The sequence below is a fragment of the Schistocerca nitens genome, chromosome 9, assembly GCF_023898315.1.
Source record: "Schistocerca nitens isolate TAMUIC-IGC-003100 chromosome 9, iqSchNite1.1, whole genome shotgun sequence".
In the NCBI taxonomy this organism is placed as follows: domain Eukaryota; kingdom Metazoa; phylum Arthropoda; class Insecta; order Orthoptera; family Acrididae; genus Schistocerca; species Schistocerca nitens.
Window position 1 is genome coordinate 157,750,160 of NC_064622.1, and position 144,179 is coordinate 157,894,338.

The 144,179-nt window shown below is 42.7% G+C and overlaps 1 protein-coding gene across 5 annotated transcripts; it reads right to left on the reverse strand.

Annotated features, from left to right (window-relative positions):
- Nucleotides 1-8,858: 8,858 nt before the first annotated feature.
- Nucleotides 8,859-117,951, reverse strand: LOC126202987 (UDP-glycosyltransferase UGT5-like). 5 transcript variants are annotated; one of them, XM_049937181.1, is made up of 7 exons: nucleotides 117,916-117,951; nucleotides 74,473-74,722; nucleotides 48,727-49,319; nucleotides 33,918-34,140; nucleotides 22,382-22,601; nucleotides 9,540-10,092; nucleotides 8,859-9,446 (listed from the first exon to the last, which is right to left on the reverse strand). In XM_049937181.1, the coding sequence occupies exons 2-6, from the start codon at nucleotides 74,720-74,722 to the stop codon at nucleotides 9,786-9,788; spliced, it is 1,593 nt and encodes a 530-aa protein (XP_049793138.1). In that variant the 5' UTR covers nucleotides 117,916-117,951; the 3' UTR covers nucleotides 8,859-9,446; nucleotides 9,540-9,785. The 5 variants fall into 5 exon arrangements, with proteins under 5 accessions (XP_049793138.1, XP_049793135.1, XP_049793134.1 ...); XM_049937178.1 differs by lacking the exon at nucleotides 117,916-117,951 and adding an exon at nucleotides 114,212-114,260 and having other exon boundaries at nucleotides 8,859-9,345; nucleotides 9,637-10,092; XM_049937177.1 differs by lacking the exon at nucleotides 117,916-117,951 and adding an exon at nucleotides 114,212-114,260 and having other exon boundaries at nucleotides 8,859-9,442; nucleotides 9,637-10,092.
- Nucleotides 117,952-144,179: the final 26,228 nt, after the last annotated feature.

Consider the following 144,179-nt stretch of genomic DNA (forward strand, 5'->3'; position numbering starts at 1 on the left):
TGCATATAAGAAGTCTTAGAGTCCGAGAATCTTATGCTCACTAATCAGTACGGTTTTAGAAACCATCGCTAGTGTGAAACCCAGCTTGCTCTTTTCTCACGTGATATACTACGTACTATGGATGAAGGGCAACAGGCAGACTCCATATTTCTAGATTTGTCGAAACCATTCGGTGCGGTACCCCACTGCAGACTGTTAAGGCAGGTGCATAATGAATAGGCTCGCACGTATCTGACTGGGTCGAAGACTCCTTACGTAATAGAACCCAGTATGTTGTCCTCGGTTTATTGGGAGAATTTCAGTGAAGTGTAGTTCATCTGTAAAGGAGGCCGCATATAGGACGCTAGTGCGACATATTCTTGAATACTACTCTAGTGTTTGGGATCTGGAGTGGGTCCGACTAAAGGCAGGCATCGAAGCAATTCAGAGACGAACTGTAGGATTTGTTGCTGTTAGATTCGAACAATACGCAAGTGTTTCGGAAATGTTTTGGGAACTCAAATGGGAATTCCGGGAGTGGAGGCGGCGTTCTTTTCGAGAAACACTACTGACGAAATTTACAGGACCGGCATTTGAAGCTGACTGCAGAAAGCTACTACCGCGGCTAACATACGTTTCGCTTAATGACCACGAAGATATGATAAAAGAAATTAGAGCTCATACGGAGGCAAACAGATAGTCGTCTATCTCTTGCTCTATTTACGAGTGGAACAGCAAAGGATAGGACTAGTTGTAGTACAGTGTACATTTCGCCACCCACCGTACGGTGGCTTCCGGAGTATGTATGTAGATTTAAATGTAAAAGTAGATGTAGATAACACCTATTGTATTCAGATTAAGCTGTTAAGAAAGCTTTTAAAGAACAATTACTATAAATTTATGGATCAAAATAGATATATTTTATGCAAGTGTGAACTATATATATATTTCTTTTTTTTATTGGTATGGATAGTGCCCCGTCGGGCAGACCGTTCGCCGGGTGCCGGTCTTTCAATCTGACACCAATTCGGCGACCTGCAACCGCTGGGGATGATGATAGCACAACACCCAGTCCCTGAGCGAAGAAAATTCCTCGACACAGCCGGGATTCGAACCCGGGCCCAGAGGTTTGACAATCCGTCACGCTGACCATTCAGCTACCGGGGGCAGACTTAAAGTATAATGAAGTTCCTGGATTACATTCTTACACCTAATGCATCAAATATTATTTTACTGGTAGTAAATGCACCAATTATCTGCAGTTCTTTAATTATTTTGTTTCACTGTAACTGGCTCTGATTGTATTATCTGCAATAAAGGAAAGTAATTAACGGAAACTAGTTCTCCGCGCTGGATCCAAGAAGAAAATGCATCAGCAACCAATACAGTTTACCAAAGTGAAGCTAACAAAAGCCTCATTACAGAGTGCGGAGAGAAGAAACTTCTGTGGTCATGAAACATACAGAAAACGGTAAGTGAAAATAAATAAAGCAGGAAAGAATGAACGCAGAGAAAACATCATAAGTGCAACAACTGCAAAGACGATAAAACATGGGCAACTAATGAAGTAAAAAGGTGTAAAATCAAAGCGAATGAGAAATAACAGTAATATGTCCAAAATAAAAATAAAAAATTACACAGTGCAAACGATGAACTGTAATTTTTGGAGCATTATATGCTACGGGTGACATAGTTCTCAAACATAAACGAATGGGCATGCAAAGTATTCGTCATAATGCTTTCACACAGTATTTGTATGGCACACAAAATAAACATATCTAATCATTCTCATATGTATCTGCATTAACAATAGAAGTTAGAATTGAGGAATAGTACTATAGCGGAGAATAGCACCATAATTATTAATGCTAGGGAACAATCAGAAGAACAGTACTGCTGTGTCTAGGATGCAACATTCAGTAGTAATGAGGAAATCTGGAACAGACCACCACAGGTGAAGAAAGCTTCTTTTTTTTTTTTTTTTCAATAGATCGTGAGCTGTCCCACACCACCACACTGTAAAAATACAAAATTATTTGTTGCGACGGTATCCTCCTAATATTCTCATTGTGTTGTGGTCTTCAGTTCTGAGACTGGTTTGATGCAACTCTCCATGCTACTCTATCCTGTGCAAGCTTCTTCATCTCCCAGTACCTACTGCAGCCTACATCCTTCTGAATCTGCTTAGTGTATTCAGCTCTTGGTCTCCCTCTACGATTTTTACCCTCTACGCTGCCCTCCAATACTAAATTGGTGATCCCTCGATGTCTCAGAACATGTCCTACCAACCGATCCATTCTTCTAGTCAAGCTGTACCACAAGCTCCTCTTCTGCCCAATTCTATTCAATACTTCCTCATTAGTTATGTGATCTACCCATCTAATCTTCAGCATTCTTCTGTAGCACCACATTTGGAAGCTTCTATTCTCTTCTTGTCTAAGCTATTTATTGTCCACGTTTCACTTCCATACATGGCTACACTTCATACAAATACTTTCAGAAATGACTTCCTGACATTTAAATCTATACTCGATGTTAACAAATTTTTCTTCTTCGGAAACGCTTTCCTTGCCATTGCCAGTCTACATTTTATATCCCCTCTACTTCGACCATCATCAGTTATTTTGCTCCCCAAATAGCAAAACTCCTTTACTACTTTAAGTGTCTCATTTCCTAATCTAATTCCCTCAGCATCACCCGACTTAATTAGACTACATTCCATTATCCTCGTTTTGCTTTTGTTGATGTTCATCTTATACCCTACTTTCAAGACACCATCCATTCCGTTCAACTGCTCTTCCAAGTCTTTTGCTGTCTCTGACAGAATTGCAATGTTCATCGGCGAACCTCAAAGTTTTTACTTCTTCTCCATGGATTTTAATACCTACTCCGAACTTTTCTTTTGTTTCCTTTACTGCTTGCTCCATATACAGATTGAATAGCATCAGAGACAGGCTACAACCCTGTCTCACTCCCTTCCCAACCACTGCTTCCCTTTCATGCCCCTCGACTCTTATAACTGCCATCTGCTTTCTGTACAAATTGTAAATAGTCTTTCGCTCTTTGTATTTTACCCCTGCCGCCTTCAGAATTTGAGAGTATTCCAGTTAACGTGGTCAAAAGCTTTCTCTAAGTCTACAAATGCTAGAAACGTAGGTTTGCCTTTCCTTAATCTAAGTTCTAAGATGAGTCGTAGGGTCAGTATTGCCTCACGTGTTCCAACATTTCTACGGAATCCAAACTGATCTTCCCCGAGGTCGGCTTCTACCAGTTTTTCCATTCGTCTGTAAAGAATTCGCGTTTGTATTTTGCAGCTGTGACTTATTAAACTGATAGTTCGGTAATTTTCACATCTGTCAACACCTGCTCTCTTTGGGATTGGGATTACTATATTCTTCTTGAAGTCTGAGGGTATTTCGCTGTCTCATACATCTTGCTCACCAGATGGTAGAGTTTTGTCAGGACTGGCTCTCCCAAGGCCGTCACTAGTTCTAATAGAATGTTGTCTACTCCGGGGGCCTTGTTTCGACTCAGGTCTTTCAATGCTCTGTCAAACTCTTCACGCATTATCATATCTCCCATATCATCTTCATCTACTCCTTTTCCATTTCCATAATATTGTCCTCAAGTACATCGCCCTAGTATAGACCCTCCATATACTCCTTCCACCTTTCTGCTTTCCCTTCTTTGCTTAGAACTGGGTTTCCATCAAAGCTCTTGATATTCATGCAAGTGGTTCTCCTTTCTCCAAAGGACTCTTTAATTTTCCTGTAGGCAATATCTATCTTACCCCTAGTGAGATAAGCCTCTACATCCTTACATTTGTCCTCTAGCCGTCCCTGCTTAGCCATTTTGTACTTACTGTCGATATCATTTTTGAGACGTTTGTACTCCTTTTTACCTGCTTCATTTACTGCATTTTTATATTTTCTCCTTTCATCAATTAAATTCAATATTTCTTCTGTTACCCAAGGGTTTCTACTAACCCTCGTCTTTTTACCTGTTTGATCCTCTGCTGCCTTCACTTTTTCATTCCTGAAAGCTACCCTTTCTTCTTCTACTGTACTTCTTTCCCCCATTCCTGTCAGTTGTTCCCTTATGCTCTCCCTGAAACTCTGTACAACCTCTGGTTCTTTCAGTTTATCCAGGTCCCATCTCCATAAATTCCCACCTTTCTGCAGTTTCTTCAGTTTTAATCTACAGTTCATAACCAATAGATTGTGGTCAGAGTCCACATCTGCCCCTGGAAATGTCTTACAATTTAAAACCTGGTTCCTGAATCTCTGTCTTACCATTATATAATCTACCTGATACCTTTTAGTTTCTCCAGGCTTCTTCCATGTATACAACCTTCTTTCATGATTCTTGAACCAAGTGTTAGCTATGATTAAGTTATGCTCTGCGCAAAATTCTACCAGGCGGCTTCCTCTTTCATTTCTTAGCCCCAATCCATATTCACCTACTATGTTTCCTTCTCTCCCTTTTCCTACCCTTGAATTGCAGTCACCCATTGTACACTGAATTTAATAAAGAATATAATACTCTTGATCATATCGAAGTCCAAAACAACAATCCCTATAGCCTAGGACCAAGCGACTCAACCACTGTAAGATCTCTCGTTTTTCAATTGCTTTATGAGCAATGACTTGGTACTAACGTTAATTACGTCATTTATAAATTTTAGTAGTAACGCTTGCATAATTGCAGTGATTTTTATATACTAATTGTAAAAAAACGGTGTGGATAGTGTTTGTTCAGTGTTGTGCTTGCCTCAAGTAAGGAAGACTGACATAAGAAAAATTTTATAAAGTTGTCAAAGACATAGCATAACTGTATAGTAAAGCAACAAAATATATAAAGTGAAAGAAAAAATGAATATGTCTTACGATATAGAGGTAATAACGGAAGGTATCTTTCAAATGCTGAATAAGGTTCTACTGAGTAAACAATAGAAGTCTGGCAGTTATGAAGACTATGCTATGCCACCTTTGCTTTATGTGGAATATAGCTCACTTAAATGCGACGTATCCAAAAGGAAAGACAAGTATTCAGAAATGTTTAACAATATTAAAGTACAAAAACAAATTAAAAATAAGAGATTATGCGATGTTAATTGTATAACATTGAGAAAGCATATGAAAACACTACAAATGTACGGTACTTACATAGCACGCATAATCTAAAGCTGCCCTTATACGGCCATATTACCATACAAAAGCAGTGTACAATATTACTGAACTTCCCCCTAAACTGCTCAATAAAAACGTACAATAATATGGTGCAGTACTTAGTAAAGTACGAAATGTTGGCTGACCAAAACGTTGCTGCTGTGGTAATAACTCTACTTCGTTGCAGGCAGGAGTAACACAGAAGATAAGTGACATAACGAGCGCCAAATATTCAGTCTCCACAAATATTGCGACTGTTGAAGTTGAATGAGATAAATGATTGCAAGAACTTATTACTCATTGGTTGTGCAACGTGTGAAACATTACTGGAAATGGGATCATAAAGGAAAACCTTACAATGAGAAATGTAATTCTACTATGTCGTCGCTTATCTAGTATGCAAGGTTTGAAATTTGCAGGTTTATTTTCATTTTAAAGTATTGTAACCATACTTATGAAACTTTATCACGCAATAATAGTGCTATAAGCGATTATATTGGGGTAAATAATATGCATATACACGTACGGTATATAAATATTTATTTTAATACAAAAAAATACATTTGAAATTACAAGTTATAAACATAACACTTTTTTAACGAAGTTGAATATTTTTTACAAAAATTTCGCAAACAAATCCACTGCATTCTGAGCATGTGTCCTTATAGAAAAAAGCGAAGTGGATGAAGATGTACCACACATAGGTGTTGTTGAGGCAAACAGATTTGTCTCCATACAATATCTGCGCAAATTTCAGAACTGCCCCTGGTACCGAATGGCATTAATTGTCTTCTTCATGGGTACCTGTTGCTCTACAGACATTTTGTCAAGCTCCAGCGACGAAGCTCTGGTAATTTGCATGGAGTCTCCCAGTTCTGTAGGCGTAAATAAAGAATGTTCTCTTGTGCTGATAGTTCTCTCTGTCTCTTGGCAGGAGTAATTAAATTCCCGCATTCTGAGTTTCGTTGTTTTCACTGACCTAATTAGAGATCCTTTACGTAATAACTTTTAACGAAAAGGATAAAGTATCTTGGCAAGACAAAGATTGTTAATATTGCATGCATAAAGTTTGCTAACCTAGAGTATTTTATAGCTTGACATGTGTGTCATTAACTAATGTGCGTTTTACGTGGCTATGATAAATCCACTGAAAAAATATTTACGCAAGTAAGTGATCTTCGTACTCTTTTAACGAATTCATTGCGCTGACTGAGCTGACCGCATTCTTGCCCAGAAGGAAATTCATCTCCTCGAAACACCACATTATTGGTTCCAATGTTCCTTCAGTGCCTGCACCCACTTTCTGTGAATTCATTGAACTTCCCTCCTGATATTTGTTCTTCAAGAATTAAATTTTTTTGAAAGCTATAGCATATTGTTTCCTACATTTCGTGAGAAACATTCTTAGTTTTCCAGCTTTTGTATTATGATTCTTAACATCTCATAGCGCTGCCAGTGATTCGTGCACTAACTAATATGATCTTTCTTCTCGTTTTGAGCAAATTTTAAACACAACAACGAACAACGTAAACAAAGGAATACAGAGGCTATACTACAACAAAGACTTTGAGAGACTGGTGAGGATATTGTCAATAGTACCCATAGACTGGAAATATATCTCAGGTAGAGCGTAATATATTTCAATAGCTATTGATTTGCTGAATGTTATTGCACAACCTCTCAGCGTTAAACACACACATTCAGTATTGACGAATGTCAGGAAATGTTGAGCCACAGATATCCAGAATGTTGTCCAGTGGTCATCATGATGATGTCAGTCTAAAGTGGCCTAGGCAAGAAATTTTTGCCGTGTTAGCTTTGCTGAGAATGGACGCCATGGTTTCCACGGATATCGATAGCTGTTGTTTGAGTGGCGTGTATAACGTAAACTGAGGCACATATGTATAAAATGTTGTGTTGTGGTTACCACGGCAAAGTAATCAACAGTAGTGTCAGCTAAACATGTTTCCTTTGCTGGTCTTAATAAGAATAAAAGCCAATCTTCAATGTGATGTGCATCGACGATAGCTGACTGAAGATGTCTTGAATGAACAATGTAGTTTCCATGGAGATGACTGTAGCTGTTGCTTATCCTCGATACCCACGAATTAATTTTTCAGCGACCACGCATCTGATACGTATTCATCTGCTCCGCTGATATGCGATCCTCGGATCGCTGGATGCTACAAGCTTCCACCACGACTCTGTGACACAGCTGTTTCGATGTATTATATTAATGTCTTCTATATTCCAATCATCAGGGTGACATGAAGAACCTCATAAAAATGGTAAAAAATGTGTATGTACGACCTACATACAAAACTAAACTCTATGATACTCAAGTAGCTATAGATACGAGGGGAAAGGGGATAACAAGGAGGAAAATAGTAGTTTTGGTATCGGCTCAAAACAGAAAATATTAATTTCAAAGTAGATCAGAAAATAAATCGTAAAAATGTTTTTCTCCTAAGTCTGTTTGTTTGTCATTCTTACGATCAATGCAGATTTCTATGTCTTGTAGTGTATTCAGTAGCACACTTTTTGGAGCTGCATGTAAAGTTTTCTCAACGTCATTCACGAAATGATAGATATTGAGGACGTGTAAACGAAAAGTAGACTTAGCACATGCTGCCCGTGAGACACGTTCTTAGAATATTATGTTAAATTCGTGACTCGTTCGTCCCACACATTGTTTGTTGCAGCCTTAATGAGAGAATGAAGCTGTTAAATGCCCCAGTGGGTGGAAAATGTTCATTGGTTCCCATTTGGTAATAGGCGGCTTTCTTGTGAATGACTAGCAAGTAGAGATATCAGCACTGCAGCTGCAGAATATCGTTCAGAATGTAATGCAACTTGTCGGGTAGGGCAGGACAAAAATCGATGCGATCCGAGGGAGCACTAATTATCCTTTGTAAGGCATTCCGTAGTGAACATGATGCCGTTGCACTGTCAATCAGTTCGGTACAGTTTCGAATCTTTCATAGAAAGCGCAGCTAGCTTCCCATATTCTTCATTCCTTCTTCGTTGCTTTCTTTTTCTCCTGTTCGTGTGACGCAGTTCTTGCTGTGATTAGCCTGTAGAGTGTCCTAGGAGCCACGATATTATAAGCATATAATAAACAATTCCATAGGTGTATTCATCAGGGCCTCTGACAATGAAACTACTGTGCTTCTAAGGATTAAACTTGGCTCGAATTATCAACGCTATTAGTTTTAGCGTAACTTTTAGCTTAGTCGTTTTTCGTTAATTACCCTTATGCGTGCGTTCGAATTAATAGTGTTAACAAAGTAGTCGACTATGCTGGTGGCGTAATAGCTCAATCAATAGAGACCACAAAAGATCGAATATCGTTAACAGTTGGCTTGGGGGTTCGGGGTAGATTTGGGGAGAGGAGACCAAATTGCGAGGTCATCAGTCTCATCGGATTATGGAGGGATGGGGAAGGAAATCGGCCGTGCCCTTTCAAAGGAACCATCCCGGCATTTGCCTCAGGCGATTTAAGGAAATCACGGAAAACCTAAATCAGGATGGGCGGACGCGAGATTGAAACCTCTTCCTGCCGAATGCGAGTCCAGTGTGCTAACCACTGCGGCACTTCGCTCGGTCTCGTGAACCGTTGGTGTAGTCGCAAAATTATATATAGTGGTAAGAGGGAGTGCCACGAATAACACACATTCAGTCTAGGTGATGAGGAATGAGTGTGTTGGGGGGGGGGGGGGGGGAGGTGCGTTAGAAGGTCATTTTTGTACGTTTTCTCGAATAACCATGGTCTCCAGTGAACTTGTATCCCATTCCCATATTTCCAACAAAAAGGTCAATTTTTCTATAGGACTATTAGTTACCGCATAGCGAGCGAGAGAATATGAAAATGTCGTACGTGTTTTTTTAAGGCCATATGTATCATTGTGGGTTGCATAAAAGCGACATTTGTAGGGCAGATAAACCACCCTGTACGTCTCATCCACCGTCTCCATTTCAGATCCTGAAGACAACAGAAGAATAAACAGATTAACTTCAGTACAATACATTTCCATAACATGAAGCTTCCCAACTACTCATCACTTCAGAGCCTATGGAGTATGACCTCTGTCTGTGAATTCCCAGCACATTTCTTATGAACGACTAAAGTACTTTGAAGTTGGCTATCAACAGAACCGATAAATAACGATACACATGAGTTGGGACAGAAGGGATTTACCTAGCTAGCACTCGGAGACTTGATATCACGTTTTGTAACGTGAGTCGCAAATCGTCATGGATACACATACACATGAGTTGGGACAGAAGGGATTTACCTAGCTAGCACTCGGAGACTTGATATTATGTTTTGTAAAGTGAGTCGCAAATCGTCATGGATACACATACACATGAGTTGGGACAGAAGGGATTTACCTAGCTAGCACTCGGAGACTTGATATCACGTTTTGTAACGTGAGTCGCAAATCGTCATGGATACACATACACACGAGTTGGGACAGAAGGGATTTACCTAGCTAGCACTCGGAGACTTGATATCACGTTTTGTAACGTGAGTCGCAAATCGTCATGGACACGTTGTTTGTACTGTCAGTTATTAATCCTGCTACACTGAGTGTAGCGTCTCTTCGGCTGCGGCACCGCTAGGGTAAGACGTCTCCTTCACTCCTTCTTCATTGTTTTCTTTTTCTTCTGTTGGTGTGACGCAGAAGTTCTTGCTGTGATTAGCCTGTAGAGTGTCCTGACTGCCACGACAGCGATTGTAAGAACTAGGAGTGCTCCAGATAGCAGCAGGGCAGCGACGTCCAGCAGGAGGTACTGGTACCAGCTGAGGTGGAGGGCGGCGCTGCGCAGGTGGGGGGCGCCCCGGTGCCTCAGCACGTACTCTGTCCAGTACACGGCCGTCTCCACAGGGCTCTCTGGACGGTCCCAGAACAGGCGGGACCGCAGCTTAGCGTTCTCGCGGTACCTGCAAACAGACATGTTCTGTGCAATAACTACGAAGGTTTACAAAATTTGTTGGGGAGAATCGACATTTACACCGGTTCCACAGATTTTACCAAGTTTTATTAGGTATGAATTTTGCGACTGATTTTAAACTAACTTCCCGATGTGCTGAACACTTGAAATTATAGACACAGTTCGGAACTGAGTGACAATGCAACTTTCTCATTGTTTTGTCGGTGCAGGTGGTAGGGGTGGAGGCTGGGGCGAAAAAAGATTGTAGTGCCTGACAACTCGGCTGTCCTACAGGCCCAGCGTGCTATGCAGGTAGTATCAGAACGCATTCCAGTTGGTATATGAGTGGAGGGTCTTGGATAACTTTACAGAGGGGGAAAGACGAGATGGATATCATTTTATTTCTGCCTGTATTTTCGGTATAAATTTTGCTGTTGATTACAAACTAACTTCCTGGTGAGCTGGAGATTCGAAATTTTAAAGATAGCGCCTAACTGGATGGAAATGCGGTATTAACTAGCTTTCTTGTTAGTGTGTTCGGTTATTAGAGACGGTAGGGGTGAAAAAGTTTTCTTATGCGTGACATTTAGCATGCAGCGCGAACTTGTCTGTTGTGTTTGTAGTACACTACTGGCCATTAAAACTGCTACACAAAGAAGAAATGCAGATGATAAACGGGTATTCACTGGACAAATATATTATACTAGAACTGACATGTGATTACATTTTCACGCAATTTGGGTGCATAGGTCCTGAGAAATCAGTACCCAGAACAACCACCTCTGGCCGTAATAACGGCCTTGATACGCCTGGGCACTGAGTCAAACAGAGCTTGGATGGTGTGTACAGTTACAGCTGCCCATGCAGTTTCAACACGATACCACAGTTCATCAAGAGTAGTGACTGCCGTATTGTGACGAGCCAGTTGCTCGGCCACCATTGACCAGACGTTTTCAATTGGTGAGAGATCTGGAGAATGTACTGGCCAGGACAGCAGTCGAACATTTTCTGTATCCAGAAACGCCCGTACAGGACTTGCAACATGCGGTCGTGCATTATCCTGTTGAAATGTAGGATTTCACAGGGATCGAATGAAGGGTAGAGCCACGGGTCGTAACACATCTGAAATGTAACGTCCACTGTTCAAAGTGCCGTCAATGCGAACAAGAGGTGACCGAGACGTGTAACCAATGGCACCCCATACCATCACGCCGTGTGATACGCCAGCATGGCGATGACGAATGCACGCTTCCAATGTGCGTTCACCGCGATGTCGCCAAACACGGATGCGACCATCATGATGCTGTAAACAGAACCTGGATTAATTAGAAAAAATGGCGTTTTGCCATTCGTGCACCCAGGTTCATCGTTGTGTACACCATCACAGGCGCTCCTGTCTGTGATGAAGCGTCAAGGGTAACCGCAGACATGGTCTCCGAGCTGATAGTCCATGCTGCTGCAAACGTCGTCGAACTGTTCGTGCAGATGGTTGTTGTGCCCATCTGTTGACTCAGGGCTGGAGACGTGGCTGCACGATCCGTTACAGCCATGCAGATAAGATGCCTGTCATCTCGACTGCTAGTGATACGAGGCCGTTGGGATCCAGCATGGCGTTCCGTATTACCCTCCTGAAACCACCGATTCCATGTTCTGCTAACTATCATTGGATCTCGACCAACGCGAGCAGCAATGTCGCGATACGATAAACCGCAATCGCAATAGGCTACAATCCGACCATTATCAAAGTCGGAAACGTGATGGTACGCATTTCTCCTCCTTACACGAGGCATCACAACAACGTTTCACCAGGCAACGCCGGTTAACTGCTGTTTGTATATGAGAAATCGGTTGGAAACTTTTCTCATTGCAGCACGTTGTAGGTGTCGCCACCGGCGTCAACCTTGTGTGAATGCTCTGAAAAGCTAATCACTTGCATATCACAGCATCTTCTTCGTGTTGGTTAAATTTCGCGTCTGTAGCAGGACATATTCGTGGTGTAGCAATTTTAATGGCCAGTATCGTATTAGAATATGGTTTCGGCCATATGACAGCAGGCTGAGCAGAGAAAGAGGGGTAGAAGGGAAGGATATCACCTTCTCATCTGTCTGTCTGTTAGGTTACAATTTTGCAGCTAATTTTAAACTAACTTCGCAATGTGCTACACACCTGAAACTTTCACTATTGCTCAGAACTGGATGATAATGGAATACTGCCTCGCTTTCATGTCTGCTGTATGACGGAGAGTACTGTGTGTACCACTGCCAGTCTCTGTTTCCCTGTTCCAGTCGTTAATGGTTCGCTGGAATAACGATTCCTGGTAAACATCCGTGTCATCCCAAATATTTTTAATATTTACCTTTACGACATTTTCGCGAGATATGCATAAGAGGAAACAAGAAACTTGTAGAGTCAGCTGAAGAGAAACTTAAATAAGCCTGAAATTTACTCCATTTCTCTGTCGCAGTCTCATCAAAATGTCTGAATACAACTGAAAAACTTCATACACACAAGTGTAGGACTCAGAAAATAATAATTTAAATAAAAAGCTTTCAAATCAGACTAAAATGTATAAAATATTTACTCCTTACCCAATATAGATTTCTAACATACAGTATTGAAATTTTCTGATCGTGAATTTTTAATAGCTTTGAAAATACTTGTAAGATTTAGAATGAAAAACATAGGGCGCATGCAATACATAACTGGTACATAAGTAGTTCACCTCATTACTATTGACTAACTATTCCATGAATAGTTCACCTCCTTATTGTTATCTACTGCATGCACCCCATATTTTTCGTTTTAAATCTTCCAAGTGTTTTGATAGCTATTAAAATTTCACACTTACTGTTTTTCAGAAGTGTCTGTAAGGGGTTAGAAATCTGTATGGGGCTAGGAGAAATTATTTTATACTTGTTAGAACGATTTAAATACGTGAACAGATTTCTATTTACACAATTGTTTATGACACAGATTCCCATACAAGCAGTATTCAGAGTTGTCGTTTAGTGAAAAATTGGAAAACAAAATACGAACCATTGTTATCAAAATAAATGTAAATATGTTATATACTAAACATCTGTGATGACGGTCTGTTTGATAAAATTTCACCATCTAATGGACAGCTGTTGGCAGCTACCTACGCACAAGCGTGGTGACTTCCATCCGCTCTGTTTGCTCTGTTGTCTCATCAGTGCATACAGTCTCTCATATCTCCTCGACTTTAACACTCTTGTTTGAGCGATACAGTAGAAACACTCCTTCCAACAGGAGCAAATTCCTTTCTGTCCTAGTCCATCAAGTAGCGCTTAGGTACGTCGTTCCAGTGACTCAGACCCAACTTTGGAACGATCTGTTATGCTAAATCAGAGAAATTCATCAGATATTCAACTTCAAAAGACTTCTAACGACTTATCTACCAAAATATAATCCTACTGGCTTTCAGTAGACAGAAGGTCTTTATATTACCTGAATACAACATTGTGAAGAAACCGCTCAAACAGTCCAGACCATTAAACATATAGATTTTTGAGTGCGGGACGATTTAAGATGGACTGGCTGCGTAATAGTTATTGAAGGAGATGCAAACGTCAGACTGACTTTCACTGTAAGAATAATAGAGATATTCAGTTGTTCGTCCAATAAAATTTTAGCTTCCTGAACTCTCATTCTACCGATGTTTAGTATGTACGTTAAGAGGGAGAAATTTTTGGTCAACCTCCAGATAAATGCAATCAGTAGGATGAAACAGTTAGTATCTTTCTGCCCTTCGACCGGAAAAAACCATTTAATTGTTGTGCAGGAATCGCACATACTCACAATACAATACACTTAAAAACAAAAATAGTCTACGAGCTGTAATGGGCATGTCAACAAAAGGTCACACTATCAATGATAAACTCCGGTTATTATTATTTTAATACACTTACAAAATACAATCTCTATTCTTAATAGGAGGAAATCAACTACGTTCCTTTTGTGATTAAGAAAATTCTATTCAAATCCACGCTGTACACAACATTATACTCCTGTTTCCTAAGAAACGACTGTTCGTATTATTTGCGTAATGATGAACAAAGTTGACTGTTTCCACATATAACCTGTTCAAGTCAGCTCAACATTCTGAAGTTTCTAAGCACCATAAATCGGAAAATTGAATTTGAATTGAATTTTACGAAATCAACAGTATAGTTCTGACGTTGACGGTGTTCAGATGTTCAAATGCGTGTGAATTCTTAAGGGACCAAACTGCTGAGGTCATCGGTCCTTAGACTTACACACTACTTAAACTAACTTATGCTAACAACACACAAACCCATACCCATGGGAGGATTCGAACTTCTGGCGGGAGGGGCTGCGCAGTCCGTGACATGATGCCTCAAACCACGCGGCTGACGGTGTTCTGTGACGTATTTGAGACAGTATGGATGACATCAGAAGAACTGTAATTTTTCCTCGTATGCCGGAGGTCACTTATTGTGCAAGCCATGCAAGAGATTATCAAAAGTATAATAAGGTATTCTGGAGCGCTAACTGAAATATACTGACTGGCAAAAAAAGCGAAGTAGCCAGAAGGTGAAAAGGAAATAAAATTTCACTGGTTAATAGGGTTTATGACGTTATTTTAGTGATTATCTAATTGAAGTAAATTTATGAAGAACTTGGCAACATGAGCCCACTTGACGTTGCACCCCTCTGACCTGGATACACGCAATGATTCAGCTGAGAAGCGTGTTATGAAGCAGCTGTAACCTCCTCTGAGGCAAGTTTGCCCACATGCTGTTGTAACTGGTACTTGATGTCCTGGATACTGGCAGTGGGGCAGAGTTGACGTCCGCTATGATGCCACACATGCTTTGCTGGGCGACGGATCTGGGGGTCTTTCTGGATGAGGGAAAACCTCAACATTATGTAGACACTTTATAGAGACCCGTGCCATGTGTGGGACAGCATTATCCTGTTGAAAAGTGGCACGACAATAATTTCGCATGAGAGGTAAGACTTGAGGACGCACGATATTCGCGACGCACCATTGTGCCGTCAGAGTTCCGTAAGCGACTACCGGCCGTGACCTGAATAACACCGCTCTGCCTCTCCAAAAACTTGGAAGAAAGCGACCTCACCCCAAGTCACCGTCATTATCGCCAACAGTGGTGATCAGGGGTAGTGCAGAACCAGTATTCATCGTTGAACGCAATGCGATGCCATTCATCAGGGGTTCATGCTTGCCGGTCACGGCTCCACGCCACTAGTAGCCGTTTGTGCTGAGGTTTTAACGGTAGCCTACGCATGTGATGGCAATTTCCTAACCCATCTGCTGCTGCTTCTGGCCAAAGGTACGGGATGACAGAGCGGATACTGCACTGCCGGCGGGCAGGGAGGGTGTGAGATTGCACTGCTAGGGCGAAGCGGATGCGCTGAAGGGCATTCGGGATGCGTCTTGTATTGCTGGGTGTTGCTGAGCGCGCTCGCCTCGGATTGCCGCTAGTGAAGGTTCAAATGGTTCAAATGGCTCTGAGCACTATGGGACTCAACTGCTGTGGTTATCAGTCCCCTAGAACTTAGAACTACTTAAACCTAACTAACCTAAGGACATCACACACATCCATGCCCTAGGCAGGATTCGAACCTGCGACCGTAGCAGTCGCACGGTTCCGGACTGCGCGCCTAGAACCGCGAGACCACCGCGGCCGGCGCTAGTGAAGGACTGCGTGTCGAACTAATCTGGTATCCTTCGTTTGTAATGACCATATTTTCACGAGTCCTTCTTTCTATGGATTCTTTTATGATGCCCACCGGTGGGAGAACGAGCAGCTGCCCGCGGCCAGCCGGTTTCTGTCAGGACACCTAAGTGTTTCGGTTTTTGGAAATCTAATCAAATTCTCGGTGACATGAGGTTTCAACAAATAACTTTCTGTATTTCTAGCAAGTATCTATCATTTCAATATCACTTCCCTAACCTAACATACCATGGCACGGTGTATTACGAAATGCGTTCACACTGTCTATTTCATGACGCGTTCAAGCTCGAGATCTTCAGTAATACTTGCGCTGAAGTTGGTATTACTGAGCTGGATTTGCTTTGGGGTAGCCTTAATTATTTTCGGACCGATGACCGTAGCAGTCTGGTCCCTTTAATCCCACAAACCAACCAACCAACCAACCTTAATTATTTTACGTGTATTTCGTTGGCATGAATATTGTCGGACTTTTGATGCACCAGTATTGAAGGTAGAAGAACAGCATGTTACAGTTTGAGAGGTTGGAGAAGCATTTCATGATTTAAGAGTGAATATGACATAAAAACGAAAAACCAGATTCATACCATACTTTATAAGAACTGTTATAAAAAGTGCTTTAAGCAAACTTGAATCTGAGGGTGATATAAATGTTATTAAGTTCAGTGAAACCATGTGTGGATTTCACGTCAGCAGTACACGAGACACAGAACAGTGGGCAGACCATTTAATGCCTTTTAAGACAAATGGTTTTTTTTTCTTACATTACGTACATTCACGTGATAAGGTATAAATATTCTACGAATGTCTTAGAAATACGTTAAACTGCAAAATTAATCATAATGAGTTGTTATTTAATGCATGTCAGTTCTCGTGAACACTGCGGACGTTAATGATAGTTGGTGAATGACGCAACCAACCAAAAATACTCTTTCAGTGTTTTAATTTAGTGCCATAACAGGTTTCGGACTACCATGCCCATCTTCAGATAGATAACATTTTCAGTTACATGTGTGTCAAGCAGATAATCCTACTACTTGATTGGTACGGTCTTTCATAACGCTTTTCTTCGAATGGCATGTCGCAGGGTACGAGGAGTCCTCTGGCGATTACGTTCCTCTGACCACTTCTCGCCCACGTGGCATTTTGGCCATCACACCAACAGAGGGCACTGATTGCTTTCTACAGTCTGTTTTCATTTATTAGGCTTCTTTCCCCATTTGTTTCATCATTTTTATATTATTCTGTCAACTCCGAAAGCTTGGTCTTAAGTATGTCAATTACATTTTTATTCAGAATTCGCCTCAGGAGCGCAACAGAATCGCGTCACTTACCTATTTCCTTTTTAACAATCTAACTTTGGCCGTGTTCTTAATTCATTGCATTTTATTACTGTAGTGAGTTAGACACCTGGTAAGCGCCTCGTGATGACTGGGTGTTGTGTGATGTCCTTAGGTTAGTTAGGTTTAAGTAGTTCTTAGTTCTAGGGGACTGATGACCATAGATGTTAAGTCTCATAGTATTGAGAGCCATTTGAACCATTTTGAACACCTGGTAAGCCCCCTACAGACTTACCAATAGTATTGCTCTTTTTATATGTGAGTTAACGAACATTTAGCTCGCATTTAACTACACTCCTGGAAATGGAAAAAAGAACACATTGACACCGGTGTGTCAGACCCACCATACTTGCTCCGGACACTGCGAGAGGGCTGTACAAGCAATGATCACACGCACGGCACAGCGGACACACCAGGAACCGCGGTGTTGGCCGTTGAATGGCGCTAGCTGCGCAGCATTTGTGCACCGCCGCCGTCAGTGTCAGCCAGTTTGCCGTGGCATACGGAGCTCCATCGCAGTCTTTAACACTGGTAGCATGCCGCGACAGCGTGGACGTGAACCGTATGTGCAGCTGACGGACTTTGAGCGAGGGCGTATAGTGGGCATGCGGGAGGCCGGGTGGACGTACCGCCGAATTGCTCAACACGTGGGGCGTGAGGTCTCCACAGTACATCGATGTTGTCGCCAGTGGTCGGCGGAAGGTGCACGTGCCCGTCGACCTGGGACCGGACCGCAGCGACGCACGGATGCACGCCAAGACCTTAGGATCCTACGCAGTGCCGTAGGGGACCGCACCGCCACTTCCCAGCAAATTAGGGACACTGTTGCTCCTGGGGTATCGGCGAGGACCATTCGCAACCGTCTCCATGAAGCTGGGCTACGGTCCCGCACACCGTTAGGCCGTCTTCCGCTCACGCCCCAACATCGTGCAGCCCGCCTCCAGTGGTGTCGCGACAGGCGTGAATGGAGGGACGAATGGAGACGTGTCGTCTTCAGCGATGAGAGTCGCTTCTGCCTTGGTGCCAATGATGGTCGTATGCGTGTTTGGCGCCGTGCAGGTGAGCGCCACAATCAGGACTGCATACGACCGAGGCACACAGGGCCAACACCCGGCATCATGGTGTGGGGAGCGACCTCAACACTGGCCGTACACCACTGGTGATCGTCGAGGGGACACTGAATAGTGCACGGTACATCCAAACCGTCATCGAACCCAATGTTCTACCATTCCTAGACCGGCAAGGGAACTTGCTGTTCCAACAGGACAATGCACGTCCGCATGTATCCCGTGCCACCCAACGTGCTCTAGAAGGTGTAAGTCAACTACCCTGGCCAGCAAGATCTCCGGATCTGTCCCCCATTGAGCATGTTTGGGACTGGATGAAGCGTCGTCTCACGCGGTCTGCACGTCCAGCACGAACGCTGGTCCAACTGAGGCGCCAGGTGGAAATGGCATGGCAAGCCGTTCCACAGGACTACATCCAGCATCTCTACGATCGTCTCCATGGGAGAATAGCAGCCTGCATTGCTGCGAAAGGTGGATATACACTGTACTAGTGCCGACATTGTGCATGCTCTGTTGCCTGTGTCTATGTGCCTGTGGTTCTGTCAGTGTGATCATGTGATGTATCTGACCCTAGGAATGTGTCAATACAGTTTCCCCTTCCTGGGACAATGAATTCACTGTGTTCTTATTTCAATTTCCAGGAGTGTATATGTCCGAAAGAGTCAGTCTTCAGGAATTGTGAAAAGAACCCGGTCGTCGACGACTGTGTGCCACAAAGAGCGCAGGTTCGCCACGAGATGGGGAAATTCACAGGCTTCTATCGCGCTGTAGTGTGCGAGTGAGACAGACGAGAACCTACGTCATAGGGAAACCCCGTAGAAGCCATTTGTGGCCAGACACGTAGCAGTGTTAAATATGTTGGACCTATGATTGGCTCTAAAGGGAAACATTTATGAAAACTATTTAATTCTCTAGTAATGCAGGGAATGAAACCACCGTTGAAGTGAAATTCAAAATTTTTGTAACAAAGACCTGAAATCTAAAATCTGAACGCTTTAATCGATCTTAATGATCGACATTTCATATAGAAGCGCATCATTGAAATGAGAAATGTTGTAAATATCAACTTTGTAACTTCGTTTGTTTAAAAGATATAGTAAATTTAAATTATCAGTATTTTCAGTTAAGCATCAGATCATTATTTCCTCCACACAAAACACACTGAACGATGACAGCATGACACCTTATTGAATCAGTCGGTAATATAATATTTGTAGTAAAGTTTAGTGCGTAATAGTTACTTTTGTTCTCTCTTTATTTATCAGAAAGCACATTGGTGCAAGGCTACTAGCCATGACATTCTAAGTATTGGTTTTATATAAAAGAATTTAACAATGGATATTATTGTTACTTTATTTAGAACGTGAAAGTGGTCAAGCTTTGATTATTTAAATACGTTAAAATGTAGTATAATGTATAATAAGCTGTAGCCAATCAGATGGACGACTTCAGGAAAGGGAACTGCACTAGTCAGTTGAGCGAGGATATTCGGCGCGCGGGAAACGCGGCCGGAGACGGGCAGAGGGACAGTGCTGGTGCAGATGCGAAAGCGGACAGTTCTGGTCCAGACACCAAAGTTCGGAGTGAGACGCGAAAGCGGACAGTCGTTCTTTAGGCAGCTAGGAAGTGAAACGACTTAAAAAATTTCGCGTTTTGTGGTATCGCGGGACTTAGTCTCAGAGCTGTGAGCAGACGCGCGCTTGGTGTGAACTCTACCTTTTGGTGTAAATGACGAGGTCGGGTATCGGACTTGTGTTTCGCGATGAGATTGTGCATGATCGAACAGTGTCAAATGGATATTCGCTCGAGTTTAACAGTAACTCTAAATATGACCACTTTCGCTATTAGTTTGCTTTCTGAATAAACATTCTTCTAAACAAATCGCAACTATGTGGCCTACATCATTTATGGGTCGTTAATTTAGTTCCCGATATCATTGTTACTGTAATTATATGTTGTATTAACTTTGTGTTTAGCCAACTTGCCATCAGCCAAACAATTTAACCAAAGGGTCACAAGTGTCTAATTTAGGGCGTGTAACGTGGCACGAGTTTGAGCCAAGACATTTCGACGAAGAGGATCCGCATGTGAGCCCCAACATCTATGTTATGTTAGCTCGCATATACCATATCTTGCAATTATATGACTCAAGAATAAGTGTACACCTACAGTAGCGACATCTAATGAGCTTGCGGCACAAACATTTTGTGGCTACTGCACAGCAATTTCTTATGGACAGTAGCGTTCTAACGCCATGATTCTAGTATATACCGTATTTTATTTATGTGCGACGATGCTAAGCTGATTTTTATCTTTTGACGATGCCACTATGGCTCCATTTTATTAGAACATTTTTTTAAAAACAGGCCCCGTCAAATTTAATGCGCATAAATTTCACATGTACGTTAGTATCACTTTTCATTATGGCCCATTTTATTGTTTTAACCTGTGGACAATCCACTAGTTGTATTTGTGTTTTTCCAATGCTTTGTTCCAGACTTGAAGATGGTTAGTGCTGACCAAAATCGGTAGTCTAAGGACCTAACAAGTTTGTGATCACAGACGGAAATAAAGAAGTTTATTCTACACTTTCTGGGTCACTTTTCTGTTCGCGGCCACGTCGCAGCCTGGGATATACGCGCACGGCTCTCATACTTCGCTGCGGGAAGATGTCTGCGTGCACCGAGAATAGAGAATATTTTTGCAATTAGGCGTCTGAAAATACGCTTCGGGGACTCCCAGCCATTCAAGACAAACGATTTTACTTTTTAGAAGTAACAAATAGGAGTATGTATCGTAAATTAATGTTCTGATATTTTCTTCACAAAAACAAGCGATATCGAGCAGAAAAAACCCTTGTTCAAGTTAAATGTTTAAGAAGACTTATGATACCAATGTTTGTACACTATTTCGTTTCAATACATATAGCCCAAAACTTTCTACATTCTGTTTCACAAATTGCCTGCACCTCACACTCTACTTTTCTGGTTCAAGTCACATCCTACTGAACACAGAACTGTATGAACCAATTTAAAGATAGGTGATCGATCAATAGTACTACAAAAATTTTTATTGCATATTCCTTTTGCTGGTGTTCCACGAGTGAAATTCGTTATAACGATACCATGTCGCAATGAAGGATGAATATATAGAAAAGGACAAATTTCTTAGTCGCAGCTTGTATTATCGAGGGGACGATTGAAACTTGATAACTATCCCTCGTATGGAAAAAAATACGTATGTATGAGTTTTTTAGTGCCCCATCACAAGTTTGAAACGCCTCGAGCAATTTTAGCCAAACGCAGTACATGTTTGAGATATGAGCTAAAACAAATACGTGTAAGACAGTGCTTCCACCTCTAGGAGTGGGAGCGGTTAGAAACAATCGACAAAGACTGATACTTCGTATCGTTTCGTGGCCTCTAGTCTGATTGTTGGTAGGGCTGATGAGATATACACCTAAACACTTGGACAGAAGTCTGGGCAGTTGGAGAAACGAGCGTATCTTTCAAGGACCTTCAACAAGTAACTATTTAACCTCAATCCATCAAAATCTTTCCGCAGGTAAAAGTTATGTACTAATATGTTGCTGGAAAATATCATTGAAGAGATAGTTCTAACACGAGAAAGAAATACTCATTATTCCACGCATGCCATTCATTCATACTGATGTTCGTCTTAATTTTAAGAAAGTGAAGTTCACAACGAGATTTGGTGTTCCATAGAGATTAATGAATCACAGTCAGAGTCAACTGAGAACTATTAAGTTGAATCTGAGATTAATGTTCTTCTTTCACCTTTTTTTTCTAGCAACTTTATGCTGTTTAGATTCATCTAGTAATTCATTTTATCTTACTATTGGGAGGGGGAAGGGGGGGGAGGAGGATAGGAACCCAAAAAATGCATTATTTTCATAATTATAGGACATTAGTGGAACACGTAACTTTAAATTTCAACTTCAGATGGATTCGATTCCTTTCAAAGGTAATAGAACATTGAGATACGTAACTAAGCAGGAAACGACAGATAAACTGCAGCTGCAGCCATTAACTTCAAACCTGTCTCCCTGTCATGTTGTAATTAAATCGCAGTCAGAAAATGTTTCCTTACCCCCTACAAGTTTTCAGAACACACAAAGTTACAAAACGACTCACTTTGGGTTACTTAAAACTTCGTAAACAGCCCACTCCACAGACTGGGCAGTTACGTTGGTGAGGTCCAGCCTGATCCCGTAACCGTGCTTGACGACCCTCTGCACATTGTAACGTTGCTCAGCCATCACTGGCATGCCGATCAGCGGAACTCCCCGAGCCGTCGCTTCCAGAGTGCTCTGCAGTCCTCCGTGAGACATGAACAGTCTCATGTTCTTGTGGGCTGAAAAAGTACATCGCTGACATGAGCGTTAAAGTGATATACAATAATTTTTTGAAGTGACTACGCCACTTCCACCATATACGTGCACATAAAGTTTCTTATCGGAACAACACCTTATCTATCTTCAACTATTTACAGCAAATAATAAAGTACATGTCACGGTCTCAAATAGGAGCCCCGTTTCAAGTTTTACGGAATGGAGTTGAAGAGGAACGAAACACTAATTCACGTAGATGTTCACAGAATCGATAAAATAAAATAAACAAAAACGTTAAGCTAATTGTGGTGTTGGGTGTTTTACTATTTAATAACACGCTGCCTGACAAAGTACATCACATTTTAACAGGACTACATATGAGAAGTATACAAACATGATGGCATTAAAGATACTAGTTACTCAAAATTAATTACAATTACAACGAAAAAATATAATGTTGCGTTTGGAGTGAGAGAGTGCTTTCTACGAGGCCTGTTCAGAAAGTAAGCTCCGATTGATTGCCAAATTGAAACCACAGTGAACATCAGAAATGTTTTACTTGTAACAATTAGCTACACCTTTCAGCTACTTCTCTACGTAGTCGCCGTTCTGACTTAGACTTTTGTCATAGCGTTGTACCAACTTTTCAATAGCCTCATCATAGAAGGCAGCCGCCAGTGCTTTCCGCCAATTCTCCACGCTGGCCTACACCTCGTTGTCTGTGTCAAAATGTTGTCTTCAAAGACAGCGGTTCATGTGACCAGAGATGAAACTCAGGGGGAGACAATTGCGGACTGTATTGTGGGTAATCTCACATTTCCATTTGAAAACGATGCAGGAGCATCTTCATTGCCCCTGCAGAATGCGGCTGAGAATTGTCTTGAAGAAGAAACAGCACGACAGTTATGTAATGTTAGCCGCATAGCTTCAGGCGAAATTTCTCACCAGGCCCTCGTACTTGGCGGCAGACACTATTTTCTAGACATCTTTACGCACTCACTGCGAGCTCAGAAATGAGAAGAGCGACGTGATGCTAACTGGGGTTATACTAGAGACACTACCCAACACATCTGTGCAAAGCTTTATCGGATTTTCATAGTCGTTTCCATTTCGCGACCGATCGGAGCTTACTTTCTGAACGCCCCTCGTATAATACAAGAAACAAACTTAAAAACTTTGTGATGGGGATGCGATAAACATAGAGTATCGTCGACATATGAACGTAAGTGGAAACATATCAATGATAAAAACATCGAGTATGACACGTCTCTTAGAAATGTAGTTCAAAAAAGAGTTGTCGCGTGTGACGAGGAAGTAAGTTCAATGCGTGACGAGTGTCGAGTGAATGAAGTGGAGTAACTGAATCGAGGAGAATAAAGTGAACGATGTAGATTGAGTGAAGTATAACGAGGAATGTGGCATGAGAAGTCTGATGTGAGTTAATTTTGTGTGAGTGAAATGGTAAGCGTTAAGATGGTGTACAGTAATACAGAAATGCGCGCGTATGTCTGAGAGTAAGTGTAGTGTATTGTAACAGTATTTGTTACTGGTACATATACTGCTGAAACTCTCTGACAGTTTAAAACTGCGTGCCGGATCGGGACACGAACCAGAAACCTTTGCCATTAGCTGACAAATGCTCTTACCAACTGCCCTCTCCAAGCACGGCTCACGATTGGCCCTCACAGTTTTGCTTCCTCCGGTACATCTCCTACCATGCAAACTTTCACAAAAGTTCTCCTGCATAATTAAGGAGTCTAGCGCTCCTGAAAAATGAAAACGGTATTGTGGGAAACAGCCGCAGCCTAGGGAGTGTTTACAGCACTAATTTTCTATCTAGAACAGAGTGGTGCGCTGATTTGAAAGTTCCTGGCTGAGTAAAACTGCGTGCCGGGCCGGGGTTCGAAACATTTGACTTTCTTGGACAAATTCTCTACCGACTGAGGTACCGTTTCTGAGTTAAGAAAAGAATGAATGGCGACACAAATCAAAATAAGTGCGGCAAGCATCAAGGCTGTGACTAACACCCGTGCACCCGTTGCTTTAGGACAGTTTGATGTCGGACGTGACAAAAAGAAATGCCTTTTACCACTCCGCATTCCAGCAAAGTGTGCTCTTTGCAGTGTAAGATGTTTGTAGTTTCTGGTCAACGAAAGACTATACAGTTGCTTGCGTGCCACCAGTCCAACTGTCAACTTATTGCGTCAAACCATTGTCGCATTAACATTCAGACCGCAGTGTTCCAACATCGAGTCATCGACCTGTGTGGTCCATTATGGCCATACGTAAGAGAAGGCGGCCATCCCATTCTGTGGCCACATAGCGCGGTTCACTTTCCTCCCATTGTTTTATATGACCTTCTTCTCTCCTCTGCTTCGACATGCTCGTCACTATCAAAGCACAAAGCTGTGACATACATACTTCCAGAAGGCCATTCTGCCTAGTTTCTCATATGGTGGTATTGTGTTTTCTGTCGCCAACGAGACACACTATTACCTATTTTCACACAATGACTTCGTTTTACTGTTCCTACTCTGTAGGAATCAGCATGGGTTTCGAAAAAGGCGGTCGTGTGAAACCCAGCTCGCGCTATTCGTCCACGAGACTCAGAAGGCCATAGACACGGGTTCACAGGTAGACGCCGTGTTTCTTCACTTCCGCAAGGCGTTCGATACAGTTCCCCACAGTCGTTTAATGAACAAAGTAAGAGTATTTGGACTATCAGACCAATTGTGTGATTGGATTGAAGAGTTCCTAGATAACAGAACGCAGCATGTCATTCTCAATGGAGAGAAGTCTTCCGAAGTAAGAGTGATTTCAGATGTGCCGCAGGGGAGTGTCATAAGACCGTTGCTATTCACAATATACATAAATGAACTTGTGGATGACATCGGAAGTTCACTGAGGCTTTTTGCAGATGATGCTGTGGTGAATCGAGAGGTTGTAACAATGGAAAATTGCACTGAAATGCAGGAGAATCTGCAGCGAATTCACGCATGGTGCAGGGAATGGCAATTGAATCTCAATATAGACAAGTGTAATGTGCTGCGAATACATAGAAAGATAGTTCCCCTATCATTTAGCTACAAAATAGCAGGTCGGCAACTGGAAGCAGTTAATTCCATAAATTATCTGGGAGTACGCATTAGGAGTGATTTAAAATGGAATGATCATATAAAGTTGATCGTCGGTAAAGCAGATGCCACACTGGAAGAATCCTAAGGAAATTGGAAGAATCCTAAGGAAATGCAATCCGAAAACAAAATAAGTAGGTTACAGTACGCTTGTTCGCCCACTGCTTGAATACTGCTCAGCAGTGTGGAATCCGTACCACATAGGGTTGATAGAAGAGATAGAGAAGATCCAACGGAGAGCAGCGCGCTTCGTTACAGGATCATTTAGTAATCGCGAAAGCGTTACGGAGATGAGAGATAAACTCCAGTGGAAGACTCTGCAGGAGAGACGCTCAGTAGCTCGGTACGGGCTTTTGTTAAAGTTTCGAGAACATACCTTCACCGAAGAGTCAAGCAGTATATTGCTCCCTCCTACGTGTATCTCGCGAAGAGACCATGAGGATAAAATCAGAGAGATTAGAGCGCACACAGAGGCATACCGACAATCCTTCTTTCCACGAACAATACGAGACTGGAATAGAAGGGAGAACCGATAGAGGTACTCAGGGTACCCTCCGCCACACACCGTCGGGTGGCTTGCGGAGTATGGATGTAGATGCCTATGTAGATTAACCTTCGTACAGTACTGATCTTTCCATTTGGGGAACATAAGACATTGTTGGACCAATGTCCATGCCATCTCCTCACAGTCTTAACCGTTTTTGTTCGTACATTACACTGCATGTGCTTGTTCTAATTCATTTTTAGCGCTCTCTCTGGTTGTTGGAAGTTTCACAGTTGTTAGAATAATCCATCGCCAAATAATGATTCATTAGCACTGTAATGCCACCTGTGTTCTGAATAGCACAGGATGGCTGCGCGTTTAGGGGTACAGTATTCTAGGGTCTGGTACGAAAAGTGACACCAAAGGCACAAGAATAAAAACTGATGAATAGTACATGGACGCTGAACACATTAGATATAAGATATATCTACAGTACATGCAGTCGGAAAAAATAATCTTAAGTTGGTTCTTCTAGGGGAAACTATAGCCCCGTTCAGATTTCCGGATGGAAATTCGAAGAGGATGAACTTACCAGAGACTGTAGTGTGACAAGATGTTGGACATTTCCCACTGCTGTACTTTCCGCCTCGGGGATTGCTCGTGAGAAGATTCAAAATAGTTCAAATGGCTCTGAGCTCTATGGGACTTAACTTCTGAGGTCATCAGTCCCCTAGAACTTAGAGCCACTTAAAACTAACTAACCTAAGGACATCACACACATCCATGCCCGAGGCAGGATTCGAACCTGCGACCGTAGTGATCGCGCGGTTCCAGACTGAAGCGCCTAAAACCGCTCGGCCATTCCGGCCGGCTCGTGAGAAGACGTTGTAGTAATATAATACATGTTAAAATGATTTACTATGTAACCAGATGATTTTGTTTGTATATTACAACATTAAGGGAAACATAAATTTCAAAACTATTTATCTACAATACTTGAAAACCTCTCGTGTCTCACGAGCGACGCAACATTCCGACGGCAGAACCGTCGACGCAACTCCACGCGGGGTAGCCGCGCGGTCTTACGCCCCTTGTCACGGTCCGTGCGACTCCCGCGGTCGGAGGTTCGCGTCCTCCATCGCGCGCGGGTGTGTGTGTTGTCCATAGCATAAGTTAGTTTAAGTTAGATTAAGTAGTGTGTAGGCTTAGGGACCGATGACCTAAGTAGTTTGGTCCCGTAAGACCTTACCCCATATTTCCAAATTTTTCGCTGCAGCAATCATAGACGCTCCACAACCAACGCCGCAAATTACGCGACAGCCAGCGGCCACGAAAAGGTCTTACCGTTCAACGTCTATCATGTAATTCAAAATTCCATCGTAAAATTTTTTTACTGAGCTGCCTAGCTAGACATCTGAACATGTACTTAAATCTCAAAAAATTAACAAGTAATACACATCATACGATACGCCTTGTTGAGATGCATTACTTCTAATTTAGTCTTGATCAAGTTCACACACACTGACATTACGTGCTATAATATAAATGTGCATCTGTAACTGTAATGATAAGAAATTGTATATTATACAGAGTTTTTCTAAATGATGGACCCATTTTCAAAAAATCGTGCGTATTAAAGTACAAATCCAAAACGAAGAAGCTTTATACCAATGAAAAGAGGAAGTTTCAAAGCTTTTGGTGGGCGGCGACGGGTGGGCGGTGACGATTTCCGAAGCGGCCGGTAGAGTTCGCGCGGCAATAGGGCCGTCATTCCCTTTCACTGTCAGTTGTGAATGAGATGGCCACTGTGGAGCACAAGGTTTTTTTGCGTTCTTGAGTGCAGTGCAGCGAGCATTTCGTACCAAATTCGGTAAACAATCACCAACTCGCAAAAGCACTAGCCATAAGTTTAAACAATTTAAACAGACTGGAAGTGCGTGCAAAGGAAAAAGGACAGGTCGACAGCGTGTGTCAGAGGATGTTGTCCGACGGATTCAAAAAAGTTCTGTGCTCAGTCCCAGTAAGTCTATCAATAGACCCCGTCGAGAACTTGGAACATCCGAAGCAATTGTATGGAAAGTTCTGAGACGGCGTTTGCTGTACAAGCCCTACCGATTACAACTTGTGCAGACTCTCAATTCCAATGACAAAAAGAAGCGTCTCACATTTTGTGCTACCAAACATGGAGAATGACACATTTCTAGAGTGTGTAGTTTTTAGTGATAAAGCGTCAGTACACATTAGTGGAAAAGTCGACAGACACAATGTTCACATATGGGGTTTGGAAAATCCACATTCACCATTGCAACACGAAAGAGACTCACCGAAGGTCAATGTGTTCTGTGCCGTATCCCGTACAAAGGTTTAGGGATCATTTTTCTTTGCAGAAAGAACTGTAATGGGAATCGCATACCTGGACATGTTGGAAGAATGGCTGTTTCCTCGAGTTATGGAAGATTCCCAGGACTTCATTTTCCAACAGGATGGAGCTCCGCCCCATTGGCACCGTGATGTACAAGGCTTTTTGAATGACTCCCTTCCTCAGTGCTGGATCGGTCGCAGGGGACTCGAGGACCTGCCTCTGCTCTTCTGGCCACCGAGATCTCCTGATCTCACACCCTGCGACTATTTCTGCTGGGGCTATGTGAAGGAAGCTGTTTTCATACCGCCTCTACCAACCACTCTCAACAATCTGCGAAACCGTATCACTGCTGCCGTGCACTCAGTAACGGCAGATACGCTCTCACACATGTGGGTCGAGCTTGGCTACCGCGTCGATGCTAGCCGTGGAGCCAACGGTGGCCACATCGAACATTTATAACATTTCTCATTATTAAATAACTGTTAAAAACTATTGATGACAAATTGTTAAATTGATATCAGATATTATAAAAAGTCTTTGAAACTTCCTCTTTTCATTTGTATAAAGTTTGTTCAGTTTGGGTTTGTACTTGAATAAATACCAAGTTTTGAAGTTTAAATATTTAGAATAACCCCATATTGCATTAAGAATTATTATTCATGCAGCAATGATACTTCCTATGAAAATGAAGGTATTTTATATGTTGAATGATAACATCCCACAGGGCATATTTTTTTAACGAATGTATGAAAGATTAGAGAGAACAAAAAGAATATTCACAAGTCACTCTAGTAGCAAAAATATTATCTCTGAAGAAGTAGTGAACCATATTTCCTAGGAATAAAGATATTCTTCTAGACGAGAATACAGAAAATTAAAAGGAATCGGACTGCTTTTATTCTCCCAAGCTAAACGAACTATTAAAAAGATTTATGTATATACTTATTTATTTCCTATTTAGCCCAAACAGAGTGTCTTAAAACGTCTTCTCACATCTCTCCAGGAAAAATTCACACAAAACGTTACGTAACAGTCACAGCAATAATAATTTGATTATTAATAAAACTAATAATTGGTAATAACAACAACAGTAACACTAATAATGATGATAAAATAACCAAGGCATTAAGAATGCTATTGGTTGGGTATTATAGTCCATAACAAACGCAACAATAATAATTTATGTTGTTAATAAAAGTAAAAATTGTCAATAACATTAAAAATAATAACACTAATAATAATAAAATAATCTAGACATTAAAAATGATACTGATTAGTTTAGAACTTTTGATACCTTGTTCAGTATTAGAAGAAGTGGTAAGAGGAATGAAAGGGAAGAGTATTAAATCGAAAGTGACGATGGGTGTTAGGAAAGGAGATCATTTCAATAGAGCGTAGACAAGAGGAGGGAAGAGAGAGCTGCAGATAAGTATGTGGAAGAGATTGATATTGTGATATAGGGTGGGCCGTTAACTGTCTCTTGAAGTTTGAAGAGTTTTTAATTTCTCCAATATTTTGAGCCAGATTGTTCCAAAGTCCGGTTCCTGATACAGAAAATTATTTAGAGAGCAAGGCAGCGTTCTGCAGTGGTACATAGAGAATTTTACTCTGTTGAGAACGAATGCTTCCTCTGCGTTATTCAGATAGTAGTGCAAAGGTAGAAAATAAATAAGAAGGAGTGCAATGATTGAGATGTCGATAGAGCAAACACAAGCTATGATAATCTCTACACTTATTGGCACGCAGCCACGGATACTGTCGATAATTGTTCATAGGCAAAAGTGATGAGGTCAAAATAGTAAATGTAACGTGCACAAGCTTTCATCGCCACACCCACACAGTGTGAACTCCCGTACAATAGGCAACGGAGAATAGTATCACCACAATCTAGGATGGGGAGTACTCGTGACTCTACGAGTTACTCTTTAAGCTCGAGAGGAAATACTTTATTATATTTCTGTAGTGACTGAAGTGATGCTGACACCTTCTTACAGACTACATTCGTGTGTTTAGTCCAGTCTACACGATGGTGGTCCAGACGTATCTCCATACTCTTTACAGAAGAAAAAGTTTACTTCTGGCCTGTTAGGGATTAAGGTTAGAAGAAAATCTCTAATCGAGGGGTAATAAGTCTTTTTTTTTTTTGAGCGAGTAAGACTGCTTATGTCTTAGGTTCAAACCCGTGTTCTTCAGTCACTATGACGAAGCAGGTAAGACAGCATTTAAGTGCTAGATGACTGTACGAAGGTTTGTCGGGATTAAAATCATGTGTAACTGAAGGTCGTCAGCGTATAAATGATATGTGCAACGGGAGATAATAGTCGACACATCATTAACTTGTAATGAGAAAAGTAATGGACCAAGTACTGTTCCTTGTGGGATCCCTCATGCTACGTTCCTCCACTGTGACCTCTTCGTTCTGATTATTACACGCTGTTGTGCGGCATGTAAGGTGCGAGTGGAACCATTGTACAGTACTCAAAGGAAGGTATCGGCCTTTGAGTTCAGCAAGTAGAATAGCAAAGTCGGCAGTATCGAAAGCTTTGCTGGAATCCCAAAAGCACAAAACAGTTGCCTCTTGTTTTTCCATAGATTGTCAGTCACTTTGATAAGAACAGTCATCGTGCTGTGATTTTTCCAGAAAGCAGATTGGTATTCATCCAGAAGCTTACTTGAGTGAAGTAATTTGTAAACTGATCGAAAAGGATGTATTCTGAAGTGTTAGATAAAGCTGGGGGAATGCAAATGGGCTGTAGTCAGAGGGCTCTTCGACAGATTCCTTTTTGAGTAGTGGTTCTATGGGCCCCTCCTTCCAGGCTATTGAGAAGATGCTGGAAGTCAGAGAATGGTTCAAAGTATCCGTTGTTATGGGCAGAAATGGAACGACCAAGAAATTGATCATTTGCATTGCTGTGTTGTCGATTACTGCAACGGCCGAACGAAATAGCGCAACTCGCTCCCGATTCTGTTAATGCTTGCCGGCTGATGACACTTTTCGTTTGTACTAACAACTGAAAATTCAAGAGAATCGATGGTTTGGATCCTTGCGCATTGGTCAAATAGAGATTCAAACTAAACTCCGTCCGAACAGGCCTTGGAAGGCCCAACGGTACCGACCGGACGCCGTGTCATCCTCAGCCCATAGGCGTCACTGGATGCGAATATGGAGGGCCTTGTGGTCAGCTCTCCCACCCGTGTGTCAGTTTACGAGGAGCCGCTACTTCTCAATCAAGTAGCTCCTCAGTTTGCCTCACAAAGGCTGAGTGCATCCCGCTTGCCAGCAGCGATCGGCAGACCGGATGGTCACCCATCCAAGTGCTAGCTCCCCCCGACAGCGCTTAACAGAGGTGATATGACTGGAACCGGTGTTTTATCACTGCGGCAAGGCCTTTGGCAAACAGAGATGCAGGCGTGGCGAAATACTTATTTAGATGTTCAATAGGAACTAGAGATTCTGCTGCAGTTTTGGGCTGGCTTATGACTAATACTGCAATGATAGCCATAAGGCCCATTGGGCCCTACGCAGTACCGGAAGTTATTGTTTCGAGTACGATCAAGCTAGCAAGCAAAAGCAGCGGATACCCGACGTACCATCGCAAGAGAAAACGAACAGTGTCACTGCTATATGCATCGCAGCATGCAATTTTGCTGATTGAAATGTAGCAGGGGCACTGGGACATTTCAACAGATGAATGAGGGAGTAATCGAAAAGCTTAATAGGCCTGTTCAAGGTGCGGCAAGAAGACAGGAAAGAAAGCATACTGCCAGGCTGTAATGCCCCAGGTGAGCTTCCCCAAGTGCCAATATAAACTAATGCGCAAAACTAAAGTTTCTTGAAAACTAAAGTTTCTTGAAAAATTAATCTGATTCCTGTGTTATATTGTTGATTGCGTTAACATAAACTTATGGCTTGTCTTTTTTGGTTTCATAAGCATTTTATTTTATCTGTTATTACTTTTATGTTGTAATATCATGTTCTGACACACTCCATGTCCTTGGAGATTTGCTCCTGAATTTGTTCCTTCACAACTAAACGTGTAAAATAAATAAAACATACCCTTTCTTGCGACAGTATATGAAAATAAACTATATATTATGACAAAATACCAATAACTGCCGTTCAGAATAAAACTTGCACCTTGAAGAGGGCTACCGAACTTCATCTGGGGCTTGGCCCTCTGCTGTTCTTCTCAGATCTTGGCTGGTTCAAATGGCTCTGAGCACTATGGGACTTAACATCTCAGGTCATCAGTCCCCTAGAACTTATAACTACTTAAACCTAACTAACCTAAGGACATCACACACATCCATGCCCGAGGCAGGATTCGAACTTGCGACCGTAGCGGTCGCGCGGTTCCAGACTGAAGTACCTAGAACCGCTCGGCCACAAGCGGCCGGCCTTCTCGGATCTTCTAGAAGCCTATTAAAAATGGAACATGCAACCATGGTGAGTTGGTCTGTTCTCCTCGCTCGGCCACAAGCGGCCGGCCTTCTCGGATCTTCTAGAAGCCTATTAAAAATGGAACATGCAACCATGGTGAGTTGGTCTGTTCTCCTGTACGGTGCCTAGCGCAAGTAATTTTTACTGTTGTCATTGGTGACGTAAATGCTGAAGATGGAGATGGAAATGAGCGTTTGGCGTCATTGGCCGGGAGGCCCCTTTCGAGGCAGGGCCGGCCGCCTTGGTGCCGGTCTTATTACATTCGACGCCACATTGGACAACTTGCGCGCCGGATGGGGATGAAATGATGATGAAGACAACACAACACCCAGTCCCTGAGCGGATAAAATCCCCGACCTAGCCGGGAATCAAACCCGGGCCCGTAGGACGGCAATCCGTCACGCTGACCACTCAGCTATCGGGGTAGACAATGATGATGTTTTGCCTGAGTTAACTTTTTTAACCCCAAACCCAGCGAGAAAGTGAATGACAGGGGCAGTAGAATTCCGAAATCCTTAAAGAACGGTTACAGCGGTACTTCCTGCGCTAAATTCTTCGTGAATGCACAGAGTAGCCAAAAGCTGATAGAAATACGTTAAAATTTAGCGGGCAGATAGAGTAGAAAATGGTGAGCGGGTAGATAGAACAGACGAGGAAGAAGTGTATAACTGGTTACGAGAGGGAACAAGATATACTCATCGCATACTTATTGTTCCATAGATGGACTATTCATTATTTTGGACATGATAAAATATAAAATACGAGTTACAGAAATGATTTATCTATTTATAATGGGTTATTCTAAATTTAACCCAAGACTCATCAAAAACACAACAGACTTACTTATGACCAGTGACAGCTACATGGAAACATGGACACCAATGAATCTGTTTTAAAGAAAGCTACAGGCACTCTTACCTAACAAATCAGACTGCGGAAACCATTTGCTCAGATGTACATTCGGTGGTTTTCCAGGCATCGTGTCATTCTCCCACTTCCAGAGGACGAGTTGTTTCAGCCTGGAGAACGCGCCTATAAAGGCCTGGAGCTTCTCCTCTGGAAAATCTGAGCTCTTTACAGCAGAACCCATACTGAAAAATATGATGCCGTCCTCTGCGGCGTCCATTAGTTTCTTCAGATCCTTCAAAACACAACGAAGCAGTTAAATCAACACCGTGGTAATTAAAGTGCAGATACTCGCAGAGGTCCAGTTTGGACTGTAATTACCATATGGCAGCGAAACTTCGTATATATGCCAATGCGTTAATAAGAAAGAAACCTAGTTCCAATTTTGGTCACTAGTTGCGATTTGCAACTTGGCGCAGTACAGTACCTCGTCGACGTCTCCGGTGCTCGTTTTGAACAAGCTGTGTAGGTGGTAGCTAATAATAAAACTAACGTTATGCCTTTCTCACTTGGTTGACTTTTCCTGGCCACGTCCCGTTCCTAATCCGTTACAAATTACGGAACAATTTCTATACGTGAATCTTCCTGGCAGATTAAAACTACGTGCTGAACCGAGACTCGAACTCGGTACCTTGGCGTATCATTCTGGATTCTTATACGTCTTTCGTGCATTCACAGCGCCACTTTGCAACTGGGGGCCAAAAGTCGAATTATATTTTTTAACGTAAATCGGTTCCGCGTTAACGCGTTATAATATCTACCAAGTTCCGCTTCCGTACGATAATCACAGTTCATACTGGACTTCTATGAATACTTGCAATTTAATTATAATCAGCAACTATACAGACATGTAAAAACGTAGATTTAAGTTGAAAAGGAAAGATTTCAATTAGATAAAATGGTTTACATAAAACATTCTGGAATCGAAAGGATATGGTCGAATAAGAAAAAAAAAATTCACAATTGTAAGTAAAGAGTCGGGCAATGGTGTCCTCTACGGCGCGGGAATGAATGAATCAGACATATGAAAAGCACTGTTCTGACGTTCCTGTGTCCACATGCGAGGCACATGAGAGTCTATGGTTAGATTAATGTTGTTTAACTCAGCCAGTACGATATGGTTTTTATAACGAACATATAAAACGTATGGAACTTGAAATACCTACTGCAGCTAAGTTCTTTGGTAACCTAGGAGACAGATGCTGGGAACTGTACTCTTGACAGTATATAATTTATTATTATTATTCGTTCTCGCGTGCATGGGGTGAGACAGTAAATTTTTGATTGTTACAGAGTGCCGGTACCTGATACGGAAATCAGTGTGAAATATGAGATTAATGGAAACTGTGAGCACAGGAAGTCAAATGCATTGAAAAAGAGAATATTCATCGGCCCGTGGATGACCGACATTCTACCAGTGGGTTCCAAAAACACCGCGCGCGAAAATGCGATTTTTTAGAGGGTTATATGTCGGATTCTATTCATCGTAGAGATATGAGATCAAGTGTTTTGGATAGCTCTTGGCGTAACGAACATTTGTATACCTATCGGGAAAAAAGGCAAGCTTTATCTATCCTATAGTACTGGGTCAAAATTTAAATATTACACACTTTCTTCAACCCATGCAAGTTCAACAAAACGATTGGTTCTTTAGCATCAGGTGTGGTCCAGGCTGAACCTTAGGTGGCTTATGCAAGCACCGTTTGCTCCTCACAAAACTCCGAAACATCGTGATATCTGGGTGCGCAAGTACCAACCATGGTGATGGTAACTTCTATAATTTCTATTCATGGCAGATTGTGGGAACTTCTACCGTATGTTCTTAACATGATATTCTCGGGAAACTTCGAAAATTTTATAGGTATCATTATTCGTTACCGAAATCCGGAGGTTCGAAGTTACCGTACATGTCCATTTAAAATATGCACTAATTTAAGGATGTCTAAATGTAGTTCCATCTGACGTAGTGAACACATTATAGTGGTTCTAGGGTCATCGCAGGCGATCTGAGGTCAACAAACTGTGTTTTTAGTCAGCATTTTTCCACCAATAAAACTCTACGTGATGTCTCTGTAATAAAAATATGCTCGAAGTGGTACTGCAGTAAGAAATGGACAAAAAAAGGTATTAACATGCCTGAAAGGAACTTAAAATGACTATTACAAATTATTTAAAATTGGAAAGACTGCAAATTCAATAAAGCCGGGAGTTTTGAATGACTTGTGATGTATGAGCATCCAGAAAAAAAGTGTAAAGCAGACGATTTAGCGCTGATCCTCTATTATGCGTGCTTATTTGTTGTTTATATGCGTTAACGTATATAAATGAGTCGAAGTATATAAATGATCTATCTGAAGTCTACTCACCTAAAGTAGAGAAAAGGAGGGAACCAGCGGAAAAATGCTCTTGCTGGAGCAGAAAATGGGCGTTTATGTTCCTCTTTCAAAGACTCTGACAGAAAAGTAGGGAACTAATTGCCTTAGCCCTCATTACGCCTTTCTTAACAAAAATTTTAGCAGGTTAACATATTCCCACTTTTTCGTGTAGTAAGAGCCTAGCAGAGAGACAGTGATGTTGGAAGAGAGAGGAGACAGTACCAGTGGGAGTCATCTAACTCCGCGAATGCGGGCTGGTTCCCCTTATTCCGCCTGTTACACTGTGTGGGCGATTGCGGCGCAAACACCGTTTCCACGTACGCGTACACCATAATTATTCTACAACGCAAACATTTGGAGTTACATTCATCTGGTATGAGACGTTCTTCAGTGTGTGTGTGTGTGGGGGGGGGGGGGGGTTCTACTGGGGGCTGAACCACACAATAACACTGGGTTCGGTGTGGGGCGGCAGTGGGGTGGGTGGACTGCTGTGGCCCGTTGTGGGGTTGTGAATCACTGAGGGCTCTGGCGGGACGAGTGGGAGTGAAAGAGAAAGGAGAAAGTTATGTTGGGAGACAGAAAGTGGCAATGAAAGAGAAAGAGAGATGGATGAAGGCAGTAGTGAGAGAGGAGACAGTGGCAGTGGGATATAACGTAAATCGTTGGGAGAAGAACGAAACTTTGGGAGAGAGACATAGACAGTAACAGTGAACGGATGACACTAAGTATGAAGGCTTAACTACAAAGACAGGCAGGGTAAAGGGATTTAGACTGTTTCATGTTATAAGAATGCGAATATGTTCCCACACCAAATTTTTTGGTGAAGGAATAAGGACTGAGGCAGCTGGATCCCCACTTTTCTGTCAAAGTTTTAAAAGAGGAACATGTTCGTCTTTTTTGTGCTCCAACAGGAACATAAATCTGCTGATCAGTAATGAGACTTACATTTAAGAATCACAGGTGAATAATAATAAAACGTAATTGTCATGCTCGATGTGTCTACTAAATTTCCACTGTTATCAAGATCAATCCAGAATGACATTAACGAGTTATTCAATATAGATAGTTCTCACATTATTGGCTATAATCACCTTCCTATGCTTATTCGCATATAAGTTTTACCCTCCTACCACTATTTACTTATAATGAGATCTTTCTAGCACTGAATCGGCTGAAATCGGTACAGGTCGGACTTTGGAGCACAAGTATTTTGTGTCTGGTCGCTGCCAAAACTGTCGTTTTGTGTGTTTTGTGCGATCTATGTATTATACAGGCATTACGAAGTTATTATAATGCCGTGCTGTGACTAACTAGTAAGCACAAGTGTAGTGTCAGCATTTCGTGAGGAAAGCGCAGCCCCCTCTGCCCCACAATTCCCCCCCCTTCACATCTTCGCCTTTCCCTCGAAACTGTCAGTGTGTAGAGCTTTGGTGGCAGGAGCTTGTTTCCTCCACTCTCCCCCCGTCCCGTAAGAAATCGACCATGACATACTGAACAAACTGTAAATAAAATTCGATTACTCTAATCTTGTGACTGGTATATTGAAATATTCTACAAGAGGTTGGACGAAGTTTACAACATTTTAAATAAAAGGGACATGCCGTTTCTGTTTGAATCAGCGTGAATGATTAATATGGTATAGAACACATGGATAAGTTACCTCTCATTACTTGGTATTTTCATTTGTATCGTTAGGAAACCAAACTGGGTAAATTCAGTACTGACTCAGCATTGGTATTGAAAAATATTGATTTATAGCTTAATTCGTTCCAATTTTCTGGTACTGCTAGAGAATTAAAATTTATCTCAGTCCTGTTACTTGAAATCAACACGTATGGAACCAATTTTGTAGAAAAGTGAGACCTAAAATCGAATGAGCATGACATTTCTAACATTAAAGACGTATTAACTGAAGGAGGAACTAGATATCACAAAGCACTTTGCGTGCTAAGTGCCACCATTTTCCGAATGTTGACTAAAACTGTACGCAGAAAATATTTCAATGTACATTGTTTAGGAATAATAGCAGGACGTTACATTCACATTCGTGAGGTTTGATGAAACTTGGAGTCATCTTCCTGTCCATGAGTTCTAGAAGTAATCATAAGCGTAAACAAAAGCTTGAGAATTTACCAAAGAGACGAAGACAGTTTTGTCGAAAATCTCAGGTCGTAATCCTGTCAGACTACTCGGACGAAGACAGGGTCATAAATGATCCATACACAGTGCAGGGTAAGGCAGCAAAGACACACTACCCAAAATATGCCTAGAATAATTAAATACTCGAACATTGGGGTGCGGGTTTCAGTAAGGTACAGGAAACAATGTTGCGAATTTGTTAACGTACGCTCGTTTCGTTTTAATTTATAGCTCACAAACTATGAAACAGACTGAGTAAAAATCTCTCGGTGTACATGCCGCGTCAATTCTGCATAAAACTCCAAGCTTTCGACCACTACCTCCATGGTCGTCGTCAGGGCTAAAACTGACTGTCGTGAACTAGCGAGGTTCCCACTTTTGTATGCAAAGGACGGCTTCTGATTGGCTGGAATACGTCATAGCAACAGCGATATGGCGCGTAGTGAAGTAGTGCCCTCTACTTCCATAGATGTAGTTACTATCCCGCGTTGCTTGCAGCGCCATCCCTTGAATAAAAGTGGGAACCTCGCTAATTCACGACAGTCAGTTTTAGCCCTGACGACGACCATGGAGGTAGTGGTCGAAAGCTTGGAGTTTTATGCTGAATTGACGCGGCATGTACACCGAGAGATTTTTACTCAAGAAATACGTCGCGAAAGACTTCGTAGCCATATGAAACAGACTATTTTTAAAGAGGAACAATGTACTTTTCCTCGTAGCATTGGAAAGAGCCTACGAAGAAACTATTGCTAGCATATATCTTGAGGAGAACAGATTACACGTCGTGCACCTGTTATCGTGGAAGAGTTTGACTAAGTGTAACATCTGCTATGTATAACCACTGTAAAGTTTCTAAAATGTATTATTAATTTACAACTGTACCACTATGTCATCGAGTGGCAACTTGATTTTTCTAAATGGTGTTTTGAGATAGGTTAGATATAAGCACTAAAGACATAATTTAAATTACAACTATAGGCACATGGTATTTTTTTGGATCACTAATCTTCTGTTCGATGCGGCCCACCACGAATTTCTCGCTGGTGTCAACCTCTTCATCTCAGAGTTGCTAGGTCCCTCAAGTGCTATGTAAGTTATTCCCTGATGTCTTAATAGATGTTCTATCATCTTGCCCCTTCTTCTTGTCAACGTTTTCCATGAGTTCGTCTCCTTACCGATTCTGAGGAAAAATTCTCATCTTTATCATCAGTACATCATTTTTCAACAAGTTTTTTTAGTACTACATTCTCTTCTTTTCCGGTTTTCAGACAGTCCATAATTTGCTTCCACAAATAGAGGCCGATATCTGAGATCAATAGACTTCATTTAGAAAGGAACTGGTTTTAAGTCCTCCTTCCTTCTGTCACGTTTTATTTTGGTTCCATGTTAGCAGAATTCTTTCAGTTCATCCACCTCGTAATCACAAATATTGATGTTGAGTTTTTTACTAATCTCATTTCTACTATTCTTCACTACGTACATCTCTCCTCGGTTAACTCTCAATCTGAAGAACAGATTCTTACTAGACTGTTTATTCTATTCAACAGATTTCGTTAACTTCTTCATGATCACTCAACATAGTAATGTCATCACCTGTTTTTATCATTTATATCATTCCACCCTGAATTCTAATCCCGTTTCCGAAACTTTCTGTTATTTCATGATTGCTTCCTCGTTGCAAGGAACTGAACAATAGTGGCGAAAGACTGCCTTACACTGCCAACCACTTCGTTCTAGGCCTTCCATTCTCACTGTTCCCTCTTGGTTTCCCCATCTGTCCCTATGTCTTACACCTGTTTCCCTAGAATTTTAACCATCTTGGACGATTCTACATTCAACGATTTTTCTAGTTCGGGAAATCCTATATAGTTCTATCAGTTTTCTTAAATCTTTTTTCTTTTATCGAGGAAACCTTAGAACAGCCTCTATGGTGCTTTTACCTTTCCTAAAGCCTAAGTAATCGTATAAGAGGTCCACAATTTTCTTTTTCTTTCTTCTGTGTGTTATTCTTGTAAACAACTTCGACGCAAGTGCTGCTGAGCTGGTTGTATGATTTTTTCCCCACTTATCTGCCCATATTGTCTTCTCGATTATGTGGATGATATTTTTCCAAAAGTCTGATGACATGCTTCATACATACTGCACACCAAAAGTCGTTTGGTTGCCACTTCCACCAACAATTTAAAAAATTCCGAAGGAATGTTATTTATGCCTTTTGCCTTATTTGATATTCCAAAGCTCTGTTAAGTGTTTGTAATAATAGATCGTCCAAGTCCTCCAAACTGATTCCAACTTCTCTTCTACCACGACATCAGATAGGTCCTGTCCCTCATAGAGGCCTTAGTTGTACTGTATCCACCTATTACCTCTATACCCTGCGTTTATAGTGGAAATCCACTAGCGCTCCTAATAATGTGACTTCGCATTTAATTTCATTGAAGGCTGTTCAGATTTTTCTATTTGCTGAACCTGAACTTCCGACTATCATTAATTTTTTTATTTCTATTAATATTTTTGCAGCCATAGCTTCCTATTTATTTCATTCTTAAGTGACAGATTGCTATATTCATGTAACCCGCCAGGTTAGCCGAGAGTGTTGATGCACTGCTTCCTGGACTCTGGTAGGCGCGCCGGCCCCACATCGGATACACCCGACGTATTGACAATGAGTCAGGGTGCTGGCCAGCCTGGATGTGGATTTTGGGCGGCTTTCCACATCCCACTAGGTGAATAATGGGTTGGTCCTCACGCCCCACATCAGTTCCACAACTCGCAGACATCTGAATACGTTTGCACTCTTCCATGGATTACACTACCCGTAGACAGCAAGGGTACACTAATTCCGTCCTGGAGGTTATGGAGTGGCAGCAGGAAGGGCATCTGGCCATCCCTTAGCATTAACCTTGCCAAATTCGTTTGCTAACAATTCTGACCCTGCGCGACCGCGGGATAAAGGCACAAGCGAAAGAAATATTGCTATATTCAATGTCTTTTCATAAGTATTTCTTTTTTATCTCCCTTCATTCGTCGATCAACTCAAGTATTTGTTCTGTCACCCAATGATTCTTCGCAGTTACTTTCTTTGTTCCCATATTTTCGTGTCCTACTTCTGTGAGTACCCTTTTTAGAAATGACCATTTCTTTTCAAATGAACTATCAACTGTGGTATTGGTTATTATAGTTTTTACAGCCGTAGAGGTCTTGAAATACACATCATCGTTCTGCTGTGGTTCAGTTTCCCACATCTTTCTACTGACTGAAACTCTAAAACTGCAGCGCACCTTTCATCATCACTACATTGTGATCTGAATATATATCTGCTTCTTGGTAAGACTTGCAATTCACTATCTTATTTCGGAATCCCTGTTTCATCATGATATGCTCTTTATGAAGTCTTCCCATGTCTCCAATCCGTTTCCAAACATGCATTGTCCTCTTGTGATTTTCAATACTGTGTTCCGTATAATCGCTGAAATTTATTGCAGAACTCAGTCTTTCTCCTCTTTCAACCTTACTATAGAGCCCATGTTTTTCAGGAACTTTGTCTTGTATTGCCTAGTATACTACAGTGTTTTAATTCCCCATGAGATTTTCACTTCTCTTTACATACTGAACTATTAGTTCACCGTCTTCATATTTTTTCTCTACCGCTTTATCATTCCCTTGTGACGCCGGCATGTCTACCTGAACTATTGTTGTAAGGTGGTAGTTTGCTACCGATTCTGGTGAGAGTAATCATATAAGTACACTGCTCATAATAACTCAATCTATGTCCTAGCTTCTTGTTCATGACGAACCTCCCTCATATTACACCGTTTTCTGTCGGTATTGATATTACCTTATATTAGTCTGTCCAGATGTCTTTATCTTCTTTCCATTTCACTTTGCTTAATCCCACTAAATCTAGACTAAGCCTTGCATTTACATTTCATGTTTTCTAGCTCCCCTATTTTCAGACTTATGACATTCTATTTTCGGGCTTGCAGAATGTTACCGTTTTGTTGGTTATTCAATATTTATCTGATGGTCACCCCACACTTTCAAACCCCTCCTGGAAATCCGAATGACGGAGTAATCCCAATTTTTTGCCAATGGACAGGTCATCGTTACACGGTCCCAATTACAGGGCACAAGTCCTGTGAATACACGTTATGTGTCTTTAATGCAGGGCAAGAGGATGCCCTGAACTTCTGTCCACTTCACGTCCTTTCTGAGTAGGTCGACGGTAGAACGTGGGTGTCTTCGTAGACCAGAAATCTTTGGCTGCCATTACTGATGATTTTTATTCAATATTTAAACATTAGCTGCGATCTAACCCAGGGTCCAAAACGTTTTTGCCATTTGCCAAACACGTTGCACTTACAGCAACGCTTCGTCCTTGTGATGTACGCACTTTTAGAATTTTGTTAGACTGCGAGAGGATGACGCTGTCAAAGGTACACAGCCGGGGAAAATGCAACTCCGTCAAGGACTGTGTTTAGTGGCACCAGCATATAATATGTGCATAGAGTTGTAGAGTTAGTTGTTCATTTGTGACGGTTGCCGGTGATCAGATGTCGCTCAGAAGACCTGTCTGTGAGCGTTTTGATTTGAACCTGCAGGCAGCAACTGTGCCGAGTTTAGAGGTGAATATTGTTTGCAACATTCATTCTAGAGTAGAACCGTGCTCCACTGACGAGTACGTACTCCTGTTGAAGAGCTTCAGCCTTCTGAACAGGGTCACACTGTGGGCCTGCAGGAAGCTGGATGAACATGTTGAAGGGTTGATGCACAAGGCGGGCACAATGTAGCAGTGGTGTGTTGATGGTTTCGACTGCTTTGTGTGGAACATTCCCACACCAGCAGAGCAGGTTATGGACGTCCGCGAAGTACAGACACCTTCAAGCATGGCTAAAGAGTTGACTGGAGAGTGGAAATGGTTCAAATGGCTCTAAGCACTATGGGACTTAACATCTGACGTCATCAGTCCCCTAGACTTAGAACTACTTAAACCTAACTAACCTAAGGACATCACACACATCCATGCCCGCGGGAGGATTCGAACCTGCGACCGTAGCAGCAGCGCTGTTCCGATCTGAAGCCCCTAGAACCACACGGCCATAGCGGCCAGCGATAGTGGAACGGGATACTATTGTCTCCAGTGACTCAGAGCAGTTTTTGTATGAATGTTAACGATGGACATACATGTGTGTGGCGTAGGACCTGGTGAGCTGCCTATTTCAGAGTGTGTTCGTCCATGACACGTAGGTCTCATCCCAGGGTTCATAGTGTAGGGGACCATCAGTTACAATTCGCGGTCACATTTGGTGTTTCTGCCGGGTAAAGTAGCAGTGTCCTCTACACTGCCCAGGCTGTTACTCCAGTGCTAGTGCCATTTCTACTGCAGGATGGTGACGTACTTTTTCAGCTGGACGATGCATGCCCACATACAGCTGTTACCAAGCAACCTGCTAGCCCCGGCGTACTAAAACTGTCCTTACGAGGAAGAATAGCAGATCTCTCACCAACTGTACACTCTTGGGGCATGATGAGGCGGGATCTTACTCGTACTCCAAGGCCTGCAAGAACAATGCCGAATTGCAACAAAAGGCGCAAGATACTTGTGACAGTCTACCATAGGATGCCATTCGGGATCTTTATGATAGTTTTCATGCGAGAATACGTGTCAGCGTTGCGCGAGAGGTGGAGGGGTACACTGTGTACTGATGTAAGTGTTTGGACACTCTTTACTGTGGCATGTGTGTTTCATTTGGTCTGAATACACTCCTAAAATGATGAACTACATCTCGCCACTCTTGTCAATAAAGTGATCTTGTCACTGAGGGTGTTGTGTCCTTTGGCAGCGTTGCTGTAGAACCATAACATTTTTGGGTGCTTCTTGGTGGTTCTATGTAAAAGAAAAATACGACTACATGCGCTGCCAGAAAAAAATTAATACTCCTGGGAAGACGACGTCGATTCTGATCCAATGACGACGTATGCCACATGGGGAATAGTAGACGTACTGATAATGTTTTCAAGTCTTGCACCATGAGATAGCGTAGCGAAATAGCTATCAGAACGCCATCCGTGTCTGTCTACTGATAAGGAATGCTCACAGCCAGAAGTGCTGTAACGAAGCTGATATCAGTGGTCATGTGTGAACATTCTCACACCTGTGGACGAAGTTCTGGGCGTCAACACAGCAAAGACGCCCGCAAGGATTGTCGTATTGTAAGAGCATCAGCGGCAGGTCGTAGAGCTACCACAGCGCGGTTAAGAGGGTTTGTGAACCCAGACGAGTCAACATGAACTGTTGCGAGGCGTTATTAGCAGTGGGAGTACGGGCTCGCACACCTGTCGCCCGTCTTCCACTCACGCCACAGCATCGTCGTGAACGAATCGACTGGTGCCGTCAGAGGATCACTTGGAAGATGGAATGCTGAGCTGCAATCTTCAGCGATGAAAGCAGATTCTGCCTGCACGCAAGTAATGGTCGTTTGAGCTCACGACGTAGACCTGGTGAGCGCTGTCTCGTAGAGTTCATTCGTCCAACACACACAGGCCCGACCCCAGGCCATCGCGCCTGCGGTGCAATAAGCCACAAGTCTCGTTCACCTTCGGTGTTTCTGGAGGTGACACTAACAAGGGAACCTCCCCATCGCACCCCCCTCAGATTTAGTCATAAGTTGGCACAGTGGATAGGCCTTGAAAACCTGAACACAGATAAGTCGAGAAAACAAGAAGAAGTTGTGTGGAACTATGAAAAAAATAAGTAAAATATACAAACTGAGTAGTCCATGTGCAAGATAGACAACATCAAGGAGAGCGTAACCTCAAGAGTGCCGTAGTCCCGTGGTTCACGGGAGCACCTGCTGAACGATAGGTCCTTCGCTCAAGTCTTCCCTCGAGTGAAAATTTTACTTTCTTCATTTTCGCAGAGTTATTATCTGTCCGTTCGTTCATTGACGTCTTTATTCACTGAAATTAGTTTAGTGTCTGTGTTTTGCGACGGCACCGAAAAACTGTGCGATTAGTAGACGAAAGGACGTGCCTCTCCAATGGGATTATCACATCCACAGGAAAACCTAAATAGGGCAAGGTAGAAGAATCTTTTTACCCATTCGCCAAGTGTACAAGTTAGGTGGGTTGACAACATATTCCTGTCATGTGACGCACATGCCGTCACCGGTGTCGTATAGAATATATCAGACGTGTTTTCCTGTGGAGGAATCGCTTGACCTATAACCTTGAGATCTAATGTTTTCGGTTCCCATTGGAGAAGCACGTCCTTTCGTGTACTAATCGCACGGTTTTGCGGTGCGGTCGCAAAACACAGACACTAAATTTATTATAGTGATCAGAGATGTCAATGATTTAACGGACGGATCATAACTTTGCGAAAATAAAGTAAGAAAAATTTTCACTCGAGCGAAGACTTGAACCAAGGACCTGTCGTTCCGCAGCTGTTAACGCTAACCACACGACCATGGCGCTCGTGAGCTCATGTGATCCTTGAGTTGCTTATGTTGTACATGGACTATTCAGTTTGTATTATTTTGCTTATTTTTTTCATAGTTCCATACAACTTCTTCCTGTTATCTCGATTGATCTGTGTTCAGGTTTTCAAGGCCTATCCACTGTGCCAACTTATAACTAAATCTGAGGGGGGTGCGATGGGGCGGTTCCCTTGTAAGCAGCGTTCGGCGTGTGCGGAACGTTATTGAGCCATTCTTTTGCCGTTCTTGCAACAGGAAGGTGATGTGTTACTTTAACATGGTACTGCTCGCACAGACACTGCTTGTGCAACTCAACGTGCTCTGCAGCAACTTAACCGGTCAGCACTGACACGTGCGTGGCTCATGTTCCCGCCATCATGTATTTCACACCTTGTTTTTAACGTACTTCCACCTCACTACGTTAATTTAGATTATTGGTGTCATGGTGTCACTGAGTTGCTGCTTTGGCTGACCGTGAGCGGCGCTATTAGCGCGTATCAATATATCCCCTCTCGTAGTATCTTTGCTCGACTGCTATTACTTCCCGGTTGTTGTCTGTCGTAAGCCAGTTTGGGTCGCGAGTTCGGGCTGCCAGTCAGTTGGAACGTGTCTAGAATGCAGTCCGGACTTGCCAGTCGGGGAGTTTCAATGCGGCACTAGTGCAGTCGGGTTGGAGCTGTGAGGTCTGCGTCCACATGTCTCGCCCGACCATTGCCGCCACACATCACTTGAGCTGGGCGACGGTCTTGCTGGATCGTTAGTCGGTCGTCCCACCGGACGACGCGTTTTGGCTAGCCGATCGCTCATGAGTCGGCTGTGTGTGTGTGTGTGTGTGTGTGTGTGTGTGTGTGTGTGTGTGTGTGTGTGTGTCGACTCCTGATTTGTCTTCCTGTATGGTTAGTTACTGTTGGATATCGTTCAGGTCTTCGTACAAGTGTTTATCAGGTTGTGTGTGTAGTTTGCGTTATGTCCACTGACGATTGTTTTAGATGTTGTCGACATTCTGAGGGTACAGAATGAGATTTTCACTCTGCAGCGGAGTGTGCGCTGCCGGCCGCGGTGGCCGTGCGGTTCTAGGCGCTCCAGTCCGGAGCCGCGCTGCTGCTACGGTCGCAGGTTCGAATCCTGCCTCGGGCATGGGTGTGTGTGATGTCCTTAGGTTAGTTAGGTTTAAGTAGTTCTAAGTTCTAGGGGACTAATGACCACAGCATTGAGTCCCATAGTGCTCAGAGCCATTTGAACCATTTTTGGAGTGTGCGCTGATATGAAACTTCCTGGCAGATTAAAACTGTGTGCCCGACCGAGACTCGAACTCGGGACCTTTGCCTTTCGCGGGCAAGTGCTCTACCATCCGAGCTACCGAAGCACGACTCACGCCCGGTACTCACAGCTTTACTTCTGCCAGTATCTCGTCTCCTACCTTCCAAACTTTACAGAAGCTCTTCTGTGTTTTTGATTCTGAATAAGCAGGGTCACTAATAGCGACTGAGAGCGACAGTAAGTTGTCATATCTAAATATAAAAGGCAGTGTCCTGACTGACTGACTCAGTCACAGACTCATCAGCCCCCAGGACAAATCATTAACGACAGAATCTTGACACTTGGATAAGATGTGGCTGTTGTACTGTAAGCAACGTTTGAGAAGGGATTGTTCGAAATTACACTCCTAAGGGGGGTGGAATAGGGGACGAAAGTCTTTTTGAAAATATGTCACTGTTAGGCGATTTTGAAGGTATAACAACGAAATTTTGTTATCTGGTTTCTCGGCCGATGTAAAATTATAAGTGTTCCAGAACTTCTGGAAATTCAACCAAGGTAAAATAGTGGGTGAAATGTTTTTTGAGAATAAATCATTATTACAGAACTACTACAGCATTTTTAAAACTATCTGTCAAACTGTCTAGTAAAATTGGTATTTCACTCCTCGGTTAGAAAAAAAAAAAAAAAAAAAAAAAAAACAGTTTCAGTGTTTTTGGATATTCAACCTCCTAAGGGAGTGAAATGAAAGATTAAAAGCTTCATTAATTTATTTTATTATGAAAGCATTTAAAGGCTACAGGTATGAAAATTTGTATTGGACTTCTCTGCTAGAAATAAAAATGCAGCCCCTATGGGCGTGAAACCGACGACGATAATTTGTAAAAAAATATTTCGTTACATTAAAAAAAGTTAAGGTTAAATCTGTGAAAATTGGTATTTCACTTCTCGCTTAAATATAAAAAATATATGTTAGGGTGTGAAAGTTTCTATGGAAATATACCCAGAGGAACGCAAAGACATGATTCAAAAAAACCTTGGACTCCAGTTATCAGAACAGCTTTTTGGTCACAAGTACATTAGGAAAAGACCATGCTTCTACGACCTTAATTAGCACGAAAAATTTACATGGTGTAGCAATTTGTGAACAACATAAAAATTCGATTAAAGAAAAAGGAAAAATATCTGTGCAAACCACACAGCAAACGCGAGCCAAGCAGCGGGCACTAAGTCAGTCGTAAGTAAACGTCAATAGACGGAATTAACCTCAGGCTACAGTATCAAATGAATACCTGCAATAACCGTTCGTATTTTGTCCATGAGTACTTTCTTAATAGTGAGGATCAAAACGAGGTTTTTCCCTGATACTGGACTTCGTGAGTTTTTGTCATATATTAGTAATTAGTACTGATCGTATGTTCTGAAACAGTACACTGTATGGAAAATCCAGAACAGATTATGACCGTTCTTCAGTTACAAGCAATTACTGTTTATAGTGTATTCTAAAACAATGTAATACAAATTCCGATAACTGTTTAATCCTTCTGATACTTAGGAAAAGCATAAGCTTACCTTTGGTAGCGCCTGTGGTTGTTGGATATGCATTCCTCCAGTCTCAATCACGTTGGGCACATGGGGTCGAGGGTAACTGAAGCTGACGTGACTCTGAAGGATCACCAGAGACGTGTTGGTCAGCAGGGTTGACACACTTGGCATCGTTGGATCATTGAAATACTTGTGAACGATTTTATCAAGTTTCGGATAGTACCAATGACTGTAAATGCATCTTGCGTACATGACTAACAAACCGTTCTTTAATCGTTGCCAGAAAGTCATTTGGTCTGTATACTCGAACATAGTATCAGGAACATATGACGGCAAATATGGGTCCCCAACTACATCGGTTGTCATGGGAAATCCACCAAAAGAAGATAGAGCAACCACAGGAACACTGAATTTGTGAGAGTAGGCTATTAGGCATTCATTCATGAAGAATTCCATGAGAAGGAGGTCGAATTTCCTTTCTGTTGTCTCTATCAGATTTTGGAAGACTTCATGCTGCAAGTATTTCTCACACATCTCTGAACCCATGTAGCTCAAGAAGGTATATATCACCCAACCGTTTACCATGGCACTTTGTGTCTGGAATGCATTTCGATTCCCATCTGAAAAAGAAAAAAAAAATGTATCATGTTAATGGGTACAGGTTTCACAACGCACAAATGCCTTCATGCTATGCTACTGCATTCAGCAACATACTCTCTATCACTGCAGCTCAACGTGTCTAACAAACTTACTGTAGAAGTTGTTGGAATAAATTAAACTCCTTCGAATGTATTGATTTAGAAGAGTTGGGCGAAATTTAAGTTACACTTCATTACCATGTCATAATCACAATGTCAGTTTGCAAGGTGTCTCCTAGTCAATAGCGAAATAAGGAGCACATGAAAATATACGAGAACAGAAGATTCCTGTAAACGTGGATCCGCAGACGGGTTATTTGCCTCATAAGTGGGAACGTGTGGTTTCGAACCGCCCTTGAATTTAGCATGAAACATTTTCATAGTTCGCACAACTGACGTTTGAATATAAACTTTTCCAATAAGACCAATCTAAATGGGGTCAAATTAGATGTAAACCCACACTCTGGTCTAGAGCAACCGGATCAGCTACCCATGTACAGTGTCGAAAAAAAAATCGCAACACCAAAAAATAATTAATTTAGAGTAATGAAATTTCGGGAATACGTTTGTCTAGGTATCATATTTAAGTGAGTAACATTGCAAGATCACAGGTTAACGGAAGCGCAAGATAAGCCACTGCAAATGTGAAATGCTGGTACATTAATAACCGGTGCAATCACCAGAATGTTGAATGCAAACATGCAAACGTGCCGGATGTCAGTTTGTGAGATGGAGCTCCATGCCTGTTGTACTAGGTCGGTCAATGAAGGGACTGTTAATGCTGTTTGTCGACGACGCTGGAGTTGTCGTCCAATCACGTCCAAAATGTGCTCCATTGGAGACAGATATGGTGAGCAAGCAGACCAAGGCAACATGCTGACACTCTGTGCAACATGATGGGTTACAACAGCTGTATATAGGCGAGCGTTATCCTGTTGGAGAACACCCCCTGGAATGCTGCTCAGGTGGGGTCATGGAGTTTCTCTGCCTCGTGATGACTGGGTGTTGTGTGATGTCCTTAGGTTAGTTAGGATTAAGTAGTTCTGAGTTCTAGGGGACTGATGACCATAGCTGTTAAGTCCCATAGTGCTCAGAGCCATTTGAGCCAATGCTGCTCATGAATAGCTGCACAAAAGGTTGAATCACCAAGCAGTCGCACAATTTTGTAGTTAGAGTGCGTGGGACAACCACATGAGCGTTCCTGCTGTCATATGAAATCACACCCTGGACGATAACCCAAGGTATAGGCATGTGTGTATAGCACACAGACAGGTTGGTTGGAGGCCCTCAACTGGCATCTGCTAACCAACACACGACCATCACTGACATCGATGCAGAAAAATCTTTCACCGGAAAACACACCAGACCTCTACCCTACCAGTCAGTGAGCTCTTGTCTGACACCACTGAAATCGTAAATGGCGGATGTTTGGGGTCAGTGGAACACACGCGTCAGGGCGCTTGGTTCGGAGCTGTCCTTGAAGAAACCAATGTGTAACCGCTCGTTGCATAACTGTGATGCCATCTACTGCTCAGACCGATGCTGCACATGCAGTGCGATGCTACAGGGCCACACCTCGAACAGATGGTCTTTCCTGTCGGTGGTGCCATGGGGCGGTTCGGAGCCCGGTTTTGTGACCGCAAATTTTTGTGACCAGCGCTGCCAGCTATCGTGTACAGTGGCTACATTCCTGTCAAGTATTTCTTCAATATCGCAGAAAGAGAACCCAGCTTCTCGTAGCACTATTACACGACGTCACTCAAACACAGTGAGGTGTTGATAATGGCGTCCTTGTCGCCTTAAAGGCATTGTTGACTAGCATCAACTCACCACGGCCAATCTCAAAGGTAACTACCACTCACGACCATTACAGCTTGTATTTCAAACAAACCGGATTTGCATCCCGATAGTGGCACGAAATTGGAATAGACATCATCTTCCAGATACACAAAAACGCCTAACGACGTTCGTTTATGTCGCACAACTCCTGCTTGTCGTTGACATTTTTCCCGTCAGTGTAATTGAATGTGTGTTTGAAGGTACTATGTATTCATTTCATTGGGCCAACACTCATGCAAGAGAACTTGGTGGACGTGGTTACCTTTAGTTACTGCCACAGGACCTATCAGGTTTGCTTGAGAATGTATCCCTTCAGCAACGAATGTTTGCTGCTGACGTATGACGACATGTAATGAGCCAAAACAGACCAACATGGGTAGGTAGGGCAGGCACAGTACTCTGGCCTCCAAGATCACTTGACCTTGATGCCTTGGACAGCACTCGCGTTGGCATGGTAAAAGAACTGGAGAAGTGAATCGTGCAATATTGTCAAGCTCTGCGAAATGTATTCCTAAGTCAGTCCAGAGACGGGCGCAGTACTGCAGCCAACTACGAAGGCAACACGTGGAACACATTCTTAAACAGGTGCCAAATTTAAAAGAATGTAAAATCCCAAAGACTGGCGAAGTTTTACGGAAATTCGAAATTTAGTGCGAACTTCAGGTGGGGACCCTTCTGATAGTTTCCACAACGAAATTCTGTCTCGAAATCTGGCATATAATTCACAGACATTCTGGTCTCATGTAAAGTACACCAGTGGCAAGACGCAATTAATACCTTCACTGCGCGATAACGGTGCTCATGTCACTGATGCCAGTGCCACTAAAGCAGAGTTATTAAACACGGTTTACCGAAATTCCTTCATAAAAGAACACGACGTAAATATTCCATAATTCGAATCAAGAACACCTGCAACTGAGTAACTTAGATGGAGATATCCTCGGTGAAGCGAAGCAGCTTCAGACACTTTCGGTCCAGATTGTAAACCGATCACGTTTCTTTCGGAATATATTGATAAAATAGCGCCATACTTAGCAGTCATATATTGCTGTTCGCTCGTAGAAACATATGTGCCCAAAGACTGGAAAGATGCAAAACTCACGCCGGTACCCAAGCAGAGGAATAGCAGTAACCTACTGAATTATCCATTTCAGCCGGTCGGAGTGGCCGAGCGGTTCTAGGCGCTACAGTCTGGAACCGCGCGACCGCTACGATCGCGGGTTCGAATCCTGCCTCGGGCATGAATGTGTGTGATGTCCTTAGGTTAGTTAGGTTTAAGTAGTTCTAAGTTCTAGGGGACTGATGACCTCAGAAGTTAAGTCCCATAGTGCTTAGAGACATTTGAACTATTTTTTTATCTATTTCATTAAGATCGATCTGCAGTAGGATTTTGGAACAAATAGTGTAATTGAACATTATGAACCAACTCGAAGAAAACTATATATTGAAAAATAGCCAAAACGAATTCAGACAATATTATTCTTGGGAAACTTAACCAGGTCTTTATTCTTACGAAGTAATGAGTGCTACGACACGGGACGTCAAATTGATTCCATATTTTTAGATTTCCAGAAGGGTTTTGATGCAGTTCCAAACAAGTGACATCTAGTTAAATTGCGTGCCTGTGGAGTGTCGTCTCACTTGTGTGACTGGATTCGTTATTTCCTGCCAGAAAGGACACAGCTCGTAACTGTTGACGGTAAGTCATCGAGTAAAACAGAAGTAATATCTGGTGTTCTCCTAGGAAGTGTTATAGGCCATCTGCTGTCCCTGGTCTACATAAACGATGCTGCCATTTACAGTCATGTAAAATCATCAGACCATAAAAACGAATTGCAGAATTATTTAGACCATACCTGTATGGTGCAAAAAGTGGCAATAGACTCTAAATCATGGAAAGTGTTGTAATTCCACATGATTACTGAAAAGAATCCAAAATATTCCAGTTTCACGACAAATCACACAAATCTAAAGGCTGTAAATTCACCTAAATACGTTGGTATAAGAACTACAAATACTTAAATTGGAACAATCACACCGATGTTATAGGCAAAGCAAACCATAGATTGTGTTTTATTGGCAGAACACGTAGAAAATGTAATAGGTCTACTAAAGAGACTGCCTACTCTACGCTTTTCCGCCCTCTTCCGGAGTACTGCTGTGCGGTGTCGGATCCACATCAGAGAGGATTGACGGAGGACATCGAAAAGAGTTCAAAGAAGGCCAGCTCTTTCTTATTATCGCGACGTAAGGAAGGGAGTGCCACGGATATGACGCACGGATTAGAGTGATAGCTCTTAAAGAAATGCGTTTTTCGCAGCGGCAGGACCTTCTCCTGATATTTCAATCATCAACTTTCTCTTCAGAGTGTGAAACTATTTTGTTTGCGCCCACAGACATAAGGAGATACGATTGCCATAATAAAATAAGACAAATCAGCGGTCGCACGGAAATATTTAAGTGTTCGTTTCACCCGCGCTCTGTTCCAGAGAGGAACGCTAGAGAAGTAGACGCTTAAAGGTGGTTCGATGAACCCTCTTCCAGGCAATTAATTGTGAACTTCAGAATAATTATGTAGATGTAGAGTATACTGTGGTGTCACCGCCAGACACCACACTTGCTAGGTGGTAGCCTTTAAATCGGCCGCGGTCCATTAGTATACGTCGGACCCGCGTGTCGCCACTGTCAGTCATCGCAGACCGAGCGCCGCCACACGGCAGGTCTAGAGAGACTTACTAGCACTCGCCCCAGTTGTACAGCCGCCGTTCATAGCAGTGGTTCACTGACAATTACGCTCTCATTTGCCGAGACGATAGTTAGCATAGCCTTCAGCTACGTCATTTGCTACGACCTAGCAAGGCGCCATTACCAGTTATATTGAGCTTATTATAAAACCTGTACCGTCAAGAGCGATGTACACCAATTATGGATTAAAGTTAAGTATTACATCATCTACGTACTTTATTTGCAATTCTGAAGACATTGTCCTGTTCCAGACCTCACGCCAGTCTGCGTGTAATTAAACGCGTTCATTTCGGCCTCCTCTAGCAACACGGTGTTGGCTCTTCTGCCAACACTTCATATACAATAAATTGTATCCTGTAACGTGCTGAAGTAGTACTGTATTTGTACTGAAGGTAGGCCTTGAGTGAAATTTTAAACTAATCAAATGATAGCTTAATCGAAAAGTATATATTTATAACATAACTGCATCACATGATAATATTTAATGAAGTGAGTGGCAACTCGTAAGCACTCAATCGAAATTATCTGAAATTATCTCGCGAACTGCCCTTTGAATACACACGTTTATTGGAACGTTGTTGCTTCCGTTACCGTATAATTTCACCTAACATTCTGCTGCAGAGTGAAAATACATTCTTTAAAAAACCTCTGAACTGTGCGTAAGTCATTTCTCCGCAACATCCTTCCTTCCAGGAATGTTAGTCTCGCAAGGTATGCAGATGTGCGGTGCTACCATACATAGTTTGGTAAGAAACAGTATGAGAAGCTTGTAAGGGTGTTCCAATGTAGGTTGTGCTGAGAAATAACCGCTAAGAAAAAAAAATTGATGCGTTGCGCCGTTTCCGACTTAACTGGCAGAGAAGCTGAACAAACAGGCCGTTGTGCGCCCGCATTCGAGTGGCCCGCCACATATACACACCTAAAAAAAGTTTTCATCATCTCGGTTCACAGAACTCTTGAAGATAGACATTGACCGTGGCTACTTTATCACAGACACAGTCCCTTTGACTGTTCAGAGATGATACTAAACCTGCCCAAAGATGTAAACAACCATGCACGAGCAGCGCCTATTACACTGAAGGGGTCTGACAGCCGCCAGTTCCAGTCATTCCACCAGGAAGGAAGTACAGGGCTCGTGTTGTATGTAGATCAACCATGCCTAGACGGTCAATACCGCGGTTCGATCGCGTCCGCAGTGTTACTTTGTGCCAGAATGGGCTCTCAACAAGGAAAGTGTCCAGGTGTCTCGGAGTGAACCAAAGCGATGTTGTCCGGACATGGAGGTGATACAGAGAGACAGGAACTGTTGATGACATGCCTCGCTCAGGTCGCCCAAGGTCTACTACTGCAGTGGATGACCGCTACCTACGGATTAGGGCTCGGAGGAACCCTGACAGAAACGTTACCATGTTGAATAATGCTCTTCTTGCAGCCACAGGACGTCGTGTTACGACCTAAACCGTACGCATTAGGCTACATGATGCGTAACTTCACCCTGACGTCCACGGCGAGGTCCATCTTTGCAACCACGACACCATGGAGCGCGGTACGATGGGCCCAACAACACGCGGAATGGACCACTCGAAATTAGCATCAAATTCTCTTCACCGATGAGTGCCGCATATGCCTTCAACCAGACAATCGTCGGAGACGTGTTTGGAGGCAACCCGGTCATGCTGAACGCCTTAGACACACTGACCAGCGGGTGCATTAAGGTGGGTTCCCTGCTGTTTTGGGGTGGCATTATGTGGGGCGACCATACGCCGCGGGTGGTCATGGAAGGCGCCATAACGGCTGTACGATATGTGAATACTATCCTCCGGCCGATAATGCAACCACATCGGCAGCATATTGGCGGAGGTATTCGTCTTCATGGATAACAATTCGCGCCTCCATCGCGCACATCTTGTGAATAACTTCCTTCAGGGTAACGACATCGCTCGACAAGAGTGGCCAGCATGTTCTCCAGACATGAACCCTACAAAACATGCCTGAAAAGGGCTCTTTATGTACGACGTACGACGTGACCCACCAACCACTCTGAGAGATCTACGCCAAATCGCCGTTGAGGAGTGGGACAATCTGGACCAACAGTGCCCTGATGAACTTGTGGATAGTACGCCACGATGAATACAGGCATGCATCAACGCGAGAGGACATGCTACTGGGTATTAAAGGTGATGTTTATTTTGATATCTATTCCAATTTTCTATACACGTTGCGGAAGTCTCGGAACAGAGGTGATGCAAAACTTTTTTTGGTGTGTGTAGTTAGCGTCAGTTGTTCTCACAGCGTGCAATCATAGATGATATGACAAGAGGCTGCTCAGGCTTTCATTGCACTACCTCCGCCCCATGTCCTATTTTTGTATCGCTCTCTTGTTTTAGTGCTGGAAACCCAACGAAGGGTAGGTTGGGTGACACCGTCTCTGGCGGGTCTTGTGAGGTTGCGCGTGCTAGATCTACTTGGCGAAGTTCAATGCTAATCAACTCGGAAGCGGTGCAACTTACCAAATTTTTTCTTTAACAATTATCTCTCAGTACAATCAAACCGTGACACCTTTACAAGCTTTTCAAACTGCTACTGACAACCCTGTCTAGGGGCAACCAAATAAGCGAACATGATAAAGAACACTAATATTCAGACAGGTTTCCGGACCGATAATTATTATGGGAAAAATATATAGCACACTACAAATACGTCTAATTTTAACAATTAGCAACACATAAAAATAATTGTGGTATCTGCGATAAATTTTTCACAGAAAAAACTTTACGTAACTTTAAGGTCCGAGAAAGAGAGTGAACACCCAGAATGCGACGTTAGAACAATAGGTCTGTCTTTAACACTCACCTACGCTCTTGTGTTTTACACTCTGGCGTTGCGTATGATGATTGTTTAGTATTTTCGATTTTGTTCATTATGCGTTACGTTACACTGTTAACACGTTTAGAGCTAACAAATTTAACCTCAGAAACGTATATGACTGTTTTGCTACCTTTTGTTTATATGTACGAGGGACACTCCAAAAGAAATGCACACCATTTTTTTAAAATCCATCCTTTATTCTACATATTTGAAAGTTGTACAGTGTATCGATACATCCTTTAGGAACAATATTTTCATTTCTCCACATAATTTCCATCCCTCTCAAGTGGCCGGCCGCGGTGGTCTCGCGGTTAAGGCGCTCAGTCCGGAACCGCGCAACTGCTACGGTCGCAGGTTCGAATCCTGCCTCGGGCATGGATGTGTGTGATGTCCTTAGGTTAGTTAGGTTTAAGTAGTTCTAAGTTCTAGGGGACTGATGACCACAGATGTTAAGTCCCATAGTGCTCAGAGCCATTGAACCTCTCAAGTGCCTTACGCCATCTTGGAACCAGCGCCTGTATACCCGCACGGTAAAATTCTGGACCAACCTGTTGGAGCCACTGTTTGGCAGTGTGCACAAGGGAGTCATCATCTTCAAACCTTGTTCCACGAAGAGAGTCTTTCGGTTTACCAAAGAGATGATAGTCACACGGACAAAGTCAGGACTGTAAGGCGGGTGTTTCAGTGTTGTCCATCCGAGTATTGTGATCGCTTCCATGGGTCTTTGACTAACATGTGGCCGTGCATTGTCGTGCAACAGCAAAACATCATGCTTTTGCCGATGTGGTCGAACACGACTCAGTCGAGCTTGAAGTTTCTTCAGTGTCGTCACATATGCATCAAAATTTATGGAGGTTCCACTTGGCATGATGTCCACAAGGAAGAGTCCTTCAGAGTCGAAAAACACCGTAGCCATAACTTTTCCAGTAGAAGGTGTGGTTTTGAATTTTTTTTCTTGGGTGAATTTGCATGATGGCACTCCATTGGTTGCCTCTTCGTCTCTGGTGAAAAATGGTGGAGCCATGTTTCATCACCTGTCACAATTCTTCAAAGAAATTCATCTCCACCATTCTTGTATTGTTCCAAAAGCTCACTGCATACCGTTTTTCTTGTTTCTTTGTGAGCCACTGTCAACATCCTGGGAACCCACTTGGCGCAAACCTTTTTTAACACCAACACTCTCAGTATTCTGCAAACACTTCCTTCCCTTATCCCAACTTAGCGTGACAATTCGTTCACTGTGATGCGTCTGTCAGAAGTCACCAATTCGTTAACTCTCTGCACATAGTCTGGAGTGTGTGAAGTACGAGGCCTGCCGCTGCGAGGACAATCCTCAATATACCGTGCCCGCTTTCATCACGTAACCTGCTTGCCCACCGACTAACTGTACTGCGATCGACAGCAGCATCTCCATACACGTTTTTCAACCTCTTGTGGATGTTTCCCACTGTCTCTTTTTTACAGCACAGGAATTCTGTGACAGCACATTGCTTCTGACGAACGTCAAGTGTAGCAGCCATCTTGAAGACTTGCTGTGACGGCGCCACTCACGGGAGCACATTGAACTAAGTTTGAAAAAAAGCGGGAAGGATGTATCTACACACTGTAAAACTTTCACACATGCAGAATTAAAACTGTATTTTCACAAAAATAGTGTGCATTTCTTTTGGAGTGACCCTTGTATAACGTGCTGGATAGTCTTCCCTGCTGAGTACTCCAATGTTCGAAGTGTTATTTTATGTTTCGTAGTATTACTCGCCCTATTTTGTTTTATCTTTCACTTTTATACCAGCAATCTACTGCTGTGTTGTACGAATTCATCACCTCACTCGAATTTATTTCACAGTTCGACAATTTCTAATACAATATACACTGAGGTGACAAAGGTCATGGGATACCTCGTAATATCGTGTCGGACCTCCTTTTGGCCGCCATAGTGCTGCAACTCGACATGACGTGGACTCACTGGTTCGAAGTCCCCTCCAGAAATACTGAGCCATGTTACCCCTATAGCCATCCATAGTTGTGAAAATCAATCGATCGAAGTGTCCAGAATGTTCTTCAAACGGACCGCCAACGACTGTAGCCTGGTGACATGGCGCATTTTCATCCATAAAATTTGCAACTTTGTTCGCGAACGTGAAGTCCATAAATGGCTGAAAATGGTGTCCAAGTAGCCGAACATTACTGTTTCCAGTGAATGATCGCTTAGTTGGGCCAGAGGACCCAGTCCACTCCATGTAAACACAGTCCATGCCGTGAAGGAGTCACCACCATCTCGCACAGTGCCTTTTGACAATTTGGGCCCGTGGCTTCGTGGGGTCTGCACCAAATTCGAACCCTACCATCAGCTCTTACAAACTGAAATCAGAACTCGTCTGATGAAGCCACAGTTTTTTTTAATCGTCTAGGGTCCAACCGATATGATCACGAGCCCATGAGGGGCGCTGCAGGCCATGACGTGATGTCAGCAAAAGCACCAGCGTTGGTCGTCTGCTGCCACAGCCGATTAATGCCAAATGTCACCGCACTGTCCTAACGGATACGTTCGTCCTACGTCCCACACTGATTTCTGCTGTTAAGTCACGGAGTGTTGCTGGTCTGTTAGCACTGACAACTTTACGCAACTCCGCTGCTCTCGTTCGTTAAGTGAAGGCCGTCGGCCACTTCGTTGCCCGTGGTGACAGGCAATGCGTGAAATTTCGGCAAACTTTTTACACTGTGAATCTCGGAATATTGAATTCCCTAATGATTTCCGAAATGAATTGTCCTATGTGTCTGACTCAAACTGTAATTCTGCGTTCTAAGTCTATTAATTCCCGACGTGCGGCCGTAATCACATCGGAAACCTTTTCACATCGATCACCAGAGTACCAATGACAGCTCCACCAATGCACTGCCCTTTTATACCTTACGTACGCGATACTACCGCCATCTTTATAAGTGGTTATCACTATCTAATGACTTTGTCATTTCAGTATATAATTTTGTGCTGCTGCGAGAGTTCTCATATAATATTTTTACAGTTTTATAAACTACACTCGAAATGCATAAAACGGTTTTTGATACACTTGTAATGTACACACACACACACACACACACACACACATGTACTGTATTCTCTATTTGCCTGTTATATATTGAAATGCGTACGTTTCATATGTATTCATTACCAGCGATGGCGAGGCATGACAGAATCTCTGACCAGAGAGTTATTTATCGTAGCTAGTCTGCGCTTGACCGCGCGAGAGTTCAGTTGCGAGTTGCACTCTGTCTGTAGTAGAAGTCGGATACAGTTGTGTGTGGCGAGTCGGCATGCGTCCGCGGTGTGCTCTGCCCACGAGTCTGGTCAGGAATGTGGTGGATGATATGTATATTATTGTAGAAGGTAATGAAGCAGCATTGCGCTCAGCTAATAACGTATGTTAATTGTAATTAATTTGTTCAAAAAATGCCCCAATAATATTTTTTTATAAAGTAAATCTTTTAAAGAAAAGTAATCATTTCAATTTAAAGAATTTTTCCACTCTGTTGAAGAAAAAGCATTAATTTCAATTTAAAAAAAATATTTCGTATGCATTTCCTCCAAGAATCAAAATTAAATATACGCCAGCATTGCACGGAGCTGTGCCGAAAAATAAGAGCAGATATAGATGCAGTGTTACTGAGGTAAGAATTTATCAGGTTTAATTATTTCACAGGGCCGAAGGTCAGCGTTGCTGCCCTTATATGATTTATCAGGTTTAATTATTTCTGTTAGGAAGTTACATTTACTACATGGTTCATTAGTTAATTGACATTATTGTGGTTTTTGGTCAATTTTCATTTATCAATTTTGTGGGGAGTTTAAGCTTGGTTCCATTTTGCATTATTATTTAACATAATTTTGTGGGGAGTTAACATTTGGCTCATTATCATTGTTATGCATTTCTGTGGGGAGGTTACACTTCGCGACATCCGGACCAGGATCGTATTTCTTTGTGAATCTTCTGATAAGTAGTCAGATATCTGTTCTTATTTACTTAATATAATTAGCATTTGGCGCAACGCTTTTACTAACTTTGTCACTTTCTTCCACAGATCATCGGCAATTTGTTGCTCTTTGTTGTAATAGTGTTTGTTGGATTTTGTATTGTCTTTGTTTCATTATTGAATACTTTTGATTTGTGTTAAAATGCCGCGAAAAACTGTTAACAGTACATCGCGATGTATAATGGGTGAAATAGCTGAGTCAAATAATATAACCGGTAGTACTTGCGACACGCAATGTAATAATGACAGTTCCCCATTTGCGGACAATCAGTGGGTACCGACCACTAATGATGATTTTGATACTAGTGATGAACAGACGAATTCAATTGTGTCCTCTGTTAATTTGACGACAATTGATGACGAGGGGCGTTCTGTTGCAATGAGCGCTGCCCAGCTTAACACAACCGGTTTGCAAGATTTACGTAATGAACAGACAAATTTCTCTAGTGAAACCGAACAGTGCAATCAGAATGCGTCGGATTTATTTAATTCCGAGATAGTGACTAACAGTGCACATCCGATTAACAAACATTTTCAAGAATCACAGAATGTCAAATGGTTCAAATGGCTCTGAGCACTATGGGACTCAACTGCTGAGGTTATTAGTCCCCTAGAACTTAGAACTAGTTAAACCTAACTAACCTAAGGACATCACAAACATCCATGCCCGAGGCAGGATTCGAACCTGCGACCGTAGCGGTCTTGCGGTTCCAGACTGCAGCGCCTTTAACCGCACGGCCACTTCGGCCGGCCACAGAATGTCCAAATGGATACACAAAACGTGACAATTGCAGGTACGCCATTAAACAGCACAGAGAATAGAGTAGGTAATATTGGCTTGAATCAAATTATGGCACTATTGCTACAACAATTTGATGAAAAATTCAAACAAATTAATGAAAATAGTGAAAATCTCAAACAACAACTTAGTGAAAAAATAGACAACCATTCCAAACAACAGAGTGAAAGACAAGACGACAATCACAAACAACCTAGTGAAAATCTCAAACAACAACTTAATGAAAATAACGAAAATCTCAAACAACAGCTTAATGAAAAACTAGACAACATTTCCAAACAGTTGAATGAAAAATTAGACAACAATTCCAGACAGCTTAGTGAACAGATTACAGCTGTTGCCGCGCAATTTCATGATACTAAAGAACAATTACGCGAGGAAATTGAGGGTTGTGCTAGGAAAAGTAGCGAAGAAATTAGATCTGTTGCGCAAGAATTAAGGGATATGCAAACAGCTACAACAGAAACACTTAGAGACGAAATTAGTGCAGTAGGTAAACAATGCTCTGAAAAAGCAACACAATTACGCGATGAGTTTAAATTGATGACAGCAGAACTTTCGCGCACACTGGATACAAAAATAGACGCGAAGTTCGACCAACAGAACAGCCAAATTGACGAACGCTTTAATCACCACCTACAAAACAGTGAAACGCGTTTCCGTAAAATCATACAGGAACAAAATAAAGTAAAACGACAAGTCATGGAAACAATTACTGCACAGAGACAAGAAGACAAACGTAAATTGTTTGCGAAAGCAAAAACATACGTAGACAACAATATTGCTACAGTAGCAGACAAAATTAATACCATCGAACAGTTGAACACCGAAATACGTGATGAAATTTCCGATCTTAAATCAAAAACAGATACACACACAGTAGATTTTCAAACAGTGACCGACAGACTCGAACAATTAGAGCTAACACAGGATTCTGATGTCATCAAAGCCGACGTTAAAAAATTGAACGAAACCACACGTAAATTACAAAAACAGATTAATGCTTCTGACACTAAAAACGATGATCAGGTAAAAATACTGACTGAAAAATATGATGAATTGGCCAGTCGTATTGACGTTATTGAAAATAATAATGACAGCAAATCAGACGATACTTCACCGGTTTCGTTTAACCAAACACCTGAATTCCAAAATTTACAGCAGACGATCAGTGAGATAGATTCGTCTAATAATACATTACGTAGAAAATTGTCAAGTTTACAGCAAGAGGTAACAGAGATAAAAAATATTGCAATTAAAACACGTCACAGCATACGGCAAATTCCGAACATTTCTCACACTCACACAGCCAGTATAACTTAAGCAATTTACAGAGACTACGCGAGTTAAAATCCGAAAAGCTACGCAACTTGAAATCCGAAAAGATACAGACAAACAGATTCTTATGTAATCGTGAATGTGTTCACACAGTCAGAGACGATAACGTTGATTATGAGCAATTTGTATGTGTAAAAAAATCTAAGGTATTTGAAAATGACAGAGCAAAGGTACACGCATTGAACTGGATACGTCGATTTATTTTTGTACTTTCACCGCCATTACCTGTAATGCAGAAACTACAATTAGCATGGATACAGCAGTTTATTTCTGAATTTTTACCGCCATTGCCTGTAACGCAAAAGCTAAAATTTATTTGTAGCGCTTAATTAACCTCAGGGGATTCATTACGCTTTAATGAATATGTGCCGTAGCGTGCACAGGGCCCCGAGCTGTAGTAGTACTGTTTCATCTTTAGTTTTCTGCACTGCTGCCTTCTCTTCTACTATCCTTTATATCTATCAAAACAGCTCTTTAACTATTGCTCTATCTAGGATTAAGAAATGAGTAAAGAAAACCTGATATGACAAATTTTACCGAAAGTGACAATTTTTTATTAGACTCTCAAGAAATGACAACCACAAGAACTTTAATATCAGAGAAAATTTTAATCATCAGTATGTACAAAATTGTCAGCAACAGCAAACACATTTTGGTAACAATAGAGGTTTTTCTCCGCAATAGCATCAAAGCCAGCCGGTTAGCATACCTAACCAACAATGCAGTCTACAAGGTCAACCAGACTTTAATGTTTCGCCGCGTGCACGTATAGTCTCAGCTCCAACAAATAGTAACGCACGGCAGCAAGGAAATAACTACGTGCAGAAAACATAGTACTTCAATTCCTATCGCAATGCGCCGTATAGCAATGACTATCACGACAGACGTAAAAACAATGAGCACAATTTTCAGCGTACATTTACTAACAGTCGGGTCTTACCAGCAGCAAAATCATCCGCAAGAACATATTCTTATGAATGAACCAGATAGTAGATATCATCCAGAACGTAATACGTCAGGAAGAATTAACAGAACAGTACAAATAGTGGAAATGCCACAGCATCCTCCTGAAAATAATAGCACGTCAGATGGAATTTGATTAAATACAGTACAGGTTGTATATTCCAGTAACGCAAGCAACAATTTTGACACGCAGAATCTTGTTCACGAAAACGTTATCAGAAACATGCTTTGTTGAATGCACTACTTTTATCGCACCCAGATCCTACTAGAAATTTTTCCATTGCCACCGACGGTTCTAACACCGCTTTAGGCGTACATATTTTCCAGGAAATTGAAGAAGATGGTTCTACAGTAATTAAAAACATCGCATTTGCAAGTCGCATTTTGTCACCTGCTGAACGAAATTATTCTGTTACAGAACTGGAACCATTATGTGTTGTTTGGGCTTTTACCAGATTTCGGCATTTTCTTTATGGAAGACCTACGACCGTTTACACAGACCACAGAGCGATACAGTTTTTACTTTCGGCTAAATTTACACACGACAGATTAAGCAGATGGAAACTTTATCTACAGGAATTTAATTTTACAATAGTTCACATTCCCGGCACACAAAATGTTGTAGCAGACGCACTATCTCGTTCTCTTAGCAACAATCAGCAAGACATCGCAATCAACTTCTGCAAAGCAAATTTCAGCGTCATGTACATTCAACAAGTTGCATTTGAAAATTTCATTTCGTCGTCATTACAAGACATAGCACAAGAACAGAGTAAAGACAACGTATGGAAAGAGATTAAACACCTCTGGCAAGATAGGAATAATGTTACGATTAGAAACCATTACACTGTACGCAATAATATCCTGTTTCGCCGCTCTCATCCTAACAGCAACGATTGGTTATTATGCATTCCTGACGAGCTTGTTAACAAATTAATCTGGTATACTCATTTAAGTTACGCACATTACGGAGCTAGAAAATGTTTTCTTATACTGAGACAGAACTGTTATTTTGCCAACATGGAGAAACGTATACGACGAGTTTTAGCGTCATGTAAAATCTGCCAGAAAGCTAAATCAGATATGACTTCACATATTCCTCCATTACATCCCATTGTACCTGTTAAATTGAGACATATGGCCGCTGTAGACATTTTTGGTCCGATTCCCAGAACTAATAGAGGTTTTTGCTACATCTTTGTCGCTGTTGAACTCACTTCAAAATTTGCTACCTTCACTCCGTTACGCAAAGCTACTGCTAAAACTGTTTCGAAAGCATTTGTAAAACATTTTCTATTTCATGTAGGGCATGTGTTGAAAGTAATTTCCGACAATGGATCACAGTTTCGATCTGCTATATGGACACGTATGTTACGAGCTAGAAACATTTCTCCGATCTATGTATATATCCAGGTACCATGCTTCTTCGAACCCTTGTGAACGAATAATGAAAGAAACTGGTAAACTGTGTAGAATATACTGCCATAAAAGACATATTGATTGGGACACACACATACACTCATTCCAGGATGTAATTAATTCCATACCAAATGAATCCACTATGCTATCTCCGTCTGTTATACTGAAAAATGTTGAACCACCTAACAAAATTAAAGAATTAGTAACATTTCCTACATATCGTCGACTACGACACCATGAAATAATTGACATTGCGCTGAACAACATCAAACGTGCCGCAGAGCGCCGGAGAAGACAGCAAAAACAGGTTTGTACACGCCGTGAATTTCACATTGGACAGAAGATATTAATACGTACACACTATTTAACCAATAAAATAAAAGGTAAGTGCAGTAAATTTGAACTTCTATACGCAGGTCCATATCGGATTCGCAGTATTCCTCACCCCAATGTTGTACACGTCGAAACTTTGAGAACCAGAAAATCGAAAGGAAACCACCACGTCTCCAACATCAAACTCTTTATTGAATGAACATACTTTATGATTTATCACACTGTATTGCCATTTCCTAATTTTTTTATGACCGCTTTTGCAGTTATATTCACATGAACACTTACTGACGATTATCGTATTTTTTCTTGGCTAGTGCCCGGCAAGGTAAGGTTAGCAGGTCGCTTTTCTTGTCGTTACACATTAGACCGTGCACATTTTCCAAATAAACTTACACTTTTTATGACCACTTATGCAATTATATTTATGTGACTACTTATTTATGATTGTCGTATTTTTTCTTGGCAAGTGCCCGCAAAGTACTTTCCATTTTTTATGTATGTATGATTGTTTTCCTGTTTGTTTGTATGCACTATGAAATATTTACGATATAACAAACACCAGTTGACTTTGACATTTTTGCCTTATGATATCTCAACATCGTGACTATTTTACACTTTTTTTTTGTTGCTGCATTATGATATTCTGTGTACATTTTTGCAATGAACACTGTCTATATTTTTTGACATAATACGTTTTCTGTCATGCTATGCTGTATGCTTAATTATATCACTATAAACCAGTTTTTATCTAATGGGTATATGAATTAAATGCAAGACATTAATCTTTGTTCATCATTTTCAGAAAGAAATAACGTGTAAAGGAAATAAATTAAACAGAAATGGGAATTTCACCTACGGAATAAACGAAAGAAGATCCAAAAACCTTATGAGGAAGAGTAAATGGATCAGAATTAACAAACATTAACAAGAATATAATATACACATCGTAGAATAGCAGTCTTAACTAATTTTTTTCTTTCAGAATACGAAGCGATTGATGCAACTGTCAGACAGAACTTCACATCTTAGTTTTAGTGAGGAAATATGCTAGAAATAAGGAATAGTTGTGTAATGAATAATGAAGTGATTTTTCTTTTGCAGATGATAATGAATGGTGATGAATAATGATGAAGAATATGCAGCTATGAATAATGAAGTTTTTCTTTACAGGTGATGATAATAATGGAGTTATGATAGTGAAGTGATGGGTAATGAAGTTTTTTTTTTCTTTACAGATGAGGATGATGTTGAAGTTTATGTATTTATGCTCTGTAGTTATTTAAGTATTTGTTGTAGTTCGTTTTGACAGTATGTGTTGTATTGCATAGTATGATGACTGAAGGTTTTGGAAAGGACAGCTAGAGAACACATTTTATACACATTTCACTACCTGTTAATTCAAAGTTCACTACTTTTTAGCATAAAATGCGTTTCTTCTTTCAGTCTAATAATCCATTTTTGTATATTTTGCAGGATAAATTATTCATGAAATTAATGTACTATAAGCAGTTGTTCATTAAACCCAAGTCATTTATGAATGTGATTACATATACTCCACTTGTTTCATAATCTTGATACAGCTGACTCATGACGAATGACGTTACACATCTTCATTTGCAGCAATAACTCAAAAGCAAATATTGTTATTAATTATCGAACCCAACGCAATGCATTACTAGCACAAAAAAATGCTTTGTAACTGACAAATGAATGCCACACATTAATGTAATAAGATGAAGAATGAGGACAATGTTTACTATAATTAGATTAATTATGCCATTTATAACTCATTTTCAATGATGACTTCTGATGGTTTGTAATTAGTCAATGAATGCCAATGTTCTCTGTAAATGAGTTCTGATGGTTTGTAATTAGGCAATGAGTGCCAATGTTCTCTGTAAATGACTTGTGATGGTTTGTAATTTGTCAATGAGTGGCAATGTTCTCTGTAAATGATTTCTCATGGTTTGTACTTAGGTAATGAGTGCCAATGTTCTCTATAAATGATTTCTGGTGGTTTGTAATTAGGCAATGAGTGCCAATGTTCTCTGTAAATGATTTCTGATGGTTTGTAATTAGGCAATGAGTGCCAATGTTCTCTGTAAAGTTACTCATGAACATTATTCTGTAATACTACGTACATGGTACAGAAATGTTCAATGACTGGGCAATGAGTGCCACCCATTACTAGTGTAATTCTCAATGAAGACTAGTATGTGACTTAATGTCCTTTACCTTCTAACCTAATTACCTGGAATTACTGCAATATCCGTTTGTCCTGTATATCCTCATGATCTTGGAGCACTATATTTGGTTTTTGCACTAATTCTACGTTGTTTTAACAGACAAGAACGTGGTGTTGACACGACATTTTGCCCACCACCATGAGCGATGAAGATGCTATTATGGTCCCACTGTTTGGTGTACCTAATGTACTACCAAAAGGATAACATGGAATATTACTACGGCATTTCAGTGTCTTGGCTACGCTGATTAATACTTCTGGGAAAAGAACTTTAGATTGCCTCACTTGGTGTTGTGCTTCTGTAAAAAGATATGGACTTTCAGTGCAGCTGCGTGCAACCTAAAGTGCTACAACCATGACTCAATCCTTCCCTTTCCTATCCTAATTCTTGTGACATAGTAAAAAAAATCATTTTTGTTATCATGATTTGCATTTATGGGCTATACATTTTTTGTGATTTGCAAATATGTTATGAACTACAACGCATGTGCACTTTTGTCATTTTGTTAACATGTTTTCTACTCATTGCATATACATTTTTTGTGATTTGCTGATATGTTCTGTACTACTGTGCGTGTGCACTTTTGCCATTTGTGAATATGTTTTGTACTCATTGTATATATTTTGTCTTTGCCTGATATGTTCTGTACTCAGTGCATGTGCACTATATTTACTTCATGTTCTACACCTATATATCTGTATATTCTGTAATTGTAAAGTTAATTATTTAAGAAAAAATTTGTTGCTCATGGCAAGTCCAAATGACTTACCATCGCTTCCAAATTTTTGCCCCCCCAGTGGAGGGTTATGAAACGCGTACGTTTCATATGTATTCATTACCAGCGATGGCGAGACATGACAGAATCTCTGACCAGAGAGTTATTTATCGTAGCTAGTCTGCGCTTGACCGCACGAGAGTTCAGTTGCAAGTTGCACTCTGTCTGTAGTAGAAGTCGGATACAGTTGTGTGTGGCGAGTCGGCATGCGTCCGCGGTGTGCTCTGCCCACGAGTCTGGTCAGGAATGTGGTGGATAATATGTATATTATTGTAGAAGGTAATGAAGCAGCATTGCGCTCAGCTAATAACGTATGTTAATTGTAATTAATTTGTTCAAAAAATGTCCCAATAATAATTTTTTTATAAAGTAAATCTTTTAAAGAAAAGTAATCATTTCAATTTAAAGAATTTAACCACTCTGTTGAAGAAAAAGCATTAATTTCAATTTAAAGAATATTTCGTATGCATTTCCTCCAAGAATCAAAATTAAATATACGCCAGCATTGCACGGAGCTGTGCCGAAAAATAAGAGCAGATATAGATGCAGTGTTACTGAGGTAAGAATTTATCAGGTTTAATTATTTCACAGGGCCGAAGGTCAGAGTTGCTGCCCTTATAAAATTTATCAGGTTTAATTATTTGTGTTGAGATGTTACATTCAGTTCATTATTTAATTAATATTATTGTGGGTTTAATGAGCAATCATCTTAACGTTAATTTTGTGGGGACTTTACATTTGGGCCATAATTATTCTTTAATTTTGCAAGGAGGTTACGCTTGGCTCATTTTTTATTATTCACTTTTGTGGGAAGACAACATCAGGCAGATTCTTTTATTATCATTGACTTTCTAATTTCTTGTGGGGACTTTCAAATTTCTTGTGGGGAGGTTTCAATATATTGGTGCCATATGATATATGTATATTCTACAATACTGCTTACTGCTTACTTACTAAGTCTCTTAGCATTGTAAGTTTTACCCTCGTTCTACGGCCACAATTTTATGTCAGTTGTATTCTGTACTTGTATGCTATCATTTATGATGTCTACGAAAATATTGTTTTACTCGCACCTAATTACCGATGGTCCTGATCGGCACAACGGTGTACTTTAATGTTGCTTTCAGTTTTCTTTTTATGAATTCACAAACGCTTAGCTTTATACTAAAGACATTGAGATGTGGCACTACGTATGTCACTTATTATTATTGCAACGAATGTGCATTTTAGAAATATTCGTGTTCTGTTTATGTATTATATCCAGAAATTTGAATAAATTGTTTTCCTTGCCGCTGTTTATGTGAGACACCGTATCGAAAATATCAATATGATATGTTCTCCAATTTTCCATGTTACTGTTAGTATACAACGATAGATGTATTTCAACTTGTATAACGAAAGCACTGTAAGATCCTTGTCTGTACACTCTTTGCTGAGACTTGCAAGTTTTGCCGTGTACAACGCACGATTGAGTAGCAAGGAGATCTGCATCTAACCAATCTTCGGACTGAAGACCACCACAACGCCACAACTTGTATACATATGGCAGTACCGTTAACTGCTGTATATGGATGTGATATGTGGCAATGCATGTCGAGGTTAGTCCTCTCGCTGGTACCTAGCAACCACCATCACACCATGCATTTTATATTTTAGATCATGCACCTTTACGACTGTGCTTTGCACTGCAAGATACCTCGTGTGGGAGGGAGAAAGAGGTGTGAATTTTATTTAAATTCTATAAATGAAATGCAAGGAGTGCTGTTCAATATATAAGTGGTCTATTCTGTGAAACTGCATTAAACGGCACATGCGGTAATTATTGAAATTTTATCAAATTCAGCCGGCCGCAGTGACCGAGCGGTTCTAGGATCTTCAGTCCTGAACCGCGCTGCTGCTACGGTCGCAGGTTCGAATCCTGCCTCGGGCATGGGTGTGTGTGATGTCGTTAGTTTAGTTAGGTTTAATTGGTTCGAAGTCTAGGGGACTGATGACCTCAGATGTTAAGTCCCATGGTGGTTAGAGCCATTTGAACCATTTTTTTTATCAAATTAATTTAACAATCACTCACAAATTATTCAAATAATGATAAACAAAAATAAAAACTTTGGGTCGCCAGATACTGCAGAAAGTATCAAATAAAAAAACAACAAATAGAATTGAATTGGCACCATGAGCTCACAACAAGTGAATTATGTAAGATGCCTGCCATGGTATTTGCCCTTTAACATGAGCATTATATGACTTCATTCTAATTTAAAAAATAAATAAATTACGCGAGACGGGTTGACCTGGTGTATTAAATGAGGAAGGAATTAAAAATAAAAAGCTGGGGCTAACGGTGAATACTGTGCCTTGCGTCTTTATGAGCATCTAACACATTGCAAAGAAATTGAAGAAAGCGAAAGAAGAATGCGCAGCTAGGAAAGCGGGCGTTTTCTGTATTACCATGTTCATAGCGTGGTCGGCATGGCGGTGGAGTCGGCTGATTGCGTGCGGCTGCATCGGGACTCTGCCGGCGTCGTAGTTGATACCGTCTAACATGCTCTACGCTGAAAATAGTGACCGAAACCTGCTACTGGAAGTTATCATTACTGGAAGACCGTATGCGTCCATCTGCAAGTGCAAACCTAAGTGAAACTGCATTAAACAAAGCTCAAAACTGTTCCAACAGTACTACCGTCATCGGACATGTAGTAAATCAAAATGATCCAGAGTTAAGCTCTTGATAACGCGCACAGTGAGTGAAGCTCGCCTACATGGATCTAACAAACTTTACTCTCTACGCTGTTTGCAACGAATGCAAAGTGCATTGTCTCATGACAAGCGATAAGAGAATCGGTTACAGTCAAGAGTGAACTCCTGCCTCCTCAGAAGCAATATTCGGAATGCCTCAAATTAGTGCGCTCCTCGCACCTGGGGAGAGTGACCGAGACTTCTCCCTTTGAGTATTGCCGCTACGTTCCCAGATGTTCTGCTCGCGGGAAACGTCCAAAATTCCCCGCGCCACTTGAGATTCTTGGACACCCAAGTCGTGTTGTTGCTATTCAACTCGCCGCTCTGTCCGCGTTACCTAGAATCGTGACAAAACTGTTTTTCGCTCTAAGTTTGTTGTTTCCGCTGCCTCGGGCACACGTGCGAATGTCCACGGCTTCCCTTGTCAGCGTGTTGATGTATGCAGCGTCTTCGTCTGTCGCTAATCCTCTGGGGGCCTGCCCTCTGTGAAGCGTGCCGACATAGGCGCGCGACCGCCGCTCGCCCGTGGGCGCACTCCTGTGTCCACCTGGTCACCGCGCTTCCCAGCTAGGAACGCATCAGAAGAATTCCTTTCGTGCACAAAGTGTACCAAGTTTGCAAAGACAAGAATCATAGCCCTTTACCGATGCTTAACGACAAATAATTCACCTCCATCACACATCAAATATTGCAATAAACTAATGACTGACTTTGCCCGCATCTCGTGGTCGTGCGGTAGCGTTCTCGCTTCCCACACCCGGGTTCCCGGGTTCGATTCCCGGCGGGGTCAGGGATTTTCTCTGCCTCGTGATGGCTGGGTGTTGTGTGCTGTCCTTAGGCTAGTGAGGTTTAAGTAGTTCTAAGTTCTAGGGGACTTATGACCACAGCAGTTGAGTCCCATAGTGCTCAGAGCCATTTGAACCATTTTTGAATGACTGACTTTAAAAGCAATTATCTCCTTTAATTATAAACATGAAAAGCTCTGACGCTTTTCAGCACAATCATTTGCATGGCAAGTGATTTTTACTTCATGAGGATAATGTGTACACATTTGGTATGGTAATCACTGCGGTTGTGGAAACACTACATCCAATGCAGTTTTATAGGATTTATATTGCAAGTTTTATATAATCTGATGCGCAGCTATGAGTTTAGATACACTTGAGAATGAGCAGCGCTTGAAACTAGCAGCGCTTAATAAAATACAGTTTTAAAATACAGTCTCGTCGGACGATGTCTTCCTTCAGACAAGAGAAAGGTGAAGTAAAGCTGTGACGATAGCCTCGATAGCTGCTCAGGGAAGGCGCAAGAAACATCACAGAAAATACCTACCGAACTTTCCATTCCTTACATTTAAGGTTGTCGATTTACATCAATTCAGACTGCAAAATTTAACGATATGCCTCCATCTGATACACACAAAGAAGTTACAAAGACAAATACACTCATGCTTATAAATTAAGGATAATGCTGATACATGGTAAAACAACGCTCTGGTGGGCGGTTTGCGGGTTTATATCACCTTGGGGTCTGACCATGCGGTGCGTTTGACCTGCGGTTATCGCACGGTGGCGCTGGCAGCAGATCACATACGCAGAGGTGTGATGGTGCATGTCAGAGTATGGTGCAGCGAGTCAGTGTGCAGACGTTTTCAGACAGGCTAATGGTGACTGTGTGTTGAAAATGGCTCAACGAACTTATATTGATGACGTTATGAGGGGCAGAATACTAGGGCGACTGGAGACTGGTCAAACACAGCAGGTCGTAGCAAGGGCCCTCCGTGTGCCACGAGGTGTCATCTCAAGATTATGGCAACGATTCCAGCAGACAGGAAACGTGTCCAGGCGCTACAGTACGGCACGTCCACAGTGTACAACACCAGAAGAAGACCGATATCTCACCATCAGTGCCCGCAGACGGCAACGGAGTACTGCAGATAGCCCTGTTCGGGACCTTACCACAGCCCCTGGAACAGTTGTCTCCAGACACACAGTCTACAGACGACTGAACAGACATGGTTTATTCGCCCGGAGACCTGCAAGGTGCCTTCCACTTAACGCTAGTCACAGGAGAGCCCGTAAAGCCTGGTGTCGAGAACACAGTACATGGTCGTTGGAACAGTATGTTTACGGACGAGTCCAGGTATAGTCTGAACCGTGATTCTCTCCGGGTTTTCATCTGGCGTGAACCAGGAACCAGATACCAACCCCTTAATGTCCTTGAAAGGGACCTGTATCGAGGTCGTGGTTTAACGGTTTTGGGTGGGATTATGATTTGTGCACGTGCACACCTGCATGTCTTTGTCACAGGAACTGTAACAGGTCAGGTGTATTGGGACGCCATTTTGCACCAGTATGTCCGCCTTTTCAGGGGTGCAGTGGGTCCCACCATCCTCCTGATGGATAATAACGCACGGCCTCACCGAGCTGCCATCGTGGAGGAGTACCTTGAAACAGAATATATCAGGCGAATGGAGTGGTCTGCCTGTTCTCCATACCTAAACCCCATCGAGCTCGTCTGGGATGCTCTCGGTCGACGTTTCGCTGCACGTCTTCAAACCCCTACGACACTTCAGGAGCTCCGACAGGCACTGGTGCAAAAATGGGAGGCTATACCCCAGCAGCTGCTCGACCACCTGATCCAGAGTATGCCAACCCGTTGTGGGGCCTGTGTACGTGTGCATGGTAATCATATCCCATATTGATGTCGGGGTACATGCGCAGGAAACAGTGGTGTTTTGTGGAACATGTGTTTCGGGATGGTTTTCTCAACTTATCACGCATACCGTGGACTCACAGATCTGTGTCGTGTGTGTTCCCTATGTTCCTATGCTATTAGCGCCAGTTTTGTGTAGTGCCACGTTGTGTGGCACCACATTCTGCAATTATCTTTAATTTATGAGCATGGGTGTAGATATCCTTTTCACTTATTACCTTATGAATTACAGAGAAAAACACCTGATCTGGAACAACTTGTATATAATTTGAAAATTTGCTTCTCATAGTTCGACGTATGACTAGAAATGTTTGTAAGTTTCTTTACCGGTTGGTGGAAGTATCACTGGAACTCTTATGATTTCCCAGTTGTCAGGCAGGTCCTTCTCCACTTCAGATATCACTAATGTGATGTTGTGGCCTCTGTTCGAAAGCTCTGCGATGAGTGGCCTCAGAGCAAACCAGTGACTTCTGGCTGGGAGCGGGAAGAAAACCAACAGGTTGGCTGCGTCAACATGGCTGGCAAGTGAGGCGCACACAGAGACCACCACCAGGATTAGAAGCCAGCGGTTTTTCATCTGCAACAAAACATGTGCATTTTCAGATGTAATTACATTAGTAATATTTCATAAACACAATAATGAGACGAGTAGAAAAAAGTTGTACGATACTGAAAGCACTTAACTTTACCCATACAAAAGTTACGTGACTAATTGGTAAAAATAATCTTTAATTTTTCTGCATATAAGTGATGCTCTGTGGTCCTTGCTTTAGCGTGTTAGGCAATTAGTCACCTGATTCCGAAATCAGGCTCCCATTTAGAATGTAAGTCATGACTATGGTGAACAATGACTCACCTTCATTCAGGCAGTGTTGTTAAACCAGGGTAGAGAATCAGTCGGAAGTTCAAGGCACCACGTCGCCCTACGGATGGGAAAACGGACTGAGCGTATAAAATGCAATGGGAACTGCGGATTCAACGACGCAAAACGAGCATCCTCATGGCATGCGGTATTCTGATATTATTAAGTTGACCTTAGTTCTAACGGATAAACTACTTCACCATTTCTATCTCTGAAAGGTGAGTGCCTAGACAGGTGTCATTAGGATGAGATGTGGTACGGGTGAAAGTTATTTTAATAAATAAAAGAAATTCTGGATTGTCTCTCTCTGAATGTGTAGTCTCTTTATGAATGCAAGCTGTTGCATTTCCAAAAAAAATCCATACACAGAAAAGAAATACGTGCATAAGTTAACCGCACATTTACAGTTAACAACTAAATCGGTCTGCGAGAATAAGAAACATATCCGACTGCGACAATGTAAATGAAGAAAACGTGTGTGAATTCCTAAGGGACCAAACTGCTGCGGTCATCGGTCCCTAGACTTAGACACTACTTTAACTTATGCTAAGAACAACACACACACCCATGCCAGAGGGAGGACTCGAACCTCCGGCGGGAGGGGCCACGCAATACGTGACATGGCGCCTCTAACCGCGCGTCCATTCCGCGCGGCGAATGTAAATGAAATATGCTCTGTCTGATTCAAAATCGAGTGTTAAAAAAAAGACATAAATTTGAACTTAAATGAAAATAGTTAAAAACAAAGCTGTTAATTGACCCTGTGAAACTGAAAATCCGTATTCTCTCCATTTGGCTTGCCTGTGTGGTAATGGAAAAAGCCGTGCAACTGCTCGCGCAGAAAAAGAAGAAAACGTGCGTCTCAGTTTTTGAGCTGCTACTACCTACAGAGAATCGGGGTATTGCAATGCAATATCTCATAAGTACACGCAACGCAAAAGCGGTTTTCAAAAAAATTACCTCTCCTAAAAAAGAAAGTTATTCAGGTAATGGGAGCTACATAATGACATAGGATAACATGAGTCACTCTCTAGACAAAAATTCTTCTCAAGGAACTGTATTTAAAAAATTCAACTCTAAATATTTCTTGACACTATTCCATCTATAAATTTTCAGCGTTGAAGACATAGTAAGCAATAAAAAAAATATTTCATTACAAATTAAATTATGTAAGATCAACACTGGAGAAATACAAAGGGCGTTCAAAAAGTTTTGCACAGTCGTTTCTGATTTGTTTATTTTTTTGCAGGAGGAGAATGAAATTTTTTGTGAGGATACTTGGAACATTTAGCTATAAGTTACTATACAAAAGTACTTTCTTTTATTTACAGGTGAACAACAATGGACCGTGAAATAGATATCAGGTTGCGGCAAAGGTCGGTGATAGAGTTCCTCTTCAAGACCGGTGATTACCACATCGATTCACAGGAAGTTGCTCCCTGTTTATAGGGAGGACACAGTGGATCGCAACAGTATCCAGGGGTGGTTGCAGAGGTTTAAAGAAGGTGATTCATTTCTACTGGACAATCCACCACGCGGTAGACCATCGACGGCACTGAGTGATGTGAATAAGGGGACCATTGATCAAATCATCCAAAATGACAGATGTGTGACGACACGACAACTTGCTGAAATGACTCGTTTGTCATTGGGTAGCGTGGTATCACTAGTACAGTCTTTAGAGTACAGAAATAACTGTGCGCGTTGCATGCCTAGATTATTGACAAGAGAAATGAAAACGACGAGGAAGAATGTGTGCGAGGGTCTAAAAAAATGGCTCTGAGCACTATGGGACTTAACTTCTGAGGTCATCAGTCCCCTAGCACTTAGAACTACTTAAACCTAACTAACCTAAGTACATCACACACATCCATGCCCGAGGCAGGATTCGAACCTGCGACCATAGCCGTCGCGCGGTTCCTGATTGTAGCGCCTAGAACCGCTCGGCCACCCCGGCCGGCTGTGCGAGGATGTCATGAAGACCGTTACTGAAGAGAGGAAACAGTGTTTTGACGGCGTCATTACCCAGGATGAAACATGGTTGTTTTTGTCCGAACCTGAGTTCCACGCGGCTTTTCGCGGATGATGCTGTAGTATACAGAGAAGTTGCAGCATTAAAAAATTGCAGCAAAATGCAGGAAGATCTGCAGGGACTTGGTGGAGGGAGTGGCAACTGACCCTTAACATAGACAAATGTAATGTATTGCGAATACATAGAAAGAAGGATCCTTTATTGTATGATTATATGATAGCGGAACAAACACTGGTAGAAGTTACTTCTGTAAAATACTTGGAAGTATGCGTACGGAACGATTTGAAGTGGAATAATCACATAAAATTAACTGTCGGTAAGGCGGGTGCCAGGTTGAGATTCATTGAGTCCTTAGAAAATGTAGTCCATCATCAAAGGAGGTGGCTTACAAAACACTCGTTCGACCTATACTTAAGTGTTGCTCATCAGTATGGGATTCGTACCAGGGGGAGGTTACCATGAGAAAAAGATTGAATAATCAACGGAAGGATAACGTTCTACGAGTCGGGGCGTGGAATGTCAGAAGCTTGAACGTGGTAGGGAAACTAGAAAATCTGAAAAGGGAAATGCAAAGGCTCAATCTAGATATAGTAGGGGTCAGTGAAGTGAAGGAAGACAAGGATTTCTGGTCAGATGAGTATCGGGTAATATCAACAGCAGCAGAAAATGGTATAACAGGTGTAGGATTCGTTATGAATAGGAAGGTAGGACAGAGGGTGTGTTACTGTGAACAGTTCAGTAACCGGGTTGTTCTAATCAGAATCGACAGCAGACCAACACCGACAACGATAGTTCAGGTATACATGCCGACGTCGCAAGCTGAAGATGAACAGATAGAGAAAGTGTATGAGGATATTGAAAGGGTAATGCAGTACGTAAAGGGGGACGAAAATCTAATAGTCATGGGCGACTGGAATGCAGTTGTAGGGGATGGAGTAGAAGAAAAGGTTACAGGAGAATATGGGCTTGGGACAAGGAATGAAAGAGGAGAAAGACTAATTGAGTTCTGTAACAAGTTTCAGCTAGTAATAGCGAATACCCTGTTCAAGAATCACAAGAGGAGGAGGTATACTTGGAAAAGGCCGGGAGATAGGGGAAGATTTCAATTAGATTACATCATGGTCAGACAGATATTCCGAAATTAGATACTGGATTGTAAGGCGTACCCAGGAGCAGATATAGACTCAGATCCCAATATAGTAGAGATGAAGAGAAGGCTGAAGTTAGTGAGGAAGAATCAATACGCAAAGATGTGGGAGACGGAAGTACTAAGGAATGACGAGATACGTTTGAAGTTCTTTAACGCTATAGATACAGTAATAAGGAATAGCGCAGTAGGCAGCACAGTTGAAGAGGAATGGACATCTCTAAAAAGGGCCATCACAGAAGTTGGGAAGGAAAACATAGGTACAAAGAAGGTAGCTGGGAAGAAACCTTGGGTAACAGAAGAAATACTTCAGTTGATTGATGAAAGGAGGGAGTACAAACATGTTCTGGGAAAATCAGGAATACAGAAATACAAGTCGCTGAGGAATGAAATAAATATGAAGTGCAGGGAAGCTAAGACGAAGTGGCTGCAGGAAAAATGTGAAGACATCGAAAAGGATATGATTGTCGGAAGGACAGACTCAGCGTACAGGAAAGTCAAAACAACCTTTGGTGACATTAAAAGCAACGGTAGTAACATTAAGAGTGCAACGGGAATTCCACTGTTAAATGCAGAGGAGAGAGCAGATAGGTGGAAAGAATACATTGAAAGCCTCTATGAGGGTGAAGATTTGTCTGATGTGATAGAAGAAGAAACAGGAGTCGATTTAGAAGAGATAGGGGATCCAGTATTAGAATCGGAATTTAAAAGAGCTTTGGAGGACTTACGGTCAAATAAGGCAGAAGGGATAGATAACAATCCATCAGAATTTCTAAAATCATTGGGGGAAGTGGCGACAAAACGACTATTCACGTTAGTGTGTAGAATATATGGGTCTGGCGACATACCATCTGACTTTCGGAAAAGCATCATCCTCACAATTCCGAAGACGGCAAGAGCTGACAAGTGGGAGAATTATCGCACAATCAGCTTAACAGCTCATGCATCGAAGCTGCTTACAAGAATAATATACAGAAGAATGGAAAAGAAAATTGAGAATGCGCTAGGTGACGATCAGTTTGGCTTTAGGAAAAGTAAAGGGACGAGAGAGGCAATTCTGACGTTACGGCTAATAATGGAAGCAAGGCTAAAGAAAAATCAAGACACTTTCATAGGATTTGTCGACCTGGAAAAAGCGTTCGACAATATAAAATGGTGCAAGCTGTTCGAGATTCTGAAAAAAGTAGGGGTAAGCTATAGGGAGAGACGGGTCATATACAATATGTACAACAACCAAGAGGGAATAATAAGAGTGGACGATCAAGAACGAAGTGCTCGTATTAAGAAGGGTGTAAGACAAGGCTGTAGCCTTTCGCCCCTACTCTTCAATCTGTACATCGAGGAAGCAATGATGGAAATAAAAGAAAGGTTCAGGAGTGGAATTAAAATACAAGCTGGAAGGATATCAATGATACGATTCGCTGATGACATTGCTATCCTGAGTGAAAGTGAAGAAGAATTAAATGATCTGCTGAACGGAATGAACAGTCTAATGAGTACACAGTATGGTTTGAGAGTAAATCGGAGAAAGACGAAGGTAATGAGAAGTAGTAGAAATGAGAACAGCAAGAAACTTAACATCAGGATTGATGGTCACGAAGTCAATGAAGTTAAGGAATTCTGCTACCTAGGCAGTAAAATAACCAATGACGGACGGAGCAAGGAGGACATCAAAAGCAGACTCGCTATGGCAAAAAAGGCATTTCTGGCCAAGAGAAGTCTACTAATATCAAATACCGGCCTTAATTTGAGGAAGAAATTTCTGAGGATGTACGTCTGAAGTACAGCATTGTATGGTAGTGAAACATGGACTGTGGGAAAAGCGGAACAGAAGAGAATCGAAGCATTTGAGATGTGGTGCTATAGACGAATGTTTGAAAATTAGGTGGACTGATAAGGTAAGGAATGAGGAGGTTCTACGCAGAATCGGAAAGGAATATGTGGAAAACACTGATAAGGGACAGGATGATAGGACATCTGCTAAGACATGAGGGAATGACTTCTATGGTACTAGAGGGAGCTGTAGAGGGCAAAAACTGTAGAGGAAGACAGAGATTGGAATACGTCAAGCAAATAATTGAGGACGTAGGTTGCAAGTGCTACTCTCAGATGGAGAGGTTAGCACAGGAAAGGAACTCGTGGCGGGCCGCATCAAACCAGTCAGTAGACTGATGACAAAAAAAAAAAAAAAAAAAAAAAAAAAAAAAAACAAACAGGTCGGGCTTACGGAGGAGATAGTGAAGATCTAAAGGAGAACGGCGCGTTTCGCCACAGGGTTATTTGGTAAGCGTGATAGCGTTACGGAGATGTTTAGCAAACTCAAGTGGCAGACTTTGCAAGAGAGGCGCTCTACATCGCGGTGTAGCTTGCTGTCCAGGTTTCGAGAGGGTCCGTTTCTAGATGAGGTATCGAATATATTGCTTCCCCCTACTTATACCTCCAGAGGAGATCACGAATGTAAAATTAGAGAGATTCGAGCGCGCACGGAGGCTTTCCGGCAGTCGTTCTTCCCGCGAACCATACGCTACTGGAACAGGAAAGGGAGGTAATGACAGTGGCATGTAAAGTGCCCTCCGCCACACACCGTTAGGTGGTTTGCGGAGTATAAATGTAGATGTAGATGTAGAAAACCCAATCCATGGAATGGCGTCATCCTGGTTCCACTCGGAAGAAGAACCCAAGGCTTTCACGAACAGCAGGCCGAAAGGTCATGGCCTCCTCCTTTTGCGATGTCTGGTGTGATTTTCATTGACTTTTTGAAACCTGGCTCCACAATTAACCGGGGCCGTTACTGTTTGTCATTGGACAAGCTGCGACGTGCCATCAAGACCCACAGACCACAGCTTCAGGGTCAGCTCATCAGACTACACCATGACAATGCCAAACCCCATACAGCCCTTATGACGCTGGAGAAAATCAGGAAAATGTGTTGGAAAATTGTTCCTCATATTCCATAAAGTCCGGACTTGGTTGCGTCTGATTTTTACCTCTTTACCTGCGCGGTAAAGCATTTGTTATTGAGAAAGACCTTATTTCCTGTGTCAAGCGATAGTGTAAAAGTCAATCCCCAGAATTTTACAAAAGTGCATTTACATCAAGAACGTTGGGCCAGATGAGTCACAGCTGATGGACGCTACACTGAGTAGGCTCAATGTATAGCTAAATGTTCCAAGCATGTTCACAAAAAATTTCGTTCTCCTCCTGCAAAAAATAAAAAAATTAGAGACGACTGTGCAAAACTTATTGAACGCCCTTTGTACAAAAATGTAACTCAACATGGAAATTTGTTCTGGCACAAAAGTCCTCTCACTAATGATTAAATTCTTTCGCCTTTTCGCTTTTTCATTAACACTGTGACCGACCCTCATAAACTCTTGGTTTGGTTGTGTGTTTTGAACCAAGAATGCCTAACTAGATGCTGCGTCAATAACGTGGACAATGTTCATTCTTTACCTTAAATCCCAACTTCTCAAAATCGTATCTATCTTAGTATATCCATCTCATTCAGTGCAAAATGATAATATTCGTTTTGAAATAATAAAATCTTCCTTTAGGTCAATAAAATAAATCTCCAAGAGCACCATGTTCTGTGTCCTCTCTGCACAAGCTCACTGAACTGACATCCCGCTGTAAATTCGCGATCAACATCTGAACTCCCGCAGACATTCGCAGAGCAAAGATCACCTAGCTAATCTCCGGGCAGTGCAGCGTCTCTAATGAGGGTGCACGATCGTAACTAAACAATACAAATATCACATGTGCGTCCGAAGGCATCCAGAAACAATAAAATTACCTGTAAAATTACATGCAACACCTTCCAAGGGTAACGTTCTTAGAATCAGAACACAGAGAGAAGTAGGAATACAGCTGGCAAATCGGTGAATATGGGAAGACAGGTGAATAGTGAAAAGTTGACTTCGTAGTTATTGTTGAACTGAAATCGGAAGAAATAGAATTATTCTCATCAGATGCTTGGTGGTGAATAACAACATCGGTGAGAAATGAAGAAGTTGTTAGTATAGGCAATGAATAGTATTGGGTTACATGAATTTCTGTGGATGGTCGTGTATTGTCTTTTACATTACCAGCACCTTTCTTAGGTTAGTACATCAATTTTTTCTCTACAATATGCCACAGCCTGTTATCTTACGGGATCAGGTCCTATTGCAACTCATCTGGTAACTGTCTGGTATAACATTAACAAATTAAGTAGTGCATAAGATTTACATCCTAGAAAAGGAAAATAAATACTTGCTACTGCTCTTTACGGCAGACTAGCGAATCCATCTTCCTACTAGCCTATTACTAGGCATGGTGGTTATCGCTGTGGGATCTTCCTACCTCATTCTGTGGCATCTCGTAGTCAGGCCTACTAGATGAATGGCCTGCCAAGCGAGTGCAACTATTATTCGTACATCAGAAATATTTTCATGATTTATGGTACCCACTGCAACTATGCTTGAAATACGAGCCCTAGTGCCTATCAGTTAAGCTATAATTTATTCTCGTCCTTACTTCTTAACGCAACGGAATGGATAATGCATCTTACTAATAGCTTGTGCACATTTCTGATGGACTTACTCCACCCTGGCAAGACCACATTTCCTTTCTGTTGTATATATTTTAATCGAAGCTTGGACATCCCAGAAAGAAAATGGAGGTTATGGTGAAAGACCTCAACAAAATGGCTACCACAACTCAATAATTAAGACCACTATTTGTTTCATATATCTTCTCTTTTATTACAATGAATTCTTTCACACTCATGCACAATTTCTTAAATTACACTGAAACAAAGTAGTTAAACAAAGGATTTCCACCCAATGGGCATGAAATGACATAAGCATTTTACTATTCTGTGGTCTCGTAATGTGTCTGTTTATTGTTACTGTGCACTTTCTGGATTTTTTACTCTCTTTACCTCATTCATTAGCAACATAACGAATTTACTGACGTTCGTGCTGTACTAGAAAAAATCATACTTGATCCACCGTATTTGAAACTAATCCGCTACTGTCTCATGCAAAACGCACAGATTAAATACACAAAATAAATCACACTGCCCGTATAGAACACATCTCAAAAACAAAATGTTTGGTTATCTACTTGTTATGCTTTCCCCCTTCAAACATCAGTCATCACAGATTCACACGTCACTGACCCACGTAACAATTTTCTACCACCAACTCTGGAGGATTTGTGCACATCTCCCTGTGCAACGCAACCCACATGGTGTTGCTGGGTAGATGGCTGCACACCTTAATTAACTGTCAGAGTATCTGAATATCAAACTGGCGTCACACGAATGTACCTGTATCTCATAATGGAAGTTTTGGTATCTTACTTATCTCGCACACGGATCCTCAACTGAATGCTAGGACAAGCACTTCTAATTTTTTTTTATTGTCTCATAGTCACGTTGAGAGTCGCACTGTACTCACCATGTGGAAGTGCTTAATTCAAGTACTGCACACGGAAATGTTAAGTATTTTCAACTTAGATTTACACACACAAGTATTTCAACTTAATACTACCACACGCTACCATTCGTCTCATAATTACAACACGTGGTTTCTTTGTCACTTCCAAAGAATCCTATGTTCCCCATGAATTTTTTTAGCTGCCTATCTTTTTCCAAACAATTTACATGAGCTTCCCACCAAAAGTTTCTGAAAAGAGAAATCATTATTTTTATCTTTCCTCAAATATTCGACATGCACACCATTTTCATTTAAATTTGTTTTTATGGAGCACACATAGAGCACATCTTCACACCTTAGGAACCAGCGCCAGAGTGCTGGAACATGGCCGTTCATCCGGTCATCCCGCGCTTCCGAAGAAGTGGGGGAGGACCTTGCCACTGTATTGGTAAGCCACATTCCAGGCCCTCTGGTGCTCCGGTATACTTCCTCTCTTGGGTTTGGCCATAGGCGACCAGAAAATCATTTCAAAGATGGTTATAGAATCTACCTTCACTATCAGTGGTCAGCAGACGACCAGCCATTCATTCAATTCACAAACATTACCAAACTGGATTTAGGAATCTATTTTAAGGAAGTGCACATCTGAATAATGAAACATACAAATTGTCCTTTTTCCTACATTGGTATCCGGCTTCGGTGTATTAAATAAAATGGTATTATTACACAAAAAACGCTGTTCTGAAAAGAACAACGAAGTCTGTTGGACATCTTTTCTATGTCGGGCAGTTACCCTTTCAGCTGAAGCAACCGGTTTTCTCTTATATCGGTTTTATTTCTACACGAGTTTAACTTGACTGTTAAAACCATTCAAAATAACCGATCTTGGGTTTTTTATTCCTATTATTTCCTGTAACAAATATAGAATTCTAACAAAGATCGAAAAATGTTTACCCTGTCCGTTTAAATATACATAGAATCAAAATATTAAATTAAATAGGTAAATAAAAGGAAACAGCCCGTACACCGTTCGCTGCTTTTCTCGAAAAGTGATAAGTTGTTCAATATTACAAAAAATCACCATTACTCTCCTATTGATTCTTATTTTTTTAAACTCAGCTCAAAAATAAGGTTGTATTCATTATGGTATCATGAATAGTCAGTGTTAAGGGTGCAAACTGAAGCTGAAGAAATATGTTTTTCGTGTTCACTTATCCGTTTTCAAGGGCTACGAGAAGATAAAGGCATATTATGTAGACACAGGCAGCATATAATCTACTTTATAGTTTTGTGAACGAATTGTTGTTATGTTTTAATTTACTACAGTATCATAATTTCCTTCCTCTTTTATCATTTCATAGAAATGGCAGACAAATCTTTAATCTTTGACGGCTACACCACTTCGTAAGAATATTTTCAGACTATAGTTGCTGGCATTCCGCAATACAAAGTATGTCTGGCAACCACAGCGAAAAACTGCTGTGTAGACCATGTGCACTACACCTGAAGCTACGGCAACAGAGACATTAATGTCTCGGCAATACTGTACCAATTCTTATGCCATGTGTTTGGTGCTCGTTTCGGTCGGCATTGTTATTAAAGCAACACTGATCAATTTTTCCATTTTCGATAATAATGCAATACTTTAAACCAATACAAATTGTACGAACAAAAAATTGCTCTTTTTTTAAAGAGGTTTATTTAAAAAATGAAAATTTTTATCGTTGCTGCTATGGCTAATAGGTATTTCGGTTTTTTACTAGGTTATTAGTAAAAAATTAAAAAGCATCTGTTATAGACCGGACCAAACAAATACCATCTACTCAGAACTAAAATACCGGTACAGTTTGAAACGGCCGGTTTTTTCCATCCTTAGCATATAGACTGACTGTACAAAAAGTTCCGAGACTGATTTTATTCCTGGTGTACAACCGACGTCAGCGCAGTAACCACGGTGAGAGCTTGAACTAACAACCGTAAACGACAGACGTGCATTCGACCATTCGGTTGTGAGTAGCCGTTATTAAGCAGTGTACCCACCTCAGAGTAACGGACACTCTTTCACTGTTGTATGCTTGCTCATGTTGGTATCCACAAAGCGAAAGAATGGTTTCAGAACTGCACACACTTCGTCGAATAAAGTTAATGACATAATAAATATCTCAGAACCTGCTCGCTGTGTCCTACGAAGGCAATGGAAAGCTCCGAAACGTAATCTACAACTAATTCTTGGGTGCCATCATCATTTTCTTTTCTGTATTTTCCGTCCAGCAGCAACGTCGACAACAACTTCCTCTACATGAAATATTTTGTTACTGACTGGAGCTACACTTTCAACAATATGCGCTGAAAAGTGCGCCCGGCAGCACTCCGTTGTCACACCTGCCACAGGTCACCGCCTATCCTGCCTTTATAGATCAGGTGAGCCTGAGAGCTTGTGAGGACCTGACATCCAACAATTTGTGCCTTCTCGTCGTTTCAACGGCCTTCAGCCACTTCTCGTAGCACGGGAACAGCAGACCACATGCGCCGGTTCCGAGGTGCTCGTCTCCAGGACTAGGGCCTTGACACTCTGTCCTCTGTCAAAGTTGCGTAGGCCTGTGGATTTCTCCATTTGTAGTCCATCGCTAGAATGATTTTCCATTCGTCTCAACTCCGCTTACATTCTTTCTTTATCGCATCCCGTGCCCACAGTGATACCCGCCGGCATTTAATGTCACGGTTGGCCGTGAACATTTATCTTTTTGGAAGTTTTCGTGTGCAGGAAACAGCTTCAGACCGGTCACATCACACTTCGAAAACTATTGAACTCAAGAAAATACTTCTTTACAGTTATATGCCTGATCTGTTATCCGCGTTCCCGCGTATATGCGATTTCAGTATCCAGTTCAGTGCTGCCACCTGTTAACAGTACATCGAAGCAGTAATGCGTTAGCGCATCGCAACGCGCAGATTCTGTCGTGTCTGTCGAGACGTGATTCGTCAATTCAGATCAGCAGAGCAACGAAGTAGTACTTGAAAAGCACTATGTTTAAAATATAGGCTAAAAGGTAAGAAACTATACCTGTTGAGGGAAAGAATCTTGTAGGAAGGTCTTAGCCACTAAAAACAGAGTTGGATGCTTTGGATCGTCATGAAAGAGTACTGATGACTTTCGAATCCATTGTGAAAACTATTCACGGCAATGCGGAATCAGTTCGGGAAAACCACTCACTCTTCAACCAAGTCTCGCTCGGAGGCGATGGAAAGGATTGGACTGAGCATCACAACTAATAGGACACCCCTCTCTCTCTGGATGTGTTATTCGAGCTAAAGGAAAGATTTACGCAGAGTTCAAGAAAGAAGAGGACCATCCAGCACCTTTCTAGGCCAGTTCAGGTTGGTTTGGTCGCTTGAGGCATCGTTTTGGCTTTCACGACATTAAAATGATAGGAGAGGCTGCTGCAGCAGATGAAGTGGGAGCCGAGGAATTTAAAAAGTAGTTTAAAGAAATTATGACAGAAAAAGGCTATACCTGAGAAGCAGGTTTTCAACTTTGATGAAGTGAGCTTATTTTGGAGACTAAAGCATAGCCACACGTTCACTTCTATCGATGTAAAAACACAGGACGAAGTCTACCTAGGACCGATGCAACCGTTTTTTCGAAGGAAATGCTTCAGATAAATGCATTTAAAAACCCTTTATGATATACCGATCTCAAAATCCTTGGGCACTAAAGGGTTGTGGCAAGAGCTCACTCGAAATGGAATAGAAAAGGGTGGGTGATTCCCTCCATATTCTGTGACTACTTTGTCAATGTACTGAACAGTGAAGTGAAGGCCTACTGTGTAAAAGAAAACAACCTCTTTCAAAATCTCTCCTTTTTGATAACGTTCTCCTCCCCCCCCCCCCCTACGGACCACTAAAGTCCATCTGCTTAGCTGGTAGCTGGGTGGTAACGTGCCCCCTCCCACGGCAAGCGGGCCCAGATTCGATTCCCGGCCGGGTTGGAGTTTTTCTCCGTTAGGGGACTGGGTCTCGTGTTGTCTTCATCATCATTTCATCCTCATCACCGGTGCGCAAGTCGCCCAATGTGGTGTCGACTGAAATAAGACTTGCACCTGGCGGCCGAACTTCCCCGTGTGGTGCCTCCCGGCCAACGATGCCATACGCTCATTTCCATTTCTAATAAAAAACATAGAAACCTTGTTTCTGCCAGCGAACACTACGTCTATCCTGCAATCCATGGACCAGCGAGCTGCTTCTACGTCCACAGTAAACTATCTGAATAAAATTTTCACCACTCTCACAAAAGAATGATTCGAATGACGATTACCATCAAGAATTTCTGGCGATAGTTTAATGTTAAAATGACGATTGTTTTTTATGTATATGTTCCGTATAAAATGACTGTCAATTTACGCGAATTCGATATGCGCTGTGATTCCGCGTAAGTTAACAATTGTATACAACAATATTTACCAGTACCTTGCAGGGTATCGGATTTTTGAAAGTTGCCTGTCGAATTCACGGACTGACATCGCTCCAAAATGTATGAATGATGTATGGAAGAAACTGTGCCCTGGTGCTATGTTAGTGCTAGAAGATGAAGTGATGGGTGATATCACCACTCCAACGAATGGAATTGCGGGCTTGATACACCAGACTGTGAATTCAATGATGTCGATGCCCTCACACACATTCTCTTCATCGATATCAGTGAGTACCTCTCATTCCGAGGATCTCAGCAACGAAGTTTTAATAGCTTCCAGTGAGAAGAGTGATAAATAAGAAAGTGAAGTCGAGGAAATTCAGCCTTTTAGAAAGCTGCCAACGAAGAAAATAGACGAGGTCTTCAGAATGGCCGACGCTGCAGTGACAATTTTTGAAGAACATGGTTGTGCAGAAATAAGGAGTGCAATAGCGAGGAGAGAATTTGAACGTTGTCTTACATGTTTCAAAGAGTTGTATAATCAACTGGCAAAGAAGACTTCACAGCCAACAATTAAACATTTCTTTGAAAAAAAGTGTGGTATTTTAAATGAATGTCACGCGTATAGAAGGAAAAAATCAGCTACAGAGGATTTGCATGTAAGGAAATCCATCACGGAAGCTGAACGGACTATAGCACCATCAGAATATTCCGAGGTAGTTGATCCACAGGCTATTTAGGACGTAGATGGTCTTAACTAAAGTGACTTTTAGTGCATTATTGTGCGCTTCAGCGTTACATTTTGCATTAAACTGCGTTGCAGAAAGATGATAATGGTTATTTTTGATAAAAACACAGAGAAACTCTCTTATTTTAAAGTTAATAAATGAGAATACGAGAAACTAACCCCATATTTTACGTATAAAATGACTATCGATTCGGTAATGCGCGACGATTCCACGGAACGTTAACTATCGCATATAATAATATTTACCTGCACCTTGCAGGGTAGTGGAACTTTCCAAAGCTGTGAATCGAATTGATACTTATAAGCTTCGGAGAGGACGCTTCTTTGCAACTTTGTAATTCATAAGAAGTATTAAGTTTGGATCTCTACCTCACAGAAACAAACAAACCTTTGAAGTTTTGAAATTCTCTAATCTCACTCTTTCGACTACTTTCGTCGCACATTGTAATGCCCGTGAAAATAAACGTAACATGAATATCAGTCAGATTTGCCTTGCACAATGCTTTACGCAAAGGAAATGGCAACACAGATCGGACTATAGCACTGGTGAATGGTAGCCTGACAGAGTCCTGAATGATTTGAGCTACAGATGTTTGTAGGACGGATAAGGACTGAAGTGGTTATCCCACCTGGTGTTAGAAGTATATGAAATAGCTCAATAGTTCGCCATTGCGAGAGCAGTGCACTCTTCTCAATACAGCAACAATGCCAAATTAAGAGAATGTGGACGTGGACTATTTGTGGTAGAATTTATTTCCTACACTTTAAGAATACATTAGTCTTGATCTACAAACCTAGGACGCTCCGGTTTTATTGTAAACAGTCCACAACATTAGGTAAAACAGTATTAGAAATCATATTTATATATGTTTGACGTCTATTTATTATTACAACAATTTGGCTACGAAATGAAATCTGCATCCAAGTTTAGTTACCGGTACCGTTATCTGGAGCGTCATGCGTGCAATGACAATCAAACTGTAACAGACATCTTTCAACGTCCGTAGAAGTATGTTATGCCTCACACCTTGTAATTTGTAGCATAAATGAGAAAATAACGATGTATTTTACACAATAATTTTATTTTATTTTGGTAGATCTTCAATCTGCCGATGTCTTGAAATGGTATAATTGCGCAGCCAAAAAGCCGTAGTTACAAAAAAGCTACTGAATTTGATCCTCGAGATGGAAAGTAACGTAACCCAGAGCGACGGCTGCAGCGATGTAGAAAGTGACTATTGCGTTACGTATCCCACTTTAAGTACCATAGTCCACGTTCAATGGACTCCCACAAAAGTTGACGCGTTTGATACTGCCAGTCACGCTTTTCAGTGTTCCGCAACGCATGCAGTCAGTACTGAAACTCATAAATTCTTCGGATTCGCGTTCATGCCCGATATGAACACGTTTTACTATGGGAACGACAATCGAATACGTGGTCTGTCTCTCATTTTCTCAAAACCTCGTTTCACAAAACTTTAATATTAATATACGGCCTATGTTCGGGTTGTAAGCCCATTTTCTAGAAGACGACTCATGTTTGCGGAAGGGGATTGCTCTGTGTTTTGTGATGTATATTTTACTTATTGCGGCTTCTTCTCTTTTGTGGAGGTTGTGAAGGTATTTTCACAGAAACAAGAGAGATTACTATATCAAACTGAATAAAACGCAATTACGACGAGTCGTCGGTAGACCGTAGGGCCCTTTCACCAGAATACTCAGAAGATTTCCCTGTACAATTGCTGAAAGTTTGTCGCTGGAGTTCTGGTTCGCGCTGTATTCGAGTGCGTATGTGTATATGTGTGTGTGTGTGGATGTGTGTGTGTGTGTGTGTGTGTGGGTGTGTGTGTGTGTGTGTGTGTTTGCCTATGTCCGATAAGCTTGAGTACTTTTATTACTGGGCATACAGAGAATTTCGTGATTGTGGAATAAATTGTTATATTAATTACTGTATTAACAACTGTATTAATTACTGTATTAATAACTGTATTATTAAATATGGTGCAACTAGTCACTCTTCTTTTGCATGACTGGTTTCGTGTCAGTAAACGCTCTTCTGCATGCTTGCGAAACATGAGTTCATAGAGGGCGCCTTCTGATAACTATCCTTTCGCCAAAATATAGAGCATGGAACTGGTTTGATGAATTTAACGAAGAAAGAGCAACGAGACAAAAATTCGTCACTTGCACTTACTTGCCGTTGTTTCCACCAGATGTGCAGATACAAGAGGCATAACAACACTTAACGACCTGAATCTTAGCGGAAAATTTCACAGATAAAATGAAGGACGTTTTACAGACTGTAAGTATGCTCGACAAAACTATGTATGAGCGGTTTTGGGCAGTGCGCACCAATCACTGTCACACTATGGTATTCAACACGAACTTAACATACGGTTTACCTGTGATAGAGATGAAAGAATAAAAGATGCAGTGCTTAAGTGTCGAAAACATAAATGTTCTTATACTATTAAATTATTACTATAGTACACAAATACCGAATTTCATGTAATGTTGTATTACTTCATATTTGTACGTGTCTTTCATAGCACATAACATAACAGTAACTTCCATACGTATAGTTTATTGTTTCATGATAACTAAAGATCCTAACCTGATCTCCTATAACCAACAAAAACATATACATATAAACGCTACAATAAAACTTAACTATTGAGTATACTGAGTATAACATACGGAGAAATTTGCGAGAGCAAATAATACAAAGACTGTCCTTGCACAAAATCATCAATGAACTTACCACATTGTTTACAAGGAGATTTTTCGTTCATACTGACGAAAAGACACTTAACATAGCAATTAGCAGAGCAGCCAAAATCTTCCTATTGGTAGGCAGAGTAATCTGTTCGAGAAATTTTGGCTTGTAACAAATTATTACTATAGGAAAAATGTGTCTGCTCACCTAGAAGTGACAATTAGGCACAGAATTCGTTCGGTAAAGTTTTGTTGATGTACTGGTGCTTTAGAAACAGTTGAGTCTAATGAATGGGGAATGGATAATTGAAGAGCGATGTTTCCTCAGAGACCAAGTTGTTAAAGAAGACTCACATTTTGAACTGGAATTCGGAGGAATTCTACCGTAAAATTTTCAAAGATACTATGCCGGTATAATGGCGACATTAACCTCCAGCTTTTCGGGTATGTTGCGGGAAAAGGCAATCTGAATGACAGGATAGAGTCATGAGCCCCACGCCGGCCGAAGTGGCCGTGCGGTTAAAGGCGCTGCAGTCTGGAACCGCAAGACCGCTACGGTCGCAGGTTCGAATCCTGCCTCGGGCATGGATGTTTGTGATGTCCTTAGGTTAGTTAGGTTTAACTAGTTCTAAGTTCTAGGGGACTAATGACCTCAGCAGTTGAGTCCCATAGTGCTCAGAGCCATTTTTTCATGAGCCCCACTGATCTCAGATAAGAGTCTAGAGCTCTTACCACTGGGTTCTGTGAGAGTGAAAACGTAGCGATCTTTTAATATACGAGGGTGGTTCAGAAAGTAACCTCCGATTGGTCACAGTGCGGGTTGTGGGGGGAGTAGCGACGCCATCTGTGCGTTCACGCACTCAACAGGTCAGTCGGCATCAAGCCGTGGTCGAGTGAACGTCGTACCTGCGCTAGTTTAGTTTTTGTGGCAGTTTGAAATGTGTGCTGCAATAGAAAACCCCGCCAAATGTGAAGTGCGTGCTGTCATAAGGTTTTTTACAGTCAAAGGATATTCTGCAGCAGCTATTCATCGTGAGCTTTGTGCCGTGTACGGACCAAGAGTTATGAGTGAAGGAGTTGTCCGTGAATGGGTACGTTTATTTAAAAGTGGACGAGAAAACGTTCATGATGAAGAGAGGAGTGGTAGACCATCATTGGTGACTGACGAACTCGTTCAGACAGTTGATGCAAAAGTTCGTGAAAATCGACGTTTCTCAATGTCGGAGTTGTCTACTGGTTTTCCACAGATTTCTAAGACTCTCTTGTACGAGATAGTGACAGCAAGATTGGGTTACCGTAAGTTCTGTGCACGATGGGTGCCCAAAATTCTTACCGACCACCACAAAACTCAAAGAATGGCCTCTGCATTAGACTTTCTGTCACGTTATGAGGACGAAGGAGAACAATTGTTAAACAGAATCGTGACCGGTGACGAAACCTGGATTAAGTACGTGAACCCTGAGACAAAAGAACAATCAAAGATGTGGGCACATTCAAATTCGCCTACCAAACCAAGAAAAGCCTCGCAAGATTTTTCTGCCAGAAAACTGATGGCAACGGTGTTTTGGGATGCCAAAGGGGTGTTGTTGGTTGAATTCATGGAACGTGGTACGACCATTAATCAAGACGTGTACTGTGAAACAATAAAAAAGTTACGACGGGCTATACAGAACAAACGCCGTGGTATGCTGACTTCCGGTATCGTTTTTTTGCACGATAACGCCCGTCCTCACTCTGCTCGCAGAACAACGGCCCTTCTTGAGTCCTTCAAGTGGGACGTTATCAACCATCCACCTTACAGCCCAGACCTGGCGCCAAGTGATTATCACCTCTTCATGCATTTGAAGAAATGGCTCGGGTCACAGCGGTTTGATGACGACGAAGAGCTCAAAGATGCGGTCACAGGCTGGCTCCAGGCACAAGCGGGTGATTTTTATGCAGAAGGAATTTCAAAGCTTGTGAAGAGATACGATAAGTGCCTCAATCGCTATGGAGACTATGTAGAAAAATAGTGCAAAGATGTAGTTGTAAGATGTATAATTAAAATATTTTTATTTAACTTGGTGTATTTTTTTAAATCAACCGGAGGTTACTTTCTGAACGGCCCTCATAGTAACTGACCAAAGTCTGTATCATTTCGAGCAATTTATTAAATTTATTGTACTTGTTTAATTCTGTTTTTCAAGTTCTCTGGGATTACCTAAGTCAAAGAAACTCGGTATTAAGACGTGTCAGGATATATAACTCGCAAAAAAGAATAGCAAAACAAGATGATTGCTGTTACATACTTATACAAGCACCACAGTATAAATAGTCTCTGTGTGTTCATATTTTCAGAGATGGTTGCGGGACTCGGCTGTTCAGTACAGAATGTCAAATCAAACACCTATCAGCCGTCTAATTTACAAGTTGTTATTTTATTGGGCTACCAGTTCTGGCGATTTGCTACTCCCTCTTTAGGCCCCCTGATCAACGTGAGTCGGCAGATGATGTTTGAATGGATCGCTGCATCTAGCAGAAATCTACAGATACCAGTCTTTGCATACTGGCCCCTGTTTTCACCAGAACCGAGGTTGGCGCAATATATCGCCGAAACTGGCAGCCCAATAAAGTAACAATTTGGAAATTAAACTGCAGAAAGGTGTTTGATTTGACATTCTCTACAACAAAAATCATTCCAGCCTACTATGAATATCTCTTGTGAAAAAATAAATAAATTCAGTTGGTGTGCCAAGATGAAGCCCATCATTTCTGCGAAATAATCCAGCATTTAAAAGTAACATTTTTTTTCACTTCTGAAAGAAATATACTAAAATAGAAGTTGCTGAAAAGTGTACACCTTTCCGTACAAAGGTTAACGTAGTGTTATCCAAATTCTGCTCGTTTTTCAGTCTGCAGTTACAAAGAATGAACCATATTATTAACCACAATTCAGATGAATGAGTCTGTGTACAAGGACGGCCCAGTTATTATTCCGAGAGACTTGAAGAACGACGTCCGTAAACTTTGCGAACTGACAACACAGAAAGCTATGACCTCCCTTTTCAGAACTAAGAACATTCTTTGTAAATGCAGAGAATAACTTCGTAATGAATTAAAAGGGTGTAATACAAGAATCTAGTGTTTCTCCCCTACTGTTCAACCTATATGTTGAAGCAACAATGACAAGTTTCAAGAGTGGGATGAAAATTCAATGAAAAGATTTGCTGATGTAATTGCTGAGCTAAGTAAAAGTGGGAAAGAATTACAGGAACTGTTGAATGCAATGAAAAGCCCAATGGGTACAGTATATGGATTGAGAATAACTGACAGGGCCCATTTGTCGCTAAAAGAAGTTAACAAGTTTCAAACAAAGGCTATAATTTGAGAAGGAAATGTCTGACAATGTACTTCTTTCGCGCAGCATTGTATGAGGGTGAACCATTGGCTGTGGAAAAGCTGGAAAAGGAGAGAAATGAAGTGTGTGAACTGTGTTGTTACTAAAGCAAGCTGCAAATAAAATGGCTTGATAAGAAATGTGGAGGTAATCCGTAAAGAAGACGAAGAAAGATAAATGTAGAAAATACGAGCAGACGGCGGTAGATAAAAGGACAAGTGTTGAGATAGCAGGCATTAACTATCGTGGTGCTAAAGGGAGCCGTAGAGTGTAGAAACTGCAGGCAGAGACTGATGTAGATCCACCAGTAGTCGAGGACATTGGGTGTGCTACTTTCAGATGAAGAGGAAGTTGTGGTGGGCCACATCAAACTGCCAGAAGGCCAATGTAAGAAAAGGCTAGAGAATATAAATTAAAAAAATTCTGTGTTTCATATTCAGTGTCATTAGAAACCGAACCACTTAGATTCTTCACAAGATACTGAAAGTGATACCTCAAATAAGTCTTTACTTGTATTTAACAGGTGTCTATTGTGTAGCGGCAACTTCTGCAAGTGGCTCTGAGCACTATAGGACTTAACATCTATGGTCATCAGTCCCCTAGAACTTAGAACTACTTAAACCTAACTAACCTAAGGACATCACACAACACCCAGCCATCACGAGGCAGAGAAAATCCCTGACCCCGCCGGGAATCGAACCCGGGAACCCGGGCGTGGGAAGCGAGAACGCTACCGCACGACCACGAGATGCGGCAACTTATGCCACCGAATGTATCAGGATGAGCAAATGTAGCGGGAAGAGGTAGAAGGCACCATATTAAGGCTCGTCCAAGCTTTCCAAGTGATTTATTGTTTCCAACTACTGTGCTCCCATTCTTCTTGGTCTGCATCACAGGGCCCCGAAATGCTGAGGAAGCACCCCAGCGGCCCGTGAAATGCAATGCTGTGTCGAGCTGGCATTGTATGCCAGTGGAGTTGCAAGATGCCGGGAACTGGCTCAGTGGTCTGCGTCCCTGCTGACTCAGCGCCGCTTGGTGTGAGCTGCAGGTGGCCAGCTGCGTCCCTCTCGCTAGCATGGCTAAAGGTACGTTGTCCAAGACGCGACGCACACTAGCGACTGCGACGGGTCGCTACGTGACGTCAGAAGTTGCCTGCTGGCGCATGCGCAGTTCGAGTTTGGGATGCGACGCGCGACTCTTGCGGCAGCTGTCGCAGCACTGCACCAGTGAGCAGTGTTGCGACGGAAGTCGCACGACAGAAAGACGTACGGCTGCCAGAAAGATGTCGAGCCAGTCAAGGAAAACTGAAATGAGCCACTCACAGGATGTGATGCTCTGTGAGCTGGTCTCGCAACATCCTTGCCTTTACGATTTGAAGAACCCTAAATATAGAGACACTATGTTCAGAGACAGAATTTGGCAAGAAATTGGTGCACAGTTGAAACTGGCAGGTGAGTGAAATATATAATATTTTCCCATTAATGCAAATTTTTCAGGCCTGTTATGAAAATCAGTATAATCCATGCAGATGTAGAATTAGAATGATGAAAATGAACTTGATGGTCAATTTTCGCATTACTCTTTTTTGTGACGATAAAAATTGAAAACGGCAAGTTCATTATAAAATGAACAATGTAAAGTACATCGAGAAAGTTACATTTTACAATACCTTCACTTTGAAAGTAAACGGTAGATTGGTGCCTTGATACCTTCTAGTTGTGAAAAACCACCACCAGATTGTTGTACAGCTTTCTGTAATCAATAGATGTTCGTTTTTGAGGAAGGCGTTTCTCAACAGATTGCGCAAACAGTATGCTGCAATAAGTAATTTGTCACATTCACTTCAATTCATTGGTAGAAGATGGTGCTCAAAAAACTTGTGCCAAAAGTGCACTACTGTTTTACAAGGCCCTTCTGGTCTGACACAGTTCAGAATTGAAATTCGTCTTTTGTAAATCCTGGAGTCATCTATTAAGTGCAGCTTGGCAAGATTAAATGTTCATGTCATCCATAACGATGTATGCTGTCAGAATATAAGAATATGGAAGTTCATTTGGATGGGAATAAAGAGTCAGTCGGCTATGAAAGTTGCCTTAGCTTCTTCCAAAAGTTTCTGCATGGGAGAAACTGACAAGTATAATCTGGGGAAATTTTGTGAACAAGCACGGACATTATTTCTTCCACATTTCTGCCAGTGTATACTGTAGACGTTCAGAATGAAAATTCTAGACATGTTTAAGGTGTAACCCTATCTTGTTGTCAAGAACTTGAAACAATGCAATGACGCTAGCGTGCGCTTATTGTTAATAAACGTATCTTTCATTGGAATTTTAGGTGAAATGTGCAAAAATAGATGGAGGAATATTCGGGACTCGTATCAGAGAGATAAACGAGAAAGAAAGCTTGGAACAGGTTCAGATGCCTCAGCAAAACCAAGAAAATGGGTTCTGCTTGATCACTTGGCTTTAAGAAACCTACATTTCGTGGCATTTTAAATGAAATTGTCAAGAGCATATGGAGAAATATTAGTAACTCATATCGGAGAAATATGTGACATAAAATGGTTTCATTACGTCCAAATGTGTCAGCGAAACAAAACAAATGCATTCTCTATCGTGTGATGACCACACGATTCTCGTTGCGCGTCGACAGAACTGGCGGCTAGTCGCGACGCTCCCGGAGATATATGAGCCCAAATCTCGGAAACGGAGATCGATATCATTCTGATCTCAACTTTAAAAATAATTTCGATATGTTAGCTTCTTTTCATCGGCAACGATGTATGACCTAACGTGAACCATACGTAAAGTAGCCAGCGACCACATTTTTCACTGTACACAATTCAAATTTTATGCTGTAGGTTACTTGTAAATTAAGTATCGGAATAACTGTGACGAATATCGGAAAAATAGACACCTCATTATCAAGCTGTGATGTGAAACTGTAAGATACGCAAACATCAATTTTTTGTGCCTTTTACTTTTCTCACAATTGATAGAGAAGTAATATACAGCGAAAAAAACACGCAAAACCGGAAGAGATACTTTTCAATTTTTTAAAGTGAAAGGAGAATCTGTATCGAAAAACTAACTCTGGGAGCCGATGTAACTTTGTTGCATTAACATACAGTATTTTTTACAGCAAGAAAATCGGAATTCTTATTTTTCTTATGTATTTGAATCCGCCGCCGCCGACCGGAGCTTGGGAAACAGCGACGACTCCTGTCGCGTTGCGGCCGTGTCGCCGTCTGCCAGGGTGGGAAAAGAGGAGGGGGCAGCGTCGCAGTCGCAGCCAACTGTCGCGTCTTGCACAACGTAACTTAAGAACGCAGTGACAATGAGCTCCTGCGATCCAGTATCTGAATCTGCGGCCCTAGCCTCAGGATGCCCCGGTGTGAAGCCAGGACGACTGCCCGCGGTAACGAGCCGTGAAGTGGCCCGCCACTGGCTGGCTGGCTACGGACCCCACGAGGGCCTCAGGGGGTCGAACCAACGACCCACCTTGGACTAGGATGCTCGTGCCCCATCTGCTGCTGTGTGTAGCCAGTGGTGTGACACGCCCTGCCATCCAGGAGAGCTGCCACACTTGAATGAATCTCGTTAGAAAACGGCAACTATTTATACTCGGCTGTGCGCCTCTGTTTTGCCAAGCGCGCCGCTTCATGTCACGTATGCATAACACTTAGGTCGGCCAGTGGTCCTCTTCTACCTGTGACTTGCGGTATGAAAACTACTGTGTAAGCCCTCTCTGGCAGTTCTACGCCCATGTGGCCTCTATTTGCCTTCGCAACTGCTGGTATGCATGACTCACTGCAATCCAGCTCTCACCTGGCTGTAACTTGTGCTCAGAATATCGCACAAAACTAACTTTCCCTATCCTAAACGGTGGTGCCGCTACAATTTGTTTAAGTACATATTTTTGCATATCAGTTGTGGGAGAGGTGTTGGCAGATATTCCGACCACTCACTGGTCGATTTCTGTATTACTCTGGTACGTTTGGAGTATTTAGGTCTCACTGGCGATCTTTGGGGGTGAGTATCTCAGTCAATGAAAGCCTAGGGCGTGGTGATGCCAGGTGAGCGCGTTGTATGCGCAGGAAGGAAGGGAGGCAGTTGTATGGAAGCAGTTGTACTGAGACAGTCAGCCTGAAGTCAGATGTGCGCAGTCCTAAGTGGGGTAGGAATATATTGCAGTACATGTTATAACGAGTTTGTTGGCACTGAGCGGTTTTTCATATGAGCTGCATATTATTATGAGTTGATGCGAGCAGGCAGTGCTGAGTTGGGAGAGACCGGTTGGAAACTGTTTGTATGAGACAAGCTGTGGTCTGATAATATTCTGTTGCTAGTCAGTCGAAGAGAAAGTATTGGTATTGATGCTGAGAGTGACTGCAATATGAGTTCTGAGAGAGCATGTTACGTTTTTCGAATTGGTTTTGACAAGAACATGTTGCTTCTCTCTACTCATTTTGCTCAGCGATCCGAGGTAGGGTGTTACTATCTTTTATTACAGCTTGGCGTGTATCTAGTGACAGTGTGAATTATTAGTTTTTCTGACGAACCACGAGGCAGTGAGACGATAACTGTGAGCTCAATATTGAGCAATATGTTCGCGTCCAATATTGAACTAGTTATGGAGAGATAGTATATCACTGTTTTGAATCACCAAATATTTCCGTATTTTTCTTAATATTGCCGATTCAGGAACAGAGAAATGTAACTGTATTAAGTATAGCAGATGCTATGTGTTGTATTAATTTATGCGAAGTTTTGTTCTAGTAATTATTCCAATAAATCAGAAGTTAATTTGAATTTTCCATTTTTATACCTTGCGCCCGTCTCATGCTTCTTCTAAAGTAATCTTCAGTAAATACACTCCTGGAAATGGAAAAAAGAACACATTGACACCGGTGTGTCAGACCCACCATACTTGCCCCGGACACTGCGAGAGGGCTGTACAAGCAATGATCACACGCACGGCACAGCGGACACACCAGGAACCGCGGTGTTGGCCGTCGAATGGCGCTAGCTGCGCAGCATTTGTGCACCGCCGCCGTCAGTGTCAGCCAGTTTGCCGTGGCATACGGAGCTCCATCGCAGTCTTTAACACTGGTAGCATGCCGCGACAGCGTGGACGTGAACCGTATGTGCAGTTGACGGACTTTGAGCGAGGGCGTATAGTGGGCATGCAGGAGGCCGGGTGGACGTACCGCCGAATTGCTCAACACGTGGGGCGTGAGGTCTCCACAGTACATCGATGTTGTCGCCAGTGGTCGGCGGAAGGTGCACGTGCCCGTCGACCTGGGACCGGACCGCAGCGACGCACGGATGCACGCCAAGACCGTAGGATCCTACGCAGTGCCGTAGGGGACCGCACCGCCACTTCCCAGCAAATTAGGGACACTGTTGCTCCTGGGGTATCGGCGAGGACCATTCGCAACCGTCTCCATGAAGCTGGGCTACGGTCCCGCACACCGTTAGGCCGTCTTCCGCTCACGCCCCAACATCGTGCAGCCCGCCTCCAGTGGTGTCGCGACAGGCGTGAATGGAGGGACGAATGGAGACGTGTCGTCTTCAGCGATGAGAGTCGCTTCTGCCTTGGTGCCAATGATGGTCGTATGCGTGTTTGGCGCCGTGCAGGTGAGCGCCACAATCAGGACTGCATACGACCGAGGCACACAGGGCCAACACCCGGCATCATGGTGTGGGGAGCGATCTCCTACACTGGCCGTACACCACTGGTGATCGTCGAGGGGACACTGAATAGTGCACGGTACATCCAAACCGTCATCGAACCCATCGTTCTACCATTCCTAGACCGGCAAGGGAACTTGCTGTTCCAACAGGACAATGCACGTCCGCATGTATCCCGTGCCACCCAACGTGCTCTAGAAGGTGTAAGTCAACTACCCTGGCCAGCAAGATCTCCGGATCTGTCCCCCATTGAGCATGTTTGGGACTGGATGAAGCGTCGTCTCACGCGGTCTGCACGTCCAGCACGAACGCTGGTCCAACTGAGGCGCCAGGTGGAAATGGCATGGCAAGCCGTTCCACAGGACTACATCCAGCATCTCTACGATCGTCTCCATGGGAGAATAGCAGCCTGCATTGCTGCGAAAGCTGGATATACACTGTACTAGTGCCGACATTGTGCATGCTCTGTTGCCTGTGTCTATGTGCCTGTGGTTCTGTCAGTGTGATCATGTGATGTATCTGACCCCAGGAATGTGTCAATAAAGTTTCCCCTTCCTGGGACAATGAATTCACGGTGTTCTTATTTCAATTTCCAGGAGTGTATTTTGTGATTGATGTGTGAACCATTAACATTTGCTGCCACAGCACGGTGTCTGTGATGAATCACAACTGCATGTTAGCGTCAATTTTGTAAATAAAAAATAAATAAATAAGATAACTCACGCTGCTGAACGACAAAGCTGAGTCTGCCGAGTTCTTAGCTTATTCTTTTCTTGCCAGTTCATGTGCGAGTAATGGTATCTGTATTTAATTTTTTATTCTGATAAATAAGGGTAGTAACTGGCCGTTAATAACCTACAGAGGTTGGTTTTTAGTCGAGCTACACCAGAACATGTAAAAAATATTGATAGATTGTACCGTTGCGCTATACATGTATTGATGTCTGTCGAACCATGCTTGGATTTAGTCAGATGCTCACCATCGATATAGATATCTGCTTTTAACAGTCGCGAATACATATTTTAGACCAAAAATTTTAAAATATTCGCCTTGATGATATACAAATTGGGTGGTCAGCGCGAGAGGTAGCAAATGCTACTGGAGTGTCACAAAATGACGTTCAGAACTGATGGTTCGTTGTCAAAGACAGAAATTTAATCTACCCGCCAGATATAGAAATGGACCAAGTCTGTATGGTTACGATGACGGCATGACTGCGAAAGGCACGACCACGCTACCTGGAGCAGCCAGTAGAGAGTCTCCCCGAGCAGACTTGCTGATCACCAGGCGGTGTTTTAAGTCCACCAGGCATCTGGACACCTCTGGAGCGGGTCACTCAGCACTGTATACTGTATACGTCGAGCCAATCATCTGCCTCACTGTTACACATTCTGGTACGAATACACATGTTAGGAACTGTTGTAACTGACTGGTGTCTTCAATAAAACCGTCTAGATCGCTGCCTTCATTTATTACGTTTCGCCACCTGCCTTCATCAGCTGTTAAAAACTTTGAACTTGCGAAACAAGGCTCAATCTCAATATTAAAACGTGTACCTAATCGGGACGTCAACGAAAATTTGGTTGTCACTGCTATTAAAACGTTTCATTCATATTTTTAGTACTTTATAGAATGTAAACAACTTTTGTTGGAATCAACATGGATACCGCAAACAGCGAAATTGTGGAAGTGTTATGGCACTGTGCGACCATTGACCCCCAGGGAGTCATTATATAGAATTCCATACTATTGCCTAGTGAACTAAATACGAGCCTGTGGAACATCAGACCACCTTTGCGAGTGGATTCAGCTTCCTAGATGATAATGAACAGAAAGTCGTTCGTAACGCAGCAAAATCGTCGGATTTGAAGTCATTTCGGGTGTACCTCATATGAATATTATACGCTGCCTGATAACAAACGTGAAACATCCAGAAGATATGGCCGGATGGCAGTGAAGTTTCATAAATATGCACACATCGGCGGTTATGTATATGATTAGAGTTGCAATTTTTCGTGACAAAACGACCAGCGGAATACATTGTGGTTGTTCTCGTTTTGTGTTGTTTCCAGGCCTGGTAGGGAATCTGTGTCACGAACAGCGTCCGATGTTGAGCGATCACTGTGAAGGATACAGAGATGCCGAGTACTCGTGTGGGAGAGCGTTATCACCACCTGAAAGAGTTTGAAAGAGGCCTCATTGTGGGTCTCCACTTGGCCAGCTGGTCGAGCCGTGCTATATACAGATTTATGGGGCAGTCGGATGTCACTCTTTGGACTGGCGGCCACAACAACCAGATGGAGAAAAGCTGGAAAGCCCATGTGGCGTAACTTCCTCACAGGAACCATCTAGCCTTGAGTGATTGATGGAAACGATGAGAAAACTGAACCTGTGTGACTAGACGGGAATCTGACTGGCTTTACCTCTAAATGAGAGTACCAGTGTCACAACCACTGTAACGACGCGCTCTAGAAGCAATGAAGAGGCTGCCTCATCACTACGCTTAGTCTGTGAATGTTTGAAAGTTGTCAGGGAAAATATTTGGCCAGTCAAAACCCTTATAAATAATTTTCAGTACGGTGGGGTCTGCAGCTAAGATCAATTTTTGAATGATTTCACGATGTCCTTAGCTCTTTATTTCATGTACGATTGTATAATTTCGGCAACAGGCCATTTTCAAGTATTTTATGGATGATTCTTTAGTAGTACATTATGCAACCTATGCGTCCTTGCTCATGTAATGCTCATAAAACACACTACTGGCCATTAAAATTGCTACACCAAGAGGAAATGCAGATGATAAACGGGTATCATTGGACAAATATATTATACTAGAACTGACATGTGATTACATTTTCACGCAATTTGGGTTCATAGATCCTGAGAAATCAGTACTCAGAACAACCACCTCTGGCCGTAATAACGACCTTGATACGTCTGGGCATAGATTCAAACAGAGCTTGGATGGCGTGTACAGGTACAGCTGCCCATGCAACTTCAACACGATACCACAGTTCATCAAGAGTAGTGACTGGCGTATTGTAACGAGCCAGTTGCTCGGCCACCATTGACCAGACGTTTTAAAATGGTGAGAGACCTGGAGAATGTGCTGGCCAGGGCAGCAGTCGAACATTTTCTGTATCCAGAAACGCCCACACAGGACCTGCAACATGCGGTCGTGCATTATGCTGCTGAAATGTAGGGTTTCGCAGGGATAGAATGAAGGGTAGAGCCACGGGTGGTAACAAATCTGAAATGTAACAAAAAAAAAATGGTTCAAATGGCTATCAGAACTATGGGACTTAACTGCTGAGGTCATCAGTCACCTAGAACTTAGAACTATTTAAACCTAACTAACCTAAGGACATCACACACATCCATGCCCGAGGATTCGAACCTGCGACCGTAGCGGTCACGCGGTTCCAGACTGAGGCGCCTAGAACCACACGGCCACACCGGCTGGCTGAAATGTAACGTCCACTGTTCAAAGTGCCGTCAATACGAACAAGAGGAGACCGAGACGTGTAACCAATGTCACCCCATACCAACACGCCGGGTGATACGGCAGTATGGCGCTGACGAATACACGCGTGCAATGTGCTTTCACCGCGATGTCGCCAAACACGGATGCGACCAACATAATGTTGTAAACAGAACCTGGATACATCCAAAAAAACGACGTTTTGCGATTCGTGCACCCAGGTTTGTCGTTGTGTACACCATCACAGGCGCTCCTGTCTGTGATGAAGCGTCAAGGGTCACCGCAGCCATGGTCTGCGAGCTGATAGTCCATGCTGCTGCAAACGTCGTCGAACTGTTCGTGCAGATGGTTGTTGTGCCCATCTGTTGACTCAGGGCTCGAGACGTGGCTGCACGATCCGTTACAGCCATGCAGATAAGATGCCTGTCATCTCGACTGCTAGTGATACGACGCCGTTGGGATCCAGCATGGCGTTCCGTATTACCCTCCTGAAACCACCGATTCCATGTTCTGCTAACTATCATTGGATCTCGACCAACGCGAGCAGCAATGTAGCGATACGATAAACCGCAATCGCGATAGGCTACAATCCGACCTTTATCAAAGTCGGAAACGTGACGTTACACATTTCTCCTCGTTACACGAGGCATCACAACAACGTTTCACCAGGCAACGCCGGCCAACTGCTGTTTGTGTATGAGAAATCGGTTGGAAACTTTCCTCACGTCAGCACGTTGTAGGTGTCGCCACCGGCGCCAACCTTGTGTGCATGCTCTGAAAAGCTAATAATTTGCATATTGCAGCATCTTCTTCCTGTCGGTTATATTTCGCGTCTGTAGAACGTCATCTTCGTGGTGTATCAATTTTAATGGCCAGTAGTGTAAATTGGAGAGGTTTTCGCTATTTTAGGAGCACGGTACTTTCCAGCAGTTATTTCAAAGCTCTTATATCTCTTGTAAATATATCTGTTACCAATAATTTAGTTTCATTTTTAGGTGTTTATGAACAACGTAGTAATATCAGTTGCTTGTGAAATACGACAATAATAGCTTTCACTTAAGCTACATTCGTTTATTTAAAAGTATGACACGCGATCGATATTAAAAATAACACTTTATCATTTGGCAGTTTAGCCTGATTAATGCGAAACACGCAGTCATATCAATGCAGACGTACATGGGCACGCATTTTAATCCTATTTACGCCACCCACTGGCGAATTGCATCGCGACACATTAACTGACTGGTTGACCTTGACTGACATATCAGTTAATATGACGTGATAGAGTTAGTCGGCTGGGAACGCAAATAGGATTAGAGTGCGTGCGCTTGTACATCTGGATTTGTTTCAGTTCGTGGAAGGATTTAGTCAAACAAAGGTGCGTGATGATGAACCGTATTAGCTTCGAAATCGATCACATATAAATTTTTCCGTAAGAAATACCGGAGAAGGCAAAATTATCATTTTTTGTTGTTTTGCAGGATGAGGCAGCTAAGATTGTTTACGCAAAACTAGTAAATACGGCATACCGAAGCGCGTTATTCGTAAGGCTACAGCGGACAATGCGAAGAATTTGCTGACGTTTGAAAGCAAATTTTTCCTTTATAGCTATTGAATTATAAAAACAACTTTTCTTAATCGAAATGTGTAACTGTTTCTCTAGCACTGGAAACGGCCTTTGAATATAAACTCGTCGATATAGCATGTGTGGACCTCCCTGAAACAGAAACAGAATTACATCGCCAAAAACCACTGCCCCTCAGTCAGGACAGGAGGTCACAGAAACGTGTGGTCTACTGTACCAAAAGCATAGTGACAGATTCATGGTGAACTATTGGCTGATACCGAAAAACGTGTCTGACCTCAGATGTTTGTTTTACCAGTGAACAATAAGCAGACCTCTACTAACCTGCTTGTTGCTTGGTTCCTGGATCGAGAGCCAGAATCTTACACAAAACGTAACATGATATTAACACTTTCTTCTGTTGCGTTCTTAACTGCAAATCGCCGAACACATGAGACAGCAATTTGTAAAGCAAACCTTCTGAACTAACTGATACTTCTCCATAAATCACAGGCTATCGATTCAATCAAAACAGGCTATTACTTTTGAGATCGCTCCAGAACAATTTCTTGTTTGTCTTTCACGATTACCGATTAAGTGTTTGATGAATTTACTGTAGAATTTGAATAGGTATGAAGAGACGACGAATGGGTTCGCATTCGAAATTCTTGTATTTCTTTGACGCTAATCTTTTTTTAGGAGACAGTGAGATATCGCCTTATTTTTAAAACTCTGGCCCATTCCCTGCCTTACAGTCGCTCCATTCTAAGATGGGGAGTAAAGTTTGTGACGTAGTGCGAATCTGCTGTGAAATGTGTGGTCGCCAGCTTTGGCTAAACAGTAATGTCAGTACCGTTTTCGAATACGACAGTCACCCTCGATCAAATATTAGTTTGCTCAACTGCAATTTTTCTTTCGCTGTCCATTTAAAAAATGTTCAAATGTGTGTGAAATCTTATGGGACTTAACTGCTAAGGTCATAAGCCCCTAAGCTTACACACTACTTAACCTAAATTATCCTAAGGACAAACACACACACCCATGCCCGAGGGAGGACTCGAACCTTCACCGGGAACAGCCGCACAGTGCTGTCCATAAAAACACAACTAACCTGTCATTGACCTCTCACTTTAAGAATTTCGGTCGTACCCCGTATAAGAAAGGATAGAAGATCGACACTGTCTGGAGTTCAAAAGATTTGTATCCTGCCAGGAGAAGGGGGCGGGTGTGCAACACCCTCAGGGACAAGGTCATTCCATTGTCAATTAAGGTGGCAGATACTTCGTGATTGAAGGACTATACCATAACAAATACAGACCACATCAAACACACAGGTCACCGTAAAGGGTGCCCAGACAGTCGCGGCCATAATAGTTCGTCATTGAAGGACTATACCATAACAAATACAGACCACATAAAACACACAGGTCACTGTAAAGGGTGCCCAGACAGTCGCGGCCATAATAGTTCGTGATTGAAGGACTATACCATAACAAATACAGACCACATAAAACACACAGGTCACCGTAAAGGGTGCCCAGACAGTCGCGGCCATAATAGTTCGTGATTGAAGGATTATACCATAACAAATACAGACCACATAAAACACACAGGTCACCGTAAAGGGTGCCCAGACAGTCGCGGCCATAATAGTTCGTGATTGAAGGACTATACCATAACAAATACAGACCATATAAAACACACAGGTCACCGTAAAGGGTGCCCAGACAGTCACGGCCATAATAGTTCGTGATTGAAGGACTATACCATAACAAATACAGACCATATAAAACACACAGGTCACCGTAAAGGGTGCCCAGACAGTCGCGGCCATAATAGTTCGTGATTGAAGGACTATACCATAACAAATACAGACCATATAAAACACACAGGTCACTGTAAAGGGTGCCCAGACAGTCGCGGCCATAATAGTTCGTGATTGAAGGACTATACCATAACAAATGCAGACCGCATAAAACACACAGGTCACTGTAAAGGGTGCCCAGACAGTCGCGGCCATAATTGTTCGTGATTGAAGGACTATACCATAACAAATACAGACCACATAAAACACACAGGTCACCGTAAAGGGTGCCCAGACAGTCGCGGCCATAATAGTTCGTGATTGAAGGACTATACCATAACAAATACAGACCACATAAAACACACAGGTCACTGTAAAGTGTGCCCAGACAGTCGTGGCCATAATAGTTCGTGATTGAAGGACTATACCATAACAATTACAGACGACATAAAACACACAGGTCACCGTAAAGGGTGCCCAGACAGTCGCGGCCATAATAGTTCGTGATTGAAGGATTATACCATAACAAATACAGACCACATAAAACACACAGGTCACCGTAAAGGGTGCCCAGACAGTCGCGGCCATAATAGTTCGTGATTGAAGGACTATACCATAACAAATACAGACCACATAAAACATACAGGTCACCGTAAAGGGTGCCCAGACAGTCGCGGCCATAATAGTTCGTGATTGAAGGACTATACCATAACAAATACAGACCATATAAAACACACAGGTCACCGTAAAGGGTGCCCAGACAGTCGCGGCCATAATAGTTCGTGATTGAAGGACTATACCATAACAAATACAGACCATATAAAATACATAGGTCACCGTAAAGGGTGCCCAGACAGTCGCGGCCATAATAGTTCGTGATTGAAGGACTATACCATAACAAATACAGACCATATAAAACGCACAGGTCACCGTAAAGGGTGCCCAGACAGTCGCGGCCATAATAGTTCGTGATTGAAGGATTATACCATAACAAATACAGACCATATAAAACACACAGGTCACCGTAAAGGGTGCCCAGACAGTCGCGGCCATAATAGTTCGTGATTGAAGGACTATACCATAACAAATACAGACCATATAAAACACACAGGTCACTGTAAAGGGTGCCCAGATAGTCGCGGCCGTAATAGTTCGTGATTGAAGGACTATACCATAACAAATACAGACCATATAAAACACACAGGTCACCGTAAAGGGTGCCCAGACAGTCGCGGCCATAATAGTTCGTGATTGAAGGACTATACCATAACAAATACAGACCATATAAAACACACAGGTCACCGTAAAGGGTGCCCAGACAGTCGCGGCCATAATAGTTCGTGATTGAAGGATTATACCATAACAAATACAGACCACATAAAACACACAGGTCACCGTAAAGGGTGCCCAGACAGTCGCGGCCATAATAGTTCGTGATTGAAGAACTATACCATAACAAATACAGACCATATAAAACACACAGGTCACCGTAAAGGGTGCCCAGACAGTCGCGGCCATAATAGTTCGTGATTGAAGGACTATACCATAACAAATACATACCACATAAAACACACAGGTCACCGTAAAGGGTGCCCAGACAGTCGCGGCCATAATAGTTCGTGATTGAAGGACTATACCATAACAAATACAGACCACATAAAACACACAGGTCACCGTAAAGGGTGCCCAGACAGTCGCGGCCATAATAGTTCGTGATTGAAGGATTATACCATAACAAATACAGACCACATAAAACACACAGGTCAGCGTAAAGGGTGCCCAGACAGTCGCTGCCAAAATAGTTCGTCATTGAAGGACTATACCATAACAAATACAGACCACATAAAGCACACATGTTACCGTAAAGGGTGCCCAGATAGTCGCGGCCATAATAGTTCGTGATTGAAGGACTATACCATAACAAATACAGACCATATAAAACACACAGGTGACCGTAAAGGGTGCCCAGACAGTCGCGGCCATAATAGTTCGTGATTGAAGGACTATGCCATAACAAATACAGACCACATAAAACACACAGGTCACCGTAAAGGGTGCCCAGACAGTCGCGGCCATAATAGTTCGTGATTGAAGGAATATACCATAACAAATACAGAACATATAAAACACACAGGTCACCGTAAAGGGTGCCCAGACAGTCACGGCCATAATAGTTCGTGATTGAAGGACTATACCATAGCAAATACAGACCATATAAAACACACAGGTCACCGTAAAGGGTGCCCAGACAGTCGCGGCCATAATAGTTCGTGATTGAAGGACTATACCATAACAAATACAGACCATATAAAACACACAGGTCACCGTAAAGGGTGCCCAGACAGTCGCGGCCATAATAGTTCGTGATTGAAGGACTATACCATAACAAATACAGACCATATAAAACACACAGGTCACCGTAAAGGGTGCCCAGACAGTCGCGGCCATAATAGTTCGTGATTGAAGGACTATACCATAACAAATACAGACCATATAAAACACACAGGTCACCGTAAAGGGTGCCCAGACAGTCGCGGCCATAATAGTTCGTGATTGAAGGATTATACCATAACAAATGCAGACCACATAAAACACACAGGTCACTCCAAAGGGTGCCCAGACAGTCGCGACCATAATAGTTCGTGATTGAAGGACTATACCATAACAAATACAGACCACATAAAACACACAGGTCACCGTAAAGGGTGCCCAGACAGTCGCGGCCATAATAGTTCGTGATTGAAGGATTATACCATAACAAATACAGACCATATAAAACACACAGGTCACCGTAAAGGGTGCCCAGACAGTCGCGGCCATAATAGTTCGTGATTGAAGGACTATACCATAACAAATACAGACCACATAAAACACACAGGTCACCGTAAAGGGTGCCCAGACAGTCGCGGCCATAATAGTTCGTGATTGAAGGACTATACCATAACAAATACAGACCACATAAAACACACAGATCACCGTAAAGGATGCCCAGACAGTCGCGGCCATAATAGTTCGTGATTGAAGGACTATACCATAACAAATACAGACCACATAAAACACACAGGTCACCGTAAAGGGTGCCCAGACAGTCGCGGCCATAATAGTTCGTGATTGAAGGACTATACCATAACAAATACAGACCACATAAAACACACAGGTCACCGTAAAGGGTGCCCGGACAGTCGCGGCCATAATAGTTCGTGATTGAAGGACTATACCATAACAAATACAGACCACATAAAACACACAGGTCACCGTAAAGGGTGCCCAGACAGTCGCGGCCATAATAGTTCGTGATTGAAGGACTATACCATAACAAATACAGACCACATAAAACACACAGGTCACCGTAAAGGGTGCCCAGACAGTCGCGGCCATAATAGTTCGTGATTGAAGGACTATACCATAACAAATACAGACCACATAAAACACACAGGTCACCGTAAAGGGTGCCCGGACAGTCGCGGCCATAATAGTTCGTGATTGAAGGACTATACCATAACAAATACAGACCACATAAAACACACAGGTCACCGTAAAGGGTGCCCAGACAGTCGCGGCCATAATAGTTCGTGATTGAAGGACTATACCATAACAAATACAGACCACATAAAACACACAGGTCACCGTAAAGGGTGCCCAGACAGTCGCGGCCATAATAGTTCGTGATTGAAGGACTATACCATAACAAATACAGACCACATAAAACACACAGGTCACTGTAAAGGGTGCCCAGACAGTCGCGGCCATAACCCAGTGTACCCCCACTGGCGGCAACGCAGGCGCGTACTCTCGCATGTAAACGATCTTAAAGGTGCCAAATTGAATCCTGCGACAGACTGTCCAAATTGCGAATGGCGAATGAGTAAATTCCCGTTTCATCATGTCCAATACACGTTAAATTGGTGAGCGATTTGATACTGTTGCTGACCAAGGCAGCCGCGGTGGCCGAGCGGTTCTAGGCGCTGCAGTCCGGGACCGCGCGACTGCTACGTTCGCAGGTTCAAATCCTGCCTCGGGCATGGATGTGTGTGATGTCCTTAGGTTAGTTAGGTTTAAGTAGTTCTAAGTTCTAGGGGACTGATGACCTCAGAAGTTAAGTCCCATGGTGCTCAGAGCCATTTGAACCATTTTTGACCAAGGCATTTGTTGCACACAATGAAAAGCACGTTGCTTTGCAGCAGCCGCATATGGACGTGCATTGTGCTGCTGAAAAAGCACGTCACCTTCCCTCGAAGAAACGGCAGTAACACAGTCTTGCACAATGTTGCAGGCACTGTTTTCTTGGCCCGGCAAAAACACCACATGTGAGAGCGAGTTCTAAATATTGGCCATCTACACCATGAAACCTCGGTTGGACCTTTGTGTCGTGAGGGAATGGATTCTGGAACAGACAGCTCACCAGGTCTACGTCACATAGGTATACATTCATCAGTTGCATGCAGACAGAACCAACAGTCATCGCTGAAGACCACAGAGCGCCACCCACTCTACAGTAAATTCTTTTAGCACACCAGAGTAGCCATGTTCGGCGGTGTCGTGGTGTCGGCTGTTGCCTGGTAAGAAGCGCACGTGATGTTAATCCTGCTGCAAGCAGAGTTTCTCAATTATTCCCTTTCTGCCAGGATTTCGTCCCTGGTTGATTTTCGGTCGGTCACCGTTGCTCGCACAGTGCGTCGATACTTACGTGCGTCGCATGACGCGGTTTCCGAGAGACTGGTCTACAGGTGTGAGAACGTTCTACTGGCCATTGCTGAAACCAAAGAGAAGCAATCCATATATTTTGCCTCCATGGGCAGCAATCTGTCGATATACCCATCCAACTTCTTGCAGGCCCACAATGCGAATCTATTCAGATAGCTGAAACTGTTCTACAGGAACACTCACCCGTTGGTGCTCTGGTTGCATCCTGGGATGAATATTGGTAACACTGATCGCCTCTGAACTCAACACAGTTACTGCCTGAAGAGTAAAAACAGAGAGCGCACAGACAAGCCTACTGAGCACCATCTGATCCCCTCAGTGAGCACATGTCAGCACACAGTCCTTGAAGGTGTTGTATTTGTTTTCGGCAATGTACATATTCCAAAATTACAGATACGTTATTAGAGGAGCACTCCGTTTCATTCTACACTACATTTCTCGCACAGCGCATATAACCGGGCCGCTAAAACATATCATCTCAAGGCCACTCCCACAAGCGGCTTAATCTGACAGTATGACTGACAAACAAACGAGGAACGCGAGGCGCCGCGCTACTGAACTAATTACAACACAGCAACAAAATCCGGTTCCGGCGCCCAATCCTTTGCATCGTGGAGTGTCAGGTTTTGGAATAGCAACAAAGGACGCGTGAATTTTATGAGCAAGAAAAATAATCTTTTGTTTCTGCTCAGTGGAATACGTCGATTCCTGATGGTAAAGTTTTAGAGCGTAGCTCGAAAACTCTAGGACTCAAGTCAGATAACAGTTAAGAAGAAAAGGGGTGCTACTTCAAGGCTGGCAAGATACTGTGCTTCAAGACACGCAAGATACTGAAGTAAACCGTGTAGACTAACACCTCGCCCTGTTACAGATCTTGATTCTTTCCAAACCGATGCAATTCGTTTTCACATTTACAGATATTATAGCGGGAAAGAATACCGCACAATAGCGAAGCTGACAATTTCTTTAAAAGAATATGTTTCTCAGGGAACAAACGTTACTTAAAATGAGGTAAAAAAGTATGGGTCTCAACTGCAAAAACTTAGACGGACGAAAACTATTGCTCCAAATAGCTCATGTCGTTGCGACTCGTGGCATTTTTTTACATAAAATTATATGAAACGATATACTTTCAATTATATGGTTATATGAAACCTGGATCAACGCTGGAGAATAATTTGATAAATACTGGACAAATGGTACTGCGAACAGAAGCAGTCAACAGCCAATGGAAAGATAGGGCAGATTAATTGTGGCCTATACAGGTTATTCAGGTTAGACAAGCACAGACTGTAGACGGAATTATAAACGCGAATAAACAGTTCATGATTTTCTGGTGATAATGATGACGGCAACGACGGTTTTGGCGCCGATTGCAACGGTATTGGACGAGAACTGGAGGCAATTACGCGACTGACACGTAAAATTATGAGTGTAAATGTATACAGAACTAATTCGTTCTGTTCGCAAACGAGTAAGCTATGCAACCTTTTGTTTTATTTCATGCTACGACTATGGATAGCATGTTCTTTGGTACGCTTACGTTTACATTATTACACGACGTTTTCTATGCAGCTATTACGGCAACAATTGGAAACGACTTTTCAGCAACATTATTATTAACTTCGTGTGTCGTTTACTTCCAGGTTTCATATAAAATCAAACGCTTTTTGTCCGTAATTGTTCTCTCCATTGTTAGAAAGAAGTTCTTTGCTGTACTTACGTATGCATTATCATGCGACACGTTCATAGTAGCCGACGTTTAGAAAACAAATTTCGAGACTGTCAACAGTGGGCGTGTGTGGCGGCGGCTATTGCAACAGCCGGCCGGCCGGCGTGGCCGAGCGGTTCTAGGCGCTGCAGTCTGGAACCGCGCGACCGCTACGGTCGCAGGTTCGAATTCTGCCTCGGGCATGGATGTGTATTATGTCCTTAGGTTAGTTAGGTTTAAGTAGTTTTAAGTTCTAGGGGACTGATGACCTCAGAAGTTAAGTCCCATAGTGCTCAAAGCCATTTGAATCAACCAGCAATTGCAACATCGCATCCCAGTATAGCCACTGACATGGTTCAGCCATACGGGTATAGTCGAACTTTCGGCGTATATCGTACCTTAACACACCACATATCCCCTCATCCGTCCGTCAACCTACAGCGCTCGCCACACACTGCCTGGGCCCTGGAGAGCGCCACTACCTCATGGTGGAGGGGTGGGGGGTGGGGTGAGGGACGGCACTGACTCACACCTGACGTGTAACCGGACAAGTTTCACGTAGTGTACGACGTAAGACTGCAATATATTTTTTCTTCCTCTTCCATTTCTTCGACGCTTGTCGTGAACGCAGGTGGCTAACTTCAAACTGACGACAAAGCAAAAGCGAAGAATGGTGCGGCTGAATGGCGTAGCAGATTTTCGCTGCTTCTTCTCAGGTGTGGAACATAACGCAAGCGAGAGTGCACAGAATCTCTGCTCTTCGTGCCGGCCAACTGTTGATGATTTCAGATTATTAAGTCTCCTGGAATCCAAATAAGCTGTGCGTCGAATGTTAGCTGGCGCTGGTCACCTCGAATAAGCGAGCAGATTGTAATGCACTGCATGAAGCAATTGTACAATACTATTTCTAATACAACACAGAAACGAGGCATAAGATTTCGTGAGGGCAGAACTCGCAGTATTTCATTTCGTGACACTGGTCTCCTCAGATTCAAAACTAATAAATCCTTGTAAAATCAGAGCTGGTCACCAGCAATAAAATTATGTAGCACGCACTGTGGGCGACTAAACCACAAATAAGGTACCCGAGGAATAGAAATAATCTCTGCTGATGCTTCAAACTACCGAATCTCCTACATGAATGTACGAAGATCACTTATGTACTAATACAGATTCAAGGATCAAGATGACATCGATGGCGCTCTAGTGAACGTTTACGTGCTGAAAATGGGCTACTTAAATATTTTTTTCAAAATGTGGGTCGTTTTGGAAAGCTACCTTATGGAAACACTATACGGAGTGGACCATTGATCGTGACCGGGCCAAATATCTCCCGAAATACGCGTGTAACGAAAAAACTAAAAAGTACGAAACTTGTCTAGCTTGAAGGGGGAAACCAGATGGCGCTATGGTTGACCCGCTAGATGGCGTTGCCATAGGTCAAACGGATATCAACTGCGTTTTTTAAATAGGAACTCCATTTTTTATTACATATTCGTGTAGTACGTAAGGAAACATGAATGTTTTAGTTGGACCACTTTTTTTTCTCTGTGATAGATGGCGCTGTAATAGTCACAAACATATGGCTAACAATTTTAGACGAACAGTTAGTTGGTAAGATGTAGGTTTTTTAAATTAAAATACCGACCGTAGGTGCGTTTGAACATTTTATTTCGGTTGTTCCAATTTGATACATGTACCTTTGTGAACTTATCATTTCTGAGAACGCTTGCTGTCACAACGTGATTACCTGTAAATACCACATTAATGCAATAAATGCTCAAAATGATGTCCGTCAACCCCAATGCATTTGGCAATACGTGTAACGACAGTCCTCTTAACAGCGAGGAGTTCGCCTTCCGTAATGTTCGCACATGCACTGACAATGCTCTGACGCATGTTGTCAGGCGTTGTCGGTGGATCATGATAGCAAATATTCCTCAACCTTCCCCACAGAAAGAAATCCGGGGACGTCAGATTCGGAGAACGTGCGGGACATGGTATGGTGCTTCGACGACCAATCCACCTGTCATGAAATATGCTATTCAATACCGCTTCAACCGCACGCGAGCTATGTGCCGGACATCCATCATGTTGGAAGTATATCGCTATTATGTCATGCAGTGAAACATCTTGTAGTAACATCGGTAGAACATTACGTAGGAAATCAGCATACGTTGCACCATTTAGACTGCCATCGATAAAATGGGGCCCAATTATCCTTCCACCCATAATGGCCGCACCATACATTAACCCGCCAATGTCGTTGATGTTCCACTTGTCGCAGCCATCGTGGATTTTCTGTTGCCCAATAGTGCATATTATGCCGGTTTACTTTACCGCTGTTGGTGAATGACGCTTCGTCGCTAAATAGAACGCTTGCAAAACATCTGTCATCGTCCCGTAATTTCTCTTGTCCCCAGTGGCAGAACTGTACACGACGTTCAAAGTTGTCGCCATGCAATTGCTGGTGCACAGAAATATGGTATGGGTGCAATCGATGTTGATGTAGCATTCTCGACACCGACGGTTGTGAGATTCCCGATTCTCGCGCAATTTGTCTGCTACTGATGTGCGGATTAGCCGCGACAGCAGCTAAAACACCTACTTGGGCATCATCATTTGTTGCATGTCGTGGCTGACGTTTCACATGGGGATGAACACTTCCTGTTTCCTTAAATAACGTAACTATCCGGCGAACGGTCCGAACACTAGGATGTTGTCGTCCAGGATACCGAGCAGCATACACAGCACACGCCCGTTGGGCATTTTGATCACAGTAGCCGTACATCAACACGATATCGACCTTTTACGCAACTGGTAAACGGTCCATTTTAACACGGGTAATGTATCACGAGGCAAATACCGTCCGCGCTGGCCGAATGTTACGTGATACTACGTACTTATACGTTTGTGACTATTACAGCGCCATCTATCACAAAGCGAAAAAAGTGGTCCAACTAAAATATTCATTTATCTTTACGTACTACACGAATATGTAATAAAAAATGGGGGTTCCTATTTAAAAAAACGCAGTTCATATCCGTTTGACCTATGGCAGCGCCATCTAGCGGGCCAATCATAGCGCCACCTGGTTTCCCCCTTCAAGCAAGACAAGTTTCGTTCTTTGTAGGTTTTTTGTTTGACGCTTATTTCGTGAGATATTTGGCCCGGTCACGATCAATGGACCACCCTGCATATTTCTTTTTATTCACTAGGACAATCTTCGGCACCTAAGCGTCATCTTTTGTAGATCAATATTTATTCATGAAAATTACGTTGCTAGTGAAACTGCATTACTGTAGATGCGTTTTTGTACCCTTTTTGGCGTTTTTGACAGCATGTTACATTTTCTGTTCTGTTGCGTGTCTCTGGTGGATATCTCTTTCTCTGCTATTGAGTACACTGATTCCACACTGTTATTTACAAAAATTTGATCACAACTTTCACGTGTTTTCCACAAAATGTGATAAAACATTACTTGAGCAGACACTTCTGTCCCCATACTCGTGTGTATGCCAGTGAATTCGGTAGCAGTAGAAAGAGATACTCGTGAGTATGGAGACAGAAGTGTCTGCTCAAATCGTGTTTTGTCACGTTTTCTGGAAAATATATGTGAAGTAACGTTGTGAACGAAATTTTACAAACAATAGTGCTGAAATATTGAACTTAATAGCAGTAGCAAGAAATATCCATCACAGACACACAATAGGATGGAAAATATGACATACAGTCAAAAACGAAGAAAAGTGTGTGAAAACCCATCTACAATAACTCTCTTTCACTATGTAATTTTTCAGAAATAAAATTTGACCCACAGAAGATGACACATAGAAAAATGTCTGGGTGATTAAAAAGACCTACATAGTGTCAGTATAAGGTGGTTTTTCCAAACTACCGAAATTTTAAATCACAAACACCGAAAAATGTCAATAGGAGCTAGAAACCTCAGTAAGAAACCTCAGTAAGATGATTCTTCAGGATATTGGTACGTTAAAAAACAAGCTATCAAAGTAATAAATAGGTGTTACCTCTAACGCTTAACGGAATAATTTATCGTCACACAGAGTGTTACAGATTCACATATTCAGTTGTATCTCACCTTGCAGACACGAGGTATCGCACACGTCTGCGGTCGCACTTGGCGCAATACTGTAGAGGGATAACACCTCCGCAAGTTTATATCGGCAAGCCGCGTCCGTTATCATTGCGTGGTTTATCGATCTAGTCACGAGGTGGATGTTACAGTTCAAAGGTTATTTCGCACGTGAGTGTTATACGTTTGGTGGCGCTTGATTTATGGAGAAATCGTCCCTGCCAATGAATGTGTTAACAGAGTATATGCAAAATAGAAAACGATCTTCTACAACGCACAACTACAAAGAGAAGCAGCACGCCTCTCAGGTAGACTGCCTCAGGGAGAACAGCGGAGAGCGAATAGCTAACTACTCCTTCTCGACCATCCACATTCGTGGGAGGCGAATTCGATATTGCAAATGATTTTTTGATTTAAACAACGTCACCTAAAGTATAGAGTCCTTTTCCTATTACTATAGACGACCCACGTAATGGAAAGTAAGTAACTGCTCTTTCTTGGTCTTACATATTTTCGGCAGTAAGGAATCCAGGTTCACTGACGGCGCAATTTGCCTCCACTCTGCCCTGGTAGCGGTGACTAATGTTTGCCGGAATTCGATGGAAATTTATCTAGTACATAATCGTCATCGTCTTTCATCGCAGAAAAGTTATTTTCGATTTAGACCGAAGTTTTATGCAGCTCAGTCAAGTAAATCCACAGATTTTCTTCGCAGAAGTGAGTAATCGTTCATGCGTTGTGGGTAGGAGGCACAGACATGAATAGGTTGCAGTAACAACTGATATCACAGTGTGACGCGTATTTTACCATTTACATCTAGACTGAAGCGCCAAAGAAACTGGTATAGGCAAGCGCATTCAAATACAAAGATAGTAAACAGGCAGAATACAGTGCTACGGTTGGCAACGCCTATAGAAGAGAATTGTCTGGCGCAGTTGTTAGATCGGTTATTGATGCTACAGTGGCAGGTTATCGAGATTTAAGTGACTTTGAACGTGGTCTTGGAGTCGGCTCACGAGCGATGGGACACAGCATCTCCTACGTAGCGGTGAAGTGGGAATTTTCCCCCTACGACCATTTCACGAGTGTCCCGTGAATATCAGGAATCCGGTAAAACATCAGATCTCCGACATTGCGGCGGCCGGGAAAAGATCCTACAGGAACGGGACCAACGACGACTGAGCGGAATCGTTCATGGCAGAAATGTACACCTTCCGTTAATTGCTGCAGGTTTCAATGCTGGACCATCAACAACCGTCAGCATGTGAGCCATTCAACGAAACATCATCGATATGGGCTTTCGCAGGCGGAGGCTCACTTGCGTGCCCTTGATGGCTGCACGATGCAAAGCTTTACGCCTAGCCTGAACCCATCAACATCGACATTGGACTGTCGAAGACTAGAAACATGTTGCCTGGTGGGACAAGTCTCGTTTCAGATTGTATCGAGTGGATGCACGTGTACGGGTATGAAGACAACCTCATGAATCCATGGACCCTGCATGTCAGCAGTGGACTGTTCAAGCTGGTGCAGGCTCTGTAATGGTGTGGGGCGTGTGCAGTTGGAGGGATATGAGATACCTGATGTGTCAGGATACGACTCTGACAGGTGACACGTACGTACGTATCCTGTCTGAGCACCTGCATCCTTTCATGTTCATTGTGCATTTCGACGGGCTTGGGCAATTCCAGCAGGGCAATGCGACACACCAACGTCCAGAATTACTACAGAGTGGGCTCCAGGAACACTCTTCTGGGTTTAAACCGTTCTGCTGGCCACCAGACTCCCGAGACATGAACGCCATTGAGCGTATCTGGGATGCCTTGCAACGTGCTGTTCAGAAGATATCTCCACCCTCTTGTACTCTTGAGGACTGATGAACAGCCCTGCAGGATTCATGGTGTCAGTTCCCCCCAGTACTAAATCAGACATTAGTCGAGTCCATGCCACGTCGTGTTGTGGCATTTATGCGTGTTCGTGGGGGCCCTACACGACATTAGGCAGGTGTACCAGTTTCTCTGGCTCTTCAGTGTATATTCTGTATGCCAAATTACGGTGTGTGAAGGTTTTAATAAGGTGCTATGACGCCAGATTTTATATACTTATAGCATCTTTCTCAGTTTTCTCATGCATACACTTCACTTCCAGGCGCACAATAAAACGTGTTTCTGTCTCAATCTGGGGTAGCACTTGAGTCCATAACCTATCAACAGATCAGGCTGTGCTAACGATATACTACGCCTTCCACATTGCGGGCAACGGGTTCTACACAATGCTGGTGACTACTTTGAAGGACAGTAACAGTGGCAAACATGTAACTCTTTCGTATCGGTTGTGAATAAATAGTTGCCACTACTTAAGTTCTAACCCTCGTATATAGAATCATACTGGTGTAACGGGGTGATGACTACTGATGGAATGTGATGTCACCCAACCGAATGCGAAACAGTCTGTCCTGGAGCTTATCGTGAAACTGGCTATCCTTTAAGCCGTCTAAAACCGCATACATCTAGATGAAAACTGTGCTTGGTTAGTAAGCTAACAAATTGAATAATCTCTTTTAATTGGGTTACATATGTTTTATGTCATTCCAGACCTGATGTTTTTCAGCTTATTAGATACTTATGCCTACAACTGTGTTCTTGATTGCTAGGTTTCTGAAGTATATCTTGGATCGAAGTTTACCAGTATTCTGAAATCCAGTATATATATACCCTGCAGAACTTTAATTAATATAAAACTTTCACGGACGCATTTTAGACAGAGGCGTCATCTGTTCTGAAGTGACAAGATGCGAGGACGCTGCCGGTCATGTAACATCCTCTGTGTGACGTACGCAGCGCGGCCTGTCTTTCTCGTTGGCCTCGCCGCGCGGTGCAGTGACGAGCGTGACTAAGTGAATAGATGGTGGAGGTACTGCTGGCTGACTTTGTAGGGGCGGGGGGGGGGGGGGGAGGGGAGCCCCGGGCAGGCCTAGGGGCATCTGCGAGCGCCCGAGTTCGAGAAACTACACTACTGGCCATTAAAATTGCCACACCAAGGAGAAATGAAGATGATAAACGGGTATTCATTCGACAAATGTATTATACTAGAACTGACATATGATTACATTTTCACGCAGTTTGGGTGCATGGATCCTGAGAAATCAGTACCCAGAACAACCATCTCTGGCCGTAATAACGGCCTTGATACCCCTGGGCATTGAGTCAAACAGAGCTTGGATGTTGTGTACAGGTACAGCTGCCCATGCAGCTTCAATACGATACCACAGTTCATCAAGAGTAGTGACTGGCGTATTGTGACGAACCAGTTGCTCGGCCTCCATTGACCAGACGTTTTCAATTGGTGGGAGATCTGGAGAATGTTCTGGCCAGGGCAGCAGTCGAACATTTTCTGTATCCAGAAAGACCCGTACAGGACCTACAACATGCGGTCGTGCATTATCCTGCTGAAATATAGGGTTTCGCAGGGATCGAATGAAGGATAGAGCCACGGGTCGTAACACATCTGAAATGTAACGTCCACTGTTCAACGTGCCGTCAATGCGAACAAGAAGTGACTGAGACGTGTAACCAATGGCTTCCCATACCATCATGCCGGGTGATACGCCAGTATAGCGATGACGAATACACGCTTTCAATGTGCGTTCACCGCGATGTCGCCAAACACGGATGCGACCATCATGATGCTGTAAACAGAGCCTGGATTCCTCCGAAAAAAATCACGTTTTGCAATCGTGCACCCAGGTTCGTCGCCGGCCGAAGTGGCCGTGCGGTTTTAGGCGCTGCAGTCTGGAACCGCGAAACCGCTACGGTCGCCGGTTCGAATCCTGCCTCGGGCATGGATGTGTGTGCTGTCCTTAGGTTAGTTAGGTTTAACTAGTTCTAAATTCTAGGGGACTAATGACCTCAGAAGTTGAGTCCCATAGTGCTCAGAGCCATTTGAACCATTTGAACCAGGTTCGTCGCTGAGTACACCATCGCAGGCGCTCCTGTCTGTGATGCAGCGTCAAGGGTAACAGCAGCCATGGTCTCCGAGCCGATAGTCCATGCTGCTGCAAACGTCGTCGAATCACGCAGATGGTTGTTGTCTTGCAAACGTCCCCATCTGTTGACTCAGGGATCGAGACGTGGTTGCACGATCCGTTACAGCCATACGGATAAGATGCCTGTCATCTCGACTGCTAGTGATACGAGGCCGTTGGGATCCAGCACGGCGTTCCGTATTACTCTCCTGAACCCACCATTTCCATATTCTGCTAACAATAATTGGATCTCGACCAACGCGAGCAGCAATGTCGTGATAGGATAAACCGCAATCGCGATACGCTACAATCCGACCTACATCAAAGACGGAAACGCTATGGTACGCATTTCTCCTCCTTACACGAGGCATCACAACAACGTTTCACCAGGCAACGCCGGTCAACTGCTGTTTGTGTATGAGAAATCGGTTGGAAACTTTCCTCATGTCAGCACGTTGTAGGTGCCGCCACCGGCGCCAACCTTGTGTGAATGCTCTGAAAAGCTAATCATTTGCATATCACAGCATCTTCTTCCTGGCGGTTAAATTTCGCGTCTGTAGCACGTTATCTTCGTGGTGTAGCAATTTTAATGGCCAGTAGTGTATTTACCCAGCCCTGCTGAAGAGGATTTCTAGCATGAATTTTCGCTCTTCAGCGTAGAGTGCGCTGATTGGAAGGTGGTAGATGAATTACTGGCGGAAGTAAAACTTGCCTGCAAATGGTAAATGGCCTGGGTTTGAGTCACAGTCCGTCGCACAGTTTTAATCTGCCAGGAAGTTTCAGCAGACAATTTGTTGAGAATCTTGTTGTTCTACAGAAAGCCAGTCCCAGGAGCTGCTATATAATGTTTATTTGCTTGTGTCTAGATACAGGTCGTCCCACTCGAAAGAGACCCCACAAACGAACATTTGCTTAATTTATGCTTAAAGACCTTGCATGAAAATCAGAAAATGAAAATAAATGAACTGTCATACCTCGTGCAACGGGAAATAACGGTGAATCACAAAAGGTGCTGCAAGTGACCGCCCTCGACTTGCAAACGACGTTGCAAATGCTCGAATGTTGCTGCCAGAACCTCTATTGTCACTGCTTGGATTTCACGGACGATGTTCTCTTGCTAATCTCCCAAGCTGTGTGGTTTGTTTCTGTAGACCGTATCTCCTAGGCCACACTAGAGGAAAAACTTAGGTGACCTTGGGGGCCACAGTCCTTTTGAAATAAACTCTACCAGGGAAATATGATTCGACCTCAGCCATGGTCGCTCGAGACACATGGAGCCATTCTGTTGGTACCAGTCGAGGGGAAGTTCTTCATCGTCCGACTGGCTCACATGTTCCGAAACATTTCGATGTCATAACAGATACGAAAAACGTTGCTCCGATTATGTGACGCTGTGGTATTGTACAGAACACACAAGTCTTTTGTGAACGCAAGGGTTGCTCGAACAGTGTTTGTGGATTTTCATTACACCACAAATTTGTAATCTGAGAGTTTACATAGCCAGAGAGGTGGACCACACCTCGTCACTGAACCATGTGTACTGCAATATTCCTGGCCTCTGAGCAATAATTTGCTGAAACCAACTGCTAAATGTAATGTGTTTTTCTTTGTCATTGACATTCAGTTCCAGAACAACTGCAAACCTGTATGGATACATGCCTGCTTTCTTCGCAGCTGTGTGGCATGTGCTCTGTGACACTCCACATTTCTGAGATAAATGTCCAGCAGACTTTGCAGGAGAGAGCAGCAATCGTTGTTTCATGTCAGTCACTTTTTATTTCGATAATGGCTGCCGTCCCCCGCCATGGAGGTCCAACACCATTCCACTGCTCATCTTGTTCACTAATTTTTGTATGGAGCATTAGACAGTGTATGCTGATCACCAAACCGTTCAACAACCATTCCTGAATTGTTTTAATGGAACCAGTAACCCAAGATTGCTTCACAAGAAACACGAGTTCTTCGACAGAATAGCGATACATTTTCACTAAACGCCAAACTCTGAGCTGCAGCCACAGCGATGCACGGAAAAACACCGTTGCGTCAAACGATGTTGCAGAGTGCAGTGTTGCCACGTGAAACATCTCAAATTACACGGTGCAGTTTCAGCGAAATTACTTCACATGTTCGTCGGGCTTCTTTCGAGTGCGACAGCCTGTGTTTCTGCACAACAAGTTTGCGTGTTTCGTCTTACAACTCTATTTTCAAATGCAACTGTGAGTCTTGTGAATAAAAAATCTCATTTACATCTTACTTATGATCAAGAACTTATTTTTATACATTAAATTTCTACTTACATCTGTTGGAGTTAACGGTAGTATGGCTGCCATGGACCAACTGTGAGCTTTCGTGATAATAATTGTTCAACAGCTGACAGTTGACTCTTAGATGCCGTAAGATCGTCAACTCCACCTAGACGTAAGTAGTAAAGAGAGCATTCATTGCTGTCACTTGTGATTACACACCGTATTAAGCGCCACGTCTCGCCTTTTGTAATGTCCAGGGAACCGTCATACACTCCTGGAAATGGAAAAAAGAACACATTGACACCGGTGTGTCAGACCCACCATACTTGCTCCGGACACTGCGAGAGGGCTGTACAAGCAATGATCACACGCACGGCACAGCGGACACACCAGGAACCGCGGTGTTGGCCGTCGAATGGCGCTAGCTGCGCAGCATTTGTGCACCGCCGCCGTCAGTGTCAGCCAGTTTGCCGTGGCATACGGAGCTCCATCGCAGTCTTTAGCACTGGTAGCATGCCGCGACAGCGTGGACGTGAACCGTATGTGCAGTTGACGGACTTTGAGCGAGGGCGTATAGTGGGCATGCGGGAGGCCGGGTGGACGTACCGCCGAATTGCTCAACACGTGGGGCGTGAGGTCTCCACAGTACATCGATGTTGTCGCCAGTGGTCGGCGGAAGGTGCACGTGCCCGTCGACCTGGAACCGGACCGCAGCGACGCACGGATGCACGCCAAGACCGTAGGATCCTACGTAGTGCCGTAGGGGACCGCACCGCCACTTCCCAGCAAATTAGGGACACTGTTGCTCCTGGGGTATCGGCGAGGACCATTCGCAACCGTCTCCATGAAGCTGGACTACGGTCCCGCACACCGTTAGGCCGTCTTCCGCTCACGCCCCAACATCGTGCAGCCCGCCTCCAGTGGTGTCGCGACAGGCGTGAATGGAGGGACGAATGGAGACGTGTCGTCTTCAGCGATGAGAGTCGCTTCTGCCTTGGTGCCAATGATGGTCGTATGCGTGTTTGGCGCCGTGCAGGTGAGCGCCACAATCAGGACTGCATACGACCGAGGCACACAGGGCCAACACCCGGCATCATGGTGTGGGGAGCGATCTCCTACACTGGCCGTACACCACTGGTGATCGTCGAGGGAACACTGAATAGTGCACGGTACATCCAAACCGTCATCGAACCCATCGTTCTACCATTCCTAGACCGGCAAGGGAACTTGCTGTTCCAACAGGACAATGCACGTCCGCATGTATCCCATGCCACCCAACGTGCTCTAGAAGGTGTAAGTCAACTACCCTGGCCAGCAAGATCTCCGGATCTGTCCCCCATTGAGCATGTTTGGGACTGGATGAAGCGTCGTCTCACGCGGTCTGCACGTCCAGCACGAACGCTGGTCCAACTGAGGCGCCAGGTGGAAATGGCATGGCAAGCCGTTCCACAGGACTACATCCAGCATCTCTACGATCTTCTCCATGGGAGAATAGCAGCCTGCATTGCTGCGAAAGGTGGATATACACTGTACTAGTGCCGACATTGTGCATGCTCTGTTGCCTGTGTCTATGTGCCTGTGGTTCTGTCAGTGGGATCATGTGATGTATCTGACCCCAGGAATGTGTCAATAAAGTTTCCCCTTCCTGGGACAATGAATTCACGGTGTTCTTATTTCAATTTCCAGGAGTGTATATCGCGGTGACCTCAGTGTACGCATTGTCTGTGAAGTGTCATCTCTGCTCATCCCAGTGTGTGTATTTCTTTCAGTTACAATCGGTATTATTTACTTCATGTAATACTGATAGCTGAAATGGGACGTTAACCCTAAAAGTGTGCTACCCTCAGAATAGTAATTTCATTTGTACTTTCTTGAAGAGCATAAATTTCTTGTACGATCTCAGCCAATTCCCTTAAAAAGGGACAATCTATTAGCGATGTGTACCACTAGGTACCGACTATGTGAGCGAAAGTATCCGGACATCTGGCTGAAAATGGCCTACAAGTTCGTGGCGCCCTCCATCGGTAATGCTGGAATTCAATATGGTGTTGGCCCTCCCTTAGTCTTGATGACAGTTTCCACTCTCGCAGGCATACGTTCAGTCAGGTGCTGGAAGGTTTTCTTCAGGAATGTCAGCCCATTCTTCACGTAGTTCTGCGCTGAGGAGAGGTATCGATAACGGTCGGTGAAGCCTGGCACGAAGTCGGCGTTCCTAAACATGCCAAAGGTGTTCTGTAGGATTCAAGTCAGGACTCTGTGCAGGCCAGTCCATTACAGGTATGTTATTGTCGTGTAACCATTCCCCAAATTGCTCTTCAACAGTGGGAAGCAAGAAGGCTCTTAAAACATCAATGTAGGCCTATGTTGTCATAATGTCACGCAAAACAACAAGGGGTGCAAGCCCCCTCCGCGAAAAACACGACAACACCACAACACCACCACCTCCGAACTTTACTGTTGCCACTACACACGTTAGCAAATGACAGTCACCGGGCATTCGCCATACCCACACCCTGCCATCGGATCGCCACATTGTGTACCGTGATTCATAACCCCACACAATTTTTTTCCACTATTCAGTCGTCCAGTGTTTACGCTCCTAACACCAAGCGAGGCGACGTGTGGCATTTACCAGCGTGATGTGTAGCATATGAGCAGCCGCTCGACCATGAAATCCAAGTTTTCTCACCTCCCGCCTATCTGTCATAGTTCTTGCAGTGTAACCTGATGCAGTTTGGAATTACTGTGTGATGGTCTGGATAGATGTCTGCCTATTACACATTACGACCCTCTTCAACTGTTGGCAGTCTGTCAGTCAAGAGGCGAGGTCGGCCTGTACGATTTTGTGCTGTACGTGCCCATTCACGTTTCCACTTCACTGTCACATCGGAAACAGTGGACCTAGGGACGTTTAGGAGTGTGTCAATCCCGCGTACAGACGTATGACACAAGTGACACCCAACCACCTGACCACGTTCGAAGTTCGTGAGTTCCGCGGAGCGCCACATTCTGCTCTCTCGCGATGTCTAATGACTACTGAGGTCACTGATATTGAGTACCTGGCAGTAGGTGGCAGCACAATGCACCTAATATGAGAAACGTATGTTAAGTAGTGAAGGCAGCAGAGGATCAAGTAGGTAAAAAGACGAGGGCTAATAGAAATCCTTGGGTAACAGAAGAAATATTGAATTTAATTGATGAAAGGAGAAAATATAAAAATGCAGTAAATGAAGCAGGAAAAAGGGAATACAAACGTCTCAAAAATGAGGTCGACAGAAAGTGCAAAATGGCTAAGCAGGGATGGCTAGAGGACAAATGTAAGGATGTAGAGGCTTGTCTCACTAGGGGTAAGATAGATACTGCCTACAGGAAAATTAAAGAGACCTTTGGAGAGAAGAGAACCACTTGTATGAATATCAAGCGCTCAGATGGCAAACCAGTTCTAAGCAAAGAAGGGAAGGCAGAAAGGTGGAAGGAGTATATAGAGGGTTTATACAAGGGCGATGTACTTGAGGACAGTATTATGGAAATGGAAGAGGATGTAGATGAAGATGAAATGGGAGATAAGATACTGCGTGAAGAGTTTGACAGAGCACTGAAAGACCTGAGTCGAAACAAGGCCCCGGGAGTAGACAACATTCCATTAGAACTACTGATGGCCTTGGGAGAGCCAGTCATGACAAAACTCTACCATCTGGTGAGCAAGATGTATGAGACAGGCGAAATACCCACAGACTTCAAGAATAATATAATAATTCCAATACCAAAGAAAGCAGGTGTTGACAGATGTGAAAATTACCGAACAATCAGTTTAATAAGTCACAGCTGCAAAATACTAACGCGAATTCTTTACAGCCGAATGGAAAAACTGGTAGAAGCGGACCTCGGGGAAGATCAGTTTGGATTCCGTAGAAATGTTGGAACATGTGAGGCAATACTAACCTTACGATTTATCTTAGACGAAAGATTAAGAAAAGGCAAACCTACGTTTCTAGCATTTGTAGACTTAGAGAAAGCTTTTGACAATGTTAACTGGAATACTCTCTTTCAAATTCTGAAGGTGGCAGGGGAGCGAAAGGCTATTTACAATTTGTACAGTAACCAGATGGGGCATGAAAGGGAAGCAGTGGTTGGGAAAGGAGTGAGACAGGGTTGTAGCCTCTCCCCGATGTTATTCAATCTGTATATTGAGCAAGCAGTAAAGGAAACAAAAGAAAAATTCGGAATAGGTATTAAAATTCATGGAGAAGAAGTAAAAACTTTGAGGTTCGCCGATGACATTGTAATTCTGTCAGAGACAGCAAAGGACTTGGAAGAGCAGTTGAACGGAATGGACAGTGTCTTGAAAGGAGGATATAAGATGAACATCAACAAAAGCAAAACTAGGATAATGGAATGTAGTCAAATTAAATCGGGTGATGCTGAGGGGATTAGATTAGGAAATGAGACACTTAAAGTAGTAAAGGAGTTTTGCTATTTAGGGAGTAAAATAACTGATGATGGTCGAAGTAGAGAGGATATAAAATGTAGACTGGCAATAGCAAGGAAATCGTTTCTGAAGAAGAGAAATTTGTTAACATCGAGTATAGATTTAAGTGTCAGGAAGCCGTTTCTGAAAGTATTTGTATGGAGTGTAGCCATGTATGGAAGTGAAACATGGACGATAACCAGTTTGGACAAGAAGAGAATAGAAGCTTTCGAAATGTGGTGCTACAGAAGAATGCTGAAGATAAGGTGGGTAGATCACGTAACTAATGAGGAGGTATTGAATAGGATTGGGGAGAAGAGAAGTTTGTGGCACAACTTGACCAGAAGAAGGGATCGGTTGGTAGGACATGTTTTGAGGCATCAAGGGATCACAAATTTAGCATTGGAGGGCAGCGTGGAGGGTAAAAATCGTAGAGAGAGACCAAGAGATCAATACACTAAGCAGATTCAGAAGGATGTAGGTTGCAGTAGGTACTGGGAGATGAAGAAGCTTGCACAGGATAGAGTAGCATGGAGAGCTGCATCAAACCAGTCTCAGGACTGAAGACCACAACAACAACAACATGCTTTTGGGGGTGTCCGGATACTTTTGATCACATAGTGTAGCTTATGGTAACGAGTTACAAACTTTAAAACAGTAAGAAATGACTAACAAGCCATAGTGGCAAGTATCGTGGGAATATAACAACCAAATGAGAGAAAGATATGACAACAGTCGATGATGTCATTACGAATGTAAACTAATCTGGTGAAAATCAGTTACATTCCGTCACTACAGCCATGGCTAGTCCCTTTCCTACACTCTGTCTCAGCAAAAAAAAAAAAAAAAAAAAAAAAAAAAGGAGCATCCAGTAGAGAAAGGGAAACGAAATATAACTTCAGAAGTCCAGAAGGTATTAGGTGTTATTATAAATGGGGCCACATTTGATAAGAACTTGGCAGTGCCGGCACCCTTATCAGTACGATGTTGTGCTCCCTCTTGTCTGGATGCTTCCATGTATTCTCCCATGATGCAAGTTTGCCAACAACTATTGTAACTGGTCCTTGAGATACTAACACTGGGACAAAGCTCATTTAAGAGTTTATCCCACATACGTTTCATCAAGGACTGATCTGGAACTCTTACAGGCGACTGCAGCACCTCAATAGCCCACAGATGGTTCATTGAGACATTTGGCTTGTGTGGATGAGCAATTTCCTGTGGAAAAATGATATTACAATACTGTCGCACGAGACGCAGGATGTCCGTGACATGCCGTTACATTCTTGGTGTTTCTTCAGTCACTACCAGTCACGATCTGAAGACATTATCATAAAAATAAGGGAACTGTGATCTTGCACGGAAAGATATAGGAGTTAATTTTCTCAGCATGCTGTTCGAGATTCAAATAATAGGGAATTATTGTGAAGGTTGTTCGATAAACCCTCTGCGAAGGACTTAAGTGTGATTTGTAGAGTATCCATGGAAATGTTGATGTACGTTCTATGCCGTTTACACAGCTGAACGTCAATACGTTTGGGCATGATACCAGACGACTTGGTACGCGTTGTCTTAATTACCACTCTGCTGTTGCAAATCTCTGGTCCTCCGATCTGAAGAAAAGACGATAATAATCTGCTACTTAATAAGTCGACGAACTGAGTCCTTAGAAAAGCATCTAGGAAGACAAGGGGGGGGGGGGGAGGGGGAAAGCAGCTTATCACTTTGAGAAGCATTTACTTAATTAGCGTGAGATGCTGCTGAAGGAGACACTCCTACATTCAATGTGGTTGCACCTCTAGAAGAAGCATGATGCAGCAGGTACGGAAATCGTTTCAGAAGGTAAATTACGTCCTGCGAAATTCGTCTAATTATTTTTGCGTGAACATTTACAGGGTAGGAATTATCGGAATGGTACAGCACATTGGCGATAATTATTGGTGAAACTAATTAACGCAACGAGAAGCAAGACAGGCACATCCAAGCAGAGAAATTTTGGTACTAAGTATTCTGCTAACATGAAAAAATATGGTTTTTTGTTTTGTTTTAAATCCCATTTCTGTTTGCCTGCTTGTCGTTAAAATTCAGTAAAACGTAATGGATCTTCTACTGCCCTTATTCTCAATATGTACCTTGGTAGGGAGTATTTCTCTTGAATTGTTTGGCTGTATCCTTCCAGCACTATCCACAACTGCTTTCGAACCATAATCCTGTACTTTCATTTACTACTGTGCGTGACGGCACTTCTTACATTAACAAAGAGAAACAAAATGCCTGCACACGAATCGTCGCTCCTACCACATAATAAAAACTGAAAGGACGGTTTCTATTAAAAACAGGTTTAAGAAAGGAAGAGAACAAACAGTCTTGGACAACAGAACCGATAAAGAAATGAGAAACATTTGGAATTGTTTAAAATGAGCCCTAACAATGTAAACCATGCATAAATGAAAGTAGCTGGAAATGTGAAAGAGCTAAGGAAGTATGGATATATGAAAGGTTCTGGAACAGACACAAAACTGAAAGCGAGCAATGCAAATTGTGCACACCAACTAATAAATGATGACTTCAGGGAGCAATCAAGAGAGAATAAACTTCATGTAGCAGGGATTCACAGTCATAAAATTTTTTTCGAAAGACTGTTATAAGTTTTTATCACACTATTGCAATTTCGACCTCAGGCCATAATCAAGTGCGGATATTATGGCTTTAAGCCATGTCAAAGTAGTGTAAGCTGACACATTTGTATGTGGTTGTCAATATTATTAAATACATTCGTGATGTTGTTACACAATTGTGACATATTATAAGTTCCTTATGACGGGCAAATTATTTAGTTTCACCTGAGTGCTTCGGGAGTTAGGTTCTTGAATATCTGCATATTACTAGACACGGCTCGTGTGTTTTCGTCAGGGTCTACATTAGAGTTGCGCAGCACCTGCCGATAGTCCGTTTATCTGCATAGTTTAGCTTTCCACGATCTTTGGTATGGGCAGGGAATGCGATTGTTGTGTGCGGATGCGAGCCGAGTTGGTGACACTTCGGTCTCAGCTTCAGGCTGTGATAGCTTCGGTTACACAGCTTGAGGCTGCAGTGGATGGGCACCACTGTTGTGGGCCGGCCGTGGGGATCCAACGGACGTCCAGCGCGTCAGAGCCCTCCGATCGGTCCTCACCGGTGACCAACCCAGTTACTGCATGCACTGAGGCTTACCCCTCACATGTAGTCGAGTGGGAGGTCGCCCCGGGGCGAAGCAAGTGGCGAAAGACTTCCCAGGCGGCCGCATGCAAGGCCTCCCCGGTTTCTCTGACAAACAGGTTCCAGTTGCTGTCTGTGGCTGACACTGTCGCTGAGCCAAATGCTGTCGCCTGTCCTGTTTCAGAGGAAACCACTCAGCCTGCAAGATCCGGGCAATCACAGAGGGTGGGATTATTGGTAGATGGAGCTCCAACGTTAGGCGCGTTATGGGGCCCCTTCCTGAGGATGTTACGGCGGTTGGATGGTCCCGATGGGCCGCTTGCGGCCTGAAGACGGAGTGCTTTTACGGACTTGGCTGACAAGGAGGGTAAGAAAACCAGTGTGCACTCCGTGTATGCACATGGAAAGGGTCCTCCCGGATGCCATGAGGAGCACAGGGTGCAGCCAACTGCAGGTGGTTGCTCACGTTGGTACCAATGATGTGTGTCGCTTTGGATCAGAAGAGATTCACTCTGGTTTCGAGCGGCTAACAGAAGTGGTAAAGGCTGCCAGTCTTGCTTGCAAGATGAAAGCAGAGCTGACCATTTGCAGCATAGTCCACAGGACCAAATGCGGACCTCTGGTACAGAGCCGAGTGGAGGGTCTGAATCAGAGGCTCAGACGGTTCTGTGACCGTGTAGGCTGCAGATTCCTCGACTTGCGCCAAAGGGTGATTGGGTTTCGTGTTCCTCTGAATAGGTCAGGTGTCCACCATACGCAGGAGGCGGCTACGTGGGTAGCAGGGGCTGTGTGGCGTAGACTGGGCGGTTTTTTAAATTAGAGGGTCTCGCGAGTACACAAGATGGGCTTCAGTCACAAAGGGTGCAAGCTGAACACAGGAAGAACATAGATACAGGAACCATTTGTATAACAGTTGTAATTGTCGTAGCTGTGTTGGGAAATTACAAGAGCTCCAAGCGCTAATAGAATGCACTGATGTTCAAATCGTTATAGGCACTGAAAGCTGGCTAAAGCCGGATATAAGTTCAGCCGAAATTTTTCCGAAGAACCTAACGGTGTTCCGAAAAGATAGGCTAAACACGATTGGCGGTGGCGTGTTTGTTGCTGTTAGAAGTAGTTTAAGTTGTCGCGAAATTGAAGTAGATACTTAGTGTGAGTTAGTATGTGCAGAGGTAATTGTTGGCAACCGGAATAAAATAATAATTGGATCCTTTTATCGACCTCCCAGTTCAGATGATACAGTTGCTGAAAGGTTGAAAGAAAACTTGAGTTTGATTTCAAACACGTACCCGACTCATACGATAATAGTTAGTGGTGACCTTAATTTACCCTCGTTATGCTGGCGAAAATACATGTTTAATTCCGGAAGTGCGCATAAAATATCATCCGAAATTGTGCTAAACGCATTCTCTGAAAATTATTTCGAGCAGTTAGTTCATGAGCCCATGCGAATAGTAAACGGTTATGAAAACACACTTGACCTCTTAGCAACAAATAGTCCTGACTTAATAACCAGCATCAAAACCGTTATAGGGATTAGTGAACTCAGGGTTGTCGTAGCGAGATTGAATATTGCAGTCAAAAAATGGTTCAAATGGCTCTGAGCACTATGGGACTTAACATCTGTGGTCATCAGTCCCCTAGAACTTAGAACTACTTAAACCTAACTAACCTAAGGTCATCACACACATCCATGCCCGAGGCAGGATTCGAACCTGCGACCGTAGCAGTCGCGCGGCTCCGGACTGAGCGCCTAGAACCGCTAGACCACCGCGGCCGGCGAATATTGCAGTCACCAAATCTTCGAAAAATAAGCGAAAAATATACCTATTCAAAAAAGCAGATAAAAATTCACTTGACGCCTTCCTGAGAGACAATCTCCACTCATTCCAAATTGATAATATAAGTGTAGACCAGATGTGGCTTAAATTCAAAGAAATAGTATCGGCAGCAATTGAGAGGCTTATACCAAATAAATTAACAAACGACGGAGCTGATCCTCCTTCGTACACAAAACGGGTGAGAATACCGTTGCAGAAACAACGAAACAAACATGTTAAATTTAAACAGACGCAAAATCCCCAAGATTGGCGATCTTTTACAGAAGCTCGAAACTTAGCTCGGAGTTCAATGCGAGACGCCTGTAACAGTTCCCACAACGAAACTTTGTCTCTAAACCTGGCAGAAAATCCAAAGAGATTTTGGTCGAATGTGAAGTATGTTAGCGGACAGAAATAATCAATGCTTTCTCTGCGCGATAGCATTGGACATACAGTCGAAGACAGTGATGCCAAAGCAGATTAACTAAACACAGCCTTCCGAAATGCCTTCACAAAAGAAGACGAAGTAAATATTCCAGAATTCGAATCGAGAACAGCTGCCAACATGAGTAACGTAGTAGTAAATATCCTCGGAGTACTGAAGCAACTCAAATCACTTAATAAAAGCGAGCCTTCTGGTCCAGAGTGTATACCAATTAGGGTCCTTTCGGAGTATGCTGATGCATTACCTCCATACTTAACAGCCGGTCAGTGTGGCCGAGCGGTTCTAGGCGCTTCAGTCTGGAACCGCGCGACCGCTACGGTCGTAAGTTCGAATCCTGCCTCGGGCATGGATGTGTGTGAGGTCCTTAGGTTAGTTAGGTTTAAGTAATTCTAAGTTCTAGTGGACTGATGACCTTAGGTGCTAAGTCCCATAGTGCTCAGAGCCATTTTTTTCCATACTTAACAATCATACACAACCGTTCGCTCGACGAAAGATCAGTACCCAAAGTCTGGAAAGTTTCACAGGTCACACCAATATTCAAGAAAGGTAGTAGGAGTAATCCACTAAATTACAGGCCCATATCGTTAACGTCGATATTCAGCAGGATTTTAAAACATATATTGTGTTCTAATATTATGAATTACCTCGAAGGAAACGATCTATTGACACACAGTCAACATGGGTCTAGAAAACATCGTTCTCGTAAAACACAACTAGCTCTGTATTCACATGAAGTGCTGAGTGCTATTGACAAGGGATTTCCGATCGATTCCGTATTCCTGGATTTCCGGAAGGCTTTTCACACTGTACCACACAAGCGGCTCGTAGTAAAATTGCGTGCTTATGGAATATCGTCTCAATTATGTGACTGGATTTGCGATTTCCTGCCAGAGAGGTCACGATTCGTAGCAATTGACGGAAAGTCATCGAGTAAAACAGATGTGATTTCCGGCGTTCCCCAAGGTAGTGTTATAGGCCCTTTTCTGTTCCTTATCTATATAAACGATTTGGGAGACAATCTGAGCAGCCGTCTTAGGTTGTTTGCAGATGACGCTGTCGTTTATCGACTAATAAAGTCATCAGAAGATCAAAACAAACTGCAAAACCATTTAGAAAAAATATCTGAATGGTGGGAAAAGTGGTAGTTGACCCTAAATAACGAAAAGTGTGAGGTCATCCACATGAGTGCGAAAAGGAACTCGTTAAACTTCGGTTACACGATAAATCAGTCTAATCTAAAAGCCGTAAATTCAACTAAATACCTAGGCATTACAATTACGAACAACCTAAATTGGAAAGAACACACAGAAAATGTTGTGAAGAAGGCTAACCAAAGGCTGTGTTTTACTGGCAGGACACTTAGAAAATGTAACAGACCTACTAAGGAGACTGCCTACACTACGCTTGTCCGTCCTCTTTTAGACTACTGCTGCGCGGTGTGGGATCCTTACCAGGTAGGACTGACGGAGTACGTCGAAAAAGTTCAAAGAAAGGCAGAACATTTTGTATTATCGCGAAATATGGGAGAGAGTATCATAGAAATGATACAGGATTTGGGCTGGAAATTATTAAAAGAAAGGCGTTTTTCATTGCGACGGAATCTCACGAAATTCCTATCACCAACTTTCTCCTCCGAATGCGAAAATATTTTGTTGACACCGATCTACATAGGGCGGATGATCACCGCGATAAAATAAGGGAAATCAGAGCTCGTACGGAATATCGGTGTTCATTCTTTCCGCGCGCTATACGACATTGGAGTAATAGACAATTGTGAAGGTGGTTCGGTGAACCCTCTGCCAGGCACTTAAATCAGATTTGCTCACTGCGCATCGACCACCATATCCCGCGCGACCAATGCTTGCTCTGGATAGAGGTCATTCCATTGTGTGTCGCTTGTGGCGTACAGACCACAGTGTGCCACGTTTTAGTATTCTTTGTTATTTTCGGACCAAAGGATGACGGCTCATTTGCTGACAGATTTGCCCTCTACTGTGATTGACAATCAAACGATGTGGTACGTCTTGTAAATTTTCGTGAATTGTCGGATTTGTTCCCTAAAATTTTAGGGCGATGTTTCTAATGCGTTAGCAGGGTGGCAGGCTTATCTGTATTTTTGGTATGTGATCAACCAGCGACGTATTCCTGCGAACCTCTTTAACTTTTCCTCCTGTCTTCCTTAGTTCTACTTAACAATTTTAGAACATCTCAGCACATTTAACGATATTTTCCTTGTAGTGAGCTAGTGTGACATGTGCAGATGATAATGGATTAGATTGGGTGATAGTAGTGCGATTTTATCTCAGATTACTTTTTGATCTCTTTTCCCCATTGTAACCACCTTCGTTTCTACTGATTTCACCAGACACAATCATTCCAATGAATATCGTGACTACAGGGGGGTACCGATTCTGTCCCCACACATGAACCGTTTTTCGTTATAACAGGACGCCCTACTTTCAGTTACAGTGCAGTATTTACCTCTTTGCCTCGAAAACGAAGTTTTACATGGATCTGTGCCAACGCCATTGAGGAGGCACCACTTGTAATCATTGATTGGGAGAGCTTTTAAGGCCACAGCGTGCACGCCCTTAGCCCAGCTCTGGTTGCCACATGCATCTAAGCAATATGCATACATCTTAGATCTGAGCTCCACAAATTCCACAATCTGCTATTCATTTGCCTCATTTCAGATCAGGCAGATAATCCTTTTGTTTTGAGATGTTAGTCGAAAAGGATTATCAGCCACATATCCAGATGTGTCGAACCCTTCGTGATTGTACCAAATTATTTCATATAGATTGCAGCCTTTCACCTGGTAGATGGAACTATCTGTATCAGTGTAAAGTAACTTAGGATCGACGAACTTTGGCTTAGCAAAGTCATAGTTAAATTGGTACATGTGAATTCTAGAGTGGTCTGGTACACACATATCGATATATAGAGGTTTCGTGAACTGCACTGAAACCTTGTCCATCTCCACAGCAACTAGTCCTTAATTGAAGATGGTGACTCATTTGAAATTTCGCCTGGCGACATACTCTGTTGCGCCAAATGCCCATTACACCGATAAACTAAATGAATTTTGCGGTGTTGTGTAACATCCTCCATTATTTTAGCGAAAACTGAATTATTCATTAATCCGTACAATTTCTTTTTCGAAATGACACGTCATGAGGGAACTCTTCTCGGTATTTAAATCAATGTACTCCTTCAACCGTGGACGATGGGCTGATGAGATACCATGAGCGATACAAACAAGTTTCATCCCCAATCTGAAAAACTGCTCGAGGTTTCTGCAATGAATTATGTTAACGTTGTTTGTTACCCAGCGTGGTCAACAGCTTTGTGATGGAACCATTTCGAAGGACTATATGCTTCGGACATAATGGTATGTCGCTGTGCTCATTGTGGAGCTGGGAGGGATATTCCAGCTCTACCTCCAGAACATATCCCACACCAGCATCAGCAGCCACATCATGCTCTGTTCCGTCGAAATGGTCGATTTCCCTTTGTATATCCATCGGAATCCTCCAAATTGTAGACTTCGTTGCATGTCTTGCCCATGGAGGTTATTTAATCCAGGTAAAGGATGTAATTTAAATCGTTAGACGTGCTCCCCCTCAGTTACTCATGGGTTACTGACTTTGGTGGTGGTGGTGGTGGTTAGTGTTTAACGTCCCTTCGACAACGAGGTCATTAGAGACGGAGCTCATGCTCGGGTTAGGGAAGGATTGGGAAGGAAATCGGCCGCGCCCTTTCAAAGGAACCATCCCGGCATTTGCCTGAAGCTATTTAGGGAAATCACGGAAAACCGAAATCAGGATGGCTGGAGACTGGATTGAACCGTCGTCCTCCCGAATGCGAGTCCAGAGTGCTAACCACTGCGCCACCTCGCTCGGTACTGACCTTGATGTCTTGCCCATGGAGGTTATTTAATCCAGGTAAAGGATGTAATTTAAATCATTACACGTACTCCCCCTCAGTTACTCATGGGTTACTGACCTTGGTGTAACTGTGCCTGCACTGACTATGTCTGCTGTTAATCCTACACTTGAAGAAGAGTGACAAGTCAACACAGTCAACAGTTTGATGCTGACTCATGTTGTCTGTAAATTTGTGTCTCATGAAAGCCCAGGCACAATGAAATAGAAGGCAGGATGCAGAACGTATGAATGAGGCATACACTCCAGCATTTCTTGAAGATGTCCATGAGCAGGTGTGCATCAGTATTTATGTATAATCCTATGTATTCGCCTAAATCGGGGATACCAAACTCCTGCTAAAAGTTCACCTTGTGTTCATACTTCACATCTGTTACGGCAGTGCCTTTTAGTTTACTGGAGGCTGGAGTTATGCATCATTCTCCTCCAAGTCGGTCAAGGAGACATCGTTGCGATTAATCTCAACTTCCCATACTTGTTTTTCGTGCTCACTGAGCAACCGTCACATAGGATTATCCCCAACATAAGATTCGAATCTGTAGCATCTGGAGTTATACAGGCATACAACTTTATATGACGCTGCATATGTTAAATGCTGTTCCGTGAAGGTGATATGGGGGGCAGAGTAGCTCACATTGACAGTGCATCACAGGAGCTAGAAGGGACTCGAATTCGGCATAAGTGACATTGCTCCTGGTGGTGGGCATTCTTTTAACCTCAGTAGGCATTTCCTCACGCACACGTTCCTGGCTGGAACAGTCAGCGACATACACACTCTCATTTCATTATATAGCTGACGTCCATTTTCACAACTGCAAATACAATTCATGTATCTCATGATGGCTACAGTTGCCACACATCTTCCTTTGGACATACATTCATATCTGAAGGAACTTTACATGGTACTTCGGAATAACACAGGCACTGAAATATCGTACTTACTAAAAGAGTTGAGCCATCAATGACAAAAAATCGTTTTTGTTCTTTTTAACTCATTTTTGTGGAAACTAGGAAGGACATGTTTTGATCCACACATACCGCTGCTCCTCATCCATGGAGAATATCAATCAGTCTGTGTGTTTGAGGCACGGACTAATTTGGAAAAATAGGAGATCCAACTACTTTATGCGACTTCCTTGCTCTGTACAGCATGCTCCTGGTCATCACCTTATTCTAACTTATCAACATCCAGGGGTACTTATGAATTAAATAATCAGCGTTTGTTCCCTCGACTTTTGCAGTAATTTTATGGAGAATGAGATGCCTTGGAAATCACAATGCCCATGAACATGGGATGTTTTGTATTTGCTGCACATCCCAGGCCAACACTATATTTTTATTTTATTTTATTTTTTATTTTTTTTTTTTTTTTGCTAGCTGGAAGTGACCATATGAAACAACATATATCCTACTCATTTACATTCTGGACGTTTAGAAGCAATATTCTTCAGAAGAGAGAAGAAACTGGACCAGCACCTTAAGTAGATTGTACACATACGGGTGTATATTGAGTACATGTCTGAGTACCTTACCCAGTACTCTTTCCTGCATCTTGGAAAAAATGGTCCAATACCATCCTCTTGACAAAAGTTCCAAACCATTCTACGATTGAACAGTCCTTTAATATCACGCCAGTTCTCTCCAAGATTTGAACAATGCTTTTCTCCTCACCGGCAGCACTGCCCCCCTTTGGGGAGGGGTGTGATGGTGCATGAGCTCATACCACAAAATTGTGTTACAGGAAATATGGGTCACTGATAGTTTCAGGGAGCATCCTTTCCAAAACCCCTTGGCAGGCATTGAGAAAATTGGCCAGGTCTCTGTAGCCTGCATTCAAAGTTGGCACATGAGAGCCTGTCCCAAAAATAGCCAGCAACTACAGAGTAGTCCAATGTGGCTGAGGGATGTATTTTATGATTCCTAATAGAGAGGAGAGGGGTATTGCTGCCGCTAGGTCCAGAGTGATGTCAAAGTGTTGTCAGATGATGTGCAGGTCTGTGACGATGATGGTGATATGGTCCAGATTATGGCGGCATTGGCATGCGAGCTGGTGTCGTCAGCGCACGCCGCATTGATGATGATGACGGACCCTGTGGCAGCAGTGTCTGTGGGCACAGTGAATACTTTACCAACGAACCTCTCTTCAGCATACATCTCCACCTGATCCACATAACCGCCACAGATGGAGGAGGAAAAAAAGTAACTATCATGCATAATTTTTAAAACTGAAATGTGTGAGGCCATCTATAGTAGTTTACTCATCTTTTAAATCAGAGATGTCTGAATAAGTCCATTAGCACCTCGTTACACCACTAATTGTAGTGACATATTGTAATATCATATCCTGCAGACTCATGGCAATATTAGCATCGAGTGCATTTAGAAACACCAAATCAGGGCACAGCTGCATTGGCAGATGAGCAGGTGTCATCAGCCCATACCATGGTGGTGTTTGTAAGTGCAGTGCATATCTCATAGATGAACCAGTCTGAAGCCCCAATGCATCATCATATGGTCAGGTCGTCGAGTAGTTACAGGTGCATCGCTGAGTCTGCACACATCAATCATGTAAACATGTCAAAAACAAAAAAGAATCATCATACCTGAACCATCACTCGAATGACCTCTCACATTGAAATGACTCGTATTTATAGTCAAAAACCATACTCATTTGCTTGTTTCAGCTGGCGAGAAACGAGTATTAGTCACGTGATTTTAGTCACGATGGAGCCTGCTTGCTGCTATGTGTAGGTGATGATATTGCTTGGCGCTTCATCTGGTGTTTTAGATATGGGATTGTGTAACAGTGGAGGTATGCACACGAATCCACATCATAGCATCCATTTCCTCTGTTCAAACAATAAGAAGAATTTACCAACGCTTTCAGACCCCCTGCACACTGCAACTGGCATCTGCAGCTCACCAGCCGACATATCAGAAGTCACTATCAAAGAATACCATACATATTTTGTAGTAACACGCCATTTCCACACGTCCACTAGCGAGGAAGCCACAGATGTAAGCATCAGGTGTTGCTAAGAGTTTGCTACACATGGCTTCCACAGTAATTTTAGTAACAATAAAGGAAGGTACTGTGACTAATTTTTAATCATCCAGTGAGGGCCTTGCATAATGCTGAGCAGTTTGGGGAGTCACTATGACCTGCGTGCCTGCTACCATTATCAGGCAATAAAGGAGTGAGTCTGTATCGAAACACTACCATTTTCTGATGTGTTAGGATTATGCGAGGTGGATTTAGACGCTCATGAGTTTTTGTGCATTACACCCCCGCAGGTGAACAGTTTAGTGAAGATTCACATAACACATTCAGGTAAAGGCTCATGATGACAACATTTTCCAGTCATACCTTCTAAAGGTGGATGTAATAATATTATTTTAGAAACATGCTGCAATGTGAATGCTTCATGGCCATTGGGGCTATGGCGATGTGATTTCTTTTCTGTATGCATGACTTTACCAAAAACTTCTAATAAGGGAGAAAATAGACCCAGACCACTTTACTGCAAGAGAGTAATTGCTTCTTTAAAAGATAATAACATATGCTGGTAAAATGTTCAATAGAGAATGGACACAGAAGAATACAGGCTGGCACACGTAGCTATCTCGGCGAGCCTGACGATTCACTTCAGACTTAATGTATTGCTCAGCACAGTATTGAGGGTATATGACACAGCATTATCGCACACAGCATTATCGCTGATAGCGCCTTAGACCATCTGTCGCCAATGTGTGACCACTCTCCACCAAATCAGTCAATGTTACGTGCGTCGAAAGCAGTAAATTTTCCACAACTGATACTGCCACAAAAAACAAGCGAGAAAAAAGGTTAACTGCGCAATAAATTGGTTTAAAACTTAGGCAAACGTCAAACAATAGTATTAGCAGATAATATAAGTCATGTAGATTAAAATTATACTATCTCTGATGTCCACAGAGGCTCACTTAAGTCTTTATCAGGAAACTTCTCATGATTTCATCTGTAGTGAAGTCAATGTACAATCAATGTGTTTCACTTCTTTCGATTGTGAAATGATAGCACCTTATACTGCATCCAAGAATTTTTTTATGATTCCATTGATACACGACTTTCAATTAGCATGTATTGGGTGGAGAATGCCATATCATTCAGAATAACATTACTGTTTCCTCATACACACAAGAACTAATAGGAATCTGACAAATTCGTCTTGTCTCTCTACAATGTGCCGTCATCCCACTATTAAAGCACATGTCGTGTCACTCTCCCTGTTACATTTACTCATTACAATCTCACTTTACTAGATACACTATCTGTATAATGATTCCGTTTTTCATGTATATCTGTGTGATGCCATGTCAGTCCATCCCTTTGTATAGATAACAAAACCCATATATTTTTTCCAAGGAATTTATGATGAGCTCCATCTCTATCTCAAACTTTAGTGCAGATCACTATCTGTTTGGAGGCAAATGGTACAGTAATTCTAAGACAGCACTCACCCTCATAGTTCTCTAGGAAAGTGTCCAGGTCATCTCTCCAGACAGTTTTAGCCAATCCTTATGTCACATTTTGGCAACACTGTAAGTATAAAGGCAGTTATCCTGACGACATCATATCCAGTTTTTATACCAATTTCTATACTTTTCCACATATTTAGAGATTTATCTATTTTTTGCATATTCCATATGTGAATGTACAAGTGTACATATACCCCAATTCTTTAGGTATTCAGGTGTGGATTACTATTTATATCATTCAACTTTGATACACAGTCTCAATGCAGCCAGGGTATTTACTTATACCTGAAAATGTGAAATACATGTGTCAAAACTAACACTGAAACACACCTTGCTTGTAGATTAGTGTTGAGGGTAGAGAATCGCGAGCAAGCAGTGGTCACGAGTTGGTTAACGATCACTGGCTCTGCTGCCTCCACTGTTGTCTTCAGAGTACTACCCACCCACGTACGATAACACTGCATGTGGAGTCTCGCTTGGCCCTGCTTCTGATGCTCAGCTACTGGGGCAGGCTGCCAAGCCACCACAGCCAACTGCTATTGCTATTGCACAAGTTGGCCTAGGCACTGTGTGCAACATAGCTGCCACATCTAAGCCTGCCTGTGCAAACTCCAGGGTAGCAGATGGGACGGATCCATCTAGAGGACCCTGTATATGGAAAAGCCATATAGCATGATAGTAAAGTATGAGAGTACAGACAACAAAAATCACAGTTTGTGACTAAAACAAGGATAAACCACATCATAAAATTACATAATAAAAATATACTACTGTTACCCATACAAAACAAAATTCAGCGTCTAATATATATTGTTTTCTTTTTTTTTAAATCCAACAATGACACACTCCAGTGACGTAATTTACCCAAGGGGAACTCCCGCATACATCGATTTACACCAGTAAAGCAACCGAAGTTACACATGTCTGAAACAGAACTCCTATGAATATGTGGTATACCAGTTACAAATCGAAACAACCTAATAACATAACACTAAATAACTGTGGCTGTGGTCTAGGGGTAGGTATTCAGGTGTGGATTACTATTTATATCATTCAACTTTGATACACAGTCTCAATGCAGCCAGGGTATTTACTTATACCTGAAAATGAGTTCTGTAACAAGTTTCAGCTAGTAATAGCGAATACCCTGTTCAAGAATCAAAACGTCTCCGGTCCCAGGTTCGATCCCCGCCACTGCCTAAATTTTGAAAAATAATCAGCATTGGCGGCCGAAGACTTCCGGCATACGAAGTCAGCCTCATTCTGCCAACGGCCTTGTCATAGAGAGCGGAGGAGCGGATAGAGGTTCAGGGCACTCTCTTGTCCTAGGGGTGGGAAATTGCCCCTAAAGGCGGAAGAATCAGCAATGATCAACGACATGAGGATGCAGAAGGCAATGGAAACCACTGCATTAAAGACACGTACCGTGTATCCACAGGACATGTGGCCTGTAATTGAAGAAGTGTCATGATGATCTCTCCATGGGCAAAAGATTCCGGAATAGTCCCCCATTCGGATCTCCGGGAGGGGACTGCCATGGGGGTTACCATGAGAAAAAGATTGAATAATCAACGAAAGGATAACGTTCTACGAGTCGGGGCGTGGAA

Coding starts and splice junctions, on each gene's coding strand:
- LOC126202987 (XM_049937178.1), bottom strand. Junction 34,141..48,726: donor AACCACAGGCGCTACCAAAG/GTAAGCTTATGC, acceptor TGTGTTTTGAAG/GATCTGAAGAAACTAATGGA. Junction 22,602..33,917: donor TCCGCAGTCTGATTTGTTAG/GTAAGAGTGCCT, acceptor GTACTTTTTCAG/CCCACAAGAACATGAGACTG.